The sequence below is a fragment of the Panthera pardus genome, unplaced genomic scaffold (genome assembly GCF_024362965.1).
Source record: "Panthera pardus isolate Hobbes unplaced genomic scaffold, ASM2436296v1 HiC_scaffold_15, whole genome shotgun sequence".
NCBI classification, from domain to species: Eukaryota; Metazoa; Chordata; class Mammalia; order Carnivora; family Felidae; genus Panthera; species Panthera pardus.
The window spans coordinates 45,541,075-45,685,253 of NW_026526710.1; the positions used below are offsets into that span (position 1 = coordinate 45,541,075).

A 144,179-nucleotide genomic window follows, 5' to 3' on the forward strand; every position below is an offset into this window, starting at 1 on the left:
TATATGTAATCATTTTCCATTACACTTTCCTCGTTCAAACTTCTCATGATTTCTTTCCTCTGCTTGAACCAAGACTGACACAGAGGAGAATAACCAGATCTGATAGTAAGTACAAGTTTATTAGAAACTGCCAAGTGATTTCCTAAATTGGTTGTATCATTTTATTTTTTGGGTTTTTTTTGTTTTTTGTTTTTTTTTTGGTTGTATCATTTTAAACCTCCATCAAAAATATAGGAGTTTTCTGGATACCCCATATCCTCTCTAGCATTAGGTATTATGCTGTCTTTTAAATTTTAACCATTTTAATGTGTGTGTAATGGCTGTTGTAGTTTGACTTTGCAATCCCTGAAGACCAATAACATTGAATATGTTTTCCTGTGCTTGTTGATCACTTATTTATATGATATCCTTTGTGAAATGCTTTCCAAGTCCTTTTCTCATTTTAAAAAAATAGTTACCTTTTTATTACTGGCTTATGGGAATCTTTATATTCAGGATGCCAGGCCACTGTGAATATTTTCTGCTACTCTGTGTCTCGCTTTTTAAATTTCTCAGCTATCTTTTGAGAAGCAATTTTTTTTGAGAGAGAGAGAGGAAAAAAAAGAGAGGGTGCACCTACAAGTGAGGGAGGGGCACAGGCAGAGAAAGAGAGAGAGAGAGACTCTTAAGCAAGCTCCACACCCATCGAGGAGCCCCCCTGGAGGCTTCATCTCAGGATGGTGAGATCATGACCTAAGCAGAAATGAAGAGTCTGACGCTTAACTGACTGAGCTACTCAGTTGTCCGGAGGAGCAGACATTTTTTTTTTAAGACACGTTTATTCAGACTATTACGTTTAGCAATCAACAACATGGGTGCCAAAAAAATTAATTAATTAATTAAACCCTTTGTTGGAATGCTTTACACTTTCCACAGAATAAAAATTAAAATAACTTGTTACATAGTTAGTCATAAATACAGCCAAGTTCCTTGCCCATACACACAAGTGTTGTCTAAAACATGTCTCCTTGGTAGCAGCTAGTCCCTGCCGCCATTGTGCTTGGCTGAGTTCACAAATCTGTTGTAACCTGTCGCTTCCGTGCCACTTCTCTGACTCTCCTCTCTCTTGCTAAGCTTTGTTTCCTGGCAGTAATTAAGACCTTCTGCCACTGCCACAGCTACTGCTGCTGCTGGAACCACCACAGCCACCTTGGTTTCATGGTCTGGCAAAGTATTGGCCTCCACCACCATAGGGGCCAGAGTTTCTGCCTCCAAAATTTCCTCCTTTCATGGGTCCAAAATGTGAACATGGACTGCTGTAATTGCCAATAACATTATAGCTTCTGCTACCTCCAAAGCTGCTTACTACCAAATCCATTATAGCCATCCTCACTGCCACCATATCTACCAACACTTCAACTGCCGCCAAAGCCACCTTACCCACTGAAGTTTCCTTCATGACCCAAGTTGCCTTCCCGCGAAAACCACCTCCATGACCACCACTGAAGTTTCCAGAACTATTCAACCTCTTTGGCTGAATTAAACCCTAGCCATCTCTTGCTAGAGCTATTCTGACTTTGCAGTTGTGGTCATTCACAGTATGGTATTTTTGAACGACAATCTTATCTACAGAGTCATGCTCATCAAATGTTACCAAAGCAAAGCCTCTCTTTTTGTCACTGCCTCTGTCAGTCATGATTTCAATCACTTTAATTTTCCCATACTGTTCAAAATAATCTCTTAGATGATGTTCTTCAGTGTCTTCTTTAATGCCACCAACAAAAATGTTTTTCACAGTTACTTGAGTACCGGGTCTTTGAGAATCTTCTCTTGAGACAGCCCTCTTTGGCTCTACAACTCTTCCATCCACCTTGTGTGGCCTTGCATTCATGGCTGCATCCACCTCTCCCACAGTGGCATATGTGACAAATCCAAAGAACTCTGGAGCACTTGGTGTTTGGATTTCTCATTACCACACAGTCAGCAAGCATTCCCCATTGCTCGGAATGGCTCCTTAGACTCTTATGGGTTGTTTCAAAGCTCAAACCTTCAGTGAAGAGCTTCCACAGCTGCTTATGCTCTTTGGTAAAGTTTGATTTAGACACGATGGTGGCGGGAAGGCAGACTTAACTATGCTTACTCAACGGTATCCATGTGCAGAAAGCCAAAAGCAGACATTATTAATATTACTGAAGAGCAGGGGGAGACTGCGTGGCTCAGTTGGTTAAGTGTCTGACTTCAGCTCAGGTCATGATCTTGCAGTTCACAGTCCGAGCTCCACATCAGGCTCTGTGCTGACCGCTCCGAGCCTGGAGTCTGCTTCAGATTCTGTGTCTCCTTCTGTCTCTGTACCTCCCCCATTCATGCTCTCTCTCTCTCTCTCTTTCAAAAATAAATAAACTTTAAAAAAATTACAAAAATATTAATGAAGGGAAGTTTACAAATTTTTAAATTTTTAGTTAATTTTTTTTAGGTCATTTTCCTTAAGAAATTTTCCCTACAATGAGATCACAAAGCTATTCTACTATGTTTTCTTCCAGGTGCTTTATACTTCACCTTTTAAATTTTAGGACTACCTCAAATCAATTAATCTAATTAAGCACTCAACTGAATGAACCAATTGGTTAGATTAATTGATTAAGCTCTCTAAATTCATGTTTGTGTGTAGTGTAAATAATGGTCAAAATTTGGGTGTTTCCTCCATATTGCTGTCTAGTTGATCTAGCACGATGTAATGAAAAGACTTTGCTTTTTTCACTGAGTTGCATTGAGAACTTTTAATTCCTTTTCTTCCCTTATTGCCATTGGCTATATTAGCAGTGCAATTCTGAATAGAAGTCATAAGACTGGGCATCTTGTTTTAACCTCAATTTCCGGGTAAAAACATTCAATATTTTACTGTGAGTGTTTGGGTTGGTTTTTTGTTTTTTGGGTTTTTTTTGCTATATTATAATGAGGTATAAATGACATATTGTAAACTGCATATAATACAAGGTACCATGTGGTACCAAAGTACCATGGACATATGTATATAGCTGTGAGGTCCTTAGTAAACATATCCATCACCCTCAAAAGTGTCTATGTAATCCATCCCTTCTATATCTTCCATACTTACTCCTAAGCAACTATAGATCTATTTTCTGTCAGTATTCATAAATTTGCGCTTTCTAGAATTTTATATAACTGGGGCAGTATTGTATATGATCTTTTTTTGTCTGTATACTATCATCAACACAATTATATATAGCTCCATCCACATTGTTGCATGTATCAATAGTTCATTGTTTTATTGATGAATAATATTCCATTATATGGATATACCATAATTTGTTCATCCATTGATCTTTTGATGAATATCCAGGTGCTTCCAATTTCGTTTTTATTATAAATAAAGCTGCTATGAACTTTCATGTATAAGTTTTGGTATGGATGTATGCTTTCTTTTCTCTTAGGTAAATGCCTAGTAGTTGAATGGTTAGGTCAGGTAGGTTTATGCTGAACTTCTTAAGAAACTTATCAGATCCTTATATCATCCCAATTTTATTATTATTTCCAAAAGACTAAAGATTTGAATGTGGAATTATAACTTCAGAGGTTACAGAAGACAACATGGAGACTGTATAATCTTGGAGTGGGGAAATGACTTCTTTAAACAAGATACAGAGAGCCTAAAGCATAAGTTAAAAGTTTGAGCCTTTTCCTTGCATTAAAATGAAAAACAATCTATTAATCAGAACACTAAAAGTTAATCACAAAGTTGAAGAAGATATCTGTGTAGTGTGCACACACACCCACACCCACGCAAATATATATCTACAATAGATTATAATCTATATCATATATAATAAACTATTACAGAAGATATAAAAATAATTCATACACATGGCAAAGCAAAAGATAAACCAACTAATGGTCAAAATATTTTGACAGGCACTTCAAAGAAGAGGATATATGAATGTCTTCCACCAAAAGTGTTAAAAAATATTAACTGGCAAATTGGTATTGAAAAACTACAATAAAATGAAATTTCATCATCAAATTGGCAAAAAATAAAATGTCAAGAATATAAAATTTTGATGAGGATGTAGAGAAACTAAGACTGCTAATGAGAATATAAATTAGAACAATCACTTTGAAAAATAAATTAGTACAGTCTCATAAAGCTGAAGATGAGCATAGACAATATTCCAGGAATCCATCCTAGGAATTTACCCTGGAGAAAACTTCAGCATGTGCACCAGAAGACATACCAAAGAATATTCATGGCAGCATTGTTTGTAAAAACAAATTGAAGCAAAACACAACTCCTCAAAACAAGATGTTACCAATAGGAGAATAATGCATTTAACAGTAGTCCTACAAAGAATGCTACACAGAACTGAAAATAAATGAAATGCATCTATATATATAAAGGTCTCAGAAATATAAAATGTAGTAAAAATGCAAGCCACTTGGCTTACACAGCTAATACCATTTATAAAAATATCAGAAAAATAAAAAATAAATAAGTGATAAAGTATACAAAGCCTTGCATCCTTGTATGTATTTAATATGTAATATGTATATGATATAAAACATATTATACTTTAATATAATATATAAAATGTTTAAGTTGTATGTAGTATAATATATATTATATAATTATTTGATATTATACACAAATTATATAATTTAATATATTAAATATAAATATATATTAAATTTATATATTTTTAATCTATATTTATTTATAGATTTACTTAGTTTATATTTATTTAAATATAGATTAAAAATAGATTAAAAATAAAAATAGATTAAAATGAAGACAATGGAGTAATTTTTTTCAAAATTTCAAGGAAAATTTAAACATAGATTATTATATATGGCTAAATTCCTATGTAAATATGAGAGTGAAGTAAATATTCTCTGAGTGAAAATGCTTTAGAATTTTCATCACAAAAAAAGTCTGTTTTTGAAAATAGCAATCTTGAAGGAAGCGTTTCAACAATAAAGAAAGTTGTCTACATTAGGAATACTAAGCCATGGCTATTAAGCATAACTTAAAAGTAGAGAAATTTGTTACAAAATAAATGAAGTAGAATTATATGTAGAAAAACAAGTAAATTTCAAGTTCTTAACCCTAAGTGAAGCAAATTAGGACTAAGAATGATAATGAATAGAATAATGAATATGCTCACCTAATACCACGTAAAAAGAGTGCATGATCTTCAAGTGTTAATATATATTGTACTAACCATATGTAAGAATGTGCTAAATTCTTTAGTGTGTATGTCTGTTGGCATGAGAAAAATCAAGGAGGAAAAAAGCATCAAGATGGCAGGAGAGTATCACAGGTGTGGAAGACAGAGAAAAGGAAAGAAGTCTTGTGTGCCCATGAAATGAGTTAATCACACTCAATTATGTGTATCTTAAGTTAAAAATAGCCAGTGAAATAATGAATCTATGGAGATGGACAATGAGCAAGTAAAAGAGAAGCAAGATATCACATGGAAAATTAATCAGGCCACATGATGAGAAGCCTTACTTGCCTTAGGGCAAATGGGATTCAGTGGATTTTTTTGAAGGAGAAGTAAGGTGTAGAGTCTCATTTTAATAAAAATCACTCCTTTGTGACATGGAGAAAGTCTTATAAGATATGAGAAAAGAGCTTAGGGCGAAACTCCGGGAACAACAAATTTAAAGGTTAGATGAGACAGAAGAGGCTTTGAGAAACAAAGAGAGGTGAGTGTAAAGGTCTGAGAGTGGGAGGAACAAAGGACAGGATGGGGTTCCCTGGGTTAAGGGTGCTTTCAGGGCAGAGAATGATCAACAATGTGCCTGGTGCCTCAGAAACATAAGGGCTGTTTTTGGACCTTCAGATTTTGTAGTTAGAAGGCTATGGGTGAATTCTTCCCCTGCAGTTTCACTGTTTTGATGTGGAAGCCTTATTTTGTGATTCAGTGTGTTAAAAAGGAAGAAAAGGTCCAAAATAGAGTCACTAGCGCTAAGCCCGCATCACCAAACCAAGGCTCAATACCTAACCTAATTCAGCTTCAGCTTTCCCCGGGAATGTACTCTTAACCTGTCAGTTTGGAATTTTCTGGTCAGCACCAGTGAGGCACTGCCTCATAGGCCCTCCTTATTCCCCAAAGGTAGCTGAGGTAATCTGCTCTTTCCTTATCCCTTCCAGTTTGTATAGCTACTTGGAGTTCCTTCCAGCTTGCTAGATGAGATGCTGCCCAATTCCTGAGTTGTAGAGTAAAGCCTATTAAATTATCCAATTTATTCAGCTGAATTTTATTTTTTAATAGATGGAAGTGGGATTTGAAGAAGTAGCCATGGTAAATAGAATAAATTTAGTTTTATCTGAAAGCAAGAGGCAGAGGGAGGAAGCGATTCAAGGGTAAAGGAAATTGAAGGTAATAACTTGCTGTTTTAAAATAGAATTTCCTACTTATTCCCAGAGTACATTTTTTAAAAGTCTGAAGGATTCATTGTGTTTGCCTTGCTAATGATAAATTTAAGTATTTATCTTTGGATGTAATCTCAACTAGCTGATGAGCTCTTGGAGGCCATGGATTATATTTTATTCATTATTTTAATCCCCATAGCATGTGATTTCTACATGTCTAAAAATCAAGAACTTGAAAAATTTTAACTCATCACCATATAGTATTTCATCTTTAAAATGATTCTCAAGTATTTTATCTTCTCTTTGTTTTCAATGTTTATTTATTTTGAGGGGTAGCAAGTGAGGGAGGGGCAGAGAGAGAGAGAGAGAGAGAGAGAGAGAATCCCAAGTAGGCTCCATGCTGTCATGGGGCTTGATCTCATGAACTGTGAAATCATGACCTGAGCTGAAATCAAGAGTCCCCAAAGTAATAATTTCCAGGTGATAATTTCCAAAGAAAATTAAAATTTATATTTATTCATAAACACTTTTACCAAGGATGTTCAGCACACCTTTGTGTGTAATAACAGTAAAAGAAAAAAAAAATGGAAACAACACAACACAAAATGTATATTAACACAAGATTAGGTCAATGCATTCTGGTATATTTATACAAAGGCACAGTATCCAGCAATAACTGAGCCACCCAGGTGTCCCTCAAGTATTTTACCTTGAGTAGCAAATCTTGTTGGTAGTAAAGTGTGGCCTACCCCAAGTACATCTTTCCAATGAGAGGCAGCACAGTATAGAGCAGTGGTTTCCAAAGTGTGGTCCCCTCCTGGGAACCTGTTAGAAATGCAAACTCATGGGGCCCTATCTAGACACAGTGAGTAGAAACTCTGGGGCCTGGGCCCAGCAGCCTGTTTTCTTTCAACCCCTGGAGTTGATTCTAACTCGCCCTACCATTTGAAGACCACCCATGAAAAGCAACAGCAACAGCAACAAAAAATCCTTGGATTTAACCAAACCTGTTTGTCACATACAACCACATGCAGTCAGTGTGTTATTAAGAACTCTAGAATGGAGTTTCCTTAAGCAAGGGGTGAGGGGGGTGGGGGCACCTTGAAGAGTCATGATGAGAAGCCAGTGACACAGTGGGTGGAAGCATTTATTCTACTCTCTGCTACAATGTCGATATTCAATGTGTATTTTCCTTAAATGTGTATTTAAGATACAATGTATTGCTATTATGCAATTATGTTGTCCTAGAGAAATTTAGAAATAACATGGTTAAAAGTTGGGGCGGGGGGGAGTATGGGAATTGATGTAAGCTGAGCATTTATTTTCATCTGGCAATTGTCCTGGGTTTTTTCCTAGTGTCATCTACGTTTGAAACAAGGTCTGTTTCACTTCAAAGTCTATTTTATTTTTAGCATCAGTCCAGGTACCTTTGTGCCAAGAATGAGTTCATTAATTCCAAAAACAAACAAAACAAAAAGATTTCTATAAGGAATTCCAGATTTTCACTTCAAAACGTCAAATTCTTTATTTTTAAACAGGGGTGCATTTAGGGATGGGGCAGAAATATGCTATAGCAAATGCTCTAATAGCAACTTTCTAAATAAGGAAGATATATCTCATATTTGGGGAAAATAAAGGCACTGATGCTTGTTTGCCCTGTAAATGCGTTTTATTATCTGGAGAGGAATCGAAAGATAAAGGGATCAATCACAGGGAAAGGCATGCATTTTTCAGAGCTTTGTCTCTTTCTATTGTTCAGCTTTAGCAAGAGTATTAAAACAGCTCCCTATAAACAGCACTTATTCATACCGTTCACACTTTCATATAGCTTTCTCCCATCCTCTATCTTTAAATGCAAGGTCAGCTCTGCACTGTTATGAAGACAACTGTTTTGGAATCACACCTCCCCCTCTCTTTCATGCCTCAGATATAACTCTGAGCCCTGTTCTTGAATTGACATACATTTAAAAACAATTCAGTCATGGACTGATCAGCTGATCTAGTGACACAGACCACAGCTTGCTCTTGCCATTGTTTCTTTGTTGCTGGTGGGCTTTTGTTTGAATCCTGCAGCATCAGCCCTGACTGCAATAATTGATTGACTGAGCTATGCCACGGGGCACAACATAACAAAGGAAGAAAAATATGAACAGTTAGCGAAAGAAGCCCTGGGAAAAGACATAAATAAAGGTAGTGTGCCCAAATACTGAGTGTTTGTAGAATCCTCACCGAGGCAAGGAAACCAGGTGACGGTATCTTTATTTTAATGTTTGGGAGGTGAATTCAAGGAGAGACATTGTGTTCCAAGAGGCCTGGTAAGCCTTCAGATGATCATTTCCTAAGCTAATGGGACAAACACACCCACATATAGATAAATTCTGAACCTCAATGGCCTTTACAGTTTGTACTTCTTAGATAATATGGTAAGGAATATTTTAGAAAAGTCTATGGTAGACAATAGCCATCAAGTCAATAAATACAGACTGGCTACATCTCTGGTAACATTAGCATATAAATCCATTTGCGTGAACCATTCAGAACTCAGCATTTAGCCTTTTCCATGAATTTGAATAAGACTTACTAAAATCCTTTAAACTTTCAGTGAGGTTTGTGTGTACCTGAGGAAATCACAGCCTTTTAAAAATCTCAGGATGGGAAAGCACCTTAAAGGTCAGATTACCCCGTTACCTTGTAATGAGTTGTTTGGGAAAACGCAGTGTTATCAAGTTATGTCTATGGTAAACTCACACACAGTTGCTAATTGGGCAGAAGCTTAGCATCTGAGGCACTTTAATTGATGACAATTCATAGAGCAAGTTTCAGACAAAATTATTTAAACAGTGAAAAAGATCATTTTGAGCTCTCTGCCTTTTGCAAGAGGACACAGAGTTATTATTGTATTGAATGAGGAGATTTCTTTAAAATGTTCTTGTTTATACCTAAGTGGGCTGGTTTCTGAAGATTTTTCTTCAGAAAAATGAAGACTAACCCATACGTCAAAGAACTCAAAGGGAAGTTAGAAAGTATTTTTGAATGTAATGAAATTGAAAACACAACATATCAAAATTTATGTGATACAGGTAAAGTAGAAATTAGAGGGAAAATTATTTTTTTTATTTATTTAAAAAAATTTTTAATGTTTATTTATTTTTCAGAGAGAAACACAGATTGTGAGCAAGGGAGGGGCAGAGAGAGAGGGAGACACAGAATCGGAGGCAGGCTCCAGGCTGTGAAGTGTGCACCAAGCCCATCCCAGGGCCAAACTCAAGAACCGCCAGATCGTGACCTGAGCCAAAGTCTGATGCTTAAACAAACAAGCCACCCAGGCACCCCTATTTTTTTAATTTTTTAAAAAATATGTATTTATTTTGAGAGAGAGATTGATAGAGCATGAGTGGAGGAACGGCAGAGAGAGAGGGAGAGAACAAGTGCCAAGCTGGCACTGCACTGTCAGAGCAGAGCCTGACTCAGGGCTCAAACCCATGTATCATGAGATCATGACCTGAACCAAAATGAAGAGTCAGACACTTAACTGACTGGGCCATTCAGATGCCGCTAGAGGGAAATTTATAACACTAAACACCTAACAGAATAAAAGAAGTCTCCAATCATTGACCTAGGCATCTAATTTAAAAGCAAGAAAAAAAAAAGAGTAAACAAAACCAAAATACTCAATACAATTAAATTGAAGATCAGAGTGAAAATCAGTGAAACTGAAAACAAAACCTACACAAAAAATAGAGAAACTTAATGAAATCAAAACTTGGTTCTTTAAAATAAAATCAATAATATTGATAACTGTCTGGCCAGACTGATCAAGAAAAAACAGAGAAAGTGTATGAATCATCAATGTTAATAATGAAAGATGGGGTGCCTGGGTGGCTCAGTTGGTTAGGCATGGACCTTGGCTCAGGTCTCACAGTTTGTGAGTTCGAGCCCTGCATTGGGCGCACTGCTGTCAGTACAGAGCCTGCTTCGGGTCCTCTGTCCCCCTCTCTCTTTGACCTTCCCCTGCTTCTGCTCCCTCTCTCAAAAATAAATAAATCATTAAAAAATAAGAATGAAACAAGTGATTTTACTACATATTCTAATATTACAAAGCATAATATAGAAATCTTTAAAAACATTCAAATACCTATATTTTTTTTTTTATAAAATGGACAAGTTTCTTGCAGGAGACAAATTACCAAAGTCCATCCAAGAATAAATCAGTAATCTGAATAGCACTATACCTATGAGATACACTGAATTTATAGCTTAAAATTTTTAACAAACAAACAAAAAAAATAACAAAACCTCTTGGCTGAAGTAGTGTCTCACTACAATGTCTCCCAAATAGTACCAATTTTAGCCAAACGTCCCCCCCAGAATTGAAGAGGAAGCAATCTAACTCAATTCATTATGTGCAAACTGCATTACTTTCATACCAAAACGAGATGGAGATATTCCAAGAAAAAATGTATATATCAAAATTCCTCATGTATATAAATGCAAAAAAAGGCGAAAACTTCAGACAATAAAATTCAACAATGTATAAAGCTGAAGAAAAAATCCCTTTCATGATAAAAAAAATGTTTTAGCAAACTAAGAAGAAAAGTTTCTCAATCTTATAAAGGATGTCGAAAAATCCTACAGCTAATGTCATCCTTAATGAGGAAACATTAATTGTTTTCCTCCTAAGATTAGTGTGTTTGCTGTCTCCACTTGTAAAAATTGTACTGGGGCTTCTAGTCGGTACGATAAAGCAATTAACATAAATAAGTGTCATTCAGATTGGAAATAAAGAAGTAAACTTGTCTTTATGTACTTCAAAAGTGATCATTTATATAGAAAATCATATGGAATCTACAAAAGTACTAAGTAGGAAGTGACTTTAGGAAGGATGCAGTACAAAAGACTGATGGAGTTGTGACAGATAGCGAATCAGTAATTGGTTGTGCATGGCCGAGCAAGAAGCGATGGGAGAGAGAAACTCTGAGGGATGTGAGGCAACTTTGGAGGTGAGGACATGTTTATTGTTTTGACTACATTGATGTTTTCAGAGGCATACATGTATGTGCAAACTAGTCAGATTGTTCAGTCCAAATATGTCCAGACTAAATTCAGAGGTTGCCACCATACTTAGATGGAGAGTTCTATGGCATCTATGGCATTAATGGCATTAAGCCATTCAAGTATTTAGAATATTAGCTATCCCAAGGTCAGTCTTCAAATTCTAGATGTTATTTTTGATCAGCTTGGTTCCTTTATGTGTTCATAGCAATTTTTAAATATTTATAATAAATATTTTAAAGGATTTTTCATCTCCTCTTAATCCAACTTTATCCACTTGGTTGATAGTAGTCTTAACCATCTGTCTCAAAATTAGTATTGTAATATACTAAATGTACCTAAGTAATCTGGAGAATGTATCTTTTATATTATCTATTGTTAATAAATTATTTTGATTGCTAAAAGTTTCCTTTGAGATTCTATTCACCTTATTGCCTTTCTACTTATAGAAGTTTCAAATTTCAAACGAGTTTTGGTATAAATTTAGAACCTTAGACTCTCTCAAGATAGTAGATAATTATATGGCTGAAGTTTAGTTTTTTTAATGGAGATATACTATATTCACAGTACAGTGAGAGAAGAGAAATTGATCCAGAAAACTTTACCAAACCTAGTTCAAAATATTGTTTCATCATTTTTATTCCCTATTTGTCTTAATATTTTTCATTATGTGGTGTTGGAAGAGATCATCTGTAAATAATGCAAATATTTATTTATAATATATAACCAATCAGGAAGCAAGAGAATAAATATCTACAGCTTTAGTCACTACTTGAAAATTAAATGTTATATTGGTAAGATGATTATCTATAGGAAAGTTTGATAAGCGTCTTACTAAATGAAGAAATAAATATATTTTGCCTCTCTGCCTATTTTTCTTTCTCTCTCTCTCTGTGTATACATGCATATACCTACATATACACACATGTACTCATATATATATGTATAAAAAGAATGTACAAACCAGATATATAAAAACTGGATATATTTAGCTATATACAAACTATAAATATATACAGACATATTAATGCACATTTTACATATGCATGTAATATGTTACACTGCATTTGTGTACAAATTCTGATACATCAGTGCATATATACATGTACACATCCATATGTACAAATATGTATATGTACATGCCATAATTGGTGTATGATGTAATAATAAAACAGTTTTAATTTACTGTCTACCGGCACGTAAACTGTCCTTGATTATTTTTTAACTACATAAGAAACTATATAGTTAGAACTGGTTGACAGGATAAAGGAGGTAAATATGAATTGATACATGTGGACTTGGTCAATGCAAATTTTGCAAGCTGTACATAAATTTTGTAAACCTGATGATTCTTGAAAACCGTTTCCAAGGCTGTTTATGTCTCATGTGGAAATCTAAATGGGATCTTACAGGAACTGGATTAAAGAATTTAGCTCTTGTCAAATATTGCTGGTCTCTGCTTTTTAATTTTTCTCCCCCTCATGCCTTTAATACATGCTTAGCCATACTAGGCCAAAAGTAGAACTCTCTAGCTGATATTTTTTTCTTCCTATTGTGCAAAGGAATTCTTCTTTAATGCTTACATGGTTATTTGAGTCTTGCTGTAGAATGCTGTGTACCGCAGTTTTGCTTTGAAATGAGTGATCTTTTTTTTGTTTCAAGGTAAACAATTTTCTGCACTACTTTTGTTGCTCATTGTTAGAAGTCATCCTATTGCTTAGTTGTAAAAGGAGATTTAAAAAAGAAATCACTGCGAACAACTAGCTGTTTGATCATCAACGCTTCCTTTTTTTTTTTCTTCCTCCTTTTGTATTGGTCTTAGCTCCTGTCTGTCCTCTATGACACGTCAGTGTATGACTAGCTGGTACCACTCACAGTGGACGCAACTTAATCTTTGTGAGAAAAGCACCCTGTTTCTCAGAAGTCACACAAACATCTTAGGACGAATGGTCGATTGAATTGTTTTTGCCAGCAGTTGTACATATCTGACCGCATGCTTTCTTTGTGCAGGATTTGGAATTTTTTCCCCCTTTCAATTTAGAGGGTATAATCAGGCTTGATTTCTCCCTGTGTGAACACGCTTTGTTCTTTGGGTATTTTCTACAGAAAGAGTCAATTTCAGTCCCGAGTTTATCTTTTAGTAGGAAAACCTCGTTATCGTTCAGGATTTTACAAGCAGAGATAATACTCTTGCTTTCCACTTCCAACTGGAGCTTTGTCTTCTGGACACTGAATAAAATGATTGTATTTCATAGATGGCATTTCACCTTATTATTGACGTCATTTCTTCCATTAGAGTCTGTATACGTATTAAAACTGGGGGAAGGATTTGGTAAGAGACTGGTATAAGCCAACTGAAAAGGCATGTAGTCCCCTGCTGAGAGCCTTGTCTAACACACTTCCTGTAACTTGAGAGAAAACTGGCAATTGTTGTTCTTTCGGAGCAAGTTTAAAGTAATCATTGATTAAGGATATTTCAATGACAGCGGGTGTTCTCCAAATACAAGGCAGGGATAGGATTAGAGGCATACAAAATATTTCATCTGTTGAGACAATGAAAGTTTAAAGCGGGGACAAATATATAAGGACTTTTCATTATTATGGTTGAACTAAGTGTATGTTGGGAGGGCACCTGGGTGGCTTTGTCGGTTAAGTGTCCGACTTTGGCTCAGGTCATGTTCTTGTGGTCTATGAGTTCAAGCCCCACATCGGACTCAGTACTGACACCTCAGAGCCTGAAGCCTACTTTGGATTCTGTGTCTCCTTCTCTCTCTGCCCCTCCCCCACTTGTGCTCTGTCTCTCTCCCCAAAATAAATAAACATTTAAAAAAATTTAAAAAAAGAAATAAATGCATTTTTAAAGATTATTTATTTTGAGAGAGAGAGAGAGAGGAGAGAGAGAGAGAGAGAGAGAGTGGGGGAGGAGGCAGAGAGAATCTGAAGCAGGTTCCACACTGTAACTGCAGAGCCTGACATGGGGCTCAAACTCATGAACTATGAGACCATGACCTGAGCTGAAATCAAGAGGTGGTCGTTTAACTGACTGAGCCACCCAGGTGCCCCCCAAATAAGTGTATTTTAGTCAAGCTATATGAATGGATAACATGGAAAAGAATATCCTTCTCTGATTAAGTATTAAACCCTTATATGTATTTATAACTATTTTGAATATGTTTTTATAGGACTCATAAGTTAGATTTATGTACTTGTGCTTAGAGATTGTTCAGTAAAATATAATGGTATTTATTTTTTACTAAAAAATTTAATTAAGGGATAGTTGACAATGTTACATCAGTTTCAAGTGCATAACATGGGGATTTGACAAGTCTACCTGTTATGCTATGCTCAGCACAAGTATTGCTCCCATCTCTCAGCATACGGCACTATTACGATACTGTATTTTAAAAAATATATATGCTAAAGCCTGAGAATGGAAGGCCCGATGCTGACTTATTTAAAAACCCAAAATTAAAAAAAACATACATGAAAAAAAAATTGGAAATGGAGAGAATTTCAAATAGTTTTATGATATTTGGATTACTTTAACAAATGAACATAAACTTAACACAAAAATAAGAAAATAATACATTATTATGAAAAATGCCCGAGTTTTCTTGTGAGTTGGTTCCACTAGAAAGATTTAAAATGGCACCCCATGATAAAATTTTGGAATAGAGACTATTGAAAAGGGATGACGGAGGAAACCGCAAAGGTTTGATTTGCAATTGGCATGCTTTTAAAAGGATTAAAACATTCATAATCAGAATATTTGTTACAAATGTGTGCAAAGATATCACTCCATCTCTGTACTTAATGTTCAATTTGAGTAATGTTCTCTGTTTATGTGCTTTATCAGAAAATAACTATACCATTTTCATCACTAAACATCCATATTTAAATACACATTTGTTTCAATGCTACCATCATAGTTTTTTGCCAAAGATTATTTACATGACAACAAAAGAAAAATTCTCACTGTAGCCAAAGCATTTTCATTTTCTTTGCCATGTGCAGATGTCTATAATATTCCTTTAGATAAATGCTTTCTGTCAAAATGGTAATTTTGTGTTCTCTTAGTGAAAACTGCTTTGAAAAAAAATGAATTTAATTTTACTTCTTTGAACATGCGAGCAGGTTATTTCTGCATTTCTCCCACTTGGTATTCCCCACCAGTCCTTTCTGATGTCTTAACTGTGTTTTTGCACAATTTCTTTTTTTAGACATACTTCCTTATAAATCTGTTACCCATGACTCTCCATTACTGGGTTAAGTATTTGTTTTAATCTTCTACACTAATGGAGCGCCAACCATTTTTAGTAAGTTGTTAGTAATGTGTTTTAACAAATTATAAGAATGCTATACATTTTTGTTAGCTATAGCAAACAATTATCTATAATTTATTAATTTTATTAATATCATTCATGTAGCTAAATTTATAAGAAGCCCCCATGAGATAGTAATATCATTTTTTCATTTGCAGTACTCTTAGACAAATTACATTTTCTGTCTGTAATACTAGCAGATGAAACAGAATTGAAAAAAAAACAGAATTGATATCTAGCTTGCAATAATACATGAAATAAAATGGAGGAAATTAGAAGAAGTTTTGAACCACAGTAAGAGAAGAATCATATATCTTTGGGGTTCTGTCACTTTCTTTTTGGTAACTGAAAGTTCAGAGAGATATAAAGCTAGGAGGGATATTTAAAAATACGAGACAGTGATTCTCTTCTCTCTCATTAAGTATAAATAATACATAATCAGTTACACATTTGCATGGATGGGGATAATTGAAAGTATGTGTAGTAAAGAATTTCTGACTGTAACCAAATTAACAAAATCTATTAGTAGGCCCTATGATATGAATTTAGCTTATTACAGAGTAAACTGTTTTTCTTTCTTTCTTTCTTTCTTTCTTTCTTTCTTTCTTTCTTTCTTTCTTTCTGTCTTTCCTTCTTTCTTTTTTTAATGTTTATTTTTGAGAGAGAGATAGAGAGATAATGAGCAGGGGAGTGGGGGAGAAAGAGGAAGACACAGAATCCGAAGCAGGCTCCAGGCTCTGAGCTGTCAGCACAGAGCCTGAGGTGGGGCTCGAACTCACCAACTGTGAGATCGTGACCTGAGGCAAAGTGGGATGTTTAACCAACTGAGCCACCCAGGTGCCCCCAGAGTAAACTGTTTCTGATAACACTCATTAGGTCGAGAGTTTTTAGACAACATATGAAACTATGTTTTCATTAATCCTGACTTAATAAATACATTTTACCTAACGTTCAGTCTTCATTTTGGAAAAATTACCATGTTCATTATCATTTATAATTCAGATCCCTTGTTAAACTTTTTATTTTGAGGTAACTAGATTTACATCCACTTTCAGGAAATAAGACAGAGAGATTTCACATATCCTTTACCCAGTTGCCCTGGATGGTAATATCTTGCAAAACTTTAGCATAATATTACAACCAATTCTGACATTGATACAGTCAGGATACACATGCCCATCACTATGGTGATCCTTGTTGTTGTCCTTTTATAGCCACAACTACCTCCTAGACTCAACTCCTGGCAATTACTAATCTGTTCTCTACTTCTATTAATGTGTTATATCCAAAATGCTAAATAAATGGAATTTTACAAGGTGACATACATTCTGGCTTTTTTTTTTTCACTCAGCATAATTTTTTGGAGATGTATCTAGGTTGTTGCATTAACATAAGTTTTCATTTTTCTGGGATAAATGCCCAGGAGTGTAATCCCTGGCTCATATGATAGCTGCATGTTTAATTTTTAAGCAAACTGCCAAACTGGTTTTTAGAGTGACTGTACCATTTTCCATCACCGCAAGTAATGTATGAGTGATACACATCCTCTGCACTCTCAACAGCATTTGGTGTTGTCACTGGTGTTTATTTTAACCATTCTGATAGGTGTGTGGTCATAGCTCAGTGTGATTCAATTTGCATTTCTCTAATGGCTAACGATGTCAAACATCTTTTCGTGTATTTCTTTGCCATCTGCATACCTTCTTCAGTGAAACATCTCTTTTCATGTCCTTTGTCCTTTATCTACCTGGATTATTATTATTTTTTTAATGTGGTGTTTTGAAAATACTTTATTCTAGATTCTAGTCCTATGTTGGATATGTGGTTTGCAGATATTTTCTCTGGCTCTGTAGCTTGTCTTGTTATCCTCTTGAGAGCGTCTTTTGTGGAACAAAAGGTTTTAGTTTTGATGAAGTGCAATTTATCAAATTTTCCTTTAAAGGATCATACTTTGAGGGTCAAATCTGAGAATTCTTTGCCTTCACCTAGATCTCAGTGGTTTTCCCCTACAACCCCTCGGAAAGTTTTATAGCTTTATGAGTTAAATTTTGAATTAGTTTTGTAAGAGGTAAAGTTTTTTGTGTGTGATTTATTTATTTATTTATTTATTTATTTATTTATTTTTGTCTAAAGAAGCCCAAATGTCTCAATACCATTTGTTGAAAAGGCTTCCCTTCCTCCATTGAATTAATTTTGCATTTTTATTAAAAATAAATTGGGCATATTTTTGCATCTTAATTCTGAGTTGTCTATTCTGTTCTACTGATCTGTGTCTATTTCTCACCAATACTACACAGTTTTGAATACAGTAGCTATATGATAAGTTTTGAAATTAGGTATATTTCTCCCTTTATTATTCTTTTTCAAAACTGTTCCAGCCATCCTAGTTCATTTACCTTTCCACATATATTTTAGAATAATCTTATTTATATCTTCCAAAAATATTGCTTGGATTTTGGTAAGAATTTTGTGAAATGTATATAGCAATTCATGGAGAATTGGCATCTTTACTGTGTTGAGTTAAGCTTCTGACTCTTGACTTGGGCTCAGGTCATGATCTCACAGTTTGTGGGTTTGAGCCCCACATCTGGCTCTGTGCTGGCAGTTCAAAGACTGGTTGGGATTCTCCCTCTCTGCCTATCTCTGACTTATGCTCTGTCTCTCTCTCAAAATAAATAAATAAACTTCAAAACAAAACAAAACCTAGTGTATCTTTCCACTTACTTAGGCCACCTTTCATTTACTTCAACAACATTTTATAGTTTTTTTAAATATTTTAAATGTTTGTTTATTTTTGAGAGAGAGACAGAGAGAGAGAGCACCAGTGCGGAGGGGCAGAGAGAGAGGGAGACAAAATCTGAAGCAACTTCCAGGCTCTGAGCTGTCAGCACAGAGCCCAACGTTGGCTCAAACTTACGAGCTGTGAGATCATGATGGAGCCGAAGTCGGATGTTTAACTGAATGAGCCACCCAGGAGCCCCTATAGTTTTTCGCATAAAATTCCTGTATGTGTTTTGTTAGATTTACATTTATTTCTGGTTTTTTTTGGAGATTATAAATGGCATTGTATTTTAATTTTGGTGTTCTTATATTCATTGCTAACATATAGATAATATAGTAGATTTCTATATTGATTTTGTATCCTGTGACATTGCTGAACATGATGCCTAGGGATATTAAATTCTAGGGATATGTTTCATTAGATTTCTTCAAATTTCCTGCACATACAATCATGTCATATGCAAATATGAATAATTTTTAAAATTCATATGTCTTTTGTTTAGTTTTATTGCATTTGCAAAATCTTCCATTACTACGTTGCATAAGATTAGTGAAAGTAGACATTTCATTAGTGAAAGTAGTATTCCTTTGCTTAGGGGGAAAGCATTCAGTGTTGCTTCTTTAAACATTTGGTAGCATTCTCCGGTGAAACCATCCAGAGAAAAGTCTGCAGACTTTTTTTCTGGAGTTTTTAATTTATGAATTCGATTTCTCAATTAAAAAAAATTAACATTTATTTATTATTGAGAGACAGAGACAGAGCATGAGCATGGGATGGGCAGAGAGAGGGGGAGACACAGAATCCGAAGCGGCTCCAGGCTCCGAGCTCTCAACACAGAGCCAGATGCGGGGCCTGAACTCAAACAGCGAGATCATGACCTGAGCCGAAGTCGGATGCTTCATTGACTGAGCCACTCAGGCGCCCCAATTTCTCAATTTTTAAAATGTTTTTATTTTTATTTTTGAGAGAGAGAGAGAGAGAGAGAGAGAGAGAGAGAGTGCAAACAGGGAGGGGGAGGAGGGGGGAGCTGAGAGGGAGACACAGAATCCAAAGGAGGCTCCAGGCTCTGAGCTGTTGGCATAGACACTGATGCGGGGCTGAATGCCCAGACCATGAGATCATGACCTGAGCTGAAGTCAGATGCTCAACCGACTGAGCCACCCAGGCGCCCCTATGAATTCAATTTCTATACTAGCTGTGGATCTATTCAAATCATCTATTTTCTGTAGGGTGAGTTTTGGTGTGCTTTCAAGGAAATGACCCATTTCATCCACGTTGTCCAATTTATACATGTAGAATTGTTCACAGTATTGCCTCATTTCCCTTTTGAGGTTGGCAGAGACTATTGTGATATGCCTTGTTTCCTGATGTTAGTAGTTGTTTGTTACCTTCCTCTGAGATCTTTTTGATTTTTGGTATGACAAGTGATTTTTTTATTAAAACCTAGATATTTTCGGTAATGTATAATTAGCCTCTTCATTTTATTTAAACTTTTTATTTGGTATTCTCTGTATTCTTGCAGAGAAGGCCAGGAAGAGAGTGCCACCTTACTACATCCAGGTTGGGTACAATGCCAAGTTCCCCATTGATAACTGTTGACACTAGGGATGGGAAGGTTCTCCCTCCTGGTACTGGAGGGAGGCAAGAGTTCTGGCTTCCCACAGGGCTACTGCTGCATTATCCAGGTTCACAGGTATGGAGTCCCCTATTACTGCTCCCCACATGACCTCCATTGACACCGTTAGGGGTGCAGCCTCATTACCACTGACCAGTGGTGAATGTTCTGACTCTCCACTGACTCTTAGAAAACATCACATACAAGGAAATGAAACAATCATGGGATACAAACCACCTATCAAAAAGAATCATGGAATTCAATGACCTATCAAAAAGAAAGCAGTAAGATGACAACACTGTTTTCAAAATAAAATCATAATGGAGGATTCAAGTGCACACTACACAAAGCTCATCAGATTTGAAGATAAATTAAGGAAATTTAGAGCAGAGACGAAATGGATATAAATTAAACAAACAAACAAATAAAAACAGATCCGAGGGGCACAGTGAGAGATGGCTATGCATTAAATATGATTTCCAGGGGGAGCTGGAGGGCTGAAGGTGTAGTCGGAGTATATGGGAAAGAAGCAATAATCAATAAATAATGGTAATCAAAAATTTAAAGTTTAAAGAGTTTAACGAAAACTTGAAATTTTGGACTTTAAAATTCTATTTCACAAAGAACAAAAGGAAAATAATTTTAAGAATCCATAAAAGTTATGAATTTTAAAATTCACAAAGTATACATTAAGAGAAGTAAAATGTAAGAACATGTAAAAAAAGAAGGGAATTATAATCTACTACTTATAGACAATATACTTTTCTACTTAGAAACTCAGAGAATTAGTTCCAAAAATACTTCAATTGGTAAGCAAGTTAAAAGGCCAATCTCAAAATCCATAGAACATTATGTATTATTCATATAATAATAACAAAGATAAAAATCATGTGGTTCTTACTGAGTCCAGAATTTTTGAACTACTTTATAAGGACTGTCATACAGCAACATTATGAGTTAGTTATTATTATTATTATTATTATTCTCACTTTATAGCTGAAAAATTGAGGCATAGAGAAAGAAAATAACCTCTTCATAGTCACACAGCTGGTAAATGGTACATAAATAGTATATAAAATTTCTTTCCCTATAAACAAGATTAAAATCCACTAGGATTTTGACTCATAGTAACATGAAAATATATTTTATTGGGAAGATGGTATTAATCACAGAAACTGAGAATAGAGAAGAGGAATAGGAACTTGCCGGGACATGTGGGTCTTGGCCCCAAGAGACGGTCTTCAGATGCCTCCAGTTTTGCCCCATGAGTCTTTCTTCACAGCATCTGTGAGGAAAAGTCCATTGGTCCAGCTTGGCCCTGTGCCTGCTGCTGGGCTGGTGGTTGGGAGAGGAAGTAGGATAGAAGTCAGTTGATTAAAAGCTATGCTACAAACATGCAGAGTTAGATGAGCAGAGTTCTGCAAGGAGAAAGGGTGTAAGAAGACAAAAAGTATGTATACATTTGAGACCTGTTTTTTGGGGGGAGATGGCTAGTTGGGTTAGGCACCAGCAGGAGTGTATATCCGTTACGACAATAATGAAGGGATTGATTTCCTGCTGAAACCTGAACATAATATCTGCTTTAAAGATTACATGAGGGCACATTGAAGAGTCTTATGTTTGTAACTTTCTATCTAGGATTCATTTTAAGTGGCTTTTACTCTTTCTATCTTGAATCAAATCAAACAGATGACCCTGAATAGAAGTATACTCCAGAGAATTTGAGGGATCCAAATATTGTTTTTCACTCAGTCAAACAAGGGAATTTTGAAAGTACACTTCTTACAGTACCATCAGTCATGGCGCAGAAGTTTAAAAGTCATGGAAAGAACTGAATGCATAATTAAATTATTGTCAGATTACTGTCATCTGTTTTAATAGTGTTGGGATGCCTTTTGTTGGAGCTACTTTGATATTTATAGTGCCTTTAAAAAAGACCTTGAATTTAAAGATAAACTTCTGAAATAAATGGTTTTTTGTGTAAACTAGGATTTCTCAATCTTGGCACTATTGATATTTTGCGATAGATAATTCTTTGCTATGTCTGTGGAGTCTGTCTTGTGCATTATAGGAATATACCAGAATTTCTAGCCTCTACTCATTAAATGCCAGGAGTACTGTTCCAGCTGAGATAATCACAGATGCTTCCAGACATTGTCAAATGTGTCCTTGGGAGCAAATAGTCCCTGGTTGAGAACTACTATTATAGGCAAAAAGAGAGAGAGAGAGAGAGAGAGAGAGGGGGAGAGAGAGAGAGAGAGAGAATTCTGGGAGCAACTGTTTGGCTCAGTTGGTAGAGCATGGCACTCTTCATCTCCGGGTTATAGGTTCAAGCCCCATGCTGGGGGTAGAGATTACATAAAAATAAATCTTAAAATAAAAAAGAAAGGGAGGCACCTGGGTGGCTCAGTCGGTTAAGTGTCTGACTTTGGCTCAGGTCATGATGTCTCAGTTCATGGGTTTGAGCCCCACATCGGGCTCTGTGCTGACAGCTCAGAGCCTGGAGCCTGCGTCAGATTCTGTGTCTCCTTCTCTCTCTCTCTCTCTCTCCCTCCCTGGATCACTGTCTGTCTGTCTGTCTCTCTCTCTCAAAAATAAATAAATGTTAAAAAAATTATAAAAAAAAAGGAAAGGAAGAAATTCTGGACAATGCAATTAACAGAAGACCTTAACTATATATGGTAGAATATTGCCAGAGAAGGCTGAAAGGACAAAGTCTACTGTTCTCAAAAGTGCTAACCTTAATGTTTTGTTGGCATCACACTTTTTGATTTGAAAATCATCCCAGGAAGTGACTCTCAATGTGGATGCACAGTTAGAATAATCTGAAGGACTTAAAAAAATATACTGACACTTAGGCCACAATCTAGAAACATTATATTTGAAATTCTGGTGGTGGAACCAGAGATTTTTATTTTGGAGAAGGTCCCTCAAGAAATTTTAATATACAGCAATATAATATGCACTAATCTAAAGCAACTGTCCTTTAAAGTCCACCAGGACCAAGCCCAGGAATTTAGCACACTTGGATTTTTGACCGATTATTCACAAGGGTCAAGGAATTGTAGCACATACAGAAGGTGCAAGGACAGAGTGTCTCAGGACACTGCTCCAGTGATTTAAAGTACTAAGAATCTGGTTGATCATTAAACTGCATAAAGGAAAGATACAATTAGCTAAGGTATTCTCTGATAAACTGGCCATCAAAATGCCAATATAATTTTATATGGGTCCAGGCATTGCACCAGTTTACTAGAAAGCTAGATATTACAATTTTACCATCATATAAGACATCCTTGGGAAAGTTTCAGTTCTGTTGGTATACAGTTCTACACGAAGGACAGTATAAGTTCTACCAGGACAGTATACTGTTCTGGATTTAACAGCAGGCCAGATTCTATGTCCATCTATATTTAGCCTATGGATCTAACACCACCATATGTTTGGAATCACTTCTGATCATAGGAGGATTTAAAATAAACAATCAGGAGAACGTATGAACTTTCGGCCAAAGGGACTTAAAATTTTTCAAAAATACTGCGACTGGATATTCTGGGTCAAGTTCCCCAGAAGTAGAGTTTTCCACATGATTCTTGTTCCAGTGACCTTTTAGGGGCTACTTTCAGAAGACAAGGAGTGAGGAAAACAGGGCATTGCAGAGAAAAAAGACAACAAGCAAGAATGTGGTCTTAGGTGGAGACTTGCTTTAGTTTTATCCTAGAAGGGACACTCTGGGGACCAAATTACAGGGCAGATAAAGGCTCACCTTGAGGCAAGGGGAATCAATTTGTTGATTCCCTTTCAGTCAATCAATGGCTCATTTGTGGGGGGAGAAAAGTCTCCTGAGATTGTGTTTGGCTGAGTGCAATTCTCTGGAGAGTCATCTGGTTTGTTGTCAGCCACATGCACAGTAGCTAGGGGACCAGTGAACCCACTTACCAAGGGGATCTGGGCAGACTACCAGCAGCATTCACTGGTGTGTGCACCGTAATTACTTCTTTTGATGTTTTCTGATGCAGTATACTATTTTAAACATAATTGAATCAGGGAATTAAGACTGGCAACATAACATTAGGTTGTCTGTATTTTTTCATTACCTGAGCTATTTATAATCGAAGCTTCCCTATCATTTTCGGGGAGAATTTTTAGATATAGCCAATGAATGCTGGTGGTAATCAGCTCACTAAAATAAGACCTCCTGGTTCCAAAATAAGAGGTAAATTTTATATGGCTGATTCCTCCTCTTTTTACTGAGAAACAAAAATCCAAAAATGAATATTTCATAGAGCTTTTGTATTCATTTATTCAACAAATATTTATAGAGTACCCTGTATATACTTTATAATGGGATATAATTTGGGGGTATAGAAGTATGGAAAATAGATACTTTCTGGAGACAGTTCTCTTGGAGCTTTTATTATAATTAAGAGAAAAAGGCAACAAACAAATCAAAAGACAATACTTTATTTACCCAAAGACATAAAAACATTAATTCAAAAAAAATATATACACCCCTAGTTTATTGAAACATTGTTTATAAAATCCAAGATATAAAAACAATATAAGTGTCCAGCAATAGACCAAAGGATACAAAAGATGTGGTATGGAATATTATGTAGTCATAAAAAAGGATGAGATGGTACCATTTGTGATAATATGAATCGACCTAGAAAGTATTATGCTAAGTGAAATAAATCAGACTGAGAAAGACAAATAACACATGATTTCACTCATGTGTGGAATCTAAAAAAAGCCAAGTGAATAAACAAAGAAACAAAAAAAGCATAATCAGACCTATAAATACAGAGAACAGACTGATGGTTGCCAGAGGAGAGAGAGGCGGAAGGATAGGCAAAATGGGTGCAGGGGAGTTAGAGACACAGGCTTCTAGTTATGGAATGAATAAGTCACAGGAATAAAAGGCATAGCGTTGGCAATATAATCGATAATACTCTAACAGTGTTGTATGGTGACAGATGGTAGCTACACTTTTAATGAGCATACCATAATGTATGGAGAAGTCAAATCACCATGTTTTACACCTGAAATTAATGTAATATTGTATATCAACTATATTCAAATAAGAATTTTTTTTAAAAAGATAATACTTTTTAGGTGGCAATAAGCTATAGGGAAAAATAAAATAGGTAAAAAAGGATGGATACTGGTGGAGATGGGACTGAATTAATGCTATTTTAGATGCTAAGGAAGGCTTTCTGTTAAGTTAACTACAGAGAGCTGAATGAAGGGAGTAAGCTCTGCAGATACAACATTGCCTGGCCTAGAAGTGTCCTGTTAAAAATACCTAACACAAGGGGCACCTGGGTGGCTCAGTTGGTTAAGCATCCGATCCCAGCTCAGGTCATCATCTCACAGCTCTTGAGTTCGAGCCCCGCATCGGGCTCTGTGCTGACAGCTCGGAGCCTGGAGCCTGCTTCGGATTCTGTGTCTCCCTCTCTCTCTGCCCCTCCCCCACTGGTGCTCTGTCTGTCTCTCTCTCTCTCTCTCTCAAAAATAAGTAAGCATTAAAAAAATTAAAAAAATACATAACACAAAATGCCTCAATAAATTCAATGGTGGTTTTCCATCAACAAAAGTTAAGGCATGGACAACTATTTTAGTAAACATGGTAAAATAGCAGTAGTTGTCTGTCACATCTGGTCACTAATAAGACGTGTCTGAGCTGTACCGAAGGCGTGGGGACATCAACATAGATATGGTGGTTATTTGAAAAACAAATATATTCACAATCTTTTGTAAGAAATCACCAACAGTATGCAGTAAAGTCTAGTGCATGCTTAATAAAATAAACCCCCTTTATTTAATTATAAATTTACAGGTTGAGTTTGATTAGAATTTAGTGTTTATAAAACAATTTTTTTTTGTTGTTAAAGGTTTGGGAGCATAAAAGAGGCTGTTGATTCTAAAAAGCCTCACTTAGAAGGACATTACAGGTTTGACCTTAGGAAAACAGAAAACAACATGACTACATTTTATGATTATCAAAGGGATGAAGGAGGAAGTCAAATGAAACTGTTCATAGTATCTCATAAAATGAATAACGCTTTGAATTAAACTGTGGGCAGTGAACTGAATATCAATTTAATTTATTAGTTATGTAGGAACTAAAATTTTAATGATTTACAGCACTTTTCCACTTACTGCCTTATAGACTCTTAAAGCTCCTAGAGCATCCTGATGCGGAAAAAAAGATTTTGGAACCTACTTAAACAAATTTTCAATATGGACAGCCTCAACTACTTAGAGAAGCTTTAAGAAACTCAGTCACCTCAAGAGAAGCTAGTTTTGATGCAGAAATCATCGTGCTATTCTTTCCTTAATCATGTCTGCTAATGTCTAAAAATGTGTCACAAGCCATAGTATAAGTTGCATATGGCAGTATTGATGGATTGTTAGAAACCTTGACTGTTTACCAAAGAGCATAGTTTTGTCTTATTTCGAGAATAATATTAGACTAGCCTAATCATTAATGGAAAGCCAAGCCAAGTTCCTACTGCACTTTCCTTTGTCAAAATTTGAGATCCTTTTATTCCTCACCACCAGATTTCTGAGTGAAATAATGTCCTTGGGAATAAATGGACATATTTAGTTTCTAATAATATCATTTTGTGAGTCAATTATTTAGAGTGTTATGAACAGATGGTTTAATCAGAGAACTGAAGCAAGTAGACTTGCCCTAGTCCTATATCATTGACAATACGTGGCTTCACAGATCTAATGAGACTCCTTGAATTTTGACTTCTGAACCAGAAATTGCATGCTGCTGAAATGGTTACATTTGAAAAAGCTCAGATTGTGTGTGCTGCTGATAGTATATGGGCCTCTCCTCAGGGTTTACTTCAGTAATATCTGTGTTAAAATAGGTTAAAGAGAAATTGTGACATCTGAATTCTTTCCAGAATCTAAAATATTCCCGTAGGCTTGAAGAAACCTCAAAAAGTACTCTTAAACCAGTGGTCCCAGAATAAATATGTTCATATGCAATGGTAAGCATGCCTGTTATAAATAAACATTTTTTAATTATTGCAAAAAGAACTTTAGGACCTCGGTAGGGAACTCCACTTCACGTTCACATCCTCAAGTCAAATACGTGTGTCTTGAAATGAAATTCTTCTCTAAGTCAGACATATTACCGATGGGGATTTTATTCTACTTTATATTAAAAGTGTGAGTCTGCCCAACAGGATTTTTTTTTGACAATTCTAGCGTGACTTTTTTGATATTAGAAATAAGTAGCTAAAAGGTCTTCTTGAAAACAATAACAATTGACTCCTGTGTTACTAATTCTAAGTAAGGTGTTCACAATCCTTAAATGAAAGTGTTGGTTAGAGAACATGAATTAGAATCCATGATACCTTTTTGATTGGTAAGTATGCTACTTTTTGCATATTTTTATACCAATTAATGAGATTCCTAAAAACAGATTAAAAGATAAAATAAAATGTGCAGACACCGTAAGCACATTTTTTTTGAGTCACTAAGACATGGTGAGTTTTCATTTTTCTTTCAAATGCTGAAAATCAGAAGAACTGTGACTCACCTTTAAAGGATAGATGAGTTTTAAAAATTTGTGAGCAGTTTATGGGGTGCCGGCGTGGCTCGTCAGTTAAGCATCTGACTTCGGCTCAGGTCATGATGTCACAGTCCGTGAGTTTGAGCCCAGTGACGGGTTCTGTGTTGACAGCTCAGAGCCTGGAGACTGCTTCGGATTCTGTGTCTCTCTCCCCTGCCCCTGCTTGTGCTCAGTCTCTCTTTCTTTCTCAAAAATAAAAAACATTAAACAAAATTAAATATTTATGAGGAGCTTATATAGAATGAAGGATATGACTCTATAGGCTTTTTCAAATTACACCAATTCAGTCTGAATCTATTCAGGCTTGAACATCTAACTACACAACCCTTTGTCAGGTGATACTACTTTTTTATGGGAAGAGAAATCCAAGTTCACTTAACCAGATATTCTGTAAGATATATTTATTAACACTGGGAATAGGGCCTCAGGGAAGTTAAGTTTCACATCTATATTGAAAGTCAGACGTGTGTGACTAAGATGAGACCAGGAAGCAGGAGGAGGAAAATAAGTGTTTTTGGAGAATAAAGACTCATGTGCCTAATATTCTGAGAGTGTTGTATTTCCAAGTATTTCTAAAAAAAAGGTTAATTTTCAGAAACTTTAAGTGAACACATTAAGCCCTTGGCTAATAAACTCTCAGATAGGAAAAGTATAAAGGAAAGAAATCAGAAACGTGACCGGGAAACATGGCAGGTGCAAGCTGATCACTTTGACTACATTTTCAAATAATATTCCTTTGTAAAACTTTACATGCTAGCATAAAATTGGAGAAAGGAGTATGTGTGTAAAACAGGAGAGGAAAAGGTTAAAGGTTAAATTATATATAATTTTCCCTAACTAACGACTTGGATTCCCCTCCCTAGGCTCTCTTGCCCTGGTTTTTAAAACCTCACTATGCCCCTGATTGAAATGATTTGGTTTGAAAAACAGGGTTGAAGACTAAAAACAGCAAGCTTTAAGTGCAAGCAGATCCTATAGTTTTAAACACACTTGTTCATTGTTGTTACTATTGTTTTAACTAAAGACTAACTAAAAACAACAACAACAAAACTAAAGATACAGGGGACAATCCAGGAAAATGTCAGTTGCTCAATATTAGCTCAAGGTTTGGCATTTCCTCCTTCATACTCAGTTATGGCTCTTTTCTCCTTCCCCAGATCCTACACTCTGATATTGACCTTCTAGCTCTTCATACTCTACAGTCAGTGAGTAAAGGGGAAAGGGAAGGTCCTGTGGGTTACCTTCCCCCCACCCCCACCCCAAAGACCAAAGATGACCTTCCAGACAAGTGCATACTTTATTTTGGCTAAAGATTTGGCTTCCAATTCTCAGGCGGTATGTCACAGTGGTGAGCTGAATGGGGCCATATATTATTCCCCAAGGACATTTGTGATCGATCCTCTTGCCTAAGGCCCAAAGTAAAAAAAGCAAAGTGTCACCATTTATTACTTTCGCTAGCATGGTTGGTGTTTTTCAACATGTGATACACGGATCAAAGTTATCTGAATCCCCTAGGATGCAGGCTAAAAGCGCACACACTCAACTCTGTATCCTTCACTTCCACCCCATACACATATAATGAGTCAGAGTCTGTGGAGGTGGTTTCTGAAAGTCTGCAGATTCAACAGTCCATCGAGGTGATTCAGCACACTGAAGGCTGCTGGTAGCTCTGCTCCAAGGGCCCCTCGTTGTGGTGTTTAAGGTCTTGCCCTCAGGCATGAAGTGACCCAAAGACTTATCAAAGGAAAATGGGAGTATTTGTCTAAATCCACCAGCAGTTAAACTCACCTTACTGAGTTGTCACCTAGTGTTTCTTTGTTGTCTGCATCCTCAGGGAAGAATGGAGAGAAAATGAGTATCAGGCACCGACCTACTCTAAAATTCAAGGGGATACACATGCCCTGTGTCTAGATACTTAAAGATGATAAATGAAGCCAATAAGCTGTTAAATAAAATGTTTCACCTCCTTCTTTGGTAAACATTCCTTTATAATGTCCTGAAAGGTCAGGTCTAGTTCAGAATTTTCAGATTCCTTGAAGTTGTACGTGGGGTACTTTGTGGCACAGGCAGAGCTGACGGCAGACACATAACCTCCAGCCCATAGCCCACCCTTTCCATCTCAGTCTGCCCAAAACTATACTTCGAGGGGTCTCGCACATATACCAGTGGATACCACATCCAGAAAATATAAGTGCCATTGTCTCTAACCACACGAAGAGCTACTCCATGGCCACGGCCAGTCTTCGGGCCTCACATTTGTCCTTGGAGGAAAAGGCCCTTGCGGCTTGTGGAAGTGAAATATGGGCTACTTTCCGTGGGCTTTCAGAGGTAGTGCAATGGGCTCTTGTAAGCATGTCCCCTTGGCCTCACACCTTCTCATCCTGTGAGAAAGGGGGTGGCTAGTGGAAGGCCAGACCAGGACTTGATAAAGCACAAGCTGCAAGGCAGGGACTCGGAGCTATCTTCTGTGCATGGTTGTTAAAATTTAAATAGTATCTGGTCTAAGTTTCTGACTGATTTATTCATTTATTCAAGTAATTTTTGAGCTGTACAAGTATTAGCTTAAACATTGGGATACATTAGTGAGTAAAACAGACTAAGCCTTTGCTCTTATGGAGCTTATTTTCTAATGGATTCTTGAGTCCCATGTACAAGATACCTAACATCTGCTGTCTGAAGACAGTCTGAACATATCCACTGATAGGCAGTTCAATTTCTTTCATTGTTGGCTACGGTTTTCACCTGACTTTTTTTTCAATTGGATATGTGGACACCTTCCCAAGATAGTAAAAATTCCAGCTGGGAAACCCTTTGTTGTATATGGAAGAAAACACAATTTCAAGCAGATAATACTTTTTCTAAAGCAGGGAAAAAAATTAAAAAAAATGATACTATATTTTGAACTGCTTCTTGATTATGATTCTGCTGTCCCAATTAATGTGATATGCTAAATTCGTTTTTAATAAAAAGACAAACCGGGAGTTTTTTAAGAATTTTTAAACTCGTGTAATATTTTAAAAGTTTGTAAACTTAAGTTGGTGGACTCCAGTGATTTGTGAATTGAAAATACTTTAATCGTTGTTTAAAATATACCAAGATATGAGTTATCTATGCAAACAGCAATCACAGTATCCAATTTCATATGAGAAACTGAAGTTATTTTAAATATGGTAAATAAATCTTCTGGATTAATTGATAACTCTTAAAAAATATCACCAGGCAAACCTGTTGATCCAAAAAAAGCTAAGTTAGTGAGACTTAGTGCAGTAAAGGTAAATAGTCCCCCGGGGGTGTCTTCGCAGTGTTTCAGAAATGAGAACTCTGGGGAGGATATGTATCATGGTTAAGGCCTTGGGTTATTTTAGTAATTTTAAGAAGTTTAGGACCTGGGTTGGGTGAGTTTCAGGTGAGTCTTGCAAGATGGAATACTGGTTGGGATTAATAGAGTTTGTGACATAGTAGTTTTGATTGGCAGGCATACAACAAAAGGGTTTTTAAGTGCATACTGATGAGTAAGTTCATTATCATATTGTCCAGGAACAAGTACTTTTCCAGAAGGTGGCTAGGCTATTTTTACCAAATCCCTGAGTTGTTTAGATTGTTTAACACAAAACCAAGAATGTGTGCTTTGTACCAAAACAAATTAGCATGAAAAGAGAAAAGTGTGGTGATTTCAGTTCTTAGTTGAACCTTAATTTTTTTCTTCTAATAAATCACTGTTGTAGAGAAGTTGAAAGTGATTTAGGTATATTTCATTTAGTAAGAAAGGAAGCAGCCTAATCCTCTTCTCATTTATATGCAAACATATGCCTACACAGTCAAATAATCCAATTAATCTTCCATTTCTACCAGCCATACTGATATTTCATACTTCTATACACTGTTTTTTTAACCAATATTTCTTTTTTTTTCTTGAATGTCTTGACCTCTAGATAAACCTATGAGTGAAGGAATAGCAAATTCAATAATAAAGAGCACAATCTTGAGAACTCGGATTTATGATTGATTTTGATTTTCTGCTTTTGACCAGGTCTAATCCTGCCATAAGAATGACTTCCTGTAAGTAAGGAAAATAAAGAATTCAAATTTCTTTGCCTCAGACTCTCAGCTTTAGGAAACTACCCAGAAGCTGCCCTTGAGCTAAAATTGATGTGTCAAGAACACCCTTGCACTTCCTTTATTTGACGCTAAAATAAATCTGCATTAGGTACACAAGAGCAGTTAGGAGAACTGGCTCAGCTCTAGCTGCTTTCGAATTCATGTGGACACAACTTCCTCTGAGATTCATATCCTTCTGTTACTCTTGGTGAGCAATTATCAGTATTAGGCTGGCTTGTAACAACTTTAAAAACAAGCATTTAGGAAATTGAATCTGGTATTAATCTATTAAGAATGATAAAACTTTCCGTGTTGCCTGGGTGGCTCAGTCAGTTAAACATGATTTTAACTCTGGTCATGATCTCACAGTTCATGAGTTCAAGTCCCACACCAGCTCCATGCTGTCAGCATGGGATTCTGGCTCTCCCTCTCTCTCTCTGCCCCTCCCCTGCTTGTGTTCCCTCTCTCTCTCAAAATAAATGAATAAGCTTTAAAAAAAGAAAAGAATGATGAAACTTTCAGCTTGATCTCATTTTGTCACTTTATTTTTATAAACTGCAAACTTTAGTTGTATTTTTTTTTTCTTTTTGGCATGTTTTCAGTAGTGTTGCTGCTTGTTTGGTTTTCCTTTTAAGTCCTTTAACCATAAATAGCTTTTTTTTTTAATTTTTTATTTTTTTTTAGTGTTTACACTTGCCTGTTCTAATTTTAATCTGTCCTAATGGTCATGTTAAGAGAATATTGGCATTCGTTTCTAAAATGGGACTATGAGTGTGTTGCAATGCAGTGAGAATTACAGTAGGAGTCAGGCAACCTGAGTTCTAGTCCTGGCAATCAAAACAGCTAATTGTATAAGTTTGGGAAAACTCTATGGGACTAAAGTTGTTTATTTGAACAAATGAAGGTGTTGGGCTATATGATTGATAAAATTTTCCATGTCTAAAAGGTTTAATTTAGCTTAATTATAAAATATACATAGTAAATTAAATTGCATGTGGAAAAGAATGTTAAGAAACTAAACAGGTGAAATCATGATGCTTTTAGTTTATTATTGATTCTAGGATAATGTAATGGATTTATATACAAAATATGAATGAGAAACCAAACATCAAATTAAAATGAAAATTTTTAAGTTAAATTGAAGACATCAATAGAGATGTGCATATTTGAGAAAACACTTGAAGAAAAAGCTTTAGTTTGTAAAAAATGAATTTAACTCAGCAAATTTAATATACAGAAAAAAAATGTAATGTTCCTAAATAAAACTCTGGCTTTTTTCTTGCCCTTCTGCTACTGGTGAACTGTACCTGAGCTCTGGAAAACAATGATGGTTAAGAGATCTCCCCAAGGTTTTGTTATCCAGAATCGCCCTTTTCGTGTTATTGGAAAAAGTTTACCTTAACTACTCATGTGAGTTAGATAAGACCTTCCGTCCATCCTTTCTCATGACCCCTCTAAGATTTGCAGATGACTCCTTTGTGTACCTGTGACAGGTCCCAAACAGACTTTTTCCCCTTTTGCCTGAACCTGCTGACTAAACCAGACATAGACCCTCCTCCTTCCCATTCCTTGTCTCATGAATGATTAGCTGAAATTAGAACTGTTTGTCCCCTGCGAAACTAGCTAGACACAAGGATAAACATTTCCATTTTAGCTAACTGACTGAGACTTCCTTGATTGAAAAGAAAACAAAACAAAAAACCAAGTGTAGATCACTCTACCTTGAACTTTACTCCTCCCTTTAAAAGTCTAGGGTAAAACTCCACAGTTTAGACACTGGTGTTTGGATGTCTCTATTTCAATAGCCTGAATGAAATCAATCTCCTTACTGATTTGTCTTTGACATTGCCTTCTATTTTCTTCCTTTTCCTCATCTCTTTCTCTTTCTCTTGTCGTTATTGGATATCCATAGATTTTCTCAGATTTTATTAAAGGTGAGGTTTGAAGCACAAAGAAGACACTTCTCTTGCCTTCCTGAACAGTTAAGAATCATGAGTAGCAGATGTGCATGTGTCTTCTAAAATGAGAAAAGAAAAGATTAATTATATACTGAGAAGATAATGCTTCTGAACTGAATAGCATTTTAAGGATCACATAGTACTCAGTTATGATCGAATAATTTAGTTTGGATCCATTATTAAGAAAGTTTGGATTTAAGATTCCCGATTATAGGTCCTTTAGAATAGCTGATGTTCAAAATTGTCAACTTAAATAAAAGTATTTATATGGGTTTGTGTGTGTGTTTACAACATATTTATTTCTGACTGTAATGTCCTGCGGATTAAAAAGACTCCAAATAGTGCAAAGTCAAATAAAAGGAAACACGTGTGTGTGTATGTGTGTGTGTGTGTGTGTGTGTGTCTGTAATGTATACAATCATATGTAAAGTATTCTAACCATTTTATCAAATTGAGGAAAAAATCCCATATATTTAAATTATTAATAGGTTTACAGTTTTAATGAAGTTCTTCTAGCTTAAGAATTATTCTATTTTATATTTCTTTAATCTATAAAAGTAACCCAGTAATAAAGAAATGCTTGTTCAGTTCCTAGAATTCTTGATTTCTATAAATTTAACTCTCCACATGCTACAACTCTATAGCATCTTTACTTCTACAAGATTTATGGATTAGCAGATCTCAAAAGATTTCATTTGAATTGGTAGCAGAAAGATATAAACATTTCTATACTCTTATTATAAAGACAGCCTGCTCTTTCTCTTTGTGAAGGCACATTACTCTAAGTGATGAGTTTCATGGCACTACACAGCATGCTTTCTTGGATCAACACCAGCTCTTCAATCCCAATGCATCTCAGAGTGTATTTTTGATGAATAAATTACCAAACTAATGAGACACACTAAGAGGTTAAGGATTGATCAAGTACTTAATCTTTTTAATGAAGGGCACAGCATGAAACACATTCCTCCAAATAGATACAATAAACAATCTTCTAAAACCTAATTAGAATAAAAATACAAAGAAAGGTGCAAAGTCTTAGGATTTGTCTACCAGATAATAACTTAGCATTTTCTGCAATAATGGAAAAGCTTTAAGTCATCAACCTTATTAATATTTGAATCAGGTGAGTGCCAGAAATGCACTGGGATACAATAACGTTTTGTTTTGTATTGTTTTGTTTTGTTTTGTTTTGTTTTGTTTTGTTTTGTTTTGTTTTCTGGGTCAGTCTGGAGATAGGAGTTGTGCTTGGCGAAATTAGTAATGATTTATTAGTAAAATAATAACAATAGAGGTGTACATATACTGAATACTTACAATTCTCCCAGCACTGTCATGTCTTACTTCAGTGAATTCTCCTAAAAATCATGAGAGTACAGATGAGAAAACTGAACTCTAGGTAACGTAAGTAACTTGCCCAAGATCAATACATGGTAGGTGAGAGAAGCTGATTCCAACCCCACACGGTCCAGAGTCATAAACCATTAAAACAAGAAAACCATTAAACTATGTAAAAAAATTTTTTTGTCCTGGGTGTTTTTCCTGCAGAAATAAGTAAAATTACTTTAAGAATATTCCTTTCCTTAGTAATAAACAATTTGGAATGACAGTGATTTCAGTTTAACCCATATGACATTGTCAATGAAACTTCAAAAACATGGGTCAGCTATACCAATTCTGTTTACTCTGGATGTTTGTCATTCTTCAAAGACAGAGATTGTTTCTTATTTGGTTTTGTTTTTTTTAATTTTTTAAAATTTATTTGCTTTTATTACATTCATTTTTTTTAATGTTTATTTATTTTTGGGAGAAAGAGAGACAGAGTACGAACAGGGGAGGGGCGGAGAGAGAGGGAGACACAGAATCTGAAGCAGGCTCCAGGCTCTGAGCTGTCAGCACAGAGCCTGATGAGGGCCTCAGACTCACGAACCATGAGATCATGGCCTGAGCCTAAATTGAACACTTAACTGACTGAACCACCCAGGTGCCCCAAATTTATTTTTTATTAAGGTATAATGAACATACATTATATTAGTTTCAGATGTAAAATATAATGATGTGCTATTTGTATATATTGCAAAATGATCACCATAGTAAGTTTAGTTACCATCTGTCAAACATACATAGTTACAGAATTTTTTTCCTTGTGATGAGAACAATTTTACTCTCTTAGCAACTTTCAAATATGCAATACAGTGCTATTAACTATAGTCACCATGCTGTATATTACATCCCATTGACTTATTTTAAAACTGAAAGTTTGTATCTTTTGACTTCCTTCATCCATTTCAACTACTCTCTACCTCCAGCCTCTGGCAACCATCAATCTGTTCTCTGTATCTATGAACGTGGTTAGATTCCAGATATAAGTGAGATCGTATAACATTTATCTTTTTTTTTTTTTTTTTTGTCTGACTTATTTCACTTAGCATTATGCCTTCAAGGTCCATCCATGTTATGGCAAATGGCAAAATTTCCTTCATTTTTATGGCTGAATAATACTCTATTATACACACACATATCATGTTTTCTTTATCCATTCATTTGTCAAAAAAAAAAAAAAAAACACAGGTTATTTCTATGTCTTGGCTATTGTAAATAATGCTGCAATGAGCATTAAGGTGCGTATACCTTTTCAAGTTAGTGTTTTTTGTTTTCTTTTTTATTTTTTTTTCCTTAAAAAATTTTTTTTGTTGTTAATTTTGAGAAAGAGAGAGACCGAGTGCAAGCGGGGGAGGGGTAGAGAAAGAGGGAGATCCAGAATTCGAAGCGGGCTCCAGGCTCTGAGCTGTCATCACATAGCCAGACGCAGGGCTCAAATTCGGGAACTGTGAGACCATGACCTGGGCCAAAGTCTCATGCTTAACCAACTGAGCCACCCAGGTGCCCCCAGTGTTTTTGTTTTCTTGAGATAAATACTCAGAAGTGGAATGGCTGGATCATATGGTATTTCTATTTTTACTTTCTTGAGGAACCTCCATACTGTTTTCCACAGTGGTTACACCAATTTATATTCCCATCAAGGGTTTTCTTTTTTCCATATCCTCACCATTATTTATTATCTCTTGTCTCTTTGATAGTGTCCATTCTGACTCATGTGAGGTGTTAGCTCCTTAGGAGTTTGATTTGCATTTCGTTGATGACTAATGATGTTGAATATCTTTTTTAAAAGTTTTTATTTATTTATTCACTTAAATAATCTCTACACACAACATGGGGCTTGAACACAAGACTCTGAGATCAAAAGCCACATGCTCCTCTGTGCCAACCAGACACACCAATGATGTTGAATATCTTTTCATATATCTGCTGGCCATCTCTGTCTTCTTTGGAAAAATGTCTCTTCAGATCTTCTGCCCATTTTTTAAATCAGATTGCTTGTTTTTTTTTTTTCTTTTTTGCTAGTGTATTGTATGACCTCTTTATATATTTAAGACATTAACTCCTTATCAGATATGTGGTTTGCAAATATTTTCTTCCATTCACTAGGTTGCTTTTTCATTTTATTGATGGCTTCTTTTGCTGTGCTGAAGTTTTTTTTTAGTTTGATGTATTTCCACTCACTCATTTTTGCTTTTGTTGCCTTTGCTTTTGGTGTCAAATCCGAAAAATCATTGCCAAAACCTAAGTCAAAAAGTTTACTGCTCATGTTTCCTTCTAGGAGTTTTATGGTTTTAGGTCTCACATTGAAGTTTTTAATCCATTTTGAATTAATTTTTGTGCATGGTGTAAGACAGTCCATTTATATTCTTTTGAATATGGTTGTCGTATTTTCCCTGCACCATTTATTGAAAAGATTATTCTCTCCCCACTGTATATTTTTGGCTTCTTTGTTGTAAATTCATTGGCCATGTATAGTTTATTTTGGGTTCTCTATTCTGTTCCATCAATCTCTGTGTCTGTTTAAAGGACAATACCATATTGTTTTGATTACTATAGCTTTGCAATATAGTTTGAAATTAAGGAGCATGATGCCTCTAGCTTTGTTCTTCTTTCTCAAGATTGCTTTGGCTATTTGGGGTCATTTGTAGAATAATAGCTTTTTAATATATTTTAGTATGTCTTCATATCTTTTGGGTCCATGAAAATTCCTTCAAAATATGGCTTTGGAGCTTCTACAGAACTTGCTGGACTTTGAGAAGATTTAGCAAGTATTTTGGAAATCTTCTAAGTATATACTTACAGTGTGAATCAGTGAGGCATCTGTGACCTTGTGACCTGGATTTAGTCTTTTGGGTATCAGTTATTTTTGACATAATTTGGAATTTAATCAAATTTTTGAGTTCATAGTTACTTTCATTTGAATTTAAAATTATGCTGTATAACTTTATTGAGAGGCTTAGGGAAATATAAGGAATACATCATTTTTTTTCACAATACATCTTTAAACAATGGCAATAACTCAAGGGATCAAGTGACACATTCAATCAAGAAATGCATCTGGATTAAAATATATATATATATATATATATATATATATATATATATATATATACAGCAAAAGAGGTGGCACTTGAGAAGACTAAATCTAAATAAGAGCCTAACATTTGGGTTGGTGATGTACGAACTTACATAATGCTTCCTTTTTCAAGTACAGAGTAATAGATTATTACTTATTATTATCGTTAATTGTGCCATAACATTGTTACATAATACACACCGAAGCCATATACTCTTATGCTTTAAATTTCACACCATCTGCTTGAGTTGAAAACTTAGAGTATATTGCTAACCGGATCTGTTCCAGATATCACCATGGTATTTAACAAGTCACAATTTTGTAATCCAGTTTTCATTCCATAGACTGTGGAATATTTTGTAAATCAATTTAACAAAGGGCTGTGGCCTAATGGTGGGGGGCATCAGGGGTTTTGCTCACTACTGATAAAAAACACGTGAGATAGGCCATCCAACGGGTAACAGGCAGAGAAATTAAACTAAACTGGATTTACCCAAAGTTGTACTGATCTCAAATTCAAATTTTAAATGTGCCTTTTTAGGGGCACCTGGGTGGCTCTCAGCTGGTTAAATGTCCCACTTGGGCTCAGGTCACGATTTCACGATTTGTGGGTTCGAGCCCCCATCAGGCTCTGTGCTGACAGCTCAGAGCCTGGAGCCTGTTTCAGATTCTGTGTCTCTTTCACTCTCTCCCCTTCCCCCACTCATGCTCTGTCTCTGTCTCTCTCAAAAATAAATAAACATTACCAAAAAAAATTGATTAATTAAAATAAATAGATAAACAAATGTGTTTTTTTATAAAAAAAATCAGATCTCTATCCAGTGGACTGGTATCTTCCCAATACACCTTAAATCACTGATTAATGTTGAATTTCAATGGTGTGGTTCAAGGAATAAGGGCTGCAGTTTCAACTAGAAGTAACTGTGGTGTGCCCTTGCTGTCTTTGTTCTAGCAAGAGGCCACCAGGTGCTTAGAAAGAAATCTGCTTTTAGGAGAAAGATGGGCCTAATTTATTATAGTTAAAAATACAATTAAATACATATTTCCAATAGTCTTGAAACAGCCATCGCATTGCCTCAGAGACAAGTATTTGGTTTTCATGTAAAATAATTTGTTTCCATGGAGAATAATAATTCATACTCTTGGATACAAAATCTTATTTAGTGAGTCATTTTCTCTTGTTTGTGACTCTGTGCTTTGGAAGAGTTACATTAGAACTGCTAATCAGTTTATCGCCGTAGAATACTAGAATTCCAGCAATGACTTCTAGTGTAAACTTATTTTCAAACTGTGCTCTACGAAGTACTAGTGATTCAGTGAGGACCATGCCGAGACGGATGGACAAATAGCTGACCTGCCCCCGTCCATACTGGGCGGCCAAAGCAGACGCTCCTTGAACAGAAAGCTAAAATACCAAACCCGAACTCCAAGAAACTTTAAGCCCTCTGAGTTAGAATAGTAAGTAGAGGAACAGTCATGGTATAACCTATATTCATTTCATTATCTTAAAACATTTCTTTCTGGAAGCATATGAGTGTGTTAGACAAGTTGTTAGAAGATTTGAGTTAAACATCTGGTTTTGTATTTATCTCGATGTATGAACTTTGAGGGCTAAGCCTCCACATCTGTGAAAAAAGAATGTTGGATCATTCAAATCACCTCTAGCTTTAATATGAAAAATTTTAATAAAGTTAACACCAATGATTACAAACAAGTTGCATTTGTCCTTTGGAGATTAGATTATAACTCAGTTTTCCTTTATTACTAATAAATAATTACCTCACATGACACTGTTAGTCAACATGACATCTAATATCTGTATGTGAAATTAAAGCTTTCAATTATTCAGATATTTATAAATACCCTCATGTTTGTTTCCAGTGAATGGTATTTGTGACTAGGATTATTTCATTCTAAACTAAGAAGTTCTCGGGCCCACTGAACTATCAGTAGTGTCTGAAGCAGTTACTAGCTTCTGTAGAAGCCTGAAAGAACTTAAAGAATTCATAAACTTTTCAAAGGTGTCCAATTATCTTTGTAGAGCACTCCGCAATTAAAAACCAAATTTAATTATATATAATTTACAGTTTCATTAATTAACAAATTTATAATTGTTTTTGAAAAACTTCCTTGCACACAGTTATGGAAAACATAGATAATGTTTTCTTTTCTCAAAACATGTGACTCTCTATACTTATTAATTTGTGGATTTTTATGACTATAAAACTTAGCATTTTTTCTTTCCCATTTTGCTTTTTAGGACTCTAAGTAATGAGAGGTAATGAGACTTGGCCATAAGTATGTTAAATCATTAAAACTCTAAATTTAGTATGTTTTCCTTTTAAAGGTCTACAATACTATTTTACAAAAAAAAAAAAATTAACATTTGGTGTTAAATTTTCCCTTTTCCCTTTACCTGAAAATAGCACAAACCATAAGTGTATACAGTTCAGTGAATCTTTACCAAGTGAAGGCACCCCTATAAACATATCAGAAAATAGAATATTTCCAGGAGCATGGAAAACCTTGTCAGTGTTCCCACCAGTCACTGCCCATCTCCACGGGTGATCTCCATCAAAAATTTAATATCATAGAAGACTACCTTATTTTAAACTTTATAAAAACAGACTGTGCAGCAACCCTCTGTCGTGTGTGACCTCCCTGGCTCCGCAGTTTGTTTTTTAATTTGTCCATGAATTTGTCAATAAGTGTGAATTGTTGGTGTGTATCTTTTGATAGTCAATAATTGGAAAATAGTAGTTAAACTGTTTGGGGAAAAAATGTTCTTACAAGTGATACACAAATGTCTGTTCCTCATTGTTATATATTATCTCCATCTTAAACAGGATTTTCCATACTAATATAATAAAGCTTCACTGAAAATAAATGATGTATAATCTGAGAATAATCTATCCATAACTATATGTAACAGGGTTTCTCTTCCCACATCTTTCAATTTCAATCTTTATCTTAAAGATTTCACAAAATATAGTTTCTTTCCTCACATAAATAATAAGACATGCTGAATATTTGGGACCAAAAAGAATTTCATAGATGTGGCTTTTGAATTATAGAAGAAAGCTAATCAAATAGATGATATGTTATGCTAATTCCAGATTGGTATTTATACATGTTGTCTTTTTCACCTTGTATTTTGAATGTATGCCAATTTCATTTCCATTGCTTGACTCTGTCTAGGTTCTTTGGGTGGGGAGGCATCTATTTTTGTATCTCTCAATATTAGAATAACTGTAAAACAAAGTACACTCTTACTGTTTCTGTTTGAAATGTATAAAATGCCGACATCTCAATTTTTCCAAATCATGCAATAATAAGTAGTCAAAATCTCTATTTTTGCATTTAATCTATAAAAAGATACCTTTAATACTGATTTTTGCCCTTGATTTTAAATTCTATTATTTCTGAGGCATAGGAGTATTTTTTGTTCTGTGTAATATAATTACCTGTGTTATTCCCTTTAGAGTAAATGAACATTTTTGAAATATTCTTGAATTTTCAAACCATAACCAAAGCTAAAGTATGAGATTTTCTTTTGCCAATAGGAAAAAGTCTAAGAGAAACTGGTAACTTTACCCTAATCTTTAAATCAATACAGAACCATAGCCTAAGATTACTGAATTCTGTTGGATTGATAGGTAATACTCCAGAATGCATCATGGCTGACAACTTTTGCCTTGGAAACAGAAAACAGGCCAATGGGCCAGAAAAAAGAAAAAAGAAAAAAAAAAAAAGAAGGATAATCAACTAAGTAATTCCACCTCATAAGAGAAAATGATGAGATATATTAAATTCAATCTTTAGGCATTTTATTGCTAACTCTCAGAAAGTCAATATAACAAAGTAAATATAGTTTCTAGTTCTTTTTTTTTTTTTTTAAATTTGGTGTAGTTCAGTCTACAGAATAAATTGGAGGAGAAAATAAAAGGAACTATCTCTCATTTCTTTGAGTCATAGTTGGTTTGAAATTGTTCCACGAGGCAGACAGACATTTTGTCGGTAGAATTGGATCTAAGTGACTCAGTAGTTTTTGTTCTACAAGGAGAATCTTTATTCGAATTCCCAGCCCTGTGTTTGTCTTTGTATATCACTTGGCTTAAAGGTATTTAACATCCTCCAAGCATCAGTGACCAGCATGTGCAAATACCATGTGTAAATTTCCCTTTTGGTCTGGGAAGTTATTGGTTAAAATCATCCAGGAAGTATGGTAGAGATTAGTTTCCTTGTCCAGTCTTTCTTCTAAATGGCAGCCATGCTTGAGCTGTGCGGCAGAGGAAAAAGCAGAAAAATCAGAGAAGCCAGCAAGCAGATGGCTTAATTGTCAAGTCCATCCTATCCATCACTGGACCATGTGCTATTTTGGCAGTCCAGGAAATGTTATTTCTAGGAACAGCGGGAGCTGCTGCTAAAGCCAGCAAATACATTTTTGTGGTAACGCCATTGGCCAGTAACATTTAATGTCACAGCTAGAGATAACAAAATTTTATACCATAGGTAGTAGTATTAGGTATTTAACATCACAGGTAATGGTATTAAATATCTGCTATCACATGTAGTGATACAGATACCTTTGCATCTTACTCCATCCTTAAGAAACGGTGGAACACCCACACATCCTTATGTGCCTTTAAAACCATTTTCAAAATGTAAGATATACTTATGGGTTTGATAAACATCATTATGACAATTATAGACACACTAAATTTCACTGGTAATTCTATTTTTAACTTGAAAGCTATTAGTAATGTCTATTTTTTCCAGGATGATGGAAACTTACAATAGAGAACTATATTTGATCATAATCTGATAACATTCAAATATTCATGGTACATACCGGTTCACACAAAATGACTGATGGTAATCAGGTTGAAATGAAAGCTTCATTTTTGTCAATAATTGGATTTATATTGAGTAATAGGAAACCAAAGTGTTGAAGAGAGTAATATTATATCACTGAAAGAATCTATGTTTCATATATTTTTGCTGTTGTGCTTGAAGAAATAGAGAGAATATATTAAGGATACTACTTTTAAAGTTCAGTTTGGCAAAGTAGTTACTATAAACACATTTGTTTTTAAAAAAGTAAGATTTAGGGGTGCCTGAGTGGCTCTGTAAGTTGGGTGTCTGACTGCAGCTTAGGTCATGATCTCACAGCCCGTGAGTTCGAGCCCCATGTCAGGCTCTATGCTGACCACTCAGAGCCTAGAGCCTGCTTCAGATTCTGTGTCTCCCTCTCTCTCTGCCCTTCCCCTGCTCATGCTCTGTCTCTCACTTCTCTCAAAAATAAAACATTAAAAAATTTTTTTAAATAAGGTTTACATATATAATTACTGCCTACAGATCTTCAAGAGCTTTATAGAAGAGCTAGCCAACTTTTGGAAGGAGGGAAGAAAATATCTGTATATATGAATGGTATAGGGACACCTCGGTGGCTCAGTCAGTTATCATCAGACTCTTGATTTTGGTTTAGGTCATGACCTCATCATTCATGAGATCAAGCTCCTCGTTGGGCTTTGCGCTGATAGTGTGAAGTCTGCTTGGGATTCTCTCTCTCCTTCTCCTTCTGCTCCTTCCCCGCTCACGTGCTCTCTCTCAAAATAAATAAATAAATGAAATAAATTTTAGTATAGAATGGTGTATAAACTGTTGTGTCTATTTACTTGGCAAACATCACTTGCTTTCCTCTAACAAGAATTTCATGTTTATATGGTTCCATAATCACCACACAGAGGAGGGCCATTATAATGAAAAATATGACTAGTATATAAAAATACCATTAAAAGGAGGTTTTAAAGTTTTTTACATTTTTTAAAGTTTATTTATTTATTTTGAGAGAGAGAAAAAGAGAGAGCAGAAGAGGGGCAGAGAGAGAGGGAGAGAGAGAATCCCAAGCAGTCACTGTGGTGTCAGAACAGAGCCTGACTTGGGGCTCAATTTCATGAACGATGAGAACTAAATCAAAAGTCGGAAACTTAACGGTTTGAGCCACCCAGGCACCCCAAGTTTTTACATTTTGAAAAACATTCTACCAATTCCTATTTCTGAAATATGAAGTCATATCTGCTAGCTTAAATATAAATATTTCAATTTGTAAGTTTCCTTATTTTTAAAAAGGTATCAGTTAAAAATTTTTTTTTTTTTTGCAGATAGTCTCCTTTGTTCCCTTAAAACAGTTAAGTTAGTCCAAAAGCTATGATGATTTTAGTGAGGAAGAACAGGGAATTGATTACTTTAAGCTTCCACACCTGAACTTGGAGGTCAAGGACAGTTGTGAAACAGAGGAGCAAGTGTTAGCTGTGTGTTAGGCATCTTTACGTAACTAAATCCAAGGTGCCTCATTCTCCAGGTAATGGGGTCTAACTTCCCTTCTCTTACCCAATCACACTGAGCAGAGCCCTGTCTTCTATTAATCCTCCCAGAAGCAGTCCCTGAGGCAGGAATTCAGGTGCAAGTGATTTGTTAAGGAAATTCCCCTGGGAGGAAGCAGGAGAGGCATTCGCCTAAGCCTGTGGCATCAGTTGAATCCCATATTCTGCCCCAGCCCTCAGGGAGCTCTGTAATGGTAATAACCCAGGGACTGTCCAGGCTTGAGGCAAAGGAGCGGAGCCTCTGTATTCTCATACTAGTCAGTCAGCCATACCGTTAGGGATGGTGGCTGGGCGGTGGGGGAATAATTTCCCCTGTACTTCTGGCTCCCCATAAGGGTAAGAGCTCCTCAGCAAGTAGCAAATACAGTCAGCTGCAAAGTGCACTGAAGCTGGGACAAGGTTACAGAGATCGTCCACCAGTCCGATTAGGAGGGCGCCATCAGTGTCTGCTACAGCTCCATCTTGCAGGAGTATGTAGGTCCAGCTCTCCCTCAATTATTTCTGAGGAATCCCAGTAAGAGCTTATCTCTTCCTGGCTGTCGCTTGTTTCCTGTCCCTTCACTGTACCTCCTCTGGTTATGCCAGTGTGCTCTCCTGACCATCTGGTGACTGCTGCTCCAAGCTGTAACCCTTCTTCCCTAGTTAGCTATGACCTGAGGGTGGACACAATCCCTTCTCTTTAATCACAACAACAGGGACTACAAGGCTGTGTGGTGAATAGACTTAAGTAAATATTTAAGATAAAGTAACAGAATTACAAAGCAGAAAAGGAAAACCTAACTGGTTCCTGTGTGCTATGGTTCTGCTATTCCTTAGAGTGACCAGCCCTGGGCTTTCTCCCTGTTCTGCCTCTGAGTTCTTGAGATCTAACTTGCCCTCTATCCCCAAATAAGATAACGATACCCCTCTGACTTGGCACATTTAACAAACCATGCTTAAGGCACTATAAGAAGTTTTTTTTTTTAAGTTATAAATATTTTTTCATAGAAAAAAAAAGATCATTATAACATCATTTATTAAACAGAAATCTGAGAGTCCAGTCTCAAGTATGTTTGTGTAGAATAATCGCTATATTCTTACTCTTTAAAGGAATAGTGGCTATAGCCTTGCCTTACCTCTGCACCACTAAATATTGTGTGAAAGGCTTGCCTAAGACATTTTAGCTTAGACCCTAGAATGCAGAAACTGTTGCTTTTTAAATATTAGCTCTGGGGGCACCTACCTGGTTCAGTCGCTAGAGCATGCAACTAACTCTTGATCTCAGCTGCTTTCTCCCTGCCCTACTATACATTACATTTAGTTTACATGTCATTGTAAATTATTTTATAGAAGAGGAAGGTAAGCCTGAAGACTTTAAGGAATTTTTAGAAGTCACATGATTATTACATGGCAGAACTAGTCTCCCATCATGCATCACTCATCTTGAAATACATCTTTTACACTATTCCACTCTTTTATTTAAGAAAAGGTTTTATAGTGACAAATGTTGTCTTATGTTTGTATACCATCTTGTGGGGGCTTTAGAGATCATTTGACACACAGTGTGGCCTCTTAGGATGTTTTGAAACACCATTCTCTGGTAGAAGAATGTCCCTGTTTATGAATCCTGCCTTACTGAGAGACAGGAACTAGACCTGGCCTTTCCAGGCTTCCTAATAGCTCGGGCACAAGAATACAATCCAGGAACCAGAAACTCAAATTTGAGGCTTTGCTACAGAAGAACAATGTAAAGAAGCAAACAGGCCCCACAGAACCCACCTTTGATAGAGGGTGGTGGTAAAAGTGGCTGGCTTTTATGGGTAGCACAGGTGAAGATTCTGGCATTCAGTTCCAAGGGTCAATTCTGTAAGCAATACATTCATTTCCAAATTATTAATTTGGGGATAAGATTCATGCTTACTTCTGTGCGTGTTTAAGAGAATTAAATGATAACGCATGGACAGTGCTTAAACTTATGCATAGCACAGCATATGCACTCAATACGTTAGCTTTTATGGAGATGATGATGATGATGATGGTCTCATTCTTCTTAAATCCTTCAATGGTTCCCCAGATTTCTCCAGATAGAGATCCAACTCCATAGCTTATGCCACAAACCCCTTCAGGGGCAGGGCTTTGCCTCCTTTCTTTGCAAACCATTCCTTTCTCCACACGAGATATAGAGATTTTCATGAGTTACATCTACCTACTTCCAGTTTCTGAATATATAATATTTTTAAAAGTCTCAGTGCCTTCATGTATCTATCCTTTCCCAGAATTGCCCTATTCTGGCTATGAAATTGTTTTTCAAACAAAAACATTTCCAGGAAGATTTTGCTTACCAAATTTGAATTAATGCTCCTTCCACTCTCATAGTGTGATATCTGTTTCTCCATCTCAGCATTTAATACAGTATAAAGCCCTTTGGACTTAAAGATTTGTCACACTCCTACTGTCAAGGAGAGTACAGAATATGTCTTACTTGAATGGTTCCCCATACCATTTAATCTTAGAGAACATTATTGAATCAAAACAGTTTAATTGGAGACTTTTGGTAGAACAAGTAGGGAGACCCTGAATCAAAACAGTTAAATTGATGAAGGCAACATCCACTCCCTTCTGAAATTATTGAATAACCTATTATTTACTGTTAAACGTGTGCAGATCTTCCCTTGTTAAACACAATAGTTGAATTCATCAACCTATCTCCACATAGCCACTGCTCTCTCCCTCCCTTTTCCATGAGTTTTCTATACTCACTGTGTCTACTTACTTCTTCATCTCCAATTATCCGTCAGCCCATTCCAATCTGGATTCACCATCATCTCCACCACAACACCAGGCAGTTGTCACCAAGGTCACCAATAATCTCCAGGTGAGTAAATCTAATGAACTTTATCCATAGCTTTACTTGCTAGACTTTTTACCTACATTGAATAATGTTGAAGCATTCCCTTCCCTTTGTAACTATGTTCCAACACTCTCCTGGTATTTCCCCTCGCCTATTTGTACCCTACTTCCCAAGCTCAGCCTCTTCTATTGTCTTTAAAACTTAGAATTCTTTATGATATGATCTGAGGCCTGTATCTCTTTTTGTTTGTTATCCAAAGAAACCTCTTCTAAGACTATGCCTTTAATATGCTCCAGATACTGTTGATACCCGGAGCCTAGACCAGTGACACACTGTCAATTTTTCCTTGCTCAGTGTATGATTGAGTAAATGAGCAAACATCAGAAAACTAGATCGAGTGACTTTTTGTGGTGTACTGGGCCTTAGGATGAGCACAAAAGAGTCCAATAATGCTTTGGAAATAATGGAGAACCACTGTAACTATATGACTAGAATCTCTCATGAGTTTAGAGCTTGTGGTCTCTGAAAAATATTTATCTATGAGAGCTATATTATTTAATAGCTCATTCCATCAGGAAGCTCTGTTCATAGTTTAAAGCTCATGCTCTGTTTATGACCTCTTAGGCTGAGCTGAATTGGCCATGTATACTTATACAACAGAAATCCTGAGTTTAATTTCAGGCCTACGGTGCAGAAAAGAAACAATAGGAAAGGCTTCCTATTATTAGCAGAAGGTGGAATTTTCCCCAGGGAAGCAGTAGGTTTTCTGGTAAATGGGGACTCGTGGAAGAGTGTGGCATTTTGTGTAGGTTGGGCAATGTGCAAATCGGAGAAGGAAGGATCAAGAGCAAAAAGAATAAAGACACTTCTTTATAACGTCTGTTATGTAACATGTAGACATTATGCTATCTTTTGTGCTAGAGAGCTCACACTTCAACTTTAAGGGCAGTGAATTGTCCTAAATGAGAATGTACACTTTAGGGGATCTCACTAGCAAAATATCAAAAAGTCCATACTCCAACACTATATATATACTATATGTAGGTGCTATATAAATATTGTATATATTTATACCTATACATATATATTTATATATACATATAATATATACTATATACATATATATGTACATGTATAATACTTCAATATTATATAATGTAAGAGAACAGACACACATAAGAAACCAAATCTTCTGATTTCCCCAGAAATCTCCAGAATCTCCTGTTTGTTGAGGACACAGTAGAATATAGAAATACTGAGGTTACATTACCCTAACATTTAGAACATGTCTAAGACCTGGAGGATGCCGTAAGCCTGGTATGTATTTGACAAACGCCTTTGGATGAACAGATGATGCATTTAGCTTTTAGTTTTTAAGATCAGTATTATTCCTTTTGTGAATTCTAACACAGAAGGGAGTCCTCACTAGTATTTCACCTGAGTGCTCAGGGCTGGCAATCGGGTGAGTGCTTAAATATGTTTACTGGGTATATGAATGTTTACTGGGAGAAAAAAAAATCAATGAATGAATAAATTAAAAAATAGCCACTAGTTTCTAAATACTAAAGTGCATAATGATGGGACAAAAAAAAATACCATGCTGAACTGATGAAACATATATTCTTTAAGAAGCACACTTATGGTTTTTTGTATTGCTAAATAAGTTGGAAAATAATGCATCTCAAAATTTCATATATATTATGCTTACACAATTAAGGTTGGGATAAATTTTAAAATATTGAAAAACAGTTAAGATCGAATTGCTAATGTGAAGCTAAGAGAGAAAAGGAAAGGTTTCTCCTTGGAAAGATTCATTTTATTATAGGTAGTGCCTTAGCCCAGGGATCCATGTAACAGTAATTTTAAAGCTGTTGTTTTGATTGTGTACTGTTAAAGTAATTTACAAATAAAGTCGTTACCAGTCTCTTGAACAATGGAAGAGATAATACATTTAGAAAGTAAAGAGTTAGTGATGTCATCTATGGATACTAAGTGAACAGTGTAGATCATTCTTGAGCATTACCTTCCTTGGATCATCAATTAGACTTAATATTCTAGACTAAGAGTCTAGAAAAATAATTATTGCCCAGAGGTTGAAAGTTGCTTAATATAATGGAATTAACACAAATAATCTCACAGGAGACTCACATATAAAAAAGAATCCAATGAGTAGTTTCACATTACATCACTACACAGACTTGTCCGGTATTAGGAATTTTAGAAAACTTGAATTTGTTATAAAGGAGTTACTTGGTATATGTGAAAACACAACCGAGAAAGTAGAACTTACAAGGATGTCCTTTTTCTATCTAGGATGAATTATCCCCTGTTACAACAGAGCATATACCTGCAGTGATTAGAAAGTTCTTGTCCACCAGGTAAGGCAGGAAGGGGTAGAAAGATTATGATACTAAGTATATATTTCAGTTTATATAGAGGATTGAAAAGGGAATGAGCTTAAATGGCATGCATTGTCTATATCCCTGTAATTGATGAAGTAGTCCATACTTTGATTGGCTTAAGTTCCAATTCTAAATTTAGGAAACATATCACACTAATCAGAGAATTCATAGAGGTATATTTTATCTACCAAAAAACTCAGGGAGCACAATATAATTTCATTGTCATTGCTCTAGTGTGAAGACTCATTCTTAGACTTATGGCCCTTTTGGCTCTGTCATGGTTATATATGTTCTCCCTAACTAATGCCAATGACTCTTCCCTACAGAGATAACTTACCTGGAAATGTTTCTGAATGCTTCCGTTAAGTCGATCCATACATATAGTACATTGATTCTCTAACTTTGGTGAATATAAATATCATCCAAAATATGTAGTAGAATCTCCTAGTTCCTGAAGAAACTCCATAGTTTCTCATTCTAAAGTTCAGGAATCTGAACTTTTAACAAGCACCTCAAACAGTATTAGGTAAGTAGTCCAAGAAACAGGATTTGTGAAAATTCTCACGTAGTGATGTCACTGTATCCCGGAGTGTGTATCAATCCCACTGCCCTTTGATGTTGGCTGTGCTGGTGTCCATTCCCATGAGATGCCTAACTGGGTTATGCTGGAGCTAATGATCCAGCCAGAAGGGTCAACTGGTGCCCACTGGTACAGTCACTGGTGTGTCAGACCAGCACATGTTCTGACAGGGAAGGCAACTATACTCATCAAGGCTGCCATGATGTACTGAGTGATTAGTATTTCAATATTTACCCCTGCTAATAGCACTTCTTGGTCTATTTCCTGAAGGAGAACCTTTCTGACTTGCCTCTGAAGCAAACTTACTTTTTTCTCTCTCTGGGGAAATATTGCTACTCAGATATCCCAAGAAGCAAGGCAAATCTTTTTCCAAGTCAGTAATAGAGGTAGGGTTCACATATGTGTGGCTAAAGTTTGACGATCAAATAACTCAGTTTCTTCCAGAGGCCAAATGGCCAAAAAATATCATATATATGTATGATATATATATATATATCATATATATATATCATATATAATATATATCATATCATATAAAAATATCATATATATATATGTATGATTTAGAATTTAAGAATTTTCCTAAATATGAGTTGTCATAAAACAAGAAAACAAGAAATAGTATTAGGAGAGGCAGCAGATTGCTTTGTTCTTTTCTGCTGTGTATCACAGAAAGAAAAAAGTTAAGCATTTACCTCTCTGAGATATATGAGATAATAGCTCATTGAGGGTGAAGCATGGTGGGAGTACATGGGTATCAAAAGCCCATCCAGCCTAGTGAACCTATTTATTTGTTCTTTTCCTGTGTTTAGATGTGGCAGTGATGAATGCTATTTTCACACAATACAATGCCTGTAGTTGGCACTGGGACCACATTTTTTAATGAGCTGGGAGCAGCCATCTACTTTCATATCTTGGCTACTGTTCTACTTAACACAGACCTTGAAAAAAGCACATTTAGTTAATAAGTGTTTAATCACATTTTATAAATGTGGTATGCGGAAAGCTGTGCTCAAAAAAGTCTAATTTAGCCTATAAATTGTGTGTATTTAACTTGATTTCAACAATCTATACTGTTTTACTTTGTAATATCTGCTTCTGAACATACAAAGCTCCCCTTTTGTTTTCTTGCTTTTTAGATTTCAACCTTTGATTTAGATTGTTACTTTAACCTGCTCCAACTACTTACCTAAAGTGATTATTTTTATGATACACTTGGAAGCACTTGTATATCCAAATGCTAATTAGGCATACCTATATATTTACATATATATTTATAAATATGTGTAGATATTTTAAATTGAGGTAAGATTGCTATATAACATTATACTGGTTTCAAGCGTATCACATAAAATTTGATTTTTGTATACACTACAAAGAGATCACCACACTAAGTCTAGTTAACATTCGTCACCATACAATTGACCCCTTTCTCCCATGTTGCTCAACCCCAACTCCCTTCCCTTCTGGTGACTACCAATCTTCTCTGTATCTATGAGTTCTATTTGGATTGTTTTGTTTTTTATACTCTACATAATTGAAATTATATGGTATTTCTTCCTCTGTATCATTTATTTCACTTAAAATAATGCCCTGAAGTTCTATTCATATTGTCACAAATGACAAGACTTCATTCATTTTTATGGCTGAGTAGTATTCTGGTGTGTGTGTGTGTGTGTGTGTGTGTGTGTGTGTGTGTGAGTGTGTGAGTATAATCACATATCCTTTATTCATTCATCTATTGATCGACATTTATGTTGTTTCCATATCTTGGTTATTGTATATAATGCTACAGTAAACATAGGAGTGCATGTATCTTTTTAATTTCATGTTTTCATTTTGTTTGGACAAATATTCAGAAGTGTAATAAATGGATCATATGGTAATTCCACTTCTAATTTTTTGAGGAATGACCATCTGTTTTCCATAGTGGCTGCACCAGTTTACATTCCCACCAGCAATATACAAGGGATTCTTTTCTACAAATCCGCATCAACATTTGTCATTTCTTATCTTTTTGATAATAGCTATTCTAATAGTTGTACAGTGATATCTCATTGTGGCTATATGTGGTTTGCATATCTGTGATGATTAGAGATGTTGAACATCTTTTGTGTGCCTGTGACCACCTATATATTTTCTTTAGAAAAATGTCTATTTAGATCCTCTGCCCATTTTTAAGTTGGACTGTTTGCTTTTTCACTATTGTCTGCATTATTTATATATTTTGGATATTCACCTTTTATCAGATACATAGTTTGAAATTTTTTCTCCCATTCAGTAGGTTGCCTTTCCATTTTGATGGTTATTTTCTTTGGTATGCAAAAACTTTTTAGTTGGATGTAGTCTTATTTGTTTATGTTGTTGTTGTTGTTGCCATTGTTTTTGTGTCAAATCAAAAAAAACTGTCATGAAGACAGATGTTAAGTAGTTTACTGCCTGTATTTTCTCCAAACAGTTTTATGGTTTCAGGTCTTACATTCAAGTGTAATCAATTTTGAGTCAATTTTTATGCATGGTGTAAGATAGTAATCAAATTTCATTCTTTTGTATGTATCTTTCCAGTTATCCCAACATTATTTATTGAAAATGCCATCCTTTCTTCATTATGTATTCTTGGCTCCAGGTAAGCATGGATTTATTTCTGGGCTCTCTTTTCTGTTCTATTGATCTATGTGTTTTTATCTCAATACCATATTATTTTGATTACTATAGCTTTGTAGTAAAGTTTGAAGTTAGGGAGCATAATGCCTCCACCTTTGTTCTTTCTCAAGACTGCTTTGGCTCTTTGTTGTATTTTGTGGTTCCATACAAATTTGAGAATTATTTGTTCTAGTTCTGTGAAAAATAGCATTGGAATTTTGATAGGGATTTCATTGAATCTATAGATTGCTTGAGTAGTATGGACATTTTAACAATATTAATTCATTCAATCCATGAACGTGGAATATCTTTTCATTTATTTATCTTTTCTTCAATTTCTTTCATCATTAGGATCTGTCCTGGAGAATGTTCCATGTGCACTTGAGAAGACTGTGTATTCTGTTGCTTTCAGATATAATGTTCTGTATATATTTATATATAAATTCTGTATATATATATATTCTGTATATATATTATATTCTGTATATTATTATTTTACTGTTGTAAATTTCCCCCTTTAGGTCTATTAATATTTGTTTTATATATTTAGGTGCTTCTATCTTGGGTGTATAAAAATTTAAAGATGTTATTTATTCTTGTTGGATGGATCCCTTTATCATTATGCAATGCCCTTTTATTAAATTTTTTTTAAATGTTTATTTATTATTGAAGGAGAGACAGGGTGTGAGTGGGGGAGGGGCAGAGAGAGAAGGAGACACAGAATCTGAAGCAGGCTGCAGACTCTGAGCTGTCAGCACAGAGCTCAACGTGGGTCTCAAACTCATAAGCCATGAGATCATGACCTGAGTAAAGGTAGGGCACTTAGCTGACTGAGACGCCCAGGTGCCCCACAATCTTTTCTTTTTTAAAGTTTATTTTGTGTGATATAAGTATAGATATGCCTGCTTTCTTTTTGTAAAGAAAATGTGTCCATTTGCATGGAATACCTTTTCCATCCCTACTTTTGTCTTTTAAACTTCATAGTAGTTTTATAAGTGGCTAATCTATTACTTTTACTAGATTTGCCTTTACCAGTGGCATTTTTATTTTCATATTTTTTGTATGTTACTTGTTAGAGCTTCTTTTTCAGCTTAAAGAATTCCCTTTAATATCTCTTGCTATACTGGTTTAGTGGTGATGAACTCCTTTAGCTTTTGCTTGTCTGGAAAACTCTTTATCTTTCTTTCAATTTTGAATGATAAACTTGCTGGGTAGAGTATTTTTGGTTGGAAGTTTTTGCTCTCAGCACTTTGAATATATTATGCCACTCTTTTCTGGTCTGCAATATCTGTTGAAAAACCAGCTGACAAACTTATTGGAGTTCCCTTGTATATAACAAGTTGTTTATCTCTTGCTGCTTTTAAGTGTCTCTCTTTTTCTTTAGACTTTGACATTTTAACTATAATGTGTCTTGGTGTGGATCTCTTTGGCTTTATCTAAGTAGGAACTTTTTGCATTCCTTGAAAATGAATGTCAGTCTTCTTCTCTAGGTTAGGGAAGTTTTCAGCTTTATTTCTTCAAGTAAGTCTCTACCACTTCTCTCTCTTCCTTGTGGTATCCCAATAATAATAATGTTATTTCATTTGATGTTGTCTTAAATGTTTCTTAAGCTACCTTCACTTTTTTTTTAGAGAGAGAGATTGAGAGAGAGAGAATGGGGGAAGAGAAGAGGGAGAGAGCATGGAGCCCAATGTGGGGCTCAGTCCCACAACTCTGGGATCATGACCTAAGCCAAAATCAAAAGTCAGATACTCAACTGACTGAGCCACCCAAGTGCCCCAAACTACCTTCATTTTTTAAAATTCTTTTTTGTTTTCTGCTCTGTTTGGGTGAGCCCTATTGTTCTATTTTCCAGGCCACTGATCTATTCTTCTGCTTCATTTAGTCTGCTGTTGAAGCCCTCTACTGTATTTTGCAGTTCAGTTATTATATTCTTCAGCTCTGTGACTTCTGTATGATACTTTCTTGGTGTTTTGTTTTGTTTTTGTCTTTTTCTTGAAGTTCTCACCATGTTCATCCATTCTCCTGAGATTGGTGAACCTCTTTATGACCATTGTTTTGAACTCTATTAGATAAATTACTCCATTTCATTGAGGGTTTTTCTTGGGGTTTCATCTTGTTTTTTCATTTGGAACATATTCCTCTGTTACCTTATTTTGCTTGACTCTTTCTCTCTGTTTCTATGTATTGGACAAAACAGTTACCTCTCCTCCATCTTGAAGAGTGGCCTTGTGTAGGCAATGAACTTTATCATTCAACCTTGCTGCAGCTCTTGGTTATCTTTCAAATCTTTGTGATTGTCTAAGCTGCCCGACTTATTCTTAATAGTTCCCAGTTGTTATAGGTGTGCCAAGCCTTGTCAGTATTCCAAAGGGAGAGATCTCAGTCAGCATCTAGTTTCAAGCTTATTGGAAGCCAGACTCTCAGGCAGCAGCTTTTAAAGTATGCACACAGGAGCACTTGGGTGGATCAGTTGGTTAAGCATCTGACTTCAGCTCAGGTCAAGATCTCAGGGTTCATGGGTTCAGGCCCTGCATCAGGCATTGTGCTGACAGCTCAGAGCCTGGAGCCTACTTTGAATTCTGTATCTCCCTCTCTACCCCTCCTCCACTCATGCTATGTCTCTCTCAAAAATAAAATAAACATTAAAAAAATAAAATATGCAAACATATATAGTCCGGTGAAACTACCATCATAACCTCTACTGGCCTTCAGACCAGGTGATTTGAATATATCTTCTTGGTTACAGTGCAAAAATTGGAGCTCCTGACAACTGGATAAGCTCTTTTCTGAGAGGTACCAGTGAGATCGACAGAGGCCCAGGGAGAGTGTGACAATGGTATCCCTTGGCCTATGTTCCCTGAGATCACCTCTGTTAGCCCCTAGATGTGTGGTAAATCTGTATTTGCCCTTCAGCCTGAAGCTCCAGGACAAATAGGCCTTTTTCACTGGAAGACTGGGAGTTCAGCCTGCTGTCTGTGTTGTGCCCTGGGGATGGTAGCTTGCCAAGAACTGTCTTTCTGATTGTTTTAGTCCAGACACATAACCCCTTCCCCTCCCCTAATCACTAGAGTCAGGTGACCAAGGGGTGTCCCCTGTGTGGACTACATAAATCTTCTGGCTTTAGCAAGCCCACTGGTGCTAGCAAGGGGTAATGAAAAGGCAAAATTGGTGTCAACCAATGCCTTTGCATTCAGAGAAAGTCCCAACTGATCCCTGCACCCCTGGCAGATGCTTTGGGATTAGCTAAAAAATCTCCTTCATGTTTGGTCCAGGTGTTTTTCAAACTGTTGCTTTTGTACTGGTTCTCAGGGTGAGTGAATCTGTGCATAAGCCCTTTGAGAATGGACTTTCCATTCCCCACAGACTTTTGTGTCTCCTGGCCCCATTGGTTTTCTAAGCTGGATGTTTTAAGGGATAGCCCCTCCAGTGTGAGCCCCAAGGTTGAGCTGCCTGATGTAGGAAAAAAACTCCTTGGTCCTCAAGGATAAACTCCATAACTGTGATATCCTTCCTGGTTGTGGGTCACTACACCAGGGTAAGACTGTGTCTCTGGTTCTCCAACCCCTTTCAATGTGGTCTTGTTAATCTTTGTTGTGCATGAGCTGTTCTAGTAGTTTTCAGGTCTTTCTCAGAGGGAATTCATCCATATGAAGCTGTAGATTTGGTGTGTTTGTGGGAGGAGGTAAGTTCAGGATCTTTTTATTCTGCCATCTTGAGCCTCCCCTCTCCTTTCCATTTAATGAGACTTATATTTATCTCTGTATTTTGTGGTTTAAAATTCTATCTGATAACAAAGAGGCACAGTGTAGGAATGCATGCTGAACATTCATATAGGGTGTATTGTTTTTCCTGGTGGCACATAACATTTTAAAGAGAGAGATAACTGTTAAAAGGGGGAAAAAAAACAAAATAAAAAAGAAATCTACAACTTTTTTGTGCATTTTGAAAATCAAACAATAGTGCAAAATAAACATAAGAATAAAACTAAATTTTTTTTCTAGAAAAGTTTTTTTCCAGAAACTTCGTCTTCCTTTTATCTTCTATTCTAACAGTTCATTACAGCATTGCAGTTTGTTTTTGCTCATTGGTTTGAAGCTGATAGAAATATTTTGAAGTCTTCCATTAGTGGGCTATACACTTTTTCCTTTTTCACATATTCATCATCACAATTTTGAAGTCTGGGTATTGGAAGAGTTTTAGGACATAACTGAATGGGTCTCTTAAAATTTCCCTGAAGGCAATGTTGTTCTGATGTGGCTGATGGTAAACCTCAACTCATTGATATAATGGTATCTGTGCTGGGCAATAAACAATGACTTTAATCAAGATTCTAAATGTTCTTCAGATTAAATTGCTTTCCAGGGTTCTCTGATTTTATAGAGTGAGAGTGGGTGTATCTGTTTCTATTTTGTAGTTTCATTCCCCTAGATGGTATTTCTTTTAACTCTCAAAGCTGTAAAAGAAACTAAGACAAAAATCTTGCTATTTACCTAGTGATCGCTTTTTGTTTCTCAACCTGAAGTACATCAATGTTATTAATAGTAGAAAGGAAACAAATGTGCTCTAGTTTTTCCTTTTCATTATCATTTCTTTTGAACAGATAGGAGGAATATTACACAAAGGCAAATTTGGTTACTAGTCATGTGATAACTTATCTGAACAAATACATGTTGGTTGGTTGAATGGTGTCACCTTAAAAGACAAGGCTCTGATTTCACTCAGGCTGCAGTTGTCCTGTGTAGCTATGATCCAAAATTTTAGAATTGTTTTCAGAACCAGAGGTAGATTTTTATGCTTTCTTTTTATTTTTTTTCCATTATTTCCTTCCTCCTTCCCACCATCCTTTCTTCTCCTTCTTTCACTTTCTACAATCTCTTTTTCCTTCTTTCCTTCTGTTTTCTTCCTGGTTGGGCACCTGGAGGTACAACTCACAAAAGTGTAGGAGCTTTCCTAAGACTGAGGCTCTCTTGAGTTTTTTTCTTTTTTTTTTTAATGTTTATTTATTTTTGAGAGAGGGGGAGGGGCAGAGAGAGAGGGAGACGCAGAATCCAAAGCAGGCTCCAGGCTCTGAGCTGTCAGCACAGAGCCTGACGTGGGGCCTGTGAGATCATGACCTGAGTTGAAGTCGAATGCTTAACTGACTGAGGCACCCAGGCACCCCATCCCTTGAGTTTTTAACTCAGTCTTGTTCACACTGAGCCTCCAGCAATTCACCAATTATAGTTTAAGTGTTCCTCCCCCGGTATTGGTTCTGATGGAAGCTTTTGCTTATTGTAAGCTTTGCTTATTGTATCAATAAGATACACCATATCTTATTAACTTTATGACTGTGTTTTTTCAGACTTCTATAGTCTTAAAATGATGTGGTGTCTTATAGTTGGTTTGCAGTGATTGATGCTGCTTCTGACTTTGACTCAACTAAGGGAGAAGTCCAGCTGCTGTTAGGGTAAGATCTCTCCACCACAAACCTCTCAGGTCTTATCTATACAATTATTTTGCAACAACTCCTCTCTGTCAAGCATGAGCCTTAACATCCCTGGATTGGCTTTTCCATAAGGCAAGAACACTGCCAGACAATTTAGGTTTCTTTGAGCTACTACCCAGTTCTAGTGATGGCACATCTATCCAGAACTCCCTTTATCTGCATATCTTTCCATCTCTTTCAGTTTCTCAAGTTGAATAGAGGATGGGAAACCCTTCTGGAGCCAGAGAATCTTTGAAAGAGCTTTTCTAGTAAGTGGGGGGCGGCGGGGAAGACTAATAAGAAAGGATTTTGTAGGGGCGCCTGGGTGGCGCAGTCGGTTAAGCGTCCAACTTCAGCCAGGTCACGATCTCGCGGTCCGTGAGTTCGAGCCCCGCGTCAGGCTCTGGGCTGATGGCTCGGAGCCTGGAGCCTGTTTCCGATTCTGAGTCTCCCTCTCTCTCTGCCCCTCCCCCGTTCATGCTCTGTCTCTCTCTGTCCCAAAAATAAATAAGAAATGTTGAAAAAAAAAATTTTTAAAAAAAAAGAAAGGATTTTGTAATAATTGAATTGACAGCATTTACTTCTTCCTGGTAGCTAAAATGGTGTTGTACAATCGATAGCAACTTATATCTGATCAAATAATCCAGTGATTTGCTGCAGCCAGCTCCTCCCCTTGGCTCATGAAGTAGAGTGTGTGCATCTTTTCCCAACTCCATTCCCAGTGACGCCAAGTTGGTGGCTTGAAGACAGTTATGATAGAAGAAATTTTAACACTATGCAAATCAGTAAAAATTAAAAATCGACACCTCCTCACCAAGAGCAAGTTGTTAGATATTTTCCAGATGACCACTGATTTTATTTCTGAGTTAAAATTTTCACTCTGGAAAAGCATTGTCTGGATGTGATTGATTCCATAAAATACAAGTGTGCAAAATATAAACATATTTTAGAAGTTTGCAAACCTCAATACATATTGGCATGAACCAGCCACTGGTGAAGTTAAATGATTTTACCACAGATTTTTCTTTTTTAATCTTATTGAGGTTGATGACAACATCAGTAAAACTCTAATTACTTAGTTTATTTCTTTCTTTGTTGAATATTAAGTTTAAATGTTTTTGAAGAATTTTTTCAATAACAAAATACAGTTAAGTGTTAAAAAAGGACCTTAATGACTTCTTTGGACCTTTCAAATTTATAGCAACTGGACATTCTTAGACTTTTAAAAAACTGTGTTTCAGATTTAGCTAGTAGTTAAAAGGCTTTTATTTAAGAAACTTTATAAAGTTGAGAAACTTTTTTCAAAGAGCAGCAATTTTTTTAGCTAATATTTTTCTCTTTGACTATTATTAAACCATGACCTTAGAAAGACCAGTTTCTTTTTCTTTTGAGATCTACCAATGAAGAGGCAATCCTCTGTTTATGGTACAAAGGAAACAATGTCCTCTGGAGAACAGCAGGTGAGAGACTGTCATTTTCTGAGAGTCTAGTACAAATGAGTCATTAAGATGGAAGTCCTTATTATGATATTTATACCTTCAATGAAAATAGCAAGTAGAAATTTTTTCATAAAAAAAAAAATTACACCTAAGTCACTCCTTGTCTACACATTGCTTTAAAATTTTTGTCTAGGTCAAGTGGATATCCTTAGAAAAGTTATCATTCATTTCCTTTTCACATCTTCAAGGTTTTTATTGTTCATCTATTTAATACCTCTTTGATTTTATCTAATATATCTCCAGGGCTTAGGACAATGTCTTATACATAGTAGGAGTTTAAAAAAATATATTTGAATGCATGAATATATGTGTGTATCTATTTATAGATCTATCTTAATAAATTTATGACAGCATTCAGATATAGTATATGACAAAAAGAGAGTATCTAGAAATTAGGGACATTTAATCAGGACTAAACAAATCTCTTTTCCTATGCAAATTCAACTTTAACTTTGCTTTCTTTCACTGAAGTTCTTTTCCAACCCCATTTCTTGCATCCTTTCCTTTTGCCTGTTGCTGTTTTACTCACTAGCTTCTTATATTACTTCTTTATTCATACCACTTCTTTTCATAGGAATTGCTGAATAATACAGGCACGTGAAATACTGACCCAGTTCATTACCTTCATTCATATTGAAATGTATTACTGAGTTACAGGTCACAGAAATGATTGGTGAATAGAAGCCGTTGTATGGTTACATTTCTATGCATCGAAAGATAAATATAGCACATAGTACCAGAAAGCAGGGAAATATAATCAAGGATTTCATACATGGCCATTACTATTCAAGTGGAAAACCATTTCTGAAATGTAAAATGTTAGTCTGACTCTATCACTGATAAATAAATAATAAGTGAATACTTCCTTCCTCAAAATGGTTTATAAATCAATATTTTGAGTATCAAATATCAATATAAAGTATTCCATAATTTACACATGGGTATTCATTGAAATAATTAATAAATATTAACCTTGTTTTTTTTAAGGGTGTATATATTTTAACCTATTGAACTAAATGATACTTGCAGAAAGACTTCATTCTCTTTTAGTTAACGTAAGTTTGTTCATTTTTTGTATTTTAAACAAAGATCAATTATTATTCATGTGATATAAGGAAAATTTTCTTCAAATGAGTAAGAAAAAACACTTAACTATGTTTGATGTACAATATAATTAAGAATATCAACACAAATAAATTCAAATAATTTGTTTAGAAAGAAAAATATTGAATGTTTTAAAAAAACAGATGTGTTTACATATATAACATATACCAATTGACAATATATTTGGTTTGTAAGTATTCTGATCTCTTAGCAGAAGGTAGTTACTATATAAAGAGTTGTATTCATTTGAAAGGCAAGTAGAGCTGGTATTTAAATGCAATTAATCATATGTTGGCGAATGTATCAAATTCAAACCTCAAAGTCCATACAGCTTTCCACTGTAGGATTATGGAAAGAATGGGCACAGTGAACAGGGGGGAAATATCCCCTGTCTGTCTTGCTCTTTTGTCTAGAGACTCTGAACTCAAAGTTCCTTGCCTAATCAGGAAATTCCACACCTGAGCAGGTACCGTAAGATGGTTTTTAATGCAAGAATTGAACCCATTTACTTCCTTCCTTGATTCTATTTAAATTATATTGACCCAAGAGAGAAAGATGTAATTTGGTTAGGTTGTAATTATTTTTTTTAAATATTAATTCGAAAATTATGTGGCAATTACCTGTGGAAAATATGAAGTGTTTACATCTGTTAGTACTTTGGAGATTAAGCCTGAAGTTATTCTCCAGGGAAGAGTCGCCAAGAAGCTTTGGAGGATATTTTTTTTTCCCTTTAAATTTCTAACCCTTCACAGTCTTTCAAGACAGATTTCTGAAATAAATTTTAAGGCTCTGAAATGATTAGCAGAAATGCAAAAAATGATCATAATTCAGCAGTTGATCTGCTATGATCAAGGACATGGTGTCCATTTTGAACATTTCTTTTAGGGGGTGGGGTGTGGTAGTGCTGTTACTCATTCTTGATTAAAAAATACAAGAAAAAATAGAAAAGTTAGCATAACTCAGTGAGGTTTGTTTACTCAAAAGTGCAATACAACACACCGGTTTATTTGCAAAGTCATTCTCACATAATTAGATGATATTGCTTATATTCAAAATTCATAAACTCCTAGGGAGCTTTAAAATTTTTAAAACGTTGCTAACCTGAATATAAATTTTTCCCCCTTCACAGTCAGTTCTTCCCAAGGAATTTGAGGGAGAAGGTCACATTTGCCCAAAAAGGCTGATTTTACTTTAGTGGATGTAAAAACCTATCTCAAAAAGCTCTTGAGATGTAATTTAGAAGTTTTTAAGAAGTAGCAGAAAACACTTACCAATAATGTTGAAGGACCCATCTTTTCTTTTAACCACCTGAAATCAGAAGTCTTATTATAAAAAGGAAGAGACACTAGGGTGATCATGTTCAGGGTGTGGGCAAAAACAAAATAATTTTTTTAATCTGTCCCAAAATATAAATTCTAAAGATAAAAGTAATCAGAGAGGGGTAACTGTTTCCAATATTCTGAACTGACTATAAAATTAGTACAAAGAAATCTTTCTTAAGATTTATGTGTTGTTTACAGACAAAAGAGGGAGGTAAGGAGTTTTGAATTGAATTCAAAGGTAAGGAGTATTGAATGTGACCTAGAGAAAGCAATCTTTCCTTTCCTCAGTAGCCTCCATGTGATCCTATCACTAAACACTGGTTTCAGGTTTCTGAAGTTAATTGCTTCCATTTATTTATTTCAGAAATACCTAGATTCTATAAAGCTTAAATAGTTATCAAATATGAAGATACTGAGTCAAATCAAGTCCAATTAATAGTTTTAGAATACAATGCATATAACAACCAAAGATTCCTATTTTCTGAGCTAATGATTACTAATCTAGGTCAACCTGGGATAGAGAAAAAAATAAATACACCACCAAAGATCAGTTAATGTAATACACATCAAACAAAATATTATAAGATAAGCAAAAGAAATAAAGAGCATACACTTGAGATCGGGAAAATCATATTTGAAATTCCAACCATTTCCCCAACTCACAATGTGGATTTTGAAATGCTTCATGTTCTTTCAAATGCTCATTTTCTTCATCTATAAAATAGGATAATAAAATAATGACAAACATTCAGTATGTTGAACCTTATAGCAATGGCTTTACTTATAATTTCTTCATTTCAAAAGGATTAAAGTACCATAGTTATAATCTTACAAAGATTTTATCATCTTAATTTAATTCTATAAGCTAGCAAATAACTCACATTCTTATTTGAGGGGTACAGATAACAGTTATTTTTATACATTTTGGATAAATCTTCCCTTAGAATTGCAGAATATATCCATATATATAGGTATGCACAGAAACATGCACACATACACATATGCATGCTTGTATTATAAATATAATTGTTCTTACAGGAGTTCTGGAAGTGACATCACAGTTGTATAATTTTATAATGTTTGATACATTCAGAAATTATTCCTCATGAGAAGAAGATGTATTTAGACTCAAATCCATAACATATTTGCTTCTGGAATATATCTCAAAATGACTCCTATAAACATACTCACTTTTTGGTTTTGGGGTTTTGGTTTTGGGGTTTTTTGTTTGGGTGGTTGGTTGTTTTTTGCCATATTTTCTTTGACTCTTTTGTTGTTTTTGTGGAGAAATGACAGCATTTTTCATCATTACGTTCATATCACAGTCTGACAAATCTCATTTCTACATCTACATTTTAATACACTGATTTTTAAAATGGACCTATACCTTTCCAATAGACACTACTTTTTTTTTGTTTGATTTTTCTAGTTTTGCTGCTTACTTTTGCTACAAATTTATTGAGTCTGGCTCACAGATGTATTTTACCTGGTAAGGAGATTGGCATGTGTCTCTGTGTTCCTGTTTGCAAATATAAAGGTACAAATAAACACATATATGTGTAAGCCATGGTTAGTTGGGGCATGCATTGTCCAGGTCAACACGGGCCCTGCCTCTCTCTGTTACCTTATTGTGACATGCTTCACACTCTGTCTTCCAGAAGATAAGTTTCAGCTGCATCTTTAGAGGCCTCCAGATTAACAGAACCATTTCTTAAATTACTGCTGTTGCCACATTGGGACACAGTGGTTTTCGTGTTCTCCAACAATTTTTCTGCTTGCTTTTGCTGCTGAACTTATTGCTTAAATATGTGGCAGTTTTTATTTATGTATGTATTTATTTATTTAGTGTGTGTGTTTTCTTATTAATTTTTTTCTATATGCTAGTGATATGCATTTTTACTTCTCCTCTTCTTGGGGGTTCACAATCCTATTGTTCACACTTTTTTTTTTTAAATATAATTTATTGTCAAGTTAGCTAACATACAGCGTATACAGTGTGCTCTTGGTTTCAGGAGTAGATTCCGTGATTCATCACTTACATACAACATCCAGTGCTCATCCCAACAAGAGCCCTCCTCAATGCCCATCACCTATTTTCCTTTCTCCCCCACCCTCCCCATCAACCCTCAGTTTGTTCTCTGTATTTGAGTCTCTTATGGTTTGCCTCTCTCTATGTTTGAAACTATTTTTTCCCCTTCCATTCCCCCATGGTCTTCTGTTAAGTTTCTCAAGTTCCACATATGAGTGAAAACATATATCTGTCTTTCTCTAACTTATTTCACTTAGCATAATACCCTCCATTTCCATCCACATTGTTGCAAGTGGCAGAATTTCATTCTTTCTCATCGCCAAGTAGTAGTCCATTGTATATATAAACCAAATCTTCTTTATCCATTCATCAGTTGATGGACATTTGAGCTCTTTTCATAACTTGGCTATTGTTGAAGGCGCTGCTGTAAACATTGGCAGTTATTTATTTTTAAAACAATGCAGATTAACTTCATGGACTAATAGAGATCTTGGGCTATGCAACATATAACTAAGTCTACGTAAAATAGTCAAGAGGCTTTTATTCTTATGACGTTGCATTTGTGAACAAAATAGTTAGCCTTTGCCTTTAAAGTACTTTTAAAGGAGAAGTTACGGCATTTCGAAATTTTTACGTGTATCTAACATAAAAATGAAGAACTAAACTTCACAAATTTTGGACTAACCATTTTACATGTGTTTGCCCTTTGTGAAAATGTGCCATTATTGTCGCCTTGCAAGAGCACATTCAATCAACTCTAGTTATTATAAAAATGACAAGCAGATAGCATTGGTTATTTCTATGCTTTGTGTGGACTTGTGCTTGGTCTCTTTCCAAGAACTCTTCTAAGGGTCAATAGATTTTTAAAATTGTTATTTATAAATCTTGGCTTTTTCTTAAATAGTAGTTATAGCACAATATATATCCTTTGAGTTTTAATGTGTAAGGAAAGAAAAGACTATATGCAAATATAAAAATATACGCTTATGTGTATATATACAATATATGTATTTATACGTACATATGTGTATGAATATGTATATAGACATATACATGTATATATATATGTATCTTTTGCATTGGATTGGAATTAAGTATTGTTTCTAATGACTTGTTATAGAAGCATGGCAATTTGAAAAGTCTAGGAGGGTGGGTTGGAGGGGTTGGTGTTAGATCTGTCAAGAGATTGAGGGAATTGAAACTGATGCTGACAGTGGAATTTCAAACAAGTGAACACATGAATGGACTCTAATTTTTATAAAGTTTGGTCAATATAGAAGAAAATATTAGCTATGTCAGCCTGATGGAAAAGCAGGGATTTCACACAGCATCAGAAATCTAGGTCATGCTATCATTTACTGCCTTCCAAGTAAACAGCCAAGAAATGTGTGCAAGGAAAAAAAGACTAAAGCTTAGGTTTCAAGGTAAAATATGAGTCCCTAGAGAAGGTGTTTGGCTACCAGGTAGGGTTTTAGTCCTCGTCAGAGGGTGGGATGGAAAATGGTAAGCATGTTGGCAGTTACTGAGGGCTCTATACTACATACTGTGCTCGATGCAGGTGATTGAGATTGAATTTGCAACAGGGGTTGAGAGAAAGTCTCAGCAAATGGGAGCCATGAGCTCCTCGGAAATGGAGAGCTGAGAGTCAGGGAGCCCTGTGCCCGAAAAACCACACACAGGATGGAGATGGAGGGGGCAGAATGCCAAGCCCTCTAAGTGAGATACTCATGTCCTGGGGCTGCTTCCTGCTTTAGTCAGTAAGAGTTCAGAAACTGAGTCCAAACTGGCCTACAAGTAGGGATTTTTTTTAATGTTTATTCATTTTTGAGAGAGAGAGCGCGCATTCATGGGCACACATGCAAGCAGGGGAGGGGCAGAGAGATGAAGAGAGAATCCCAAGTAGGCTCTGCACTGTCAGCACAGAGCCTGACTGGGGGCTCGAGCCCACAAACCAGGAGATCATGACCTGAGCCGAAATCAAAAGTTGGAAGCTTAACTGACTGAGCCATCCAGGTGCCCCGACAAGTAGGATATTAAGTGGAGCCTAATCATTGAGGAGCTGGAAAAAGCAACCTAATAAATATGTTTGATATTTAGTATCTAAAACAATGAGGTTTAAATTAGGAATGCTTTAGATTAATAAGTGCACATTTAAAAAAAATCATGAGTATCAGTCTTTTATGTAATTTCAGTCATAACTCCTACCCTATGGAATAGATGTATGCCTAAAGTATATATGTAAATAATTAATGTTTTAATAAATTGATTTGTATTTTAAGTGAGCAAAGAAACTCACTGTTTAAAAAATATCAAGTGAGGGGTGGCTCAGTTGGTTAAGCAACCACCTCTTAATTTTGGCTCAGATCACAATATCAGGGTTCATGAGTTTGAGGCCCACCCTGTCAGCACATAGTCTGGGATTCTCTGCCTCTTTGACCCTTCTCTGCCTATACATGTGCACATGCATGCTTGTGCATGTTCTCTCTCAAAAATAAATAAACATCAAAAAAATAAAATATATCAAATGAGGTCATTAGAAATTTGAACTTTGTTCTTCAATGACTTTATCTTTTTATAGCGGTTTGCAATTTACAATAAACATTTTCACTTCTGTTGTCAGCCTTGAATCCCATAGCTCCATAGGTTACACAAGTGAGTGAATTAGGTGCAATTTTGGAAGGATCAGGGAGTGGGAAATATGCCCATTGTCACAAGCTTCTAAAAGTTAGCTCTGGACCTTGGGCTATCGTCCTCCCCTCCGCTCCCCTTTCATAAATAACACACTACCTCTATGCTTTGTAAAACTGTGTTTTTACTTCCCATGTTACAGTCAGTGGTTGGGATCTTATTAGTGAGAGAGGCCACCTCATTTGGTAACAGCAATGGTTTTGTCCACCCTCTGGTAAGTGGCACAACTGCTTGGAGTTTGAGGTTCGACTCTTCCATCTGTAACCTTTGTTACTCATGTTCTCACTCAATACTCTGACACTGATTCTGGGCTCTGGAGAACCCTCCCTTAAACTGTGTGTCAATTTTCCATGGAGCTTTAATCGTACATACTAGGGCACCCTGTAAAATTGCCCATGAATGGGTAGGGTTGGTGGACTTTTTCCTCTCTTCCCATTCTAATTCTCTTGCTACCACATAGATTCCTTACATGCCATTATTTATATCTCCCTACCATTCTGAAATAATACACTTCCAAGCCTCTGTTCTTACACTGTCTCAACAGTTGAGGATGGACTGTGCTACATCTGGTTTTAGATGGGCCCATAGTCCTCCTTTTGCTAAGCTGCCCTGCTTGACTCAATGATTTCCACGTTCAATAAGCATGCCTCAAGGATAGGCTCTATGGCTTAAGTTTTTTTTTTATATATATATACTATACAAAGTCACCAGCAAAATGGACCACCCTTAATCTTTTCCTTCAATATTAACCTTTAAGGTAAATAAGACAATTATTATTTTCTTGCTTTAATTTATTCACTAAATTTGTTACTGGACAACTTAAAAAAGTTTTATTATTGCTCTTTGAAATGTTACAGGGCTACTTTATAAAATAGGTTAAATGCAAACTGTGAGCTGATTTGCAGAAACAAGCTGCCACATACAAGAATGATTCCTTTGGAGAAATTCCTAACAGATTCCAAATAATTCAGTTCTAAATTCAAAAGGAAAATCAACCTATTTGCAGCTTCAAGATTCCTTGTATTTGGTTGTTTTGAAATGAAGCACACCTGCTTGACTCAAATTACTAGTACCATACTTATCATTTCTTTGGACTCTTGCAGCTGAGTTTACAAATACTACCTGTTCAGTGGAAGCCACTTATAACACTGAGGTGGGTAAAGTGAAATACTGTCACCTTAGAAGGTTTTGTTGCTCCATCATGTTTTAGTTGAATTCACTTATTGTGTTTCAGAAAACGAGGCCTGACCTATGGAATCCCAGAATTCCCATAATAACCAAGAGTCATAATCTACCTTGAAGTAGAATGTATTTGAAAAGAAAATATGCCATTCAATTGAAATATTTTTACATTGAAATGGGGAAAAGATAGAGGAAAGAAATTAATGGGATTAAATTCAAACTACAGGCTATTTGAGAAAGCTATGTATATGACCAGCAATTTTAGAAAAAGGCTATTATGGAAAAGGAGACTAGTAGTTTTGGAGAAAATAATAGAAGAACATTAACAAATCTGAATATTTGTTTAAAAATCCAGATGATAGAAGCAAATGGAGAAATTTGGGTGACAATGAAAGCGACATAAGTGTAGGAATAAGGGACAAAGTAGTAGACTAACAGAAAAGAACATGCACGATACTTCCTTAAGAGACAAGGTTTGACAGCGATTGAGGAAATCCATGCAGGAGCTTCATTTTTTTCTTTTTTGAAAGCAGACAATCTGACAAATTTTTGTCTTGTCAATTTTATCTCTTACAAGCAATGAGAAAATATATATGGACTGTCAGTGTTTAGATTGGAGAAGATTCAGAGGTATCATGATGCCTGTCTTTAAATAGAGGAAGATGTATTATGTGAAAAAGGGAGTACTTAGCCTAACACACACAAGTCCGGAGGCTATAAATAGAACCAATGTACAGAAATTCACAGGGAGTTAAATTTAACTTAATAAATGCATTTGCTGTTCTTTTTCTTTTTAATTTTTTTTTAATGTTTATTTATTTTTGACAGAGAGAGAGACAGAGCATGAACAGGGGAGGGGAAGAGAGAGAGGGAGACACAGAATCTGGAGCAGACTCCAGGCTCTGAGCTGTCTGCACAGAGCCCCACGCAGGGCTTGAATTCACAGAGTGCAAGATCATAACCTGAGCTGAAGTGGGACGCCCAACCGACTGAGCCGCCCAGGCGCCCCGCAATTGCTGTTCTTGATTTATTTATTATTAATGAGTGGGAATATGTAACAATGGAATAGGCATTCCAATGAGGAAGCAGGATGGTAGTCATGGATTTATTTGTGACTTGAAAGTCTAAATAGGTGAAGTGTCTGCGACTAAAGGACACTAATCTTTATTAAAAGGGAAGAAATTTCTGCTACTACTAATAATTATAACTAAAATTGATTGAATGCTCACTATAAATCAGGCACTATTTTGAACTATTATTAACTTATTAGAGAAGAGCAATGGTCACCAAATATGTTGACAATAATCAAGAGAAAACTGGTACAGGATGCTACTTGAGAATGTCATGTTGAGAACTCTTGATGAGGGAAAAAAAGATAGCTGTCAATATTGGCTGCTTGAGCTACAAAAAGGGATGTGGAGTGGATACCTGTAATTTTAAGAAGATATTAGTAACTTCAAGAAGGCACTTTTGATATTAATATTGAAAAGAGTCTAAACAAACCTAAAAGTCGGTAAGGACTCTGGATATAGTAATTATAATTCAGGATTTCAGATCAACAGTCAAAGATAGTAGAGAGTTGCAGGAAGATAATTAGGACATTGGAATTTTAAAAAAGTTTTTGGGGTTTAATAAACCCAGGTAGAATAAATGAACTCAATTGGCTTCTATCACACTCTATATGTGTTTCCTTCTAACAAATACTACTATTTACATGTCTAAAATTAAAGTATGAGATATGACTATCTTAAGATCATGTTTGACTAGATACTATGCCATTATTTCCTCGCATGATCATTGAAAATGCATCTTCCATATATTTTTAATCTAAATAAGCATTCTGTTTCCATGGCACCATTAAAATCATATTTATATGGCAGATGATTTAGGTATTGTAAATGATGTTCTGCCTACAGCACTTTGCTTTACTTATAAGAAATAGAAACTTATTCTATCTTAAATTGAAAACCGAGGTGGGAATGTTGTAAACAATCAACGGGCATTATCAACGATATTCATGGGAAAGTAATCCAGTACAAGGGAATATCCTAGGAGCTGAATTAAGAAATCAAGTAGGTGGAAGCAAATTCTTTTTCTTTACCCAAAAATCTAATTTTTATTTGCTTTCATATAACTAACTAATTTGATTCTGCTTTATGAACATTTCAAACATAGAAATAACAACGGGAAATAACAGAAGTGCTTCTTGCTGTTTTCTAAAGAATCATCTTAATGGAAGTAGCTTTTGCTTATACATTTTTAAAGATATAAATTATAACATAATCACCACTTACATGATTAGTAGTTGCACATTCAAATATGCATTTTTTAACCAAGTAAATAGAATCTCTACTTCTCATAATCTGTACTTCTCATAATGTCTTTTCTTTAGAGATCACATATACTTAAGTTCTTCTTGAGGATCAAAAATTTTAATTTGAAATATTTTTTTTTTCTTTCATTCGAATAGGTTGCACACAGTCTTTGCATAATCTTAGGCTCTAAACTGCACCCAATATCTTGTAAATATTTAAACATAAAATTATGCCTTCACAGTATTTGTAATTAGTAGGTATATGAAATGTTAATTTCCGAAGGAGGATGTCAGAATTTGTGAGTAGCATACATTGCTGCTTTTCTGCATATTCTCAACTCTTATTATAGTGGTAGGACCCACCTACATAGAGGTAAGAATTTGAAATGCAAGAGATTAAATGATCTAACTTTGAACAGAAATAAATCATTATGAGGTTTTGACAAATGTTTTTTGGAAAATGTATTCAAGCCACTGTAACTTATACTGAGCAGTTATGCTCATTAGAGGTATGTCACCCCATTTAAGAAAAGAAATAATTAGAAGCTATAAGTAAAAGAATAGTTTTCAATAATCTATTGTTTAAAGTTGTAACTAGAGCAATTAAAAAGGTTTTCTATTGTTTAAAGTTGTAACTAGAGCAATTATATAGGTTTTATATACCTTTTCTCCTCTGGCAGAAATATGATTGTTCATAATTCATTGTTTGTTTTTTTGGCTTCTGTGTTACTTTGAAGAAATGTTTTAATACTTTACCCTTTAGTCTTATAAAGCTATCTACATAAAACACAGTAAACAAAATATGTCATGGTGAAATGTTGAAAGTATTTCCTTTAAAATTAGAAACAAGAAATAGGTTGCTGTTATCACAACATTTTCAATTTTTGGTGTTCAGTGCAGAGAGGCAAAGAAAAAAACTGTATGTGGGCTGGGAAAAACAAACAAACAAACAAACAACACACAACCAAAAACCTGTCAATGTTGGCAGATCATGTCAATGTGAATTAAAAATAATGTCATAGAATACACAGATAAATTATCAGAATGTATAGCAAGGAATCAGAGTGTTGAATACAGATTTAATAACTAGAAATCAAAATCATTACATACAAATTTACCTGAAGTTAAAAAATAGTAAGAAAATTTAAATCCCATTTCAAATGAAAAAAAATACAAGCTATCTAGGAATTTATTGTACAAAAGCCAGACAAAAATTTATTGTATAAAAGTTGTATAATTCTTTTGAAAATAAAAAACAATTTAATTGAGAAAAAATTTAAATGTAATAAATCAGGAATATACCAGATTCATAGCTTAAAATACTCAATAATCCAAAAATATAAATTCTCTCAAAATTGATCTATAGATGCAATGCAGTTCTAATCAAAATCCAATATGTGTGCATTTAACTTGATAATTTTATTTATTTTTTTAATTTCTAAATGTTTATTTAATTTTGAGAGAGAGAGAGAGAGAGAGACAGAGAGAGACAAAGCATGTGTACAAGCAGGGGAGAGGCTGAGAGACAGAGAATTCAAACAGGCTCCATGCTGTCAAGTGCAGACCCTGATGCAGGGCTCAATTTCACAAACTATGTGAACATGACTTGAGCCAAAGTCGAGCTGGACATTTAACCAACTGAGTTACTCAGGCACTCCTAAATTGATAATTTTAATGCAAAGTTTATATGAAATGGAAAGAAAGTAGAGTATACGGGATGATTTTAAAGAACATAATGGTGAAACTTGTCTTTCAAAGGTATCATGACTTATGATAAAATCATCATGATCAAAAGAGTGTGGTATTTATGTAAAGATAGACAAAGCAGAAAACAGACATCAAAGATAATTGTGTGTGCATGCACGCACACACACACAACTTTATGTAAGTGGATCAAATGGAAAGAGTTACTTTTGCCATGTTCTGGAATGAGTGATTACATCAATGTAAGGGGAGGATTTAATTTCTTTTTACCATGACAAATATAAGTTCCAGGTAGACTGAAAACCTAAATATGAAAGAACAACCTATATACAACCTATAGGAGAATATTTTCACTCACAACCTTCAAAAAGAAATGGATGTATTAACTGGGCAACAAAACAAAACAAAAATTCATGAGGAAAAGAATTACTGAAATCAAGTTAAAACAATTCCCCCCAAAAATAATTTCTATATATCAAAGCATACAACAAAAGCAGTGTAAAGTCATACCATATTCGCGACACATACAAAACATTTTCAGAATATATGAACTTCAGTGAATCTGTATAAGAAAAAGGCAAAAATCTAATAGTATTGGGAAGAGTTTTGTCCAGACACTTCACAGAAGAGAAGGTCTAGTTGGGCCACAAGCAGATGAAGTATTAATCAAAGACATGAAAATATAATTATTTTCTTACACATATTTTCTTCATTAGAAAGACTGTGAGTGACACACTTTCTAAGTCCGTAGAAACTTGAAATTGTCCCATGTCTTCTAGCATTTACTTTTGTAGATAATTAGTCTTGAAGTATTTTCTCTTCAAAAACAACCTAATTTTTTTGTCTGGAAGATTGTACACTAATTTTTCTCACCCTTTAATTTGAAATGTTACAAGGCTATGACTTATTTTCCAGGTACTTAGTGAGGTGTTTCTACATATAAATTTGAGTCTCTTATACTGGGAATTTTTTAAAACATATTTTTCTTTATTTCTTCTGTTTTTTTTTTTTTTTTCATATTTACCCCATATGGACTCTTATATATAAGATTTCCCAAATTAGCTCTCCCCATCTCTTTTATTTAATTCCTAACTTCCATCTGTTCGCCTTTAATTATTCTTCTAAGTTCAGAGAATTTCCTGGGATTCTCTTTTGATGTAATAATTTTCTATTCTGGCTAATTCAATCTATTATTCACTTCTTTAAAAACAAAATAACAGCCTTGCAATATGATTTGCATCTCCAAGAACTCCCTCGTTTTGTTATTGCCCCATTTTTATAAGAGCCAGTTCTAGATTTACAGATGCAACATGCTTTCTAATTTTTCCCAAAAGAATTCTTTTCTTTTTCTTATAATGACTGTTTTTATAAAGCATTATTTGCTCTCAATTCTCATTTTATCCTATTCTTTCCCATGCTGAGTGTTTTTATATTACTGATTTTTTCCCCTTTTCTTCCTTGCCCTTATATGGAAAGGTCTGCATATGTTGGCACTGTGAGAGAGTTGAGTCCTTATCCAAAATTGTTATTACTGATCAATTCCTTAGTTTTGGATATAAATCTAATTATTTGGATACATTGTAAAATTTCTTTTTTATGTTAAGTATTAAATTTTCTGGAGAGTGTTTGGCTTTGGGCAGAGAGAGAGAGTTTTGGAACAGAGAGTTTATTCCTGTTTTAGAAACTGTCTTCTTACGTATGCGTTGGCAGTCCAAAGACAGATAAAGCGCAGAGTCCCCTTCTCTACCTGGCCACCTGGCTTATGTGAGTTTTCTCGTTTTCCCCATTCCACCCAACAAACCGCCTCCATAAATTCATTCCCTGATCCATGCAGATTAAGGATGAATTGTGGGCTCAAGCAGGGTCACAATGTATCCTTATGCCTTGATATCCTGTTTTTATCTCCTTCGGATATATACCCAAAAGTGGGATTGCTGAATCAATCATATGGTGGTTTTATTTTTGATTTTTTGATGAACCTCCGTACTATTTTCCATAGGGTAGTCTAAGTTACATTCACAACAACAGTGCACAATGGTTCCCTTTTCTCCGTATCCTCTCCTATACTTGTTATCCTTTGTCTTCTTAATGATGGGCATTCTAGCAGGTATGAGGTGATATCACATTGTGGCTTTGATTTGCATTTCCCCGTTGATTAGTGATTTTGAGCACCTTTTAACGTACATGTCACCATTTGGAAGTATTCTTTTGGAAAAATTTGTATTCAGATTCTCTGCCCTTTTTTTTTTTTTTTTGAATCAAATTATTTGCAGTTTTGCTATTGAGTTGTATGAGGTTATATATATATATATATATATATATATATATATATATATATATATATGATATTAAAACCCCTTATCGGATATGTGATTTGTAAATATTTTTTCCCATTCTATACACTGACTCTTCTTTTTGTTGATTGTGACTTTTACTATGTAGAAGCTTTTTTGTATGATGTAGTGCAATTTACTAATTTTTGCTTTTGCTGCTTGTGCTTTTAGTGTCATATCCAAAAGGTTGTTGCCAAGATCAATGTCAAGGAACTTATTTCCTATGTTTTCTTCTAGAATTTCAGTTTCAGATCTTATGTTTAAGTCTTTAATCCACTTCAAGTTAATTTTTGTAAGTGGGGTAAGGTATGGGTCCAACTTCATTCCTCTGCCTGTGATTGTCTAGTTTTCCCAACACAATTTATTGGAGAGAACTATCCTTTCCCTACTGAAGATTTTTGGTCCCTTTGTCAAATTTTAATTAACTGTATATGCAAGCATTTGTTTCTGAGCTATTGGTTCTGTTTCATTGGTCTGTGTGTCTATTTTAATGTAAATATTATACTCTTTTCATTACTATAGCTAGCGTGATGCCTCCAGTTTTCTTATTTTTCTCAGAATTGCTTTAGCTATTATGGGTCTTTGTGATTCCACACAAATTTTAAGATTCTGTTTTCTATTACAGTGAAAAAAATGCCATTACCTTCTCAGCTTTTGTTTAGGAAATTCTTTATCTCTTTTTCATTTCTGAAGGACAGCTTTGTTGGATAAAGTATTCTTGGTCAGGTATTTCTTTTCTCTTTAATCACTGAATGTATTGCCCTACCCTCCCGACTTATAAGATTTCTGCTGAGAAATCTTCTGATAACCTTATGGGTGTTCTTTTGTAAGTTACAAGCTTTTCTTCTCTTGATTCTCTTCAGATTCTTTCTTTGCCTTTAACTTTTGACAGTTGCATTATAACATGTCTTGGAGAGAATCTTTTTAATTAATTTTACTTGATTACCTGTGAGTTTCATGAATTTGGATATCCAAACATTTCCTAATATTTGAGTGTTTTCAGCCATTTTATCCTTAAAAAAAGAAGGAGATAGGAACAGAAAAAAAAATTTAAGACACAATGGCTGAAAACTACTCAAATATAGGGAAATATTTATTTATTTATTTTTTTATTTATGAGGTAAATACCTCACAAATAATTCAAAATAACTGTTTTAAAGAAATCAGAGAGCTACAAGAAAATACAGAAAGGCAATTCAATAAAATCAGGAAAATGATGTATGAACAAAATGAGCAATTTAACAGATAAAAATCATGAAAAAGAATCAAAGAGAAACTGTGGAGCCAAAGAAGATAATGAATTACATTGAAAAAACAAAAAACATAAAACAGAGCATCAATAAATCAAAAAGAAGAAAGAATCTGTGAGATAGAAGACAGGAACTTTGAAATTATTCAGTCAGAGGAAAACAAAGAAAAAAGAATGAAGAGAGTGAATAACACTAGCATAATCTAGGAAATACCATCAAGGGACAACTTTGTGGATTATTGGAGCTCCAGAAGGACTCCTATAATATCTATATGAATTATTTGTGTTAAGATAATTCTAAACTTCTTTTGATGTTTACCTTATGAATTTTCTTTTTTTAACTCTTAATTGCATTATATTTTTTCAAGTCAGGAAGTATTTTTTATTTTCCCTAAAGATATATGTGTAAATATTTTTATTTACTTCATATATGAAGGATTATTCAAATCGCTATAGAATTCTGTTGCAGAAGATAAGGTTTACTTACTTTTATTTATTTTTTATTTTATTTTGTTTTCTAAGTTTTCAAAGTCTATTTCCTGCTTGGGGTTTGGTAGGGTTTATACTTTATTATGTAATTCAAAACCCGTGTTAGTTATTTCTCGGTGGGAAATTTTTGTATAGCTGGTGTTCAATAAATATATTTAATAGTTACTCTCAAGATCCACTTTTAAGTCAGAAAATATTTTTCTGTTGCAATTTTATAATTTCTTACATTCTGCTACCTTTGCATATTTTATCTGAATTTTTAATTATTTGTACATGTAATGTTTTTTCTTTGTGATCTATGTAAAGCATCATCTTTCCTATTTTTTTTTTTGTACTTCTAGATACGTTTTACATTCTGAAAGAGTTCCTCCACCTCCTTCAAGAGCTTAAAAGGGAAATGTATTTTCCATTTCCTATTCACTCTTTCCTTTAGGATGCCACATAAAACATACCAGAAAGATTGGTGGTTGCCTGGAGACATGGCAGCTACAGAGATGGGAGGAATGGATTATAACAAATACAAAGAACTTTGGGGGATAATGGATAGTTTCATCAAATTGATTATGTCAATCATTTTATGGTTCTATACATATGTACATTTTATTGGGTCAACTGTACCTCAATAAAGATGTCAAGGATAAGGAAAGGGCTTGATTATTGAATAGAATATATAAGTAAGGCTTATGCTATCTCTTTATTGAAGATTTGCAATGAACATTACTATAGTCAGTGTTTGAAATACTCTGCCTCTAAAAGTCTGTTTTACTTTGTTTGAACTAACATTTTTCAAATGCATTTTGTTTTATTTTATTTTATTTTTATTATTTAATTTATTTATTTATTTGGAGAGAGAGAGAAAGAGTACATATGAGCCAGGGAAGGGCAGAGAGGGAGAGAGATAAGCCCAAGCAGGGTCCCCACTGTGTAGAGCCCCACACAAGGCTTGAACTCACAAACTGAAAGATTATGACCTGAGCCAAAACCAAGAGTCAGACTCTTAACCACCTGAGCCACCAGCAGCCCTCAAATTTATTTTATATTGGGATCAATTTTCCTTTTCACACATTGCCTCTAACTTGCTCAAGTACTACTAGCATTCCACGGATCTCAGTTTGAGATCTGGTTTGAGCTGTAAGCAATGGAACTAAGTCTGATTGTGAATTTGTTATGGAAAATATTGCCAGGATTATCAAATATAGCACTAGAGAGAATAAAGCTCTAATCTTATACTAGGGGTGGCTTCTGGAGTCCTTAATTGGATATATACTCGGGTAATGTTAGCAAATTATCCAAGTAGGTATTAACAGCAAAGTTACATCACAGGATGACAATTAAGGTCTGGAAGGTAAGCAACCAAGAAACATCCATAGGAAGTAGAAAGAAATGGTAAAGTGTAAAGAAAAAAAAAAAGAAAACATAGGCAGGTCAACAGGTCTAAGGCTCTGAGATATTTTTGTAAGGGATCAATTCCGGGCTTAACCAGAATAAGACCAATGGGTAGAGTTAGGAAAGTGATTGTATTTGAGAGAAGACTTAAGTGAAAATTTGAGCATATTCTGAAAGACTGCATATTTTCAAAAAGATCTGCATAGGTATTTCTAGAATTTACAATTGTGTGATGACACAATTTTCCTGATAAATGCTATTTATACTATGGACAAGTCTTTATTTGTGTATATTGATTTCTAAAATTACTAAAAATGGTACCATCAAAAGTTAAACCAACAGTCTTCTATCAAGCTTTGATGAGACATCTCTGAAGACTTTAAGTTCATTCAGTGTTAAATAAAAAGACAGGTTGCAGACAAAATTGCAAACATTATCTGACTCTTCTGACTACCTCCCTTTCAAAATGTGTTCCTGTACTCAATTGTGATTACTCCAGGATAGATAAATGATGAGCCTGACAAACAATAAAATATTAAGGTATTTTTGGTTTTACTTGGCAAAATGTGATTTTACCAAATCTGTCTTTAATATATTTTTTTAAAATTTATTTATATATTTTTAGAGAGATAAAGACAGCACGAGTCGGGGAGGGGCAGAGAGAGATGGAGACAGAGAATCCCAAGCAGGTTCTGCACTGTCAGCACAGAGCCTGATGTTGGGCTGGAACTCACAATACCATGAGATTATGACCTGAGCTGAAACTGAGAGTAGAATGTTTACCCGATTGAGCCACCCAGGCACTCCTAAATCTGTCTTTACTATTAAACTGCAGAAGCAAATAAGGGAAAATTGGTATCTGGTAAAACAACTCTGGAGTTGGGTAGGTTGGGTAGAATAACATACCTTCCTATTTTAACTTCACTGATAAATCTTTGCTCTTCAATATAGGATCAGAGACACTTTCTGACTAAGACTTCCTTGTTTACAGCAAAACACCAAAATGTTGATACGCTTGTCTTTTTATTTATTGTTTTTCTACTAGAGGGATCATAAACATTGTGTCTTAGCCTGGGTTTCCTAGACTCACAGGCCTAGATAAGGAATCAGTTACAAGCTATTATTTTTTTTTTTAATGTTTATTTATTTTTGAGAGACAGAGAGACAGAGTGTAAGCCGGGGACGGGCAGAGAGAGAGAGGGAGAAACAGAATCTGAAGCAGGCTCCAGGCTCTGGGCTATCAGCACAGAGCCTGATGTGGGACTCGAACACACAAACTATGAAATCATGACCTGAGTTGAAGTCAGACGCTTAACTAACTAAGCCACCCAGGCTCCCGAACAAGCTATTTGTTAAGGCAGTACTCCCAGGAGAAACCCACATGGGATTGGGGAAAGCAAGATGCAAGATGGGAAGAAGCCAAAAGTGAGGTTGCAGGCAAAGTACTAGTCTCAGCCTGATTCTTCAGGGAAGCTCTGGAATGTAGATTAGACCTCAGAATTTGTCCCAAGTTCATTAGAGGGAGCTGGGCTTTGTAACTGCATACCAGCTATCTTTGGTTAAGAGCTATCCTGGATGCACTTAAATTCCCAGGTACCTGTGTCTCCCCTCACTTGTGAGCAGAGCAGCTTTAATAGCTCAAGGACAGTCCTCCAAACAAAAATTGAGGATGTAGGATGAAGGAAGCAAAGCACACAGAAGCTGAGAGAATGGGGGATCCTGCCCGAGTAGATGGTGTCTACTACACGTGTTTTTGGCGAACTATGTGAGGTCGGTCGTGATGCAGTGAAGTACCAGGGGCATTTCCTGCTAGTACTGTTTGAAAATGAAATTTAAAATGCATTCATTAGTTTTGGTGACAAGTATACACTATCCATTTATAAGTCGTACATCTTTACATTTTTCTGTGTGTTCCTGAGAAGAAAGAGAAAGAGAAAAATGACAGAAAAATTGGTTTTTCCACTGCAAACAAGGAGATTCTTTCTTAAGAGCAGTGTGTTTTATAAAATGCCAAAACTCTGCAATTTATGAATATTTTCTTACTGGCTTATTATAAGCAATGGTTGGGCTGATAACTTGTTACTATTATAATTAACTTCCACTTTCCTTATAAATAGAGTAGATCAGAGGTTACATAATTGAGAACTGTTTGCAATTGGTTGTCAGGCTTCCTATTGGGAGGATGCAATAGAAGAATTTTTTTTTTTTTTTTTTAATCCTGTACTCTTTAAAGCAGAATTTTTTAGATCCAACCCCACTGCCTCCTACATCAAAATTGTTTGGGGAGTTTTTGAAACCTTCATGAGTCTTATTCTAGAATATTAATTCAAATTTCTGATGGTCTGATCCTCAACATGCCTTGTTCAAAAGATCCCCCAGTGATCCCTATATACACTTACAGGTGAAAACCTGTGTGGTAAATGGTAGCTATGCTATATCCAGATGTTACTTTTTTTTAGAAATAAGAGCTACTAGGAAGAGATTTGCTGAAGGTGCAGGAGTTCAGAAGTAAAGCTCTGGTCTATTGCTTGTTATCTTCTGTTTGGTAATGGCTGCCTAGATATTTTCCCTACTTTTAGCACTGCTTCTGTTCCAATATAATTTCCATTTCTGCTGACAAATCACTCTTAAGCTCTAACTATAATCATGCTTTCCTTTCCCCCCCAAATCCCGATCCCCATGCTTACTAAATCCAGGCCAAATGCCTTAATGTGGTCCTCAAGGACCTTCAAATATAGCTCCCACAATGTATTTTCAGTCTTATCTTTCAGTGCATTCTTAGGAATCCAACCAAGTTCATCTGTTCACACCCACTTATATAGTTTACACATTTTAAAATCCAACTCTTTGCCTTTTATCTTACATATCAGTGTCTTATCATCCCATAGCTACCTCAAGGCCCAGAACCAATGTCATCTTTTGTAGCTAAAAGGGGCTGCTCTAGCCTGTGCTCTCTCCTAATAACCATTAAAAGAATTCAGATTTTGTCAGTCATGTGTACTTTAATGGTCCTATCTTATGGGTATTTGGGCTTACCTTTATTTCCCCTGTTTATTATTGTAAGGTCCTCCTCATTGAATTGTCAACCCAATTAATTTGTCAATACAAATTTGTATCTATCAGTTTCTTGCATTTGTCTTTTTATGTAGTCATGCTCAGCAGATAGTTATATGAATAAAATAGTTATTAGGTTATAGAGCCTACAAAGGATATCTAGGATTAGTTTACACAGCTGACAATTCATTTCAGTTTTATAAATAAGTAAGTTCACTAATCGTATGGCCCTCTATGCCCCTCCATACATAATCCAAATAAGCCATCCCTCAAACTCTTCCATATAAACATACATTCTAAGTAAATACATCCTACTTACCAGGCACAGATTATTCAGAAGAAAAATCCACTGGCCTTATTCCTATTTCTTTTCTTTTAACCTTATTGCTACTCTGAATATTAACCATATTAAAATTACATTGATTACAGTTCTGTGCTAAATGCTCTATTTCTACCTCTATAAGAATCCTGAAGACTTTAACTGTTCAACATTATTATCTTGAACAGGTTCTGTTAGCTCTTCTATTGTCCAGCCTACCTCTATAGCCTGAACCTTATCCCGTGGGTCATACTATACATACAGACCCTTAGAATAAATGGGTGACCAGAAAGGAACTCAGCTGGAAGAGGCTTGAGCTTGCTGAATAGTGAGAACAACTGTGTATTTGCATTAGGTGAAGCTTATTGATCTTTTTTCAAAAGCAATATGGAATTTTGGAAAGTATTTTAGTGTAAGGTTTGTAACAGGAGAGCAAGGATCTTAGAAGTTGACATATGCAATTAAAGACATCGTTTCTGTATCAGCTCAATGATTTATTAGCTTTGTGAACTTGCGGGAGTCAATGAACTTTCTGAATCTTAGTTTTCTCATCCAGTATTTGGGATAATGACACCTGGACTTCATGTTGTCAACACTGAACGTTTACTTAAGTGCATAGAGATTCAGGATTTAATTCTAGAATGATTCACAAATGGAAGAAAACACTAAAGTGTTTTTAAAGCGACATTTTTCTCATGTAGCATATAAACAAGTTTTTTATCAGAACCATTTTGGGGACTCCGTTAAGAAGTTTTTTTTGGACTAAACCATAAACTTCATGTTTGTCAGAAAAGTTGCAACACATATTAAAAATTATTTAATCCCAATTTTAGGAGTATGCATGCATTCTACTGCTCTGATTTTGGAAGGCAATTAGGTGGGGTGTCTACGTGGCTCAGTTGGTTGAGTGTCAGCTTGAGTCAGCTCAGGTTACTATCTCTTGAGTCGGCTCAGGTTACTATCTCACAAGTCATGATCTCCTGGATCATCTCAAGGGTCGTGTGTTCAAGCCCTGCCTAGAGGTCTGTGCTGATGGTGTGGAGAACTGCTTGGGATTTCTCTCTCTCCTCTCTCTGGCCCTCCCATGCTTGCACTCTTTGTCTCTCAAAAACAAAAAATAAAAATAAAACATAAAAAAATTAATAGTAAATAAAAAAGGCAGATAAAAGACAAAATTTGGTACATTAATGTACATTAATCTTATATTGGCTATGTCAATTTTTATTTTATTTTTTTAAATTTTTTTAACATTTATTTATTTTTGAGACAGAGAGAGACAGAGCATGAACAGGGGAGGGTCAGAGAAAGAAGGAGACACAGAATCTGAAACAGGCTCCAGGCTCTGAGCTGTCAGCACAGAGCCTGACGCGGGGCTTGAACCCACGGACCGCGAGATCATGACCTGAGCCGAAGTCAGACGCTTAACTGACTGAGCCACCCAGGCGCCCCGGCTATGTCAATTTTTAGTTGCCCTTGTGTGAGTAGCTTTAACAGAAATATAACTCAAGTGTTCTTAGCATTTTCTTTACTTTAGAAATAGCTACTGTGAGGAGTAAAAATGTGTTTTAAAAAGTTGCCAACATTAATGAAAGCTAACAGAAAAACTTCCTGTTAATTTAAAGAAAAAAATAGTGAGATTCTTCTAAGGAAGTAAAAATACAAAGTTAATATTATCAGTTTAGTTGAGTTAAATTATTAGAAATATAATAAATGAGCAAACGGTATACTTTCCACTGTGTATATGAATTCTTCTACCAATTCTGAGTGTATACTATGCTTTCCATACCTCAGCTTCTTTTTGAAGGTCACCTACAATCTTTTAAAAAAGATTTAATGTTTATTTATTTTTGAGAGTGAGACAGAGAGACAGAGCACAAGCGGGGAAGAGACAGAGAGGGAGACACAGAATCTGAAGCAGGCTCCAGGCTCTGAGCTGTCAGCACAGAGCCTGACACGAGGCTCGAACTCACAGACTGTGAGATCATAACCTGAGCTGAAGTTAGATGCTTAACCAACTGAGCCACCCAGGCACCCCAGAAAGTCACCTATATTTTCAGTATGATTTATATGCATACCCCTTCTGGAAAGACCCAGAACTCTGAAAGCACTTCCATCACAATCCACTTCATATTGCCTCCTTCAACTTTATATCTCCAACACAAGACATTATTGGCTAGAAGTAGATGCTGAATACATAATAAATACATTTATTGATGATTCATCAATAAAATAAATGTATTTTGAAGAAAAAGTACTATGACCTTTTGACCTGTTAATTTTTCCATGTTTAGAAATATGATTTAGAGGTGCCTGGTTGGCTCAGTTAGTTAAGAAATCAACTTTGGCTCAGGTCATGCTCTCACAGTCTGTGAATTCGAACCCCACATTGGGCTCTGTGCTGTCAACTCAGAGCCTGGAGCCTGCTTCAGATTCTCTGTCTCCCTCTCTCTCTGCCCCTCCCCAATCTGTCTCTCTGTCTCTCCCTCAAAAATAAATACACATTTAAAAAATAGAAATACGATTTAAAAAGCTACTGGAAAGCATCTAGTATGGTAAATCACAGAGCTGTGTCCTCTTGGGGTACAGAGGTGCAAAAGAAATGGTCTCTGCTTTCCAGTTTTTAATCTAATAGGACAACAGAGACATTGTGAACACATAGCTATGGTGTAAGACATTACATACTGTGTGGTGTGTGTGTCCCTCCTTCCCTCTTTCCTTCCTTCTTTCCTTCCTTCCTTCCTTCCTTCCTTCCTTCCTTCCTTCCTTCCTTCCTTGCTTATGCAGAGCATCACAATCAATGAGAGAAAATTTGAAGAAAGAAAAATCATTCTACTCATTGAGATAATCAAAGGGTGTCATTTAAGCATAAAGATTGCTCCAATAGAGGTAGGAGTGGAAAGAAGTAAGGGTTGGCATGAACAAAGCATTGTAGACAAAATAGGGGACACATGCTTCTGAAACAGTGAACAGCACAGTTTGATTGGAACTGATGTGTCAGAAAGATAACTGCTGTTAGGAAAACTGAGGAAAGAGCAATCCCATTTTTGGGAGCCTTAAGATTATAAGGTTAAATCTCCCTTCTGAATGCCTTACCCATGGATCCAACTAACTTCTAGAAATCTTTATAGGATGTTTCACTTCAAATTCATCATGCTCAAAAGACAAAGGAAGCTGATGACAATTTTTGAGGAGGTAATTACCTGGTGACTGATTCAATATGAGAGAAAGGAAGAATGTGGTAACTTTATTGTTAGAAAGTAGTATTTGAAATTGAGAAGTCCCATGTGGGGTCTAAAATAAGGAAATATGAGGACAGCATGAGAAAGATTAGTATCCTCAGGAGACATCCAAGCACAGCAACAGAGCATGATGGATGAGCTCAGAAAGAGTTTGAAAAAGGTTTAATTGAAGGCAGTAGGGATGAGAGGTTTGTGGCCAGAGATCCAACTGGTTAATAGAGATATAAAGAAGGGTGTTTTTCAGATGGGAGAGAAAGGTGCCTGGATGACGTAGTGAAGTGTTGTGTGGTGGGGGTAAGAAGGTGAAAGCACAGGTTCAGTGAGGGGATGCAAAATGTAAACATCCAAGTATAGTGAAGCACAGCATAGATCATTACTTAGTGTGTCATTTTGATTAGGAAAAATTTAATTGCTTTAATGATTAGTGATAGAAAGGGAAAACAGAGTATAATCACTATGTTGCATTATTTAAAACTTTTTTGTAGCACAAAAGTGACTTTAAAATTATACTTATGGAGAACTAAATAAACATTCCTCCAAAAGGATATCAAAATGTCCAATAGACACATTAAAAGATACTCGACATTACAAATCATCAAGGAAATGCAAATCAAAGCCACAATGAGCTATCATGTCACACCTGTTAGAATGGTTATCATCAAGAAGACAGGAGACCTGTTGGTGTCGGTGAGGATGTTGTGAAAAGGAACAGTTACACATTGTTGGTGGGAATGTAAATTGGTCCAACCACTATTGAAAACAACAGGGACTTTCCTCAAAAAATTAAAAATAGATTTAGAATACAATCCAGCAATTCCACTTCTGGGTGTACCCAAAGAAAATGAATATGGGATTTTATGAGATATATGCACTCTCGTGTTTATTGCAGCGTTATTCACAAGTGAAAATGTGGAAACAACCCAAATGCCCATCAACGGATGAATGGATAAAAAATATGTGGTACATTTACACAATGTATTCCATTCCATTCAGCCGTAAGAAGGAAAGATAACCTTCCATTTGTGACAACATGGATGGACCTTAATTAAGCACATTGTGCTAAGCAAGGTAAGCAGAGAAAGGTAAGTACTGTGTAATTATCACTTATATGTGGAATCTTAAAAGTTAAACCTTTATAAAGGATAGTAAAATGGTTGTTACCAGGGGCTGGGAGGGGAGGAGAAGAGTGATGGTTTTAAGGGTACAAATCTGTAATGAGTAGTAAATAAGCCACAGACATCTAATGCACAATATAATGAATATAAGTAATAATATTGTACTACAATTATGCAATATGATAAATATCTCTACATAAGCTATCATTACAATATATAAATGTATTGAAGGAATGCCATCCTGTACACCTTAAACTTATATAATGTTCCATGTCAACGTTATTCAATTAAAAATGGTCCTATGGAAAAATGTATAGAAAAATAAGGAAAGGAATATGAATGAGGTAAACTACACACCAGCAAAGGTTGGGCTCCTTCTAGTAATTGTAATTGTTTAAATTCAGTATTTGCTTCACCAAGGTGAAGCTTATAGTAGTTTTTAACTTATTTTCTTGAAAATGAGGACACATCTTGAAAAGAACTGCAATCCTTCAAATCATACTTGCTATTTAAATTTTACATGACCTCTCCACAGAGCAGTAGTGAGAAATTAAATATACATTTTTCTCACAACTGCACATGTAAATACATACATTTAATACATTAAATAGAAGTAGAAGCATAGTCTTATGAATAATCTGAAACAAACCAATATTGATAACATTCTCATAAATCATTCTTTTGTTCATTAATTAATTATCTGTGAGTTATCATTAGTCACATAAAATTTCTTTTGCCCTTCAGCATAGATAGAAATATTTCTTTTTTTTAAATTTTTTTTTTAATTTTTTTTTTTTAACGTTTATTTATTTTTGAGACAGAGGGAGACAGAGCATGAATGGGGGAGGGTCAGAGAGAGGGAGACACAGAATCTGAAACAGGCTCCAGGCTCTGAGCTGTCAGCACAGAGCCCGACGCGGGGCTCGAACTCACGGACCGTGAGATCATGACCTGAGCCGAAGTCGGACGCTTAACCGACTGAGCCACCCAGGTGCCCCAAGATAGAAATATATCTATTGTGCCAAAATGCCTGTTACATACAGTGAAACTTCCAAAAAGTCGAGAAGCCCATAATTTATAGAATGAACTTTATGATGTGCCTGAATTACTGTGCCTGAAAGACCTCCACATTCCTCTCATATTGCCTTATGCCTACAACATTTTGTGGGACTCCACTCTTAGACTCTTTCTTAAGGCATCCTTAATTCCCTTTTAGATTCATATTTTCAATTTATTTACCATTACCACCATCATCCATATTTTCCTGCCCTGGGTCCAATAACTTAGAGTAGCCTTTTGTTTTGCAAGATGACAATTATACAGCATTCTTTCTCCCATGTCTTCCATGGAACAATTATTTATTAGTTTTCTCCTACATTCCTTATATTCTCCTTGTCCTATAAATATCTATTAAACAGTGATATTTGCTAGATTTTGTATTTGTGGCTTCTCATGCCATAGTTTTCTTGGCTGACCATTTCATTTCTATGCTTCTGCTCCCACCTCTGTTCTTATGGCCCTCAATTTTATAGAGCTCTCTCCTGAGCTCTAACATATATTGCAAACCACTTACTAATCATCTTTTTTAGATATCTATAAGGCCCTTCTAATTTAACATGCCCATCATTGAACCAAGTGTGTTTCTTCACAACACCTTTCCTCTTCCTCTCCTTTACTGACTGATCCTTCCCTTTTTTCTCTGTTTACTTCCACAGATATGGAATGCCAGGGGATATGATAAGAAATAAGTTAAATGTAGTTCATGCCTCATCGGGGTAACAGTCAAATGGAATAAAATGATTCTTTGATAAATATGGTGGTCAGATGATAAAGAAAATTGACATAATGTGAACGTGAAAAGATAAGCTGTTGTAATAACAGTGTTGATGATATTCTCTATCAATTTGGCAGTAGCTTGTGGTTACTGACATTTTGAATGTTAAAATGCCTTCATAACCAAATCTCTTTCCCAGTAGAATACTGATAGCGCCTCCCTTCACCCCACCCCTGCCTTCTTACCTCTAAGTATTGGACAGAGATGTCAACAGAAAATTGTATTAGATGTCCTCCTTCTGCGTTCTACAAAATTATGAAGGACATGCAGTTGGTCCAAAAGGTCTCTAAAGTAAAAAACAAAACAAAACAAAACAAAACCAATTAAAAGTACAAAGTTAGAGTGAGCAGGAAAATCCACCTCTTGCGAAAATTTTCTACTAAAGCTCTACATTAGCATTGGTTAAATGAGAATTACTGGTTGTTTATGTACCTGATTGAAATGTTTGCCAGTTGATGCTTTTGTAGAGCAAACGTAGGCAACCACTGTACTGCCACATTTAATTAATTTTTTTAATTGGGACACATTTTTGAAACACTAAACTTTGAAAGTATCCCATTTGTTTTCTACCACACCATTAGCCCTTAGGCTTTATTCAAAGATGAGGAAATAGCTTTAAACCTTTAAGGGTAGGTCAGTCCTCATTCCTCCTCATTTGTCAAGGGACTTGTGTTGATTAGAATATGTGGACTGTGATAAACTGAGAATAGCTTAAGGGCAAAAACCTTCTGGAACATGCTGGTTGCCTAAGAACTAGAGATTACATCATTTTTATTCTGCGCTCTCTCTCTCTCTCTCTCTCTCTCTCTCTCTCTCTTTTTGCCAGGATGCTGAAGCCAAGCACTAAATGAAAGCACATTCACTATCCTTTAAATGTGCTTTAAATTAACTATGTTAGATTAGGTTTGTAATCAATTCACTTCTAAGGATTTCAATGTTAATGTGCTTTCAAACCAAGTGGGATTGTCCCTGATAGGGTAAATTTGCTATCAGTTTGATACCCCAGGCAAGTTGATGTAATAATGTATGTATCTTGAGGCATTTCACTCACTACTGCTAGAGTCCCCATCATTGGCTTAATTGGATTAATCTCAGGAAAAGCAGAGATTAAAGAAATTTGGTTTTTGTTTTAACTTTAGTTCTCTGATTAGGTAAGATTTTTCTGAGTCTGCAGGCCCATAAAAGAGCTTCATGCTTTCTGTCCAGATGTGAGATGCAATGAAAAGTTTCAGTGAGGATTTGATGGTTTGTCCCTCTTCCCCAATACAATTCATTCTTTCTTCATAGGTAACAACCATTCTGAAGCTATTGGTCTTTTCTTGTCTATGTATGTATCCATGAACAATACACAGTATGTGTTTCAAAGTTAAACAGATATCATAATGAACATAATTTTGTACAACATTGTTATTGAGATTTACATGTACTGATATAGAGATCTAGTGTGTTACTTACATTTTTGACCAAAATTTAGTTTCCCATTTTACAAATACACCATTATTCCATTATCCATTTCCCTATTTGTGAACAGTTAGGTTGTCTCCAATTCTGTGCAAACACTGTTAACATGAACAACCTTATACATGTCTCCTTGTACACATATGTAATACTTTTTGGAAAGTGTATACAGTCCTCAGAAATGAAGTTGCCATGTACATTTGTATCTTTACCTTTTTTGCTCTTTGTTTTCATGGGCTATGTTTTTGAGGCCTCCATTTTCAGAAATATCCTCCTAGTGTTTGGTTCCTTTGGCCAGATTACGTAAGTTCTTGTTATTCCTTGTTTGTTTTTAATAAAGGTCTATTTTGTTTTCATTACTCTTCCTGTTCAGGTTTTTTATTGTTGTTTGTTTTGTTTTGTTTTGACTGATATTTGACTGACACATTTTTGCCACCATTTGCTTTCAACATATCTGCCTCATTATGTTTGAATGTGACATTTATAAACAGCATAATGATGGATTTTTAAAAATCCTACTTGGGAATTCTTGCCTTTTAAGGGACCAATCTTTTTTTTGTTTGTTTGTTTGTTTATTTTTGAGACAGAGAGAGACAGAGCATACGGGGGAGAGTCAGAGAGAGGGAGACACAGAATCTGAAACAGGCTCCAGGCTCTGAGCTGTCAGCACAGAGCCCGACGCGGGGCTTGAACTCACTGACTGCGAGATCATGACCTGAGCCGAAGTTGGCCACTTAACTGACTGAGCCACCCAGGCGCCCCGGGACCAATCATTTTTATTTAATTCACTTACATTTATCATTTTTACTGATATACTTCATATTAATTCTACTATTTTATTTTCTATCTTTTACTTATTGAGAGTTTTCTTTGCTACGTCTTAGTCTTTCTATTCTTCTATGAAATTTAACAACTTTTATTTATTTCATTTTTCCTTTTGTACTAATTATGAGGCTATACAATCCATTTCTATTTGATAGTGAGTCTATTTTCCAATCCACATAATTGAATTAAATCTAAAATTTACCAATATTTCTACCCTTCTTATGGAGAACACATGGACCTTAGAACATGTTACCTCTGATTACACCCCTCTCATTTTAGAAAGTATTTTTTTTCTTGTGATATTTTAGATCCATGTTTTTAATGATCCTCAATTACTTGTAAATTTCATTCACCTGTAATTTTCGTAATTGACTTGTCATTGTTTATGTGTAACACTGTCCTTTGGGGTTCGCTTTCTTTTTTGCAGAAATATGTTTAGTTGTTATGAAACTGAATTTTGTATGAATGGAAAATACCTGGCCTGTTATTATTTTTTGGGCCTGAAATTACACCTTGTCCTCGGTTTTTATGACAATATCTGGGTTATTGATTCCACACCGACAGCTGAATCACATTGAAGATAATACTACATTGGCCCTTATTGTTATTTTCTGGAAGAATCGTCTCAATACAATGGCGGCTTCTTTGAAGGAAATCTGTGTTTTTGTTATTGTTGCTGTTCTTTAGATATTCTTCTTTCCTACACTGTTTTTCAGTTTCACTACAATGCATTTAGTTCTTAGTTTATTTATTTTATTGAAACTTATGGTTTTCTGGTATTTATGACTTTCAACATTTCTGGCAAACTCTCAGTAATTTTCTCATTAAATAATTCTTCCTATTTCTTTTCTTTCTCCTTGGATCACATATTTAATCTATGTAGCAATTTCTCATTCTCGTTTCCACATTTTAATTAATCTTTCATATTTTTCATCTATGTTTCTTTGTGTTGATTTATGGATGATTTTCTCAGCTCCAACTTTTGCCCACTGAGTGTTTAATTGCAATGGTATTTTTCATTTCTACAAGTTCATTTTGATTCTTTTCTATACTTGGTTTTTCCTTTAAAAAATTCTTTATCATTTTTAATCCTTCTTTCATGTCTTCAGTTTCTTTAAATATACACGTTTTGTAATCTTTTTCAGAATTACTCTTATATGAAATTGTTGAGAATGAACCTATACCTTATTATGCAGGCTCCCTCTCACTCCTTTGGATGTTTTTGCTTGTGTGATTCTAGCTGTTTTCTTTTGAGCTAATTTTAGTTGTCTTTTTTTTTTTTTAAAGTTATAGAGTGAATTTGCATTTTTAAAAATTCTAATGAATAATCTAGGGTTTTCACTGACCTGGGACTTGTCTGAAAGATAAATTATCATTTTATGAATTTAGTTTCCATGCCCTTGTATAAATTTGGAACCTACTCTTGTGTCTGGGATAATCTTAGTTTTATGAAATTTCTTTTCCCCACATGGAGTCTGGGGCAGAGACAAGTCCCCAGAGATAGTAAAAGGATTTTTTTTTTTTTTTTAATTTTAAGGATAGGATGCTTTTCATAACTTTAAGTTTCTCTAGCATGCTCAGATCAAAGTTTACATATCCCCTTCCCAAGTGGGATTCCCAGGTTCATAAAGCCTATATCCAGATCTAAAATAATCTTTATAAAACATGATGATCATCTTACCACAAAGTTTCAACCTATGTTTAAACATTTCAGCAAGCTTCCTGTTATTTTTCTGAAGGCTAAATATGTTCAACTTTGTGTATGAATTCTTTCTAGGTCTTCTACTTATTCCTTCTTCCTGGTATCTTTTTATTTCCACCTTCACACTCTATATTCCAGTTACACTTGACTTCTTTTAGTTTCTTGAATATGCCATGCTCTTTCTTGCTTCTGGGTCTTAATCAGCTCTTTCTACTTCATAGGCTATACCTTTCCCTTCCCTTCCTAAGATAACTCTTTTTTCTTTCTTTTAGATTCTCCCTAACTATGCCATAACTGTATGCCTAACTATAGCATGGAGTTTTCATAACCCATGTGCTTCTTTATCTTAAAATTTACCATCTACTATTGAAATATCCTATTTAATTGTTTGTCTTCTTTTCTAGACTATACACTCAATGAGGGCAGGAAAAATAGCTACCATATTTACTACTGTATATCTAATGCCAATAAACTTTCTATACATAGTAAATATTCAATTCTTATTTGTTTTATAAAACAAAAAAAAATGTATACATTGAATAAATGAATAAATAATGGCTTTAATTTTTTTGTTTTGTTTTGTTTTGGTTTTCGTTGTCCCATTATAATACTGTTGAATCTGGTTAACTTTCAATTAACTAAACTTCAATCTAATTTTATATACAAAGTTGCTTGCTTTATCCTATATATGAAATATGTTATAGAAATATACATGGATTTGCATGTAGAAATATATTATCTAGGGGTGCCTGGGTAGCTTAGTTGGTTAAGCGTCTGACTTTAGCTCAGGTCATGATCTCACGGTTCGTGGGCTCAAATCCCGCACCAGGCTCTGTGCTGATAGCTCAGAGCCTGGAGCCTGCTTCGGATTCTGTGTCTCCCTCCTCTGCCCCTCTCCTGCTCATGCTCTGTCTCTCTCTCACAAAAACAAATAAACGTTAAAAAAATTAAGAAAAAAAGAAACGTATTATCTATAGCTATCTGAAGTTAATTCAGTTCTCAGTAATTCCACTAAAGTGATTTGTTCTGGTGGTTATAATTTAATTTCATATACATTCTTTTCTTTTTAATGTTTATTTATATTTGAGAGAAAAAGAGACAAAGTGCCAGCAGGGAAAGGGCAGAAAGAGAGGGAGACACAGAATCCAAAGCAGGCTCCAGAGCCTCGAACTCATGAACTGCAAGATCATGACCTGAGCTAAAGTCAGAGGCTTAACCAACTGAGCCCTCAGGCATTCTTCATATAAATTCTCAAGGATCCTTAAACTATACAATCTGCCTGGTTCATTGGCCAAACTTTGGGCTAATCCTATGCTCTTATCTTACCAGTCCACTCTGTTTTGATCATAGCAGTGGAGAAGCTGAAACCATGTTAATATTTTATTGTACCAATTAAACTGCTAACAATAATCTGTGAATATGGGTAAGAGAAGTGGGTTTTCTTACTGGGAAAAGAGAAATAAATTTTCTCTGAGGAGAGTTAAAGCCATCCTCAGTGGAAGATGCAAGGAGGCAGATACTGCATATATGATCCCCTGCTGGTACAGGCCTATCACTGCAGGAAGAAATTCTGAAATGAAATAACAGAGGCAGTCTTCATGCTGCCTTACCAGGGGGGGACCTGGATTAGCTGTCAAGAACACTTGACCTGAAGTTCTAAGTGGAAAAAACAAAAAAAAAGCAAGTAAACATCACTGTACATCTGCTTACATTTATTAAAGGGGGAGATAATGGTACTCTTTTAATCAATTATTCTGCAATGCATTTTAAAATACAAAAAAATATATACTGTAAGTGGAAAATGCAGAAATATGTGTTTGTTATCTAGGCTCTCAATAACAGGTTGGGATTCTTTCATGTGGAGAGAAGAGGTATTTTTCTTCATAGTTTTCAGAACTTTGTTGTTAATGTCCACACTGAAAGAAGGCACACCCCAGTGCATTCATTCTCTGTATATACTGCATATGTACTTTTGAAATTTACTGAGAAAACAAAAATGGAAACAAAAAAAAACCCCAAACCTGTGGCTGAATTTCATCCTAAAAGAACTGGGAACTAAAAGAGCAGCAAGTCTGCAAGTTTTCTGTTCCTCAGACCTGTTCAGAGTAAATATACTCTTGACTTTAGGATTTTAAATTCCATTCTGCTCTAACCTTGTGTTATAAACAAAAGATAGCAAGTTGATTGCAGTCTAGCAGTGTTCTTTTGTTTCCATATGTTACCAGCAAGCTGTATTTAAAACATCATTTTTTTTTTTTATGGAACAACATCCAGTGCTTGAATTCCTACACAATTTTGAGTAGTATTAAGCAGAAAGCCAGACCTTTAAATATCTCTGAATATAGTAATGTGTCCTGTTAGAAAACTGATATAGTATTCTTCTAACATCCCTAAAACACTTGTCAGGGTGGCAAAAGTGATTTGCTCTATGGAAATTCTCTGACCACAAAATCCAGGCTGATGTCTTACGGGAAATGTGTTGAGTTATTTTTACATAGAATTCTATGCATTTTATGTTGTGTTCTTCTTTCATTCTGTAGAGAGTGCCAGAATAAATTTGAAGTGCTTTTTGTATGAGATGAATCCATCTGTTTTCTAAACACTGCCTCTGTGAAAACTGTTTTTAATTTAGTAAACAAGTACAATTACATTGTAAGCTTCAAAATGAAAGGGGCAGCAATATAATAGTAAATCAATATTAGATTAATTTGAGGAATGGAAGTTATGTAGCATTGCCAGATGAACTCTAGACTTTAGATTTGATGTGTATGTGTGTGTGTGGAAGGGGATTGCCAAGCCTGTTAAAATGAAAGCAAATTGGTATTTTCTTTCATTTTTTGAGCTTATATATCCACTGTAATTAATTATGGAAAGTATTACAAGATCCAAAGGCTTGGATAAGAATGGTTTGGAATATTTCTAGAATTAGCTAAGTTGATAATACTGAGTATCCTAGATACAAATGATTTTTGTTTCTTTAAAGAATCCTCTCATTAATTTAATTAACACTTGAGCAATTTAAGGAGCTCACAAAGCTAACCCATAATATGATTATGGATATACCAGTGTTTGCTTTTTTTTTTAAGTGTATTCATTTATTTTGAGAAAGTGGGGAGGGACAGAGAGAGGGAGGGAAAGAATCCAAGCAGGCTCTATGCTGTCAGTGCAGAGCCCGAGGTGGGGCTCGATCCCAAGAACCCAAGAACAGTGAGATCATGACCTGAGCCAAAATAAGAGTCGGATGTTCAACTGACTGAGCCACCCAGGTGCCTCTATACCAGTAATTTGAATAGGGATATCAACTGCCATTAGATAATGATCTGTCCATTTTATAGGTAATTTCCCCCAAATTACTGAGTTTAGACGTAAAAGCCTTACAGTAGCCTGGAGAAGAAAGGCTTTCCATCTGCATTTCATGAGTATTCCATAGTGTTTAATAGCATCTGCCTTGGGGTGACTTTTCCTGGGTTCCCACTTTAGCTCAACCACTTAATAACTTTATAACTTTAAATCCTATGTGTTACTTAGTTTTGTTATCCTTCAATTACTTTTTCTTTTCTTTCTTTCTTTTTTTCTTTTTTTTCTTTTTTTTTTTTTTTTTTTTTTTTGTTTGGAAAATGAAGATATTGAGAGTGTCCACATACAGCTCTTAGCACAGTGCCTGGAAAAGTAAATACTGACTAAAGTATATAGTGTTAATTTGTGTTATTATTTAACCAAACAATTATAATGACAGGCTTCTCTCAGAAATCAGAACTCCCCACACTATGTTTTCCTTGGACTTTATATAATAACTCTTTTTCAGTGGTTACAAACTTGAAATTCATGAGTGTGAAATAACACACACACAAATATTTTCATTTTTATATAAATGCTACTTTTCAGACCTTTTCCATTTTGGTACAATTTTTAACCTATCAGGATTGCTTTATATATCATTGTAAACCTATCTTTATTTCTCTGTCAAAACATCAGACTGAAATGGGGAATTTCCAGGCCCTGAAAGCATCCTTGATTACTTCCTTAATAGAATTTGGACACTATTTTTATTGTTGTTTAACTTTATAGGAAAGTCCAACATATAGTTTTCCTCTTTGGATTTAAAGGTAGCATTTGCAAAGTAAAAGAGTAAATAAAATTTTCTCTGATTCTTTATCAGGGAGCCTGAAAGTCTGTATTGATTTTGCCACAAGTGCGTTTCATGGCCTGTGATGATAAATTGATTTGGGGACTGTCCACGTTGCAACATCTTTGCACACAGCCAGTTTTACTGACAACAACACTGCTCTGGAGACCCCAAGAACTATGATCTCTGACTTGGGGACTTTCATCCCTTGTCATCTAAAATGTCATTTCAGAAACATTCATCACAAGTCTGTCACTGGACAAAAAAATGGGCCACTGTGATACTCACTCAAATAGACACAGTTTCGCAGCTTGTGTGACAGGTCCTGCTGTTGGCTACTTGAGATTATGGAGAGGTTCAGACATGTCAGATGCAGAATGGGGCAGACAGGAGATTGCAGCTGGAATGGCACTGTGCCTGCCCACTGAGGCTGCTCGTAACGCAAAGGGATGATAGAAGAGTAAGAGGGCTCCTCGCTGCTTGTGTTGCAAATATCAAGTGGCTCACATTACTTGAGGCATATAGCTTGCGCCGTTACTATTAGGACACTTTTGATTTGGGAGCGGAACCCACCCTGTGTTCAAGGATTCAAGGATTCAAGGATATGCTATAAGGCATATCACACAAGCCATATTTGCCGCGTCTGTAAGTGTGCATGGTGGTTCAGTGCAGTAGAGGCTCACCCAAATCATCAGATGCCTTTCAGGGCCACATAGACCTATTAGGTCCATTCCCTTATGATGAAACAGCACTTTCTGTACCATTACTATCACCAGCAATCCTGGTCTGTCCGTTTTATCAACCTTACACTATGTGAATTCCTCATTAATATTTGAGACAGATGTATTTCCCAGGGGAATAAGTTTATGAGGATAGAAGTTAATGCAGCCTTGATAACTTCATAGAATATTTTGTGTCATCCTTCTCTATCTGAGCCTTTAATGTTAACGTAGGGACAGTTTTCAGTTGTTGCTACACTGGGCTCCTCCCACTTGCCTACCTTCTCTTCAGGTGAGATGACTTTCACGTTGGAACTAGAATCTGTTCCATCAGTATTAATCATTCTCCAATCTTTCTTTTTTTATCTTACAAATTATTAATTTCTGAATGTAATCTCAACATACCTAACCAGGGACTTAAAGAACTGACAGACTCTTCATATAAGCTAGGCTTATTTTGTTGTTTGTTTTTATCTAACACATTTTCCTTCCTTCAACTAAAAGACATTTAAGTACATTTTGGTAAGTCATGAGTTAATTCTAAATTCAAGTTCCAAAAAAATACATATCTCCACCTCCAAAATTTAAGCAAATCTTGAATGTTGCTAGTGACTGAAAACATTACTGAAGTTAGGGCTTTCTCTCAGTAAATTCTCTAAAAACTAAGCTGCCTTCTTCCTTCAGTGATCCTACTAATGCCTATTGATTTGTTGATAAAGAAGGAAATATTTGGCCTCTATCATTTTGTAATAAGGAAGGAAAGACAGACATCTTGGTGGGAAATTAATAAATGATGTGTTGCAAGAAAGAACTTAGGCTTCCCAGTGACAACCTCATAGATTGTCTGCCACTTAACTTATAAAGCGCGTTCAACGTTTATGGAGAAAGCTTTCTCTATTCATGTTAGATGAAGAGTTTGGGGCCTGAGAAAAATAGAGCCTACCTAGATCCTACATTCCTCAGCGTTCCTTTGAGAATTCAGGAGGTTAGCCAAGGCATGATGTTTAAATCCACTGATGCTTGCAGACAGTTCATTTAATAGTCCTTGTCTTTAAATTTTACTGCTTTTAAACTGTTTTCAATTTCCCATTATACCATGGCATACAATTATTTGTGCATTACTATACTGGGAGCTCCTCAAGGGCACGTTTTAAAAAAGAAGTAGTAGTGTTATTCATACTTGTCTTGTAGCACACTGTATCTTTCAATTTACAGTTTTGAGTTAAAATCGATTGAAGCTAGAAACTATGTTAAAAGAATAAAAGTTCATAATGAATTGCTCAGGGAGGAAATATAGGACCTACCTTGCTTAAATGTTTTCTGTTTCTCTTATTTGCCTTAAATAAAGGTATATCTGACTAATTTGGGTTATTTTCCTCTCTGTATTGCCAATATATGTCAGCAAAGGAAACCACCCAACAGCTAAGGTAGATACTATCAGCAGCACACTCAAAACTCTGGGGAAGTTCAGGCTTATTCTATCCCCAGGGAAAAGGAAACCTGGTTATATTCAAGTGTGTGATTTCTATTCTAGGCATGAGCATTTATACCACTCTACTAGGGGAAGCTGTTAGAGCCAGAAGTAGGAGCATAAATGGAACAGGTCTGGATGGATGTCTGTTGGATCATATCCACATGACCCATCTCGTTGTAGCCTGTGTCATAGCCAGGCTTGAGGATCCCTTCTGTTGGTGACGGATGACCACTGCCCACAGAAGGCCAAAAATGAACCAAGATGAGGTCAGGATAGGTGAACTGGGGAAAGCCATTTAACCACTAGTCTAGACTAGACAGGAAGAACTCTCAGGACCCATCTGAGATTTAAATGTTCATGATGACAAAAAATACACTAGCCTCCAATATCCTGCTTTCTTATACTCTAGTCCTAACAGCAACTCGTAAGGCTAAAAAAAAGGTATTCCTTGTCTTAGACTTGTCACTGAATCAAAGTTCTAGTAACTATTTCCTACTCCTACTCCTTATTTGACCCATTTCTGAAAATGAACAGAAAATGAGCAATAATGGTGATCTCAGGACAGAGGTAATATGATAAAATATGTAAGGAAGCAGGTATGTGGTTTTATATTTGTTTTATTCTAACATATTCCAAATTCCTCTCTTCCTTTGCTCTCTCTTAGTGTTCTCCTCTCAAACTTTAGGCCCTTTCTTAAAAAGAAAGATTGTTCTAGGGTGCCTGGGTGGCTCAGTCACTTAAGCATCCAACTTTGGCTCAGGTCATGATCTCATGGTTTGAGAGTTTAAGCCCTGTATTGGGCTCGCTGCTGTCAGCACAGAGCTTGCTTCAAATCCTCTGCCCCCTCTCTCTCTGCCCCACCCCCCACTCACACACTCTCTCTGTCTCTCAAAATAAATAAATAAACTTAAAAAAATTGTTCTAAATTGAGTTAATCTACAGGTAAGAGGTTATGTTTCAGGGATTATTCCTAGCTACAAAAAAGTGCTCAAAGGTGGTTTTTTTGACTTTCTAGAAGCTTGAAATTACGCACTTAAAAATATACTTACTGACTTGTATATAAAATTCATGTTAAAAATATATAACATATATATGCATGGTTACACACATTTCCACATTGCATATCTCTATTACAAAAGAAGTACTTAGAATCAATCTGAAATTTCTCATGAAGCTACGTTTGATACTTTACAAAATGCTAAAAAAGAAAAGAAAATCCAGTGTATCTAGAATCCTAATTTGAGCAACTAAACCAGTCACTTTATAGCTACAGTTGACTTCAGCAAACATCTTACTTTTCCAAGTACTAACACCTCTACTACCTGCCAGGGGGCTCATTGCTTATTTGCTTCTTTTGTCTGAAGACAGGAACCTGAAAGTAATTGCCTAATTAAGATAGTACTGGGGAGACGTAGTGAGCAAAACTAAGTGAAATTAGATAATTGCTCTCAATCTTGACTGCACACTGGGAATCAACCTGGGAAGGTTTAAAAAATGTATGCTTATGAGAATGCAAGTTGGTGCAGCCACTCTGGAAAACAGTATGGAGGTTCCTCAAAAAACTGAAAATAGAACTACTGTAGGACCCAGCAATTGCACTACTAGGCATTTATCTATGAGATACAGGTGTGCTGTTTCAAAGGGACACATGCACCCCCATGTTTATAGCAGCAATATCAACAGTAGCCAAAGTCTGGAAAGAGCCCAAATGTCCATCGATGGATGGATGGATAAAGAAGATGTGGTATATATATACAATGGAGTATTACTTGGCAATCAAAAAGAATGAAATCTTGCCATTTGCAACCACATGGATGGAACTGGAAGGTATTATGCTAAGTGAAATTAGTCAGAGAAAGACAAAAATCATATGACTTCACTCATATGAGGACCTTAAGAGACAAAACAGATGAACATAAGGGAAGGGAAGCAAAAATAACATAAAAACAGGGAGGGGGACAAAACAGAAGGGACTCATAAATATGGAGAACAAACTGAGGGTTACTGGAGGGGTTGCGGAGGGGGGATGGGCTAAATGGGTAAGGGGTACTAAGGAATCTACTCCGGAAATCATTGTTGCACTATATGCTAACTAATTTGGATGTAAATTTTTTAAAAATAAAAAATAAAATAAAAAAAATAGAAGGTTCTAATCCAAGTTAAAAACAATATGCTCCATCCCCAAAGATTCCTTTATAATTGAAATGGGGGGGGGGCAAGTCTTGGGATTCTAAAATCTCCCTAGGTCATGTTAATGCAGGCAAGGCTACAGACCACTGAATTCGAACTTGAGAGATATCATACTTCATCAGTTAATCTTTACTTAGCAACAGTATTTTCACCAGATCCTCTGTGGGACTTGGAAATAATATAGACTATATATATATATATACGTATATACGTATATATATATATATATATATATACATATACATATATATTCTTTAAAATATGACACATAACTCCTATAGAGGTTGGAGAATAAAGGAATTCTACAGAAAGGAGGAAATACTAGAGTTCCTTGTATTTCTGAATGTACCCATTATTTATGTTATTTTCTAATGAATTATAATTGCAGTGATGTTATTTAGAACAAGGAGTGCTCCTCTTTTGCTACACAACGTTACCATTATAAATGGTTTAAAGATGAAGATTGGAGATTAGGGTGCTATTGTATTTATAGCTGTTAATTTGATCTTTTCTTCTTTACTATTCTAGTAATAACCAGGGAGAAGGAGTTCATGGGAAAGTGTACAGCAGGCATTCAATTATATATATTTTATATAGGCAGGAGGTAGCTGGGGTAGAGAACATGTATGTCAGGAGCAAACTATCTGACTTGAATCCCTGTTTCTGCTTATTCTATAAGTATCCTAGGAGACTTGCTTAGCTTACACACTTACTATTTTCAATTTCATAGGATCAAGAGGGAAGTTAACTTGGTCAATTTTAAGCATTTAGAATATCGCAAGTCCTTAATAAGAACCAGATATCATTAAATGGTTTGTAAACTTTAAAGAATTATAAAACAACAACATGCTTTTAACATTGGAGCCCCAAGGTAAAGTACCAACTCTATATCTAGATCTAATATAGTATGTCATATATTATAGTATCTCTGCCTTTTTTGTAGTGAATCAAAGGAAAATTGATAGTTTTATTGCTTTTAACAGTGTAAACAATAGTTATCCATGAAAATGATTTTGCAAAATCCAGGAAATAAGCAAATTTGGATGACATTAATTAGGCGATGAAAACATTACAGTACTTTGTAGAACTTTTAATCTGATTGTCAAATAGGGTTTTTTGTTTGTTCGTTTAAGCAAATAGCAGGTAAGTTTCATATTTTAAACATAAGCAAACTGCTATTTCAAAAAGATTTTTTAAAGGAATATTTAAATGTTATGTTTTTAACTTTGAGGAAACAGTTCATTAAAAAATAAAACTTGGAGTGCCTGGGTGGCTCAGTCGGTTGAACATCTGACTTCAGTTCAGGTCATGATTTCATGGTTCATGGGTTTGAACCCCACATCGGGCTCTGTGCTGACAGCTTAGAGCCTGGAGCCTGTTTCAGATTCTGTGTCTGCCTCTCTCTCTCTGCCCCTCCCCTGCTCGTGCTGTCTCTCTCTCAAAAATAAATAACATTACAAAAAAAAAAAAAAAAAAGTAAAACTTGTTTGGAAGTATAAAAGATTAAAAAAAAAAAACCCGTATAAAGTTGAACAATCAATGAATCCAAATTTAAGTGCTTATCTTTTGCCTTTTTATGGTAAAAATGAACTGTCCTGTAACTACACTGTCAGCTCTGATTAGTCCTCATTACTAAGCTATTCTGTTCCTCTAAGCAAGTTAATGAAAAGTAAAGAGTTTCACTCTTGAATTCTAAAGTATCTTATTGTTTTATTTTATTTTATTTTTTTGAGAAAAGATGTTAAACAGAACTCTTCTGAAAGGCCAATTGTCCTGGTTTTTGTTTTTGGTTTTTTTTTCCCCTTCCACTTTAAAAGCAGACTGGCTGTGCCATTTTATTTGTGTCAAGTAGTCTTTGCTTCCCATTTCCATTTTCTTCAGCTACTAATGCTATCTTGCGGCAATGCTGTTCAGTGGGCCCAGGGGAGCCAAGTGTCAGTTTTTCCAGATGGCAAGCTGCCAGTCGACAGTAGACTGTTGAAAGTCACCGAGGGAATTCATTTCATTGCAAAACCAAAGAACATCATTTCATGCACACCTTGTACATGATCAGCTCCCAACAGCTGATGAGTAGCCACTAAAAAGGGACAGATGGAGAAAGACAGAGAGGAGAGAGACAGAGAGGAGAGAGACACACACAGAGGAGAGAGAAGGAGGGAGGGAAAGACACATGCCATTTTAGTGAGTTTAGCCCATGTTCTAGACTATTATACAGTGACATACTGAGTTTTGCAAACAAAGTTTTTCAACATTACTGCCAATTTAGAGGAACTTCTCTCCTAATAGCTGGAACAAAATTCTCAATTTGCCCTAATTAAAATACTAGTTTTGGGGAATGAGGTTTTCTCCTTCATCTTTAAACTGAACATTAAAAATAGTTAAATCACTTTATATGGTCTTTAAATTGCATTCTCTCTTCCAGAATTGTTAACTCTTTTTGCCTGAAGAGAAAAAAACGTCAATGTATAAATATAATATCAGAGTGGAATAGAAAGTGGTTTTTCTATAGTAAATATGTTGGCTATTATAAGGTTTGTATTTAAATGGAAAGTATTATGAGTTCTACCAATGGGGAATGCTAACGGAGAAATATGTTACTTTTTAACAGTTATGTTAGTGGAAACTCAGAGCATGGGGAACTGTCTGATCTAAAATATTATTTTACGAATCGAACAGTTATATCTACAGGTAGAAAGTTGAGATTGCAAAACACTGTAAATAATAGGATGCAGGAAAATATGGTATATAAATTATGAAGCTAAGAGACAGATTCCTGCTTCAAATTCACTAGTTACCAGGGATCTCGGGCAGCCTCTCTGGGTTTAATCTGTAGACGAATCAGTTTGGTTTGCTTCTCTGAATATCTCCCTTCTCTTAGGGGATAGAGTTATTTGGTTAAACTCCAAGTTAAACACTTGTCTCAGTAAGGGTTACATTGTGATAGTTTTGTTACTATAACACATCTTCATTTTATGATAGCACAACAATTTCTTTATGGAGGAGGAATTCAGAAAGGTAATGTTTTTCTGAATGTTACTATAAACATTGACAACTTGTAGCATGTGTCTATACTGACTAAACACACTGCTAACACCGGCATCCAAGTGCTTCTGCTGTGATTATTGTTATCCTTACATGTTTTTAGCACCTTCAAATGTCTTTAATCAAGTATTCCCTGAATTTTATCCATCTAAGAATTAAAGAAGTAATTATTTTACTGAAAAGGAATTATTTTAATTCACAATTAAAAGTGAAATTGTATTTGTCATAATGGGCGGTGACAGAGACAAGATTATTTTTCAGGTAGCCTGAAGCTAGACTATATTTTAAAACATATTTTAAATGTATTCTAAAATATATTCTAAAAGTAATAATATATAGATTATCTGTTGTATTTAGTACCTTTTACCATGGCAAATTTTGAATTACAATTTTGAATCTTCTTTTTTTTTAATGTTTATTTACTTTTGACAGAGAGAGAGAGAGAGAGAGAGAGAGAGAGAGAGAGAGAGAATGAGCTGGGGTGGGGCAGAGAGAGGCAGACACAGAATCCAAAGCAGGCTCCAGGCTCCAAGCTCCAGGCTGTCAGCACAGAGCCCGACGCAGGGCTTGAACTCACAGAACCCAGATGATGACCTGAGCTGAAGTCCCACGCTCAACCGACTGAGCCACCCAGGCACCCCTACAATTTTGAATCTTCTTTAAGAGCTTTAAGAGCTTTATGGCAAGATTTAAAAAAAAAAAAAAGTAGCCAAAAATGTTTTGAATTTTAAAAACTCTACTTGATAGTCACTATTTTGCTAATTTTCCCATTCCTTTATCTAGACTCCCCAAAATGTAGAACGCTTGTTCAGGTCCTATGAAATTTAAAGAAAAGCAATCATTCACCCTGCTTTTCATAAGCTTAAGGTCTCAAAAAGGACAAGGTAGTCCTTGGTGTCCACAAATACATACCATAATCATATAAACCAGCTGTATACATTTTTAAAAATTATGATTAAAAGATAATTAATTCTATATTCTAAATATAGAGTTTTTCGATGTGGAATCTTTGATGAGTAATTGGAGAACAAGATTCTTTCTAAGTTTATTTATTCTGAGAGAGAGAGAGAGAGAGAGAGAGAGAGAGAGAGAGAGAGAAAGCCCATGAGCAGGGGAGGGGCAGAGAGAGAGCCAGAGCGAAAATCCCAAGTCAAGAAGTCAAGAGTTGGATGCTCAAACAGCTGCCCCCGGGGCACAAGGTTTTAAGGAAAATCAGCTGTTTTCCTAATAAGAGAAGCAGAGGGGAGTTTGTTATGAATTTGAAAGCTGAACATACATAGCCCTGTATTACAGGGGAGAAATCTACAGCTCAGGTACACTAACTAGCTTTCCCAAGATTCAAGGGCGACAGCACAAGGGCTGTGTAGATGCCGGAGGGTCCTGAGCCTAGTGTGAGACTCCCTGCACTATTCCCCAGAGAGGACAGACTTTGTGTGATTGGGAGTATTTAAAGTAAAATAGTTCAGTCCTTCATTGCTTTTGTCTTCAGTATTGCAAAAACAGCGGCTCCTGCGTAGCAGGAACGTGAGCAAAAATGCAGGGCTGAGGCCAGGGGTCAGTGTAGATCCCCTGGAGGAGCTCAGGGAGCCCAGGAGGAAATGTGAAAATCTGAGGGTGGGAGTACTGGGTGTTCTAGGAGACAGACTAGAGCAGCCAAGCACCTATTTCTCAATGTCTTGGGGCAGACTGTCTAGATTTCCTCATCACTGCTCCACGCAGGTGTACAAGTAGGGTGATCTCCAGGGAGCCATGCTTCTCCAAGACTTTTATACACTTTTTAATTAACATAATATTAAGTGCTTCATGTGTTATTAATATAATAATCAGTTTTCACTGTAACAGGAACTGAGCTCAGCACCCCTTCTCAACCCAAATGGATGCTACCATTACCCTTTGAAAGGAAAGGAACAAAGGTGTGAGTCTTTGAAACTTTCTCAGGTCAAACTGCTAATAAGCAGCAGGTCTGGGAATTCAACCCTGTGCTGACTGACAGGAAACCTTTGCTCTTAACAACTACAGGAATATCGTACATAAAATGTATGCTGTGCATAAATTAATTTCATTGGTTATAAATAGAAAAAAAGAAAAATGATTCTGCTCTGTTTGAAAAGTATGTTGGATCCAAAAAGCGTATTTGGCTTTTCAAACTAAGATTTCGTGAGATTTTAATTTGCTATGTGAATTATATTACCAAAAGAATGGAGGAATAATGTATGTTGCATTGTGGAAACTTGCTTGACCATGTGGCACTTTGGCTGAAGTTAATTCTTTTTTCTAATTCATTCATTTGTTTCTAAGTTACTATCTATTTACTTTCTTGTCTCTTCCACACATCTAAGTCTTAAATCAGAGCCAGGTCAGACTGTTCCGGGTCATGGTAAACATATACAAGGTGACTGAGAGATATTTCTTCAAAAATAGATCCACATAGCACTCGGATAGTTTGGTTGCTATTGTCTTATTTTAAAAGCTCCTTGTCCTTTGGTAACTGAAGAAGTCAAAATCTACTTTCCAGATTTTTCCTGCTAAAATTATCATTATCTATTAGCTGAAATAATGTGCTACACTGAATATTTAAAATTTTTTTTTCAACTAAAGTGAATACTTCTCGATGGCAGGAATATTTCATATTGATGTTTCTCTATGCAAATAGTAGAACCTCAATATTTTCTGAATATTACTTCTTTCTATTCCCCTCCTAAATTGAATGTCTAGTTGAACACTTCTATATAAACTATATGTATTTTCTTCTTTCCATCATTAAGATTATTTGCCAGGTATTCCTACATGAGGTTTTAGATTATCAGAGATCTTCTCAAGGAGGATTTGCTAATGGACCCAGCTTTCATAGGGCTCTTCAGTTGGTAAAGAAAAGGACTTGGAATTTATTTTCCCTTAGCGAAAGGGTATTTTCTAAACTACATTTTTTTCTTATTGTAACAGATAACAATTTGAGGTATCACAGCATCTGCTCACACTAGGAAGTCGAGGGGAAAGGAGATTACAGTTATCCAGCTTGGATGTGACGGGCCATGATGCTGGGAACGGAAAGGAAATATCAGCTTCAAGCAGTGGTGTAAATAGGGTGGTGTGGTCACACCGGTTACAGACACAGAAGGAGAGAACAGGGCAAAAGTATTTGCTCTGGGTGCCTTCCTACAATTCATCCCATCTGTTCTGCGATGACACTTGTTAGTCACCATTGCAGAGTGGCCCTGCTTCACTTTGACCTTATCTGCTCATCAGTGGTCCCACGTTTCTCCCAATAGCCTTGTACACATCTAATGAATCACCTGTGCAGGGTCATCTTTTCTTGAGTCCCTGAGAAGTTATCTCTGTTTCTGCCCTGCTCCAACCCCAGTGCAGAATGAATGTTTTCTTAAGATCCTGAACCAGTCAAGGATTTAATAGATATAATCATATTGATCCTAAGAATCGTCAGTTTACAGGAGTGCCTGGTGACTCAGTCAGTTAATCATCCAACTCTTGATTTCAGCTCAGGTCATGATCTCACGGCTCATGCTGAGCCTGCTTGGGATTCTGTCTCTCCCTCTCTCTCTGTCCCTCCCCTTCTGATGCATAATCACAATCTGTCTCTCTCTCTCAAAAATAAATATTTAAAAACAAAGAATCATTAATTTATAGCTTTTTGTATTCACTGGCTTGTACTAAACTGACTAAATTTTCATTTTCTCTAGTTTTTCTCTCAATTCTATGCTTTAAAAAAAAATCTATATAGTGCCTAAATAAATTCTGACCACTTCTGTCTCCCGTGGTGGCACCAGCTATATTTGTGAGGGTCAAGTAGTTAATAGATGCCCGTTCACTAAAGCCACTCAATGATATGTCCCAAATCTACATCTTTTGAAAAAACAGTTTTTTGTTGTTGTTATTGTTTTTGTTTTTTTTTTTAATTTCCAAATTTCCTTTATTAGCCGCGGAGGTTGAGTAAGATTTCGAGAATCATGCATGGCAATATTCATTATGCAAAATGAAGTTAACTGTGATACTTGAACAAGGAAAAGGATGTGCTTGGTGTACTTTCTTTCTTTGTGGTTCTTCAATTGGTTCTGAAAGTAATTTCAGAAGAAGAATTTTCAAAAGGTAGCATCATCTGAATAACCAGTGGTTAGACTTTCAGAATCATTATTTCTGAGTATGAATGTATTTATTTGTATACATAAGTCTAGTCCCAGAATTAAATTACTAACGACAAACCTAGTAAAAATAGTAAATTATCAGAGATCTCCCCAGGTAAGCGGTATCCACTTACGTACAGTGGTGACATTTTACCAGACTCCCACCAGAAGCTGCAGTTTTAGCCAATCTAATGCCTTGGCTTACTTGTGTCTGCCTGGACAAGTAGTGAGGTGACAGAATGCCAGAGGTGGAAACCTCAGCTCAGAGAAAGCAGTGTTTTCTTCCCTGTCAGGGCTGCTCTCATTGTTGATGCTAATTCTAACTTGGCTCCTGCTGATCACTGGCAAAGGGATCTGATACGGTTTGACTTTCAATTTGGGGAAATATTTTAGAATTTGCCTGGGGGCAGAAAGCACACATTATAACTGGTTTCGTGCCAGCAGAATGAGAAGTTGTCGATACATGTTTGTTGAATCAAATTGATTTGAATTGAACACCCACTGGATGCAATTAGTGTTATGACAGGGAAGAGAAGCTTTGCGGCAATTACTCAATATTTGTGGATCACCTACTATACACACTAGTCTGCTATGAAAGAGAGAGCAAAGTTGACGTTTCTGACCTCCAAAAGCTTCCTATCATGCGTGGGATGAGAGTGAGATAGAAATCCTGACTTCCTTCTAAGCATACAACTATACTGAGTGACAGCAGAGTCAAGGATCACCATGTTCTAGATGACGTTATAGAGACATTTCAAACAATGTTTCAGGCCAAGGCTGTAAATACATGCCCATGGTATAAAATACATTATACCAGTTATATATACTTCCTTAGTAGCGTTGTCATGCATGTGAATATTTACCTATCATTTAACATAAAGCTTGCCATCTAGTAACTTTTCAACAGTAGACAATCTTGCAGAATCAGACTAGAGGCTTCTCTGCCATTTGCTAGCTGCAGTGCTTTCTTATGAACATGCATTTGGAAAACAACCAAGGAAACCATGGCAGAGCAAGGCTATTACCCCACAGAACTCATCTAAGTCATCACTTATGAAACAGTGGAATTAAGCATTGGGTATTTTCTATGTCTTTATGGGCTACATTTTCCTTATCTGGTTATTGTGTAGTCGCTCTGTAAGAGAATTTAGAAAGTACCTCTTCAAAGTCCCAAATGAGAATGGAAAACATAATTGGAAGGCATCTCTGGTATAAAAGAGAGAGGCAGGGAATTGCAGGAAAGGAAGTGAGAGTCAAATATTGCCCAGCATTCTCTGTCAAAGTAAAAGACATCTTTAGACATCCTCTCCAAGCCCAAAGAACAATATCAAATGTCTGTTCAGACCATTGTAAGAGTCCAGGAATTAGATAAGATACTTCTTCATCTAAGAGTCGGGTAACTAGTTTGGGTAAATATGGTGATTATATGTTTTTTTTTTTTAATAAAAGTAGATGCGCTTGACTAAAAGTCTTTTTTCACTGATTTCAGTCACTTAGAATTTTAATCCATTTACTCACTGACTTAAAAAACAACCTCTGTTTTTTGTGGGTTTTCTTTTTTTTTTAATTGGGCTTGGTAAAGTCAAGTGATTCTCCATGAATCAGATTTTCCCTAAGTCAAGTACCAATGTTATCTGTTTTTCTTCACTTTTTCTGTCTTCCTCCCATTTCAACCTCCACTTATATGCAATTAATTTCCTCAGGCCCATCAGGTCACTGACTGAAAAATTTGTCAACAGAGGTCCTCTTCTGCCCTATTTCTACGCTGCGTGTCTGATGTTACCCTCTCCTCTTTATTTGTTACTACATTTTTCCACTGGTAGTTTCCCTCTCCTCCTTTAGATTTAGATCTGATCTTAGTGAAACTTTCACTTACTGCATTGTAGTAGCCAGACTCAGAGATATTACCCATTCATCCCCACTCCTGGTATCCTTACCTTTGTGTAATTCTCTCCCAGATTGTACCAGAGTTTGTGTGATCAACAGAGTATAGCAGAAGTGAAGGGTATATCATTGCCAAGTTTGGCTTCTAAAGACTACTGCTTCTATCTTGGTTTTGTGTATTTGCATGTGTGTGCATGTGTGTGTTTGAGTGTAGTCACTTGCTCTCAGGGAGGTGAGCTGCCATATTATAAGAACACTCAGACACCCTGTGTAAAGGACCATGTGATGAAGGATGGTGCCTTTGGGCCAATAACCAGAAAAGAATGGAAGCTTACCAATAAGAACTTGAGCGAACTTAGATGCTGATTCTTCAGCCTTGGTTGAGTCTTGAGACGACTGAAGTCTTGGTCTACATAACCTTATGAGAGGACCTGAGCCAGAACCATCCACTCAGAATTCTGTTCCAGAATTCCAGACTCAGAAACTGTATGAGATAACAAATATTTGTTAAAAGTTGCTATATTGGGGGGTGGGGGTGATTTGTTACATAACAATAGAAGCAATACAAGCATAATGTGTACTTACAGCAGGACCTCATCACTTTGTCATCTCTTCTTTTGAGAAATGGAAGTTAAGACATACTTCCTACATCTTGGATTCAACACACTAGAGTTGACTCTTAGGTTTTGCTAAAACTACTGCATGGTGGGATTCTCTACCTTTCATGTTAGTCCAGAATTTAGGGCTGACCTTTGGCTTTCATCTTCATCTCAGAGGAAGGAAAGCTGAATTATCTGGTACTAGACTATCCTCAAAAACTGGGTCATACACTTAACTACTCTGCTTGATAGAGGGTTGGGTATATGTGTAGAGGAGAATACAGTTGTACAACCAAGTTTTAGCATGCTTTATTTAGGCCAGAATCTATTTTTCTTGTCCCTTCTTATCATTGCAAAGAATAATACTCCACAGATAGAGCTGATTCTCATTTTTGTTCTATAAAGTCATGGCAAACCCTGGATTAGCAAATACTGCACCATTGCTCCTAGGGGAAACAGAAGGTTAGATTCCTGCAAGATTCCTGGTCATATTTTCTTAATTGATCAACATATAACCTTGTTTTATGTGTATTTCTGCCTGTAGGAACTTTATTCAACATACACAGGCATATCTCATTTTATTGTGCTCCCCTTTATTGCACTTCACAGAATTACGTTTTCCATCAGTTGAAGGTTTATGGCAACCCCAGGTCAAAGAAGTCTATTGTCACCATCGTTCCAATAGCAATTTGCTTACTTCAAGTTCCTGTGTCACATTTTGGTGACGCTTGTCATATTTCAAACTTTTTTGTTTTTTTAATATCTGTTATGGTGATCTGTAACCAGTGATTATGATTCATTAAATGCTCAGGTGATAGTTAACATATTTTAGCTATGAAATATTTTTTAATTAAAGTATGCACATTGTTTTTTAAGGCATAAAGCTACTATACACTAGACTATGGTTTAGTGTACTTTTATATGCATGGGGAAAGCAAAAAAAATATTTCGCTTGGCTTTATAATGATATTTGCTTTATTGCAGTTGTCTGGAACTGAAACTGCAATATCTCCAAGGCATGCCTGTACTGTTGACCCATTAACATTGAACTCACAAGTGATGTCGCTGTAACTCATGCCTGAACAAAAAGTATTTAACGTATATTTTCTTTGTAAGGCATATCACAGCTTTCTTGCACTAATCAACATTACCTAGCATTTCAGTACTATATTTGAGGGCTATTATAAACAATGCAATTACCAATCAAAAAAACACAAATATGCAAACGTCTGGCACTAAATAGATTGTGAAAAGGGCACTTTTTGTAGTATGAGAGCTGAAACAAGAAGGCAGAGTACTGTCTTGTTCAACCTCAGCTAGGAATAGGCACATTGGGCAACTCAGTCTTTCACCACCTTGCAAATGTCTGCAGTGTGCCTTGGGAATGACTTGCAAAAGTGCCTTGAGTACTGGTTTTGAGGTTGCAAATGAATGTTACCAAGTAGGCAAATTTGCAAATACGGAATCCACAAATAATGAGGCTCGACTGTTATTTACTTTGTTCCTCATATATCCCTAGTGGTAAATGTGACAGAGTCTTTGTCATAAATTTACCTGCTCTCTAGTGGATATGAAAAATTATAAAAGGCAATATCTGCTTTGCTGCACTGGCTCCCGAACACTTTAGTTAACCTGAATACCTACTGTCATCCAGTATCACACTGATTTGGAGGGGTGGAGATCAACCATTCTGAAGCTGGAACAGATGGGACCCTTTATCCAGTGAGGCTGGACAGCATGCTGCTCTGTACCATCAGACTCTGTACCTGGATAGAATCACTGATAACCACCTCTACCTGCCCAGCAGTTTCTGTTTTCACACACTCCCAACACTCAATATCCAATATCAGTAGATACAACAATATAGATCTTTACCAAACAAACAGATTTCTTCTTTCTTACCCCTTCAAAACTTTCTCTGCCACCTATCTCCACATCAACTAGGAAACTTATACACGAATCTAATCAGAGTTGCCTAATTATAAAATTACCTACAGAGCATACTGAAAAAAAAAATCAACTTCTCCCAAAATATGTAACAGAATTTCCAGGCAAAGGCCTTAAAAGTCTATATTCTTATCAAATATTCTATAATGATTTTTATGATTAGGCAAGTTCTCAGCCTTAACATTTCTGTAAACACTTGAAAACTTGAAAAAGGATAAATAAAAGAAAATAAGTTACCTGACTGAAGATTTCTTTTAGGTCCACTTGAACCCAGGTTTTTAATTGAAATGAGCTATCAGAAAGGCTCAGCTTTAAACAATTTTCACATAAGTAATAGTTAAGAACATCCTAATAGAATTAAATAAGTTATCAGAAGTATGTCCTATGGTCCTGAGGTGGCAATAGTTGTTGTAAAATAGTTAATATATTCGATTTGAGACTCTAGACTCAGTGTTTCTAGTGCTTTCTTGATCTTACCCAAAGGCATCAATGGAACATTTTTAGCAACTACAACAAAACTACTACTTGCCTGATAACAATGATAAGACAGAAGGGCACAATTAATATTAGATGAATTTCCATTGTAGATATACTAATATGTAAAACAAACAAAATAACAGAGGCATCAAAAAAGTGATGAACTGATGAATGAAACAATTGATGAATTTAGATTATATTATTATATTATTACATTACACTTATTTATTTCATGTAAATTATAATTGCCCAGTCATGTTAAAGACTATTTTCTGAACTAGAAAAAAAGTAAACTGAGATAGTCTTGAATAATGTATCCCATATCTGCAGGCTTCTATGATTTTTTTAAGCTTACTAAGAAAACAAAACAAAACAAACCATCCTCTTTTTTTTTCTAATTTGTATTATTTACTTCTTAACAGTATCTATTTTCCTTTATATCCATTACCTGCCCCCCCGCCCCCCGTTGAATGTTGATCATTAATTTAAGACCTTATTTACATCCTTGAGCTGTGGTGTCAATTTTTACTGCTCTAGCTACTCCTTTGAAAGACATCATGGAAAGGTGCTGTGTTAATAAAGAGCTCTATTTTTACTGAATCTCAGAGTCCGGCCTCTCATGGATCACTTTCCTCTAGGGATAATTAGTGCAAATTAGTGATCCTGAAACTCTGGTGCAAATCTGAATCTTCTCTAGCACTTCTTAAAAACAGCTGCTACAGCTGTATCTTAGCTTCTGAGTAAGATCCTGAGTGTGGGATCTAAGCACGGGAAGCAGAGGGTGCATCGTAAGGAGAATCAAGAGTGAATTTTGCCACTCTTAGACTTACCCACATTCATAAGAAAGGCATGTGCACACACATTTTGCTGTCCCTGGCTGCACTGACTTTAATTTTGGCTTCTTAATATACCTAACCCTGCCAGCCCAAATTTCTACTCCTAATAGCTGAAGGTATACATTGCCATTAATTCATAGAATTTATTTGCTCCATTTTGATGACCATTAAATCATGCAGGGTTTTCAGCTAAGAAATTTATTTTAATTTATGCATGCTATTAAAAGAATAGGTGTGAAGTAGTTAATATGATATCATTTACAGGATGGGAAGGTGCATTTTAATTTGTCTGAGAAAATGCCTTAAACAAAAGACTACATTAATAAAGAGAATTCCACGTTGTGAGCTAGAGTGTTGAAGTGATTCTTTTATCTTGATTAGAGTCTTTTGAGTCTTCAAATCGGATCCAGAAATTGGTCTCCTATTTTCCCTCTGTGCATGGCTAATCTATTATCACTTTTTGAAACACATCCTTTAAGAAGCCTACCTCAATTGTTTGGTATTATTTCATAAGTCTCCTCCCTTCAGGGTAATTTAATCTTTTCCTTTTTAAATCATACCAAGCAATGCAATAATCAAAATGTTATGTATGAATGAAAATGGTTTTGCAGCCTTTCGTTCCATTATAAGAATAGTGAAAGAAAACTGAATGCAAGAAATATATTCACATGTTCTAAAAAACTGCATAGCATAGATTGGATGCTGAATGTGATTTGCCATTAAAACAAATCAATAATGAAACCTTTTAAACGTTGAAGCAATCAAACACAGCTGAATAACATTAATTGGAAATCGTGATATACTTTATAAATCAAAGATGGCAAATCAATAACAAGGTTGAAGGTGTACCTGTGGTGATCCTTCTTGGTTGCATTCTCCTGACAAGTGACCACATAATATTGATTGGGAAGAAGCTTATACTGAATAGATGGCATAAACTGATGTTTGGGTCATTCACGGCTTATGGCCACAAAGAAGAATGAGACCTAAGGAATCAGTCCCTTTATGTGTACATAATTACATAAGCAAACAAGAAATACTCATGTGAGCATTGTGGTATTGTTAATTAAATGGTCAGTTTATGTTGGATTATATGGAATTAAAAACAGGAACCTGTGTCATTAATCATGGAATCTTGGAAAGGTACTTTAGAGACCCTAATTCAACATTCTTATTTTATAGTGTGGAAACAAAGAGAGCAGATAAATGATTTGATCACGTTAAAACAATAAGTAATATCTAAATCTAGAACCCAAGACAATACTCTCTCTGTTTCTGATGCATGTATACCAATGTCTAGGAATTAAACACATACACACATCTAATTAAATAATATTTCTATTGCAAAGTGTATTTTGGGAGTTGGTTCAATGGAATTTGGATTCTATTTTACCAGAAATAGAATTTTACTTAATAAAAGCTAAATCTCCAGAGAAATCCATAAAAGTTTTCATGCCATCTTTCCTTCTACAGTTGGAAGGAGAACTGGCAAAACTTTTTCATTCCTGTAACTTTAAGAATAAAACATTAAAATCTAAAGTGTTTCATTATAAATTTATATAGTCACAGTGAATAAAACTTCTCGTATGTTTTCTAGGTTGACATTCTACAGTATGTGTCTACACTTTCCACTAATGCAAAATTTCAAATTCAGTAAGGATGAGATAGAGCCTGGAATTGTGCTTTAAGGAACCCCAGTTAACTTAATATATATTTCAAGATACTTTGCATTATATATAGATTCCTTCATGTTCTTAAAAAGGAATGCCCTTGGGGCGCCTGGGTGGCTCAGTCGGCTGAGCGTCCGACTTCGGCACAGGTCATGATCTCATGTCCGTGAGTTCAAGCCCCGCGTCGGGCTCTGTGCTGACAGCTCGGAGCCTGGAGCCTGTTTCAGATTCTGTGTCTCCCTCTCTCTCTGGCCCTCCCCCGTTCATGCTCTGTCTCTCTCTGTCTCAAAAATAAATAAACGTTTAAAAAAAATTAATAAAAAAAAAAGGAATGCCCTTTATTTCTTTCTCTTACAATCCCAATAGCTATTTCCCTCAGCTTTCAAAACAAATAAAATGACTCATAGTCATCTTCTAATACATATTTTAAATTATCATGGAGAATTTTATGCTTCCAGTGTTCCATTCCCAAACTCTAATGCGAGTTTAGTCACCTCCAACCTTAATTCCCACTAACTCTATGTATCACTTACCTATTGCTTTGTAACAACCCCAAAACCTAGTGGCTGGAAACAGCCATTTATTTAGCTCATGTTCTTCACAATTTGAAGTGGTCTCAGATGGGTTGTTCTATTGGTCTCAACGAAGATCACTTACGTGAATACAGTCACCTGCCAGTCAGTTGGAAGGCTCTGCTGCTTGGATTGGCTGGCAATAGTGGGTGATGACAGAAGTGACTGGGCCACATGTAGGCTATCAAACAGCAGACATCCAGGGCTTTGTCACATGGTGGTTGTGGTGGGAATTCAAAGAGCACAAGTAGACGGGAAACCTCATTGTGCAATAATTTTCTTTAGTCTCTGCTTGCATCATACTGCTAATGTTCCACTGGCCAATAAAAAGTGGTATAAGCCAACCCAGAATCAAGGAACAAATTAATAGGCTCCATTTCTTAAAAGGAAGATCTGCAAAATCACACCACCAGAGCATAGGTGCAGGGATGAGAAGAGTTTGTCATCATATTTGCAATCTATCATATATTGATCCTGCTTATGACTACTTTGTTGCCAGGATAGAATGTTAGAAAATTAAATAACTAGATCAAAGTCCCACACCTAGTCAATTTTAGGGAAATATTCAAGCCAAGATATATTTGACTCCAAAGGTATCAAGTCCATCTTATGACAGACCTTAAATACATCTCATACCTCTTCCTTCTTTCATCTTCACTTGTAGGTCAAGCCATCATCTCTGACCTGGATATAATCTCCTTCCAACTGATCCTCTTGTTTCCACCTCCCCTACCTGCAATACATTTTCAGTGACATAAACTGAATGATATTTTAAAACGTAAATGAAATTATGTTATTTCCCTAATTAAAACATTCCAATAATTATCATCCTCCTACTTAGAAAATAAAAATTCCAAGTCCTTATCTTGTGTATAAAACCATAGAAGATCTTCTTCCTTGCTTTGCTTTCTGTACATACATCATTATATCCTGCCCAGGGTTCATTATGCTTGAGCTACACTGGCCTGTTTACTGTTTCTCTAATATATTGAGTTTATTCTCTTTAAACGCCTTTATTTTTGCTGTCCCTGAAGACAGAACTTCTGAAAGGAAGACTCTTCTCTCTTGGACTACATGGCTCTCTTTCATTAGGCAGGCTCATTGACAATGTCAACCTCATAGAAAGGACTTTCTTAACTGTTTTCTGTAAAGTAGCCATGGTTTTCCCTGGGACCTTAAAAAAGGAAATTTATTACATTAATATTGGGGTGGGAACTAAGGAGTGTCAGTCAATATAATACACATTAGTAATTATCTTGCACGTTTGTTTATTTGTATAACATCTATTTTCTTGCTATCCTTGTAAACCAAATAATAGTAGAGACCGTGTCTATCATAATCACTGAGACATTCTAAATGACACAATATTTGTTGAATTAGGAAATGACATGCTTCAGATCTTGGAAAAAGCCATGAAAAATAACAGGGCTCTTTCCACATCTTTGGCAGCTTTCAGTAATGAGCTGAAGGCTAACTGTTCCAAAGCTCATTCTCCTAAGAATTTTTCTTTGATGAGAGTCTCTACACTATTGTTGTACATGATTCCAAAAGGATTAAAGCTTTCATCTTTAGGGTATTTAGGCCAGGTATGACTTAAGGGATATCTACATAACGGAAGTGAAAACAATAGTCTTTGAAATTAATTTTCTCTAACATTTAAATGATATTATACCCCTACAAGGTATGCAAAGGGGAAATGATAAAGATTGAAGAATATCAAAGACCTGAGTAGTGGAAGGAAGTAAATATTGAGAGGAGAAACATGAAAGACTTGTAGATTTAGTGACACAGAAGACAAACTACATTGACTTGCTTTGATTAACCCTATTTTCCTTTAACTTGGTAAAGATAAAAATATAAGCTACATCTGGAGTATTTTTGTCATTCCTGACTCAAAATATAGGCAGCTGTGTTTTAGATGATTTATGAATATTTTTAACACAGATTGTGTAAAGGATTTCAGTCTCAGTGGAATAAAGTATGCTTGACAGAGTCATAACTAGAAGGGCTGTTAAGAATAGAGTTATGGAGATTAAGGAATATGTCCTAGATTTATAAGAGTATATACCAAATAGTCTTACAATTACCTTAGAAAATTGGTTAAAAAAAAGAAAATAAATGTTTAAACTACAAAATATACCATCTTCTATTTTAGTGCGGCTTTTTGGGGTATTTTTAAAGAAATGTTGTTTGGACATGGTAACAAAATGACATCCTTGAGATTGTTTATGTTGGAATACTGACGTTTCCAGGAGATTTGTGATATATCAAAATGTCTAAAAGAGTCTATTTTAGACATTGACTAGAGAGAACATATATCTAGCTTAGCTGAATTCTCAGTTGAATAATGCAGTATACTTTATATATTTACTATATACTATGTGTAGATGTATATATGTTATATATACGTATGTGTATGTGTTTATTTTTGAAAATTTTATTTTTATTAGAATGGTAATATCCTGATCCTAGACTTATTCAAATCTTTGTAGAATATATTTTTAAAAATGAGTAATTTTAAAATCTGGTTCTGTTTTCATGTGTTCAGACCCCTGAATATTGCAGCAATTGAAATGTAAATATATACTCAAGTGGATTAGGAATATTAAAAAAAGAATATTTAAGAATCAACATATTTACTCATTTATATGCTGAAGCTGGACTTATTGAACATCTACTAGATGGAGGGAGTACATAAGTGACTGTGCATAATATAAGATTAGAAGACAAATTTCTTTTTAAAAAGTTTTTTTTTTTTTTTTTTATTTCAGAGAAAGAGAGCACCTGTGAGCAGGGGAAAGGGAGAAACAGAGAGAATCTTAAGCAGGCTCCACGCCCAGCACAGAGCCTGACACATGTCTCAAGCCCATGACCCTGAGATCATGACCTGAGCCAAAATCCAGAGTCAAATGCTCAACCGAGCCACCCAGGTGCCCCATAAAAAAGTAAATTATTTTTTTAATAAAGATAATATATATGCACAAATCAGTAAAGCATAAGATGGAAAACATGATTTAATTGCACACCGGATCATTTAGATGCTATATAAATTTATATCTCAATAAATTCTGTTAAAAACACTATGTACAAAGTGATATTTACAGAACCATGACTAATCAAGGTAGATTCTTTGAAGGCTGATATCAGCTGGTAGGCATGGGCACACTGTGCTGTTTTTTGCTTTTGTTATCTATTCTTTTTGGGGTGTTCTCTGTTATTTTTTTTTTTAATTTTTTTTTTAACGTTTATTTATTTTTGAGACAGAGAGAGACAGAGCATGAACGGGGGAGGGCCAGAGAGAGAGGGAGACACAGAATCTGAAACAGGCTCCAGGCTCTGAGCAGTCAGCACAGAGCCCAACACGGGGCTCGAACTCACATACCGTGAGATCGTGACCTGAGCCGAAGTCGGACGCTTAACCGACTGAGCCACCCAGGCGCCCCTGTTCTCTGTTATTTTTAAAAAATATTTATTTTGAGAGAGAGAAAGAGGTAGAGAAAGAGGGAGAGATGATCCCATGCAGGTTCCATGTTGTCAGCACAGAGCCTAATGTGGGGTTTGATCTCATGAATGATGAGATCATGACCTGAGCCAAAATCAAGAGTTGGACCCTTAACCAACTGAGCCACCCAGGTGTCCCTGGGGTGTCTGTTCTGACTGGTTACTGTAGAGGCTTCGCCAGTTATTAAGTATTGGATCATCATCATTCCATGAGGAGAGTTTGGAGTACGAAATTTAATATATTAAATATTCTAACAAAAAAGAGAACAACATGAAATAATAGATGGGTTATTAAGAATAAAAAAGGAAACTATTAAAAAAGAATCAAATAGAAGTGTGAGAAATAAAAAAAACACCAATAACAAAGATTAAGACTATCACTTACAGGCTCATAAGTGTACCAAGTACAGCTGAATAAACAATCAGTGAACTTGAATATAGCAACATGATGTAGAAAGCACAAACAGAAATAAACACACACATACACACACCACAGAGAATCCAAGACTGTTTTATAATAAATGGTCTAACCAACAGAGTTGGCAACCTTGTAAGAGGAATGAAAGAGAGTATAAGGCCAAAGAAATATTTGAAGAAAAAATACCCAAGAATTTTCTCTAATTAATGAAAGATATCAAACCACAGATATAAGAAGCTAAGGAAATATCAAATAAGATAAATACCAAATAAACCACATCCAAGTATAAGATAGTCAAATAAAAACAAAAGACTGAGAAAATCTTGAAGGAGGCCAGGGGGAAAAAAAATCACCTACAGAGGAATAAAACCTACTACAGACTCAGGGTACCTGGGTGGCTCAGTTGGTTAAATGTCTGACTCTTGATTTCAGCTCAGGTCATAATTTCCTGGTCATGAGTTCAAGCCCCACATCGGGCTCTGTGCTGACAGTGTGGAGCCTGCTTGGGATTCTCTCTCTCCCTCGCTGCCCCCTTGTGTTCTCTCTCTCTGAAAACAAGTAAATACACTGGAAAAAAAATTAAAAATAACATAAATACTACAGACTTGGAGTGACATCTTTAATGCAAAAAAAAAAAAAAAAAAAAAGTCAAGCCAGTTTTGAAATAGCCTTTAAAAGTGAAGCAAAATAAAGTCTCAGCAGAGAAAACCTGAGGGAACTTGTTGTGAGTAAATCAGTGCTATTAGAGATGTTAATAGTTCTTCAACAGGAAGAATATGAAACCATACAGAAACTTTAATGTTCACAAGCAAATGAAGTAATTGGAATTATAATAAATAATGGTAAAATAAACTTTTAAAAATATTTTCAATTATTCTGAAATATAACTGATTATATAAAGCATAAATAATAGCAATGTATCATATGTTTATGGCATATAAAAAGCATCTTACAACAATATTAACACAAAAGACACAATAAAAAATGGAATATGTTTTTTAAGATTCTTAATATATAAAGTGGTATAATATTGTCTAAAGTGATGGGAAAATTGCATTAACTAAAGATGTAATTATAAACTGAGGCAAACAATAAAACTTTAAAAAAAAGAAGTATTAACAACATCAATGGAGAAGATAATATAAAACAATAAAAAATGCTCACTCCAAGAGAAGGCAGGAAAAGAGGGAGGGGAGAACCAAAAACAGAAGAGAGAGAATACCTACTAAGATTTGAATCCAACACTATCAGAAGTATCACACAAATATGAACTAACTGAACCACCAATAAAAGGCAGATTGGATAGAAAAGCAAGACACACATCTATTCTTCAAAAGAAACTCCTTTTAGGGGTGCCTTGGTGGCTCAGTCAGTTGAGCGTCTGACTCTTGATCTCAGCTCAGGTCATGATCTCACAGGTCATGGTATTGAGCCCTGAGTCTGGCTCCACGCTGAGCATGGAGACTGCTTGGAATTCTCTCTCTCTCTCTCTCTCTCTCTCTCTCTCTCTCTCTCTCTCTCTCTCCCCCTCCAAAATAAATGAATAAACTCTATTTTGAATAAACTCTATTTTTTTTAATTCTTTTTTAATGTTTATTTATTTTTGACAGAGAGAGAGACAGAGCATGAGCAGGGCAGGGGCAGAGAGAGAGGGAGACACAGAATCTGAAGCAGGCTCCAGGCTCTGAGCTGTCAGCACAAAGCCCGATGGGGGGCTTGAACTCACAGACTACGAGATCGTGACCTGAGCCGAAGTCGAACGCTCAACTGATTGAGCCATCCAGGTGCCCATATAAACTTTAAACAGAAAAGAAACTCATTTTAATATAAAGGTATAAATAATTAGTATAAGGAAAATTTTCAACAAGGATGCTAAGACAAGCTAATGTGAAAATAAAAATCTTGTGAATGAATGGTTCCAGAACAACTAGTAAGTCCCATGGTAAAACATGAAGCTGGACTCCCTACCTCACAATAGTACACAAAAATTAATTCAAAATGGGCTGTAGACCCAACTATAAGAGCTAACACTATAAAAGAAAACAAGAAATTTTAACAATCTTGGATTAGAAAACAGTTTTTTAAGTATGACGCCAAATAACATAAACAAAAATAACAAAAATAGATAAACTGGACTTCACCAAAATGAAGACTTTTTGTGATTTAAAGATGTAATCACAAATCTGAAGACAACTCAAAGAATGGTAGAAAAATATTTGCCAAAAATATCTGATATGATACTTGTATTCAGAATATATAAAGAATAATTATAATTCAATAATAAAAAGACAGATAACCCAATTTTGAAATGTGCAAACAATCTGAATAGACATTTCTCTAAAGATGATATACAAATGATCAATAAGAGCATGAAAAGAAGTTCAACATTGTTACTCATTAGGGAAATGCAAATTAAAACCACCAGGAAATATCACTTGTCACTCACTAGAAACAGATATGACAAAATGAAAAAGATAGATGAGAGCAAGTATTGGTGAGGATGTGGAGAAATTAGAAGGCATGACTTTTAATGGACATGGGGTTTCTTTCAGGGTTAATAAAAATGTCTTAAAATGAAATTGTGGTGAATACACTAAATATTCATATAACTGTATGAATATACGAAAGAATTGAACTGTGCAATTTATATATGTGAATTTTATGGATGTAAATTATATATCAATAAAGTTGTTTTTAAAAGTTCAGAGATGGGACACCTGGGTGGCTCAATCACTTAAGCGCCCGACTTTGGCTCAGGTCATGATCTCATGGTTTGTGAGTTCAAGACCCACGTCAGGCTCTGTGCTGACAGCTTGGGGCCTGGAGCCTGCTTTGGATTCTGTGTCTCATTCTCTCTCTGCTCCTCTCCCACTTGTGCTCTGTCCCTCTCTGTCTCTCAAAAATAAATAATAAATGTAAAAGAAAAAAAAAGATTTTAAAGTTCAGAGATGAAGGAAGAGAGAGTATTTAAGCATCAATCTAAACAACTGGATAACTTTATTCATATCAGATGAAGTCAGAGGAAAGATATTACCAGGGATAACTGGATAATCTCATAATGACAAATGTCAGTTAATCAAGAGGGTATAACCAATGTAAATGGGTATGCACTTAAATAGAACTTCAAAATAAATGAAGTAAAAACTAATTGGACTGAAATAAAAAAGAGACATATCTACAAGTATAGTTAGAGACTGTGATACTGCTCTCTCAGTAATTTTTAGAACACAAAGACACAAAATCAGCAGGGCATAAGGGATCTGAAATAGGTTATTAGCCAATAACCTATTGAGCTGATTGACATTTATAGAAAATTCCACACCACAGAAGAAGAAAACCCATTCTTTTCAAGTATACATGTAACATAAACCAGGGAAGACCATACTCTGAGCCTTACAACACAGTTTAGCAAATTGAAAAGAATAGAAATTATACAAAGCAAATTCTTAAAACACAAGGGAATGAAATAAAAATTGATAATGGAAGGATATCTGTATAATCTCCATTTGGAAATTAAACATCACACTTCTATATAATCCATGGGTCAAATAAGTAGTCTCACAGGAAATCAAAATATATACTTAGCTATATGAAAATGAAAAAACAACATATAAAAATTGTAAGAGGATAATAGATGACTTATGGTGAAATATACAGCATTTAATGCTTTTTTTAGGAAATAAGAAAGCCTAGAATAACAAACCTAAGCTTCTACTTTAAGAAACTAGATAAAAAAGAGGAAATTAGACCCCAAATAAGAAAGAGGAAGGAAAACAACAAAGAGCAGAAGAAAAAAAAATTGAAGACAGAGCAACAACACAGAAAACCAAAACCAACATTTGGTTCTTTGAAAAGTTCAGTAAAACTGATAGATGCCTAGTCAAATCGACTAAGGAAAAGGAGAGAAGCCTCAATTCACTATTATCATGAATGAATCACTGGATGTCACTACGGATTCACAGACATTACAAGGATAATAAATACTATGAACAATTCTATTCTATGGCCATACAATAAACACTTAGATAAAAGGGACAATGCCTTGAAGAGCAGAAACGATCAAAATTCACTGAAGAAATAAATAGCATGAATGACATTATGTATATTAAAGAAATTATTATCACAGTAAAAAATCTTTAAAAAGTATTAGTTTCACTGGATAATTTATTGAAATTTATGTAAAAAAGAAAAAATCCAATGAAAAAAAAACTTATCAACTGATATCAGAATGGAATTACCATATTATCAAAGTCAGATAATAATATAACAAAACTACAGATCAATGTCCCTCATAAACACAGACACTAAAATCATACAAAATTAGCATATCATATTCAATGATATATCACAATCAAGTAGGTTGACCCAGGAATTTAAAGCTGGTTTAACATTAAAAATCATGTAATATAATCACCAAATAAAAAGTTTAGAGAAGAAAAAAATATGATCATCTTAGTAGATACAGAAAATGCTTTAATCAAACAACCCTTTATGATTTTTTTTTTAAACTATCTGTTCTATGAATATAATACTCACAGGATACAGCTGTTTTACACCTGAACTGAGTCAACACTACATTTGTCTCTGGGCATGCTGGGTATCTGACATTGATGCTCAGATCAGATAAAGTTCATGGATCCAGTAACAAATTACCTAGTGATTTAGGAGGTGCTGTTTCAAGTCTGAAACTCCCTTGGTGTCACCCAGAGCTGGTATGTTTGTTCATGGCTTTTAACTTGTGTAATTCTTTAGACACCCTGATTTGGTTGCATGGCCAGTGGGCCATCAGAGTCCCTGCTGAGAACTTCTTCATGAGCTCTCCTGAGGCCAAGATTTATTGTACAAATTTTGATTGTTTAATTTGGAGACAAAATGCATCTTATGTGAATAAGAAGGGCACTGTGGAACTGCATTTTGATGTGTCTCAAGCCCCTAACACTTGCCTGCACTCTATCTTACTGTAACATGTACTTTGCTTTTATCAAAAACCTTATCTGAGTAAGTCTTAGTATAGCGCAGTCATAGTATAGCATAGCATAGCTTAGTATAGTATAGTATAGTATAGTATAGTATAGTATAGTATGGCATAGGAAGGGTAAAATATACCTGTGACATATTGTGACTTTTTAAAAATGCTATATGTGTAAGTGTTAAAGAAGAGAACTTCTTTAACCTGATATGGACACATAAAATCCAAAGCTAGCATCATAATTAATGGTGACAAACTGAATTCCCTTCAGATTCAGAAAAAAATAATAATGTGCTCTCATCAATCCCATCCGACATGCTACTGGCAGTCCCAATCAGTGCAATTAGGCAAGGAAAAATAAATGGATACACACTGGAAAGTAAGAAATAAAACTGTCTTTTGGAACACAATGTGGTTGACAATGCTGAAAGACCCCAAGTACAAAAAATCCTAAGAAATAATTGGGACTATCAAGAACAACTTGATGAGTTTAGCAGGTCACAAGACATAAAGTTGTAGGATACAAAATCAACATACCGAAATCAATTTTGAAAACAGCATTTTTGTTAGATACTGCATGGATAAAGACATAAAAACAACTATAACACACAAATACTGTATTCCCTAGTTAGTATATTTTTTTTAGCAAGTCTGAAATTGCTTTATATATGTATATGAGAATTGAAGAAATAAGTAACTATATTGTTGGTATTGAGAACCAAGTTTTTAATTGCCAGAGAAAGAAGTTGCAAATAAGGAAATTTTGAAGACTACAATAATCCCTAAGGTGTTCATTGAAGGTTCAACTGGAAGTTTCAGAATTAATTCACTTTTTTAAACATACACATACAGAATATATTTAGATATGGAATTAAATATGAATGTGTGTCTGCACAGGAAGGGATACAGACCTTTATTTTCTAATTCTGTATAGTAAGAGAAAGCTAAGTAGCAATGACATGTCAATAGCAATAAAATAGTTCCCACGTCTCAATTTCCAAATATTATTTTCCAATAGAAGGAGTCATTATTTCCAGCAGTGGGGCGGGGAAAATACAAGAGGAGCCTGGGACATCTGGTATTCCAAGAAAGTAAGGGAGTGCTCTTAAAAGATGAGGATATATTGGAAGGACATAGGAGCAAGCCTTAAACGACACTGGCAATGGCCAAAGCTCTGATAATATGAACACCAAATACCAATATTATTGATTATAAACTACAGAATAAAGTGAGTATCTATGAGTAAATGTTAATATAAACAAATAACTTAGTTAATTGGGAGGAGGGATAGCTCTTTCTTACAAAAGAATACTAATTTAAAAATGTAAATGGAGGGGCACCTGGGTGGCTCAGTCAATTGAGTGTTTGACTTCAGCTTGGGTCACGATCTCACAGCTTGTGAGTTTGAGTCCCGTGTCAGGCTCTATGCTGACAGCTCAGAGCCTGGAGCCTGTTTCGGGTTCTGTGCACCTCTCTCGCTCTACTCCTCCCGCGCTCATGCTCGCTCTCTCTCTCTCTCTCTCTCTCAAGAATGAATAAACATTAAAAAAAAATAAATAAAAATGTAAAAGGAATGAGGGGAGCCTGGGTGGCTCAGTCGGTTAAGTGTCTGACTTCGGCTCAGGTCATGATCTCGTGGTCCATGAGTTCGAACCCCTCCATTGGGCTCTGTGCTGACAGCTCAGAGCCTGGAGCCTGCTTCTGATTCTGTGTCTCACTCTCTTTCTGCCCCTCCCCTGCTCACGCTCTGTCTCTTTCTCTCCCAAAAATAAATAAATATTTTAAAAAATTGCTTAAATGTAAAAACAAGGAGAGAAATGGAAAATTACCACTAGAGCATCACAATAATAACTGCTGCATACCTGATATATTGACGGTTGTTAAAATTTATGGATGAAAATATCATCAGAAACGAGATACTTGCAGACTCTGAAATTACCTTTCTCCAAATAATTATTCATTGCAAAGGAAACAATGTTAACTCCACAGTGGAGAAATTCATTTTTTTTTTCAATATATGAAGTTTATTGTCAAATTGATTTCCATACAACACCCAGTGCTCATCCCAAAAGGTGCCCTCCTCAATACCCATCACCCACCCTCCCCTCCCTCCCACCCCCCATCAACCCTCAGTTTGTTCTCACTTTTTAACACTCTCTTATGCTTTGGCTCTCTTCCACTCTAACCTTTTTTTTTTTCCTTCCCCTCCCCCATGGGTTTCTGTTAAGTTTCTCAGGATCCACATAAGAGTGAAAACATATGGTATCTGTCTTTCTCTGTATGGCTTATTCCACTTAGCATCACACTCTCCAGTTCCATCCATGTTGCTACCAAGGGCCATATTTCATTCTACAGTGGAGAAATTCAGCGTACACCATTTTAATCAAGTGATCAACGTTAACCTCACCATTGGTAAGACATAGTTACATCAGGTAGCCCTTGATATGATGCAATGAGAAGGGGATATCACTTCTGTGGTAGTCTTCCCTTTGCACTATCTTAGCTTAATCGTAAGAAGATAACAAATAATAATAATAATAATAATAATAATAATAATAAATTAAATTAAATTAAATTAAATAACTCTAACTGAGGGAAATTCTACAAAAAAAAAAATTGACTATTAAACTTCAAAAGTGCCAAAGTCATGAAAGTCAAGGGAAGTCTGAGGAGCTGTCACAAACTGGAGGAGACTAAGGAGATCTGAAGCCAAATGTAGTGCAAACTAAACTGATAGGATACTTGGGGAAAGAAAGATATTAGTGGAGAAACTGGTAATTGAAAATAGTCTGTAGTTAATAGCATTGTACCAAAGTTATTTCCTTGGTTTGGCACTCTGATAATGTAGTAAAGCTATGGGAAGCATACATAAAAATTGTCTGTGATATTTTTCTGTTTTTCTTTACCAATATTTCAAAATAAAATGTAAAGAAATGTAACAACCCTGAGAGCAGACAATGTATATTAAAGCAGTAATTATTTTCAAATAAAAGCATAAAATGAAACATAATCAAAAATTATGCCGCAGATTGGCATAATTAAAAAGCCACAGATTGAGAAAATTGTCTCTGCTTCGACATGTTCTTACCAGTGTGAGAGTGTATATGTGCATACATATGTGTGTATATGACAGTCTGGCTTATGTATGTATGTTTTTCTGTGTATTGGTTCTTTTGTGGTTGATAATGACTCAGCTCAGAATTGAATCAAACAGGACGCCAGTGTTTGCAAGTGGAATAAGAGATTTGCACACCAATGGGATGTGCTTCTCTCTCTTATCTCTGATTCGCCTTGGAGAATGGCAAGATTTTCACAAATCAGCCAACATTACATCACTCAACAAAGATGGCCTCTGATAGAATGACTCACACCAGTTTAGAGTCATGTGATTAAAGTGGGAGAGGAACAATTCTCCATAATAAAGATGCATTTTCCAGAAGGATAGAACATGGTACAAGATAGTTAATATCTTCATACTTAAATGAGATATATTTTCATAGAATACTCAAGAAAAGGAAAAAGAAAAAATAGGAACAATGAAACAACACAGTGAAATTTGAAATATTTTTTGTGACAGTTAAATAATGGCATTTTAGAAGTAATAAAACAATAAGAAATATTAATGAGTCACACCAATGGGTATCTGAAAGGGATATTCTTTTAAAAACAACAAAAAATTTAAGTGTAATGCTTTGAAATGTTCATGGAATGATTTTAAATTGTATTATTGATTTAAGTAACTATTTCTGTATGAAAACAGACTCTTTGCTCTACTGCAAAAATAAAGCATCCTGGAATTGACAGGTTAATATAGCAAGGTTGCGGGATTACAAGGTTAATATACAGTAGTCATTTATTTTTCTTCTTATCTGCAATGAACAAACAGAATATGCGATTAGAAATATAACACCATTTATCTTAGTATCCAAAAAATGAAATACTTAGGTGTAAATATAACAAAATGTATGTAAGATCTGTATTAGGGAAACTACAAAACTCTAATAAAATGAAAGAAGAACTAAATAAATAAAGGATATTTCATGTTCACAGACAGGAAGACACAATATTATTAAAATGTCAGTTTTTCCCAACTTTGTCGGTAGATCTAATACAAGTCCAGTAAAAATCCCAGCAAGTTATTTTACGAATGTTGACAAACTGAGTCTAAAATTTATGTGCAGAGGCAAAGACTCAGAATAGCCAACACATTATTGAAGAAGAACAAAGTTGGAGGATTGACACTACCTAACTTTAAGGCTTACTATAAAACTACCCTAATCAACATAGTATGGTATTTGTGAAAGAATAGACAACTAGATCAATGAAACAGAATGGAAAGCCCCCAAAGTAGACTCACATAAATACAGTCAACTGATCTTTGACAAGGAACAAAGAGCATACAATGGAACAAAAAGTCTTTTTGACAAATGGTTCTGGAAAAACTGGACATGCACACGAAAAAAAATCAGACACAAATTTTATATTCTTCACAAAAAGTACCTTCAAATGTATCATAGAGGCAAATGTAGAATGCAAAACTATAAAACTCCTAGAAGACAACATAGGAGAAAATTTAGACCACATTGGGTATGGTGATAACTTTTAAGACACAACAACAAAATATGATCCATGAAGAAAATAGCAGATAAGCTAGACATCATTAAAATTAAAACCTGCTCCACGAAAGACAATGTCAAAAGAATGAGAAGACAAGCCATAGACTATGAGGAAATACTTGCCAAAGACACATCTGATAAAGAACCAGAATCTAAAATAGACAACTCCTAAAACTTAACTAAAAGAAAAAAAGGAAAAAAAAACTTAAAAAAAGAAAACAAAGCTCATTAACAAATTGGCCAAAAACCTTAATAGACATCTCACCAAAGAAGATATATCGATTGAAAATAACATATATAAAAATATCCTCCAGGTGATATGTTATCAGGGAAATGAAAAATAAGATAACACGATAATAAGACACCATTACACAACTATTAGAATGGTCAAAATGTAAAATGATGACAACACCAAATGCTGACAAGGATGCTGAGCAACAGGAACTGTCATTCATTGCTGGTGGGAATGTGACATGCACTTTGGTGGACAGTTTGGCTGCTTTCTTTTTGATAAAACTAAACATAGTCTTAATGTACAATCTGGGAATTTCACTCCTTAGTATTTACTCATAGGAGTTGAAAACTTATGTCCATGCAAAGACCTGCACATGAATGTTTATAGCAGCTTTATTCATAACTGCCAAAACTTGGAAGGAACCAGGACGTTCTTCAATAGGTAATGGATGAACTACACATGGTATATCCAGGCAATGGAATATTATTCAGCACTAAAAGGAGTTATCAATCCATGAATACACATGGAAGATTCTTAAATACATATTACTAAATTAAAGAAGCCTATTTGAAAAGGTTACATACTGTATGATTCCAATTATAAGACATTCTGGAAAAAAATAACTATGGAGATAGCAAGATAAGTATTTGAGGGGCAGAGTATAGATTTATATGGAAATGAAAATAGGATACTATAATGGTGGATACATGTCATTATACATTTGTCTAATCTCATAGCATGTACAACACCAAGAGGGACATTTACAGGCAATCTATGGATTCTGGATTATGTGTCAATGTAGGTTTGTCCTTTGTAACAAACGGCCTCCTCTGGTGGAGGAAGTTGATACATGGGGGAGGCTATGTCTGTGTAGGGGCAGAGGATAAGTGGGAATTCCCTGTATCTTCCTTTCAATTTTGCTGTGAACCTAAAACTGTCAAAAACAATAAAGCCTTTTAACAAATTAAAGCAACAACAAAACACCTACTTGGAGAATAAAACGCAAGAATTATATATTTCTTTATTTGAAAGCAATTCTTTGTCCCTGCAGTTATTTATTTTTAGCCCCAGAATGTGATACTATATCTTATGCTATTTTCTTTTTTATCTCTTAGATAGATTTGAACAAGGACGTGCTGCTATTCTTATATCAGAAATTATTGCTAACCTCCCCTCCCAATTTTTTCTGCTTTCAGAAGCTTTGGATTTCTCTTTTGAACTTGCTTTCTAAGATTTTAAAGGCTTGTTGTGATAACTAAACATTACCCTGATGTGAGTGAGGCAAAACTAGACAACCACAAGAAAGGAAAAAGAAAAAAAAATAATTTGTGCCTCTACCAATTATAAGAGGTGTGATCCGGAACACATTGGTACTTGACCCTTAATTTTCTCATATTTTAATTGGTAATAAAAAGGCCTCCTCTACTAATTTATTTGCATTCTTGTTAGTATGAAATGAGGCAATATAATATGAAAAAGGCAAACATAGCATAAAGAAAAAAAAACAACAGATTAATACTGAGCAAGGCAGTAAGCAAAATGCTTTTAACCTCCTAAGCCGCAGTTAGCGACGTTTGGTGGTAAAAGAGAACTATCCCCGAATAAAAGGATTTCTGAAGAGAACAGGACAATCTTCCATGTGAACTTTACCCTGGAAAAGCACCTCTACCTTCACCTCCCATGTAAAGACTGAAGTTATATGTTTCAGCTAGTGCAATCTATCAGGACAGCTGCAGAAAAGTAATTTACAGAAATGTTGTAGCAGTCATTTATTTATTGATTTTTTGGAAAGCATTAACAGAGACCATTCAAATATTTAGGTAACTCAAATACCAGCTGTAGCCCAGGCTTCCTGGCCCAACTCTGTTTAACCTTGTGCTAAGTTGTGTGGACACCTGGTCTCTCCTGCCTTTCAGTGGTCATGTATTTGTAGATTGTGGTGAATATTTTGTGCGTGGAGATAGTGTTGGTGGTAATATGCCTATCTCCCACAAGGTAATACCTCATTTTACACATACATGCATACTCATGCATGCACACACACATTTTTTTCTCTCTCTTTAAAGTTCCCCTTAGGCCATCTCTCTAACCAAATAATGGCACTTTCTTCCACAATTCTTCTCTCCACTAACTGTTTAACCATACTCCCATATTCTACCACCATCTCATATATTCCTTTTGGAAATATCAAAATTCTTTACCATACATTGTGAAGGTTAGTTTAACTTTTCCTTAGGAAAATGGAGTACCCACTTCAATGCCTGCCTCTTGACTCTTGCCTTTATCTTGCAGAAAGGTTTCATTCCCAAAAAGGAAGTTTGCTCCTGTAAAGAGAATTATTTTACCAGGTGCTAAGAATGTAATTTTTACCTAAATTATTACACTAACTATTGAATATTGGATTTCAACTGCCCCACACCATCCCTAACCTTCTCTTGGATGTGTGTAAAGACTATCTTTACTTCTGAATAGCTAACAAAGTCTGTTAAAGCACAATATTGGTAGCTCTCTTTCTAGTTAAAATAGGGTTTTGCTTTTGTCGTGTATGGGTGACTGTCTGCTTTCAGAATTTCAGAACTATTTTTATTTTATTTTATTTTATTTTATTTTATTTTATTTTATTATTTATTTTTTCAGCAGCATTGTAGAAAGCAACTCCATGAACACATCCAATAACAGGCAATGTGTAGGGCAAACTTCTTTCTGATTGGAGCTGTTCATTTTCTGGGTTTTCTACTTTAGTGTGTAGTTAGTAACCAGCAGAACATTTTATATATACATGTATGTCACTATTGGTTTAGGCTCATACTTATCTCTAGTGAGGATCAGCTGTGTTTCTTTGGATTCAGACTCATTTTGGTTAGATTTGCCTAAACATGATCTTGTTTGATATTTGACATTTCTATCTCCCTTGCTTTATGTCTTGAAATCTATGACCCATTCTCACTGCATTTTACTTTGGTAGAATTTGCTATTGTAAGTTTTTTTTTTTTTTCAAAATTTATCTGCAGTAAAATTCACTCTTTTTGGCATACAGTTCTTTTTTTATTATTCCAGCAAAACATTTATTTTAGAAAAAAATTTTTATTAGCATATTTATGTAACATTTTAATATAACTTTAATCTTTACCTCTGTAGCTTTATTCCCTTTTTAATACCTAATATTTGCTTTTATTCTTTTTTTAATTGATGCCAAAGCTTTGTCTATTATATCAAAAATGTTGGGGTTCCTAGGTGTTTCTGATGGTTAAGTGGCTGACTCTTGATTTCAGCTTGCCTCATGATCTCATGGTCATTGGATCGAACCCGCGGTGGGATCCACGCTGAACGTGGAAACTTATTTTTTTTTCTTTTACTATTTTTTTTTTAATTTAAATCCAAGTTAGTTAACATATAGTGTGGGAATGGTTTCAGGAGTAGAATTTAGTGATTCATCCCTTTCATGTAACACTCAATGCTCAATCCCAACAAGTGCCCACCTTAATGCCCATTGCTCTTTCAGCCCATCCCCCCACCCAACTTCCCTCTTTTTGGCATACAGTTTTATGAGTTTTTACATGTAAATAGATTCTTATAACAACCAGTACAAAATACAGAATAATTTCATTATTCCAAGGAATTCCTTCGTGTTGTCCTTTTATATTCAGACTCTGCCCCACTCCAACCCCTGACAACCACTGAACTGTTTTCTGCTCCTATATTTTGGTCTTTTCCAGAATAAATGGAATTATACAGTATGGAAGCTTTTGAAACTGGATTCTTTCACTTAGTAAAATGTGTTCAAGATTCATTCATTTGTGAGTTGGGTGAATCAATAGTCCTTTTATTTTTATTATCGAATAATATTCCATTCTGTTGATGTGCCACAGACACCCAAGACACATTGTGTACCCAGACACACATTGAAGGACATTTGGATTGTTTCCAGTTTTGTCTGTTTTGAGTAAAGCTGCTATAAACTTTTTCACACAAGTCTGAAGTATATTTTTCTTTCTTTTGGATAAATATCTAACAGTGAAATTGCTGAGTCATAGAGAACATTTATGCTTAATTTTACTTAAAAAAAAAAAAAACCCTGCCAACTCTTTTTCCACAGTGGTTTTACCACTGCCCTTTATTTAAAAAAATTTCTTACTTAATAGTCATATGATTTTCTTTTATCTTAGTGAGCAAAGAATGTTGCAACTGTTTTGCAAATTTGTCTATAGGCGATTAATATATTCTAAGGGAAGACTTCTCTTGAGGTCATACATGGTTGGACTTACTTTATGTTGCAGGATTCTGAAAAAATTCAGGTATGTTTTCTTAGCTAACTCTCCTTAATACTTCTTTACTTTTCACTAATGTTGTGCAGAAATAACATTCACTTGATTCTCATGCCCTACCACCCACCTTGCAGATAAACTAGTTAGATTTATATGGTTCTTGTGTTGGACAGCAAGATCTTGGAATAATATCACTTTTACATTCTGGATATCTGGACTTGAAGCATTGTTACAAATTAGAAGCCTATTTAGGAATAAGGCTAGAATAATTTGAAGGAAACGGAGTTGATAGTACAGATATCATTCCTTTTCTCTAGAAGTTTCCTGGATTTCAGTGGTCATTACACTTGGCATTTTTCTCTGGCGATGTATAATCCAAACAGGTCATGGAAGAAAAAAAGGGTACCCAGGAATATGTAATTTTTACTTTACAAATAGTGGCCTTTTATATACCTCCAGTCAATGATGTAGTATATGAATGAACGGCAGGCCAGAGCTAGAATTGGAAATCATTTAAGAACTATGTTGGTTGGAGAACAGCTATGCTTGTGTTCAGCAATTTAATTCAATTATCTCTAATTTTTAGGTAAGTCTTGCAATCATTTTTTGTCAGCTTTTTCTCCCAGACTCCAAGACCTCATATTGCACACCGCTATGGCAGACTCCTTATTGCCAAGAATATTCTTTTTATTGGTGTATAAATGAAACCAGTGGGAAGAAGTTTCCTAACATCTTTCTCCTACAAATAGCTCAAAAAATAATCCTGGTAAAGGTAATCTAATAGACATCTCTTCCCTGGTTTGTCTATCCTAGACATTAAGATGCTTACCCCCTACTCTCAGGCAGGATTCTCCCTGGTCAGTATTGTCTGTAACAATGCCTGAGAGATTATTCATTCAAGGCCATGGGAAGATACAGGAAGATTACAGGGCGGCCAACTGACCCCAAACCATGTAATGGAAAGTGTGAACTAATTTGATTACAATCACACACGTGGACCCATGTTTTATCCTTACTAGTAACATGGTAAATGGTTACTATATAAAGCTCAGGAAATGCTTTTGTTTTTTTTCTTTTTCTTGTTCTTCAATCTATGCTTGTCTAAATTTGGCATCTACCTTTCTGCTTTAGCTCTTTGCTCCACATTATTCTCGTCCCTGCCAGTGTACTCTGAATAGCCAATTATCTAATTTTGGGATTCTTAGTACTAACTGTTCTCTTTTTTATTGTATAATTGTTCACAGTTTTACTATCAAGAGTTTACACTGCTCTTTACCATTGAAGTTTTGCTTTTATTTAATGTTCTCAGTGAATATGATCCACTAATTACTCAATTTTTAAAGGTTTATAATATTATTAAATTAACACGGGCATGTGGCTAAGCCAAAAGTATTGTGCTGAGCTTAGCTCCAATCCTGTCCCCAGAGGTAGAATTGTTAGCATCTTAATATTTTTTCTCCTGATACCTCCATATCCCCCAGTATTATGTTTCCACAATATTTTTAAATTTACTTGCTTTAGACATTACACATTAATTCCTTGCTTTAATAGGCAAGGATTTAGCTGCCTTGCACCAATCTCCAACTTTTGTCCCCCATTCTGACAATATCAAGTTGCCATATCTCACAAATAAAAATACACAATGCCCAATTCAATTGGAATTTCCTATAAACAAAATAATACCTTCAAAAAAGTTTGTCTCAAATATCACAAGTGCTGTAGACTTAAGGTGCCTCCCCAAATTTATATGTTGGAATCTAATTCCCAACGTGAGGGTATTTGGAGGTGGGGTCTATGGGAGATGATATGGCCATGAAGGTAAATGGAGCCCTCAAGAATGGGATTAGTGCCCTTATAAAAGAGGTCTGAGACTGTTCCACCCCTTTCTGCCATGTAAGAACACAGTGGGAAAACCTCCATATGTGGGCCAGAAAGCTGGGTCTCTCCAGACAATCTACCAGCACCTTGATTTTGAACTTCCTGGCCTCCAGAACTGTGAGAAACAAATTTCTTTTGCTTATAAGCCACCCAGTCTATGGTATTCTGTTATAATAGATTGAACAGACTAAGACAACAGGAGACATGCTTATACTAAAAAAAATTATTTGTTTATCTAAAAATCCAGTTTAACTGGATTTATATTTCATTTGGCAACCAGATCACAATAGTAATATCACTTTTTTTACTCTGTTGGTTATCTTTCATAAAAATGTATCTTTTATTCTTGTGCCATCAAAGCCTTTTAACTTTGTAAGATGCATACATTTATAATTCCTCCCCTTTCCTTTAACTGTATTCCTCTTCTTGTTTATATATACTTGTAATTTCTCCACAGGCAACATTCATATAAACAATGTTTGTACTATTTAAATTACATAAAAAATATTGACTGCAGAACTAAGTCATTCATGATGACTATATTGGTTTTCATAACATTTTTGTGTTTCCTCACTCTTAATATTTTCTAATATCATGTTTTCCCTTATTCCACTCTGCTGTTTTCATATATTCTCAAACTTTGCAAAGACTGACTTCTTGGGACCCTTCTGAACTGCAGTGAGACTGAGAATTGATTCCATTTAATGCTCTCTTGGATTCAATCCATTTTTTTTTTTTTTTGGTCTGGATCTTCATTATTAGTTTGTTTGTTTTGCCAGAGCAAAAGAGCTGCATTTTCAAGTAACTATCTAAAGAGTTTGTTGAAAGTGATTTTTCTGGAGATCTTGCTTATTTGAAAATAGCTGAATCCTTTCTTCATACATGATTGAGAGTTGGGTGTGAATAGAATACTGAGGTAAAAATAATTTCCCTGGGGAGGTTGGAGGGAGTTGCTCTCTAGTCTTGTGGCATTCAGTGTGGCAGCTGAGAGTCATGCTGTTCTGGTCTCATTCCTGTGTCTGCATTTCCCCGCCTCCCCCCCACCCCTACCCCCACCCCTTCTTGTTTAATGCAATCTCTTTGCACTTAACAATTCTGAGACTGTATTACGTTGTAATTAAGTGCATAGTTTCCTCACTAATTGTGCTGGGTGAGTTCCTTCAATCTAGAGACACATAACTTAATTTAGAGGAAAAATTTTATGTATATTTTTGATTCTTTACTCCAGTTTCTCTAGAATTTCTGAAACAGCTTTTAGTTGTGTATTGGGTCTTCTGAATTGTTTCTTTATGTTCTTTACTTTTTTCACATCATTTTAATTCCTTTTCCTTTGTTTTTAATTCTTTTGGGGACACTTACAAAACTTCATTCTCTAATATTTCTATTGATTTTAATCAAAGTTTTATTACAAATATTTTCCAACATCGAATAGTTGAAAGAATTTTTAGTAAAATCTTAATACCTACTGTCTATATTCTATTTATTGAGCTTTAAAATTTTTGTGTTTATTTTATACATTTAAGTTTCAAAAAAACCTCAGCTCCTCCAATTGTTTCTTTTGCGGCATATCTTGCTTTAAGGATGTACATTTTTTCACATGTCGCTTTCTTTGGGAGTAATTTTATGTTCATCTCTGTCACTTTTACTTAGAGGAAATTCCCAAATATCTCATGTGTTTATCTTAGTAACTCACTTTTCTAATTAAGAATTATTAGTTTGGCAACTGCTTACATGACGGGCCTTGTGAACAGGTGGGCTTTGCTCTTGAGGGTTTGGACAGTGGTGATCTTCCCTTGGGGAGACCTAAATACCAGATTGAATGGCCTGCTCACGTTCCAGAGGGGAGGACTCTGTTTTGTTACTTTCCCAGTTGAACAGGGGACACTTCTGCAGACTTCTGCACACGAGCAGAAGCATATGTATGAGAGCATACATAAATGTGCGAATGTGTCTGTGTAAGAGTGAGTGTGTATGGTTCTGGGTGGGTATGTTGTCTGTCACAGTGTCATCTAAGCTTTCCTTTTTCCTGCCCACTGGATTTACAAAGCTGGAGACTTTAGGGTCCTACCAGACAGAGTCACATCCTTATCACTCTTGGGGTTAGGTCTTATTAGATTTCATATTCTTTCAGGTTTTGCTTTGTTTTGTTTTCCTCTGTCTGTTTCTCTCTCTCCTGGCCTCTCCACAATTTTTTTATGCCTTATATTCCTTCATTACAAGTTTAGTGAGATTTTTCTAGGGAGAGGGGATAAGTATAAGTGAATATTTATTATTTCCAGAATCAGCTTTCCTTTCCCAATCTACTCAGTAATGCAAGTGTGGTCTATCTATCTCTGAGCACTCTGAGCTGTGCTCTGCATCCTTGCAGTAAGCCGCATTTTAGTATCTGTTTAGGATTTCTGAAATAAATAAATTAATTAGTTAATTAATTAATAAAATTAAAACCATTTAGAAGTTAAATTTGTTTGAGCAAAACATTCCCAGATATGCAAAGTTCCTGTGTTGTAAAATGGAGCCTTTTGCCTGGGACTAGTAACCTTGGGTTTCATACTGATTGTCATGCCTTTGCAGAAGTCCTAAATATTCATTTCTAGAACAGATGTCAGGGATGTGAAGGCCAGAATTTTCTGGGTTCATATTTTGACTATGCTATCAGCTGAGTACGTTGGGGGAATTTATTTAATTTCTATGAGGATTAGTTCCCTACCTCAATATTTGAAGAGTTACCTAAAACAGTAATTTGTACCTACCAGCTGATATAAATAACTATGAGAACTTTTCCAAACGCATGATCCTATACCTGAAACTTTGTAGACTAACTAGCTTTGAATCTAAATACTTCAGAAGTATTACATATCAAATCATATTAATTATATTATGACTAAGCCCAGCCAACATATTGTGACATGACCAAGTGTGGCAGAATCCAGCATGAAGATAACAGTATCTGTTTCATAGGGTTGTCATTGGAATTAAATATGTTAATACATATAACGTGCTTGGAAATGTGCCTAACAGAATCCCTTAAATGTGCACTAAAATAGTTGTTTTATATTATTATTATTATTATTTGATTTCTGTATGCCATGAACTTGTCTTTTTTTAAGTTCATTTATTATTTATTTTGAGAGACAGAGATAGAGAGAGCACAAGCAGGGGAGAGGCAGAGAGAGAAAGAGAGAGAAAATCCCAAGCAGGCTCCGCACTGGCAGCACTGAGCCCCAGACTCATGAACTGCGAGATCACGACCTGAGCTCAAACCAAGAGTCAGGTGCTTAACCAACTAAGCCACCCAGGCACCCCTGCCATGAACTTTTCTAAGAATTTACATGTATCATCTCTTACCTCATCTTCTCCCTACCACATCTCTTTGAAAAGATACTATTGCTATTCCCATGTGTAGAGGAAGATAAGAGGCACAAAAGAGCTGTGTAAATTTACTCAATGTGGAGCAGCTAATAGTTGGAGTAGGCAAGATGTGAGCCCACGCAGTCTGGTCACACAACTCATCAACCAATCGCCAAACCAAACCATCTATTTGAGCAATAAGAGTGTGAAAATCAGATAACAAAAATTATTGTAGGCTGGGGTAGTAGAGAAAAAGGGTTTTTACTGTTTTTCAGGCATCTTTGTAGCCCCTAGATAGGGTTCAGATTGACATAGGAAGGCGAGAAAGGAGGGCTTCAGAAAGGGTTAGTGGCACAAAGCTGGCCATTGTGCTACACGGGTGATGAATTCACCTGCCTGGAGATACCAACTTGGATTTTTTTTAAAGGAATCAGAGTTAAGTGTTCATTTTGGCAATGAGAACTTTAAATATTAGTAACAGGAATACTTTGAAAGTGAATCGAACCTAAATGATGAATGTTAAATATTATTTTCCTTCTTCTAGTTTTGAGGAATTGTAAAAACAGCTGCAAATACTCATAAAGCCTAAATTTTGTGAAATCAGCAATCTCACAAAGTGTTGCTTATATATACATATGTACACACACACCTATACATATATACACACACTGTGATCATTCCATTATAGCCTCCATTTCCTGTCTGATGAGTGTGTTACTTTTTGTTTCAAGGCACTTCTTTTCCCTTTTGCCCCCTCCATATTGATTGGCTTATTTAGATACTTAATCTTAAAATCCACATGTTGTCCATTTTCTCGGTATATTTTAAATTCATCACAATCCTCTCGTTTGATTTAAGGGAGCAAATTTAATTCCGCACTGTAAACAAAGATACTTTGAATATGTAATAGGGATGCCATTTCTCTCTCCCCAATCCTCATTCTAGACATTGAAGTTATTCACAGCCGCTGTTCCAATAACACTTAAAGTGATTATATCTATTGCCAACTTCTATAAATTATTTACGTCAAAGCTAGCGGTTCCTCGGCACACAATTTCAGCCTTTCACCAAAAGAGGAAAACTCAGGGAGGTGTAAGTAGATTAAGGAAATTCAGTTGGTAACATGATCACTAGAAATTTAATCTTTGTTTGCAAATGTTTCCCTTTGTCTTCTCATTGGTTCTGTGAGGAAGACTATTGGAGGACGCAGAGTCTGTGCAGATTCTAAAAGTTCGGATGACTGAAGAAATTTCGTTCTGCCTCATCTCCTTCCCACAGTTTTAAGTAATAAGGCAGTACAGCCACTTCTCACTTAACAATATCTTGCCATTATTACGGTTTATTCAGCAAGGACTTACAGGCTGGATTCATAAAACAAGAATTTATTGAATTCAAGGAAAGGAATGATGAAGATAAATTGAGAAATGTCTAAATGAAATACAAAATTACTACCTTCTCAGAATTCAAAGAGTGGCTGGCTATAATACAAAATATCCAGTTAACCACGTTGGAGATTAAAGGTATGCAACCGATAAAGATGGATGTCTTACTTTTGCGGGTACAACTGGGCAGTTTAAAATAAATACTATAATAATCGATCTTTCTGAATGATGTGCAAGTGCTAAATAATGCTTGATATATGGTATCACCTTCCTGTCTCTGACATTGATAGATGGTCCTTATATTTCTCCTAACAAAAAGATAGGCAAGCCTTCAATTATAGAGATCACAGTGCTACAAATAAAGCTCCATGAAAGTGGGTGGGATACTCGCTCACCGTCATTTTAATATGACCCTGGACTAAAACCATTTCTGCCACACAGGCTGACAATAGGGAGATGTCACTGCAGATTAATGAGACTCAAATTACACTGTCATAGTAAAGGAATGGGGGAGGGGATGTCTTCTCTCTCTCTCTCTCTCTCTCTCTCTCTCTCTCTCTCTCTCTTTACAGCAGCTGCCTGGTTACCTCACTAAGAAGCAGCTTCTGAAATGTTATTAATAGCTTTATTGACATTCTGATTGAAAGTAATTTTTCAGCAGGCTTGGGTGTAATTCAGTAGAGATTTTACTGGCTCTCGACCAGCAATTTCAAAGAAATACTTCAATTAGTAATATAACAATATGTTTGTAGTCAAGGTATGTTTATGAAAATTATGCCTCAGCTCAGCTTTGAATTGTCTCATAGATAAGAGTTTGCCTGTCTGTTGGAGCAGGGTCATTATGACTCTTCAGACTCCAAGGGTAAAAAATAACTTTAGATGCTTAAATCAATCAGAGTACATTGGCCGAATATTCTATTATTGGTGCCCAGAATTACTACAGACTTTTCAGTTTCTAGATCACATTTAAAATACAAACAGCATCACAGTGGGTTTTCATCTTTTGTTCTGTTTAAAAATCCAAAGATATATTGCTCTGAGTTTCTTCCCTTTTTTATTTTGTAATAATAAATATTTATTTCTTCCTATGATGAAAGAGTTAGTGATAGATAAAGTTCACAGATAAGTATTTCGTTACAAAACCATCAAGGGTTTTGGATACAGAAAGTCAAACTGAGATCCTATAGGAAATATAATCCCCCCTTTCATTGTTTTCTCGAAACCAATGCTGTCATAGGACAATTAATTTAAACAGTTGCATATTGATGTGACTTTTGTATCCTCTGTACTCCACCTTATTAACAACAGCTTCCCTAATGTGAGAAAGTGTTACATGAATTTAAGTTCAACTTAATAAAACTTTGGGATAAAGGGAGTTGGGTTGAATGGAGAGTGGTAGGCAGGAAGGGATGCTACTATCCTGTGGTATATGTGTGTGTTTTACTATGTATGCCTGTTGATGTTTTTAAAAACTTTACATTGAAGTGTAATGTATATAGATGATAGATGTTTCATTAAAAGATTTTTTTAAAATATTTAATTTGAAGCAGGTGCGGAGAGAGAGGGAGAGAGAGAACTGCAAACAGTCTCCGCAGAGCCTGAGGGGAGCTCCATCCCACAAACCATGAGTTCATGACCTGAGTCAAACAAGAGTCTGACACTTAACCAACAGAACCACCCAGGTGCCCCGATAGATACGTTTTAGATACACACACATACACATACACACAAGAGTACACCATTATAAATATGGTGTAAGTATTCATGAAGTAAACCCACCTAATGTAAATACTGCACAGATTAAGAAACTGCATGTTACCCAAGCCCCCCAAACGGCCTGTGTTCCTCGTTAGTTACTGCCCCTCTAATCATTATTATGACTTCATATGACAGACATGACTTTTACATTTTTTTGTTTTACCAAATATACATAGAATTAAACAGTAAGTACTGTGTCTGGCTACTTCTGTTCTACATTGTGAGAATCATTCATATTGTTGCATGTAGTTGTATTTCAGTCAGTTATCGCTGCCATAATGATATTCCATTGCAGAGATAATTTTATTTATTATTTTAATGTTTGGTAAGACATTTGAAAATTTTCGGGGTTGGAGTTATTATAGATTATGCTGCTTTGAACATTCTAGAACATACTTTTATGGTAAACATATGCACACATTTCTGATGGGCATATTATCAGGAGTAGAGGTTGTATCATTCTTACATACTCAGCTTTAGTAAATACTGTCAAAAAGTTCCCCAAAGTGGTTGTACTAGTATAGACTCGTGCTAGCAATGTATGAAAATTCTGGTTGCTTTATACTTTCACCAGTAGCTGATATTTCTTGTCTTTTTAGTTTTAGCCATCCTAATAATTGTGTAATCATATTTTTATTGTTTTAGTTTGTATTTCTCTGTGGTTTATTGCCTTTCTTAGATTTATTAGCCATTGGGTATCCAATGTAGTAGTGACTTTTTTACTATTGTGTTGTCTTTTTTATTGCTTTATACTTCCTCAAAATATTCTGGATATATGGTTTTGGTGAATATATGTACTTTGATAATTTGCTTTCTATTAGTGGTTTGCCTAGTTTCTCTATTGATTGTTTTGTTTTGTGAACAGAAGTCCTCAAATTTAATATAGAACAACTGGATAGGAAATAATTAACAGCAGATCTATAATTCATTCCCTGTCTACTGCAGACCATGTGGAAGAACAATGGATACATTCAAATTCCCTTGAGAGCAAGTTAATGGCCATATACCAGAACCTCCATGCTAGTGACAATGACTACCACAAGTGAGAATCCTACCCACAAAATGATGTTTTGATAGGACACACCTGATTTCTCTGAGTATATAGCTATACTATATATACTCTCTCTCTCTCTCTCTCTATATATATATATATATACTATATATACTATATATACTCTAGTATATAGCTATACTAGCTATAGTAGATAACATTAAAAGAATCTAAAACCAAAATGAAACCCATTGTGTTAGTAATGTTTCCATATACATTCCAGAAGGATAAGGATGTTTTGGGAACTGTCTCAGACATCTCTGAGAAAATAAACTAATTTAAAAATACTGGTTATTTTTTTTTGCAAAAATTTATACCAATGATTCTTTGTTTTCTATGTATTTTGGAATTTCCTTGCTTTTTATGAATCATATGTCACCATAGGGGCACTGGGCCAAGGTTTAATTGAGATACTGGGACATGGAATTCTTACTTCTCATAACAAACAGTTACTGAATAAACAGCAAAAGTTTTGAAAACATAATTTGAAATATCAGTTTAATCTAATGTTGAGGGTTTTAAATGCTACAAGGAGCCTAAGAAACAAAATAAGCAACAGGAATAAAAAACTGGAAAAGGTTGTAAGAAAAAAATGGACTTCATCCTTTGTGTAGTTGGAGACTTAATAAAGCTGACTAAGTGGTGGGGTGGGTAGACTATGAGGGTTTAAAACCTAGGCTGGGAATCGACCTTTGTGAAATATAGTCTATTTTTGGTGCCATTACTCACTAGAACTTACCCAAAATCATAACAGAAAGAGAGTAATTCTATTTTTTCTTCTATTTTTTAAAAAAAATAATAAGATAAAAAATTTGAAAATACTATTTAGTATTAAGAATAACAATGCATACTAACTCTTACATTGTCCAAAACATGAATTAAAATTTTAAACCTTTAAAATTGACTTTATGCCTATTGTTTGTCTTAATTTGAGACAGTTACTTTGAAAAGAGTACCTTGCATACATATGATTTATGCCACAGTGCTTCACTTACCAATGCCATATCAACTGCAAATCATGATTCTTTGATTCTGTGAAGTATTTTCTCTCACAAACACACATGCAAAAATATTACCAATGCATTTTGTTAAAAATCTAGTACAATAGGGGCGCCTGGGTGGCTCAGTCGGTTAAGCGGCCGACTTTGGCTCAGGTCATGATCTCGCGGTCCGTGAGTTCGAGCCCCACGTCGGGCTCTGTGCTGACAGCTCAGAGCCTGGAGCCTGTTTCAGATTCTGTGTCTCCCTCTCTCTGACCCTCCCCCGTTCATGCTCTGTCTCTCTCTGTCTCAAAAATAAATAAACATTAAAAAAAATTAAAAAAAAAAATCTAGTACAATAGAAGCTTGAATATAGAGAAAATTAAGAAGTGTTTATTTTATCATATCTTATACTACCCCCCTACTTTCAATATTATTAGACGCAGTAGAGAATTTTAATGAGACATAAATAAACCACAGTTAATGCTTAAGCATTAATTAGTGAAGCATTGCTGCTACATGTCTAAAGTAGGAGAAGTTCTGTGTAATTTTTAAAAAGGAAAGCATACTTTATATAAAAATCATGTAGTTATCAAATTTAACATTTTGTTATAATTAAAACAAAGCAAAACAAACTACTTTCTAGTGCAGATGGACCACCCCATTTCACATGGAGGTTAATTGCAAGAATACATACAGG

General features: G+C 35.4%; 1 long non-coding RNA gene and 1 pseudogene across 1 annotated transcript; both read right to left on the bottom strand.

The window, feature by feature from the left end:
* Window positions 1–1,108: 1,108 nt before the first annotated feature.
* LOC128776978 (heterogeneous nuclear ribonucleoprotein A1-like) lies at window positions 1,109–3,088 on the bottom strand (annotated as a pseudogene).
* Window positions 3,089–21,348: 18,260 nt separating this feature from the next.
* Window positions 21,349–115,242, bottom strand: LOC109276451 (uncharacterized). The gene is made up of 9 exons (XR_002084671.2): window positions 115,040–115,242; window positions 109,313–109,461; window positions 87,604–87,704; window positions 63,147–63,197; window positions 62,433–62,469; window positions 35,109–35,149; window positions 27,703–27,917; window positions 24,081–24,164; window positions 21,349–21,476 (listed from the first exon to the last, which is right to left on the bottom strand). It is a non-coding gene; the product is annotated as an uncharacterized LOC109276451 (long non-coding RNA).
* Window positions 115,243–144,179: the final 28,937 nt, after the last annotated feature.